Genomic DNA, 144,179 nt, shown 5'->3' with positions numbered 1-144,179 from the left:
TGGATCACCAGTCTTAGGGTACGTCTGTATTATGGGCTAGGCACGTGATTTCCCCTACCTACCTATATTCATGCTCGCTCTCATCACACTAGCATGAGTATGAATAGCAGCATAGCTGGGATAGCATGGCCACTGGCAGCGGAGGGAGGGATGAACTGTGCCGAGTACATACCCTCCAGGGTATGAGTTAGGATGAGTATGTGTACATGAGTAGGGTAATCATACCCCTAGCTCGAAGTGTAGACATAGCTCAAAAGGAAATGGACTGTGACCATGAACGGAACTGATATAGGCCAGTCAAACAGTTGTCATGCTTTGGGTCACACCCACTAGGAACAATGGGTCAACTTCCAGCTGGTAAACTATGAAAACAAAGCAATGTCGTTTGGTAGGGAAAGATGTATGTGTAGAGAGAGAGGGGAAACATTTTTCTTAATTATTCTTATGAGAACAAAATGAACAGTTTCCAAATGATATTTTAAGGGCCTTACTTTCAGCTGCTCTTACTTGGGCCTCCGTTTTTGCAGATATAACTTTATCTCCCGCATTATTTCCATATGGATAAGGAAATTCTTGTGGTTGTAATAAAGTAATTGGGTAAGTAGCTGTAATAAGGTAAATGGCTAAAGGATTTAATGTCCACAAACTGTGGGCACAAAAAGTAAGGCCAAGTTTTGAACATGACCCTATATGTAGATGATTATTATTATTGTGGTAGGAATATGATCACCAAAAACAACTATTTATATAAAGCAATAATTTGCAGTTGGACAGCTTTCATCCAAGAATATCAAAGACCATTATAAATGACATTTAAGCATCCTCTAACAAGCTTATGAAGAAACTACTAGCATACTCCTTTGTCCCTTTGGACTAATCACACATGTAAAGTAAATGTATTTCTCAAGTGGGGCCCGACCTATCTAAACCAGATTCATGAACTAACATTTCACTAAATCACTTCATCATTTAAATCTATTTTAGATTCTGTGCTATCTGTATGACTAAAACCACATTTTTGATCAAAAGATGTAGAAATTAGGTATTTAGCAAGAGATCCTTATGGCCATGGGTAATCTGCACTGCGCTGTTCCAGAAGCCTGTTGGGCCATTTAAGGTTTATGGTGCCATAGCTGTTTAAACAATGACATCAAGTGCCCAGGAGGCTTTAGATTAGCTGTTTAAATAAAAAAATTAATTCAAAAGAAACTGGTCATTCTTGAAGCATGTCAAGTAGAGGAAGAAGTTAGAAGGATTTCCACTTTGCAGACCAATTCCACAAGAAAAGTGGCCAGGCATGATTCAAAGAACACTGCCATATCCCTACCTGGTTGTCACTGCTAGTTTTTAATTCTGTGCCAGTTTAAAACAGGGAATGTAAAATTCCAGGTCAACAGTGTTGCAAACTCTTGGAATTTTATCACCAGTTTCATGCTAGTTGGTGTTTTCTTAAAGCACCAATTTGCTAGAATCAGGTTATTGCCAGAGAATCTCAGATAAGTCAATTTCTAGTTCTCCTGGCTGCAAAACTTCCAAATGCTCTAAACACCAGAAGGAATATAAAAAGATCCCAACATTTATTATATTTGAAATCTCACAATTTTTAAGCCAATCCATGATTTTGGGGGCCTGACTCTTGATTCTTGAGCTCTCAAAGTTGGCGTCATTTGATTCATCACTATCCCATTCCAAGGTTTTACTCAAAAGACAGACAGATGACATCATGGATGCAGTCACAGAAGAGAAGACACTGCATACAGTCACAGCTTGTACTTTGTAAGGGAAATCCCAGACTGCTAACTTTGTTTACAGCACAAGACTAGAATTTTAAAAGGAGGGCATGCCCAAATCTCCTCTGCCTGAATAGCTCAAGGATTATTGGGAAAAGCACTCAGGGTGTTGTGCTGGACTAGGGTAGGACAAGCCTGGAGAAGTCCTTCACCCCACATTGCCTAGAAGAATAGACAAGCGATCCATTGCTTATTTTGGTGTTTGATTTCGGAAAGACTTAGCATCTTCACCCTTTAAAAAAAAAAGTCAGTTCAAAAAATTGAAAAAGTTCATTTTTGGACAACTCAAAAGAAAAATATTTTTCATTGAGCCAACTAGCCAAAAAAATCAGTTATTCACACAGCTCTGCTCAAGAGTGCCTGTATGCACAGTGCTTTGCTAAACCATGTGATCCTCAGGTAAATTTCTCAGTGAAATCCAACTCCATTTTTGGTAGTTAAGGACAGCAGAATTGGGCCCATTATTGTTGAACCAAGTTTAGTCAGATGTGTTGAAGGTACCTATCCCCACTGGGGGGCGGAGGGGGATCTTTTTAAAAAATAAGGAGGTATCTGATCACAAAAATAGCTTTAAGGAATTTCTTAAAAACAAACAAAACAATGTTTGTTTGGAGTTGATTTACTATCAATCCAATGGAAATGAACACCTCTTTCCAAACAAGTTCACCTTTCAGTGGAAAACAAGAATAAGCAATTTAAATCAGAGGGGCAGTTTCCCCCAAAAAAGTAATAAGCACCAGAAGGAAAATTTATTCTTGTCCATAATATCCCAGTAGCAAAATTAGGCTAGTGATTATTATTGGACGACCTTGAAACGAAGATGCATCCAGCCATGCATGTAATTATTGCTGATAGATTGTGTCATAGATTGTGCCATGTCTTGTCTGGAACCTGAGAAACAATTCATATCCCACTATGATTGGGGTGCTATCACTTTTGCAGTCTGATTGCATTTGGATTATTTCCAGCAAGAAGCACATCAATCTTCCCAATGCTGGTAGATCAGATGCTTCACCAGCACTGATTTATTAAGGGCAAACTAGTCAACAAACCTTTTTTTCCTTTCCTGCTGCATGTTGACTGCTGCACAGTGTTTTCTTAAAGTGCTTAATACAGGATCTGATAGGCTTTTCTATTATGTTACACCTGTGTTATGCTAATGTCACTCCAATGAGGTCAATGGAATCGCATCAGGGTAAAACCAGCATAATTCAGAGAGTAGTATCAGGCCCTCTCAAGGTTCCTCCCCCACTCTGAACTCTAGGGTACAGATGTGGGGACCTGCATGAAAAACCTCCTAAGCTTATCTTTACCAGCTTAGGTCAAAACTGCCCCAAGGTACAAAATATTCCACCCGTTGTCCTTGGACTGGCCGCTACCACCACCAAACTAATACTGGTTACTGGGGAAGAGCTGTTTGGACACGTCTTTCCCCCAAAATACTTCCCAAAACCTTGCACCCCACTTCCTGGACAAGGTTTGGTAAAAAGCCTCACCAATTTGCCTAGGTGACTACAGACCCAGACCCTTGGATCTTAAGAACAATGAACAATCCTCCCAACACTTGCACCCCCCCTTTCCTGGGAAATGTTGGATAAAAAGCCTCACCAATTTGCATAGGTGACCACAGACCCAAACCCTTGGATCTGAGAACAATGAAAAAGCATTCAGTTTCTTACAAGAAGACTTTTAATAAAAATAGAAGTAAATAGAAATGAAGAAATCCCCCCTGTAAAATCAGGATGGTAGATATCTTACAGGGTAATTAGATTCAAAAACATAGAGAACCCCTCTAGGCAAAACCTTAAGTTACAAAAAAGATACACAGACAGAAATAGTTATTCTATTCAGCACTATTCTATTCAGCACAATTCTTTTCTCAGCCATTTAAAGAAATCATAATCTAACACATACCTAGCTAGATTACTTACTAAAAGTTCTAAGACTCCATTCCTGGTCTATCCCTGACAAAACAGACTATAGACAGACACACAGACCCTTTGTTTCTCTCCCTCCTCCCAGCTTTTGAAAGTATCTTGTCTCCTCATTGGTCATTTTGGTCAGGTGCCAGTGAGGTTACCTTTAGCTTCTTAGCCCTTTACAAGTGAGAGGAGCTTTCCCCTGGCCAGGAGGGATTTCAAAGGGGTTTACCCTTCCCTTTATATTTATGACAGGCCCTGTACATGTTACAGGTAAGAAAGTAGACAGTTAAAAAGTATGCAGAAGCTCAAATCAAGTACTTAACTATCAAAGTCATAAGATACTCATTATCAATGATGCAAACTGTTCCCAGAAAAAGGGAGGTCAGCTTTTGAAATCTGGTCTCTAATACATCATACTTTTTTCAGTTCTAAAAGCTCACCATTTCTATTGATCAATGTTCATAGCCTTTCAAACCCTCAAGATAATGCTAATTCAGTTCATTTGTGTCTTAAGGAAATATTTATAGTTTAAATTAAAAAGATATCAAAATTTGAAGGACCAAATTCAGAGGAGAGCCTAAAGGAATCCAAATGTGTGAGTTAATTACACTCTCTATCTACACTAACTTACACTTTCTTTGACTCCCATCCACTTATCCCTGTGTATATCACTTCTTCATTTGGTCTTCTGAATACTAAAAGAGGACATTGCTGTATCACAATAGGGCACATGTACTTGATCTTACACCACACTCATAGTGGTTGCTTTTTCTGCTACATAACTCTTACTTCCCCCAATTTACAACAGTGTTAAATTGAGAGGTGATGGGTAATGGGTTTTCATTATTATGTTGGTAAGTGGACAGTGTCCAAGTCTGATACTAATTGGCTTAATTTACATGGTGAGGGAATATGAAGATGTAAATGACACCAACATAGACTCTTCTCCGAATTTGGACCAAAAGGTATGCAATGTATTACTTTATTTTGGAGCTAGTGAAGTCACCTTCACTTCTTACAGAGAAATATGAATGATTTTTAATGAAGGTATGTCTTTTAATTGTTACTGAACTGAATTCCAATCTAAACCCCCCCCCACAATCGGCTAAATTCTGCTCTCAATTACAACAGTTTAAATCCAAAATACTCCAGTGTAAATGTGGAATATCTCCCTAACATCAGCAGTTTAAAGAGAATTGTTTGAGAGTAGAATTTGACCCCATGGACTACACTGTCCTTTCTCTGACACAAAAATACTGTCCTAATACAACAAAGAATAACCACTGAACATCTGAAATATGCCATCCACCCACCTCAGTGGGGAATTTCACCTGGGGAAATTTGAGAGCCAACCCCAAATTACTGGTTATTTGGTAGGAGCCTTAAAACCCCCAAAACTGGAACCAAATCCTAGTAGGGGTGATGAGTGGGTAACTCCCCTCTGATGTTCAAGTTTAATAAAAGTTGCAACCTGATGCTTAAAATCCATCCATATATTTGTTCTCATTTCAACGATATGTCCGCATCAGAGATTAATACCTTAAAAATCCTTATCTCAAGGAATATGGCTGTTGCATTCATGTGAGAAAGGAACCCCTGGCTTTGCCACGGAATGACCTTGGGCAAGTCACTTCATTGTTCTATACCTCTATTTTCCATTCCACATTTTGTCTGTCTTGTAAATACAGATTGTAAGCTCTTCAGGATGTGGATCATCTCTTACTACATATTATATATGTATATATATTTGTATACAAACATACACACACACACACACATTTATATATGGTGCTTAGCCCAGCTGAACCCTGTTTCTAGCTACAAAGGTGAGATTTGAAGAATATAATATATAATAAAGGTAGCAGCTACAGCTAGATTATTAATATTTTGTGTAAGAGAGAAGATGCTAATATTACTGGTGTACATAAGGAACTGATTAGACTGCACTTGAAAAAAAGAATAACCAATAGTGGTCAGCATCCCTAAAAAAATAAAATTACTCTTGAAATGATTTAGTACAAGATATAGGATAATTAGACTGAGGAAAAAGGTCAATCTCACATTGGAACACAGGGACGATTTACAGTAATTAGTTATTTAAAAGTTATGCTGATGCCATTTTTGGTCAAGCATATGATAAAAGATTCTTCTGTGACAAATCTGGAGGTTCAGATTATGAAGGAACAGTGCTCACTGTTTTTTTCTGTTATTTTAAATCAAGTGTGTTGCAGTATCTTGCTGCTATTGCTCTGAAATTTATTCAAATAGTAGCATTTGAACGTTGTCCCACAAGGATACTAATGGAAATGAAACTTGTTTCTCATGATGAGGGTGTCCCAGGGAGCAAAATTAAAATAATAAAATTAAACAATTGATCCAGTAAAGATATCTTTACAATTTCAAAGCAGGACACTAAAGTAATGTTTTCTCTAGATTGGAAATTAAGAATTAAATATAGTGAATACTCAGGCAATGAAGTCAAACTGAGAAGAACAGCTATATAATCTCATAGGGGGTGGTTTCTGGAGCAGAGTGAAACAGCAGCATGGTAAATTGATAAAAATTAGGAAAGAAATATTTATCTGTACTAGAGTAAGATTGGATTTAATAATGGAATTTTCAAAAGAAAGAAATGGTGTGCATAGGAACAATTGTACCACATGGATATGCTATAATGCATAACTTATATTGAAAAATGGCAGTCTCTCAGGAATCCTATGAAGGTCATAATTCATTATCAAAAACTAAAAACAGATGGTAGGGCTCTAACCCAAGTGAGATGGTATCCATGGCTTCACAAATTTTACTGGTGAACTTCCATGAATAGGGTTCGGACATTCAGCAAAATTCAGAAGAAAGCTTTTACTCTAAGTGCACAAAATTGATTAAAAGCAGACATGACTGGTAAGAAGCAAAACATTTTCTTTATCACTGTACAATACTGTAGCAAACAAAATATTAGCCAAGTGAGAAGAAAGCCAGCAAAGCTGTATGCTGCAGCAACATACATATTCTTTCATCATGTTCTACAAGTAATTTCCATTGACTGAACTGATGGGGAGAGGTGGCATGGTATTTTTGGTAGAAAGCACTGAAGGCTCGGAACATCGTTTCCTGTTGCATTCTTGCCCAAGTTTAAGACTGGCAACTTTTAGAATATGATGTTAAACAGTCTGGCTGTGTAGCTAGCAGGGAATTTATTGTCAGTGGACATCAGGTACTAAGTGTGATGGCTTTGGTCACAGAGACCGCCTTGGGACTGTCACCTGATGTGCTGAAACTACCTCTGAGACCATTTTCTTTGTCATCTTGGGACTCCAGAACCCTGTCTTGTTGAGCCAGACATGCTAGCCTGCTGCAAGACAGACCCAGGGTCTGAACCATGCCCCCAAAGCTGCAGACTTAACTGAAAACAGCTCAGCAAGTACTCCTGTCTCCAGCACCCAGACACCCAGCTCCCAATGGGATCCAAACCCCAAATACATCCTTTTTACTCTGTACAAAGCTTATACAGGGTAAACTCATAAATTGTCCACCCTCTCGAACACTGATAGAGAGATATTCACAGCTGTTTACTCCCCCAGGTATTAATCACTTACTCTGGGTTTACTAATAAACAAAAGTGATTTTATTGAGAATAAAAAGTAGGATTTAAGTGGTTTCAAGTAATAACAGACAGAACAAAGTAAGTTACCAAGAAAAATAAAACAAAACACGCAAGTCTAAAGCCTAATATATTTAAGAAACTGAATACAGGTAAATCTCACCCTCAGAGATGTTCCAATAAGCTTCTTTCACAGACTAGACTCCTTCTTAGTCTGGGCCCAATCTTTTCCCCAGTACAGTTCTTGTTATTTCCAGCTCAGATGGTAATGAGGGGATTTCTCATGACTGCAGCCCCGTTTTTCTGTTCCACCCCCTTTTATAGTTTTGGCACAAGGTGGGAACCTTTTGTCTCTCTGGATCCCCACCCCTCCTTCTAAATGAAAAAGCACCAGATTTAAGATGGATTCCAGTTCAGGTGACAAGATCACATATCACTGTAAGCCTTCTTCATTACCTAGTAGCTGGAAGACAGGCTTGCAGGTAAACAAACCCATTCACAGTTCATTGTTTCTGAAGCACCCTTAATGGCTTTCACTTAACGTGTTTACATCAGTAACACAAGTTTATATGACAGGTTTCAGAGTAGCAGCCGTCTTAGTCTGTATCCACAAAAAGAAAAGGAGTATTTGTGGCACCTTAGAGATTAACAAATTTATTTGAGCATAAGCTTTCATGAGCTACAGCTCACTTCATCAGATGCATGCAGTGGAAATACAGTGGGGAGATTTTAATATACATAGAGAACATGAAACAATGGGTGTTACCATACGCATTGTAATGAGAGTGATCAGGTAAGGTGAGCTATTACCAGCAGGAGAGGAAAAAATAACAAAAACACCTTTTGTAGTGATAATCAAGGTGGGCCATTTCCAGCAGTTGACCAGAATGTGTGAGGAACAGTGGGAGGAGGGGCAGGAGAATAAACATGGGGAAATAGTTTTACTTTGTGTAATGACACATCAACTCCCAGTCTTTATTCAAGCCTAATTTAATGGTGTCCAGTTTGCAGATTAATTCCAGTTCTGCTGTTTCTCATTGGAGTCTGTTTTTGAACTTTTTTTTGTTGAATAATTGCAACTTTTAGGGCTGTAATTGAGTGTTCAGGGAGGCTGAAGTGTTCTCCAACTGATTTTTGAATGTTTTAATTCTTGACATCTGATTTATGTCCATTTATTCTTTTGCGTAGAGACTGTCCGGTTTGGCCAATGTACATGGCAGAGGGGCATTGCTGGCACATGATGGCATATATCACATTGGTAGATGTGCAGGTAAACGAGCCTCTGATAGTGTGGCTGATGTGATTAGGCCCTATGATGGTGTCCTCCGAATAGATATGTGGGCAAAGTTGTCAACGGGCAAGCATATTCCAGTTACATCATATTCACACTTATAAACATATTTCCATAAAACATACGGAATGCAATGTCACAGTGAGGATGAAAAAAGGAGAGCAATTTGATGTGGTGACAATATTGTTTGGGCATTGGTTCTATATATTTCTCTTTTTTATATGTGTCCAGATAATATTTATGTGCCCATCATGTACTAAGTACCATATCATTACCACATAAATAGCTACATGATCACAACTTTCCTTGTAAATTATTTGGGCTTGATTCTGTTGTCACTTGCATGGGTGAAAATCAAAACTAACCATTATAGTCACTGGAGTAAAAGAGAGGAGAATTAGAGCACAAGTTCCAGGGTCCTGATTTTCAGAGATACTAAGTACGCACAACTTTAGTTAGAATCAGTGGGAGCTATGGGTTCTTAACATCTCTGAAAATAAAGCCAATAGGGTTTAATTTTGCATGTGAAATTACCCAGCATATGTTTTAAATCAGTTAAGTTCCTAAATAATTAAAGAGCAGTTAGTTTTGGTATTATAGAATATTTTAAACACCATCTTTAATTAAAAATATTTTAGGGAAAAACATTAGCAAGGTAGTCTATGTTTTGGGTTTATTCACACTTACATTTAATCCCTACCTACCCCTGCAACAGAGCCTTCTATCCCATTATTTTATAACCCATAGTAACAAATTAAGAATAATTGACAGCATGAAGTGATCCAACTAAATTATTCTTTCATAAACGTATGGCAAATCTAGAGGTAATAATATATAAGCAAATACTCATTTTTATGATGCTTTTGATATTATTACTCAAGACTTGACATATACCACAACTCAGTCACTCATTACTGTCTAGAAAAGAATGCTAGTATTTTCCATTATGCCAGCTAAATGAATGTGCTGAAGTATATATCTGTAGGCTGCAAAGGGTTAAAGAAACACAAACTTTTTTCTGATGGCAGGTGGTCACGAAGCAGCCCTTTTTCACTACCTACAGGAAAATGTGTCCACAGGTATTATGCTAACCCCACTATGTTTTCCATTGCAACAAAAGCACCTCAGGAGTCTCATATTACATAGAAATGCTGGGAACAAAGGAATGCAGAGAGAGCATTTAATAAAAAAAGTCTTTTCTTTTGGTTCTCATCACCAGATTTACTGTAAAAGTAACCGTGTTTTATGTAAAATTGTCAGGGCTCAGGTAAAAGCACCTGGTGACCAGCATGCTCTCAGTTTTATTAGAAACACTCTACCAATTTTTAATCCAAAAAAATGGTAAAAATTTTTCAGCCTAATTCAGACACTGGAATCCTTCCCCTCAAAAATAAATATATAAAGTGAACTGGTATTACTGTACCAGTTTTGTACTAGATTCATACAAAGTCTTTCAAAAAACAAAATTATGGGATATCCATAAAGACATAGGTATAATACATCAACCACATTATTCTTAGGGATACAAATATCTTAACCTTCCCAGCCTCTAACTAATGTCATGTGTACTGCAATAAAACAAAATAATTCTCCAAGAAATGTTGGATTTTTTTTCCCAAGTGCTCAAGCACCCCTCACTCAAACTACATATGGTTTCTGCAGGAGTCCTCCTTCAGCGATGGCAGTTGAATCAGTGAAACAGAAGCATTCCAAGACTGGAAACAGCATGCTCAGGCGTTAGAAAGGAGTTGGAAAGGCCTCTGCTCCTCACTAGAATACTAGAGATTGAGAAATGAACAAGGTTGGACCTCGCTGGGGTTGTGACAATCCCCCTCACAATGCCAACAACCCACAGGCTCTAGGGTGATAGCAAGTGTGAAAAATCTGGACGGGGGTGGGGGGTAATAGGCACCTATATTAAAAAAAAGCCCCCATTATTTGGATTGTCTCTATAAAATCGGGACATCTGATCACCCTAACAGGCTCCCACTGCCTCCCAACACCCTCACTAGAAGTTTATTTCCACTGAAGAAGCGGGTTGAGTTTAATTGTGGGTGCATTAACTAACCACCTGTGGACGTGTTGCAACATCTTTTATTTTGATTGAGCCAGTCAATGGGAAGCCTTGGGTATGTTAGGAAAAATGTGTGGATAGGTCATGATTAGTTAACACACTGCAACCTAACTTCAACCCATTTTTCCTAGTGTAAGCATGCCCCTAGGATCCCGACCGGCCCACCAGTCTTCTCACAGTGTGCCAGGCTCTTCCACCACCTCAAAAAAATCTCTTTTCTCTCCTCTCAGCAACCCTCTTTCAGAAGCTTCACTGGTTTTAGAATTTGCACGTGGATTTACTTTTAAACAGAGTTGCCCAGGCATAAGTGAAGGCAGAAATTTGTCCTTTAATTGCTCCATCAGCTGAACTTTATTTTAGTTTTTTATAAAGATATATGTTGAAAAAATACTCTATAATAAAAGGCTTGAGACAATGGAGAGTACCCTTTGTTAACTGGTTCCTAGTGAGTCTAGTTTCAGTGCTTTTCTACACTAGTAGAACAGGAGCACACCAGCACTACCTGTTTCATCAGAACACAGTACTTTCTCAGAACTCACTTTGTCATTTTACCCCTGTCCATGTCAACATTCTACCAGGCCTAAAGCCATGTCAGCAATAATCACCCCGGCAACCAAGGAAGGGTTGGAGGGGGCATGAAAACTGAAATAATTAAATTTTATTTCTCAGTGATATCAAATGTTTCCACAGTCCCACAGCTGCATTAGTCATCTATTTCCCTAGGCTACAGGTCTATAAAAGATCAGTCTCAAATCATCTAAGACAAAATGAAACAGGAGAAGTCACAAAAGAGAAATTAAATGGGTACAGCCACTACCTCTAGGCTTGCTTCTGACAGTATATTACCTCCTTTGCTACTGGCGCTCTTGCTAGTGTCTCCAGGGCACTGAGTGACAAACAAATGCCTCCTTGAAGAATAGCCTGCCACCAGGAATATTTTTTTTTTAAACCCTGTTATCATCCAGCAATAGACTTCTGATACAGTACTGTTTCCATTAACAGAGTGTGTTGTGGTAAGCAAGCACTTCTAAAAAAGGTATCCAAAACTTTTGAATAAAATAATGCATTTCAGTTCTCTGCATTTTCCCAAAGTCATTACCATAACCACTAAAATCCTGCCTGCCAGGCAGCTTCATTTGATTTTCTTTTCTTCTGTTGGAAATATATGCAGCTCCACTTCTTCATAAATTCTCCATAAGTAACTCTTGTTATGCCTCAGTACAGTTCATGAGCCCATGTGTTTTATAGCACAGATTTTTGTCAGATGGGTCTACATTAAAACACTCTTAAGGAAATTAGAGTAAAGTTCTTATCATAAATCCAATTTCTGTCAACCTTTATTTAGTACCAACTAAAAAATATTATTGTTTTTCACCAGATTAATTGAGTGACATGATGCAATCTTGCCAAAGACAAAAAACTAATTCTGCATGTCCTAACATAATTAAAATTCAACAGTTTAAACAGGAATTGGATAGACAAGCAAATAATTTGGTGGTGGGCACAGTAAAAACCTCAATAAAATAGGATATCTAATGCTTAATCAAGAGTATCCTAGCTATAAATGGACCATTTCCATATCTTGGAGATCTTGTGAGGAAATCCTGCAGAATATGCTGGTTGATGGGTAAACATTAAAAGGAAAAATTGATTCCTGTTTTTTTTTTTAAGAATTATTTTAATAAGTTACACCCAGAACATGAGTTCTTAGCTCTGTATATTTATAGTGTGCAAGAGACACCATAAAATAAGTACTGACTTTTTAATTGGAATTTTTAAAAATGGGTTACATACATTTTCTGTAGACTTTCACCTCTTTGCACTAGTATATCAAACGTTTATTCTGTTAGTGAGCTTTCAAGCTTACACAGAGCTCTTCTTCCGGTCTGGGAAATGCACTCAGTGTCACAGCTAAATACAAGTGGAACAGGATTGTTTAATATAAGGAGATAATACATATTTCAAGGGACCGTTCAAGGTGAAGTGGCCCATTAACCTTTCTCCACTCACAGGGCGGGGGAAAGGAAAAAAAAACTGGGGGAAGCGTTAAGTGAGTCATAGATTTATTGGACCAACATAAATTGGTCCAATAAGAGAGATTACCTCAACCGCCTAGTCTCCCTAATATCCTAGGTCCAACATGGTTACAACAACACTGCATACAGATATTTATTCTGGAATATTAATTCAGACTTCAGTAGAGAATTGATGTCAGCTTGTTATTATTATCAAATTATTTTCCAGTGGGAATTTAATGGACTATCACAAAAGTTTCCATGACAACAGCATACAACAAGGTGCTCAGTTAATACCAGAGTTGTTGTAATAAGATAAGCTGCTGACATTTACATGAGAGCAATTTAATCAAATTTATTATTTTCTTTACACTTATAAAATGTCTGAAAGGGCTGAGAAATGCTAATAAGCCCATCTGACTGATGTGATTTAAACTCCACAGTTCATAAATCTGAGGGATTCTTTCCTTATGGAATTTCTTGACTGGAAGAAGTAGAGTGATGCCTTTGTGAAGATGTGTTATCCAGCTATATAATTCCGACAGGAAAGCAGGGTAATTCAGCCAGCTCCTCTCAGAAAACATGAGAATTAGCATGCTCTTCATCAGATAGTCAAATCCTGCTGGGTTTGTGACCTCACTGCTATTAACCTGTTAGAAGCTTATTCATCTCACCTTGCTCCTTTGTGCCATGGTTTTCTGATTGCTTTGGCTGAGTGCATCAGAAAGGCTGCTGCTGACATCATCACCAGGCACTCTGGTCTGATCCATACTGAAACCGTCAGATGAAACTGGTACAGAGAAACAGTAGTTGGCTTATAAAATAAGGGTTGAAGCTGGCTGTTTATTTTGCATCTGAAAGCTTTATGAAAAGCTTAGAGAAAACCAGAGATCAAAAGTGGAGTTCTTCAGCAAGGAGGGCGGGGGAAAAGATGGGATACATTTGCTTAAAGTTACTTTTTATTTACTTTGTAGATAGATCAATCTTGTGAACATTGATGCCTTCAGAACCCTGGCAGTTCAAGTCTTCTGTTTACACATAGAAAATATATAGTACAACATGGGGCACACCAATGCAGGTTTCCCAAAACTATCCCACCAATGTGCCTCATCTCTGACTCAGAATGTGAGAGGTACTTTGAAGGTTAAGTCTCAATGTGTATTCAATCCTTGGCCTCTGCTGAGACAGTCAAACAGCGTGCCCATGTTCATTTTAAGTCATTTTGAGATGGGCTGACAAGATAGCTCATGAAACACTGTTTTGAACCCAAACTACCTCCACTCAGCCCCAGCCAACACCTCGTCCTGCAAGGAATTATTTTATTTTTCAGAAAAGATCACCCATATCCAGAATGACTTCAGAAGCCACTAAGAGTGACAAGGGACAGTAGGACCTAAACACTACACTCACCTCCCAAGCCTCAATGCGCAATGTAGAAATCACAGAAACATCAATGCCAATCAAGGCCATCTGACCCCTGCTCCTGCTGTACAGTAGAAAATTAGAGCACAGCTGGGACTCAAAGTAGCAGAAACATTTCAACATCTCTTTTGGTGAGGGGAATTAGGCATCCACCCTAGGTAGTCTGACCAGTACCAAACAGTCCAACAAATTCCAAAGGAATCCATCACTCAACAGGAGAGACCATGCAAACTACTTCCATATGTCTAACTCATCTTTCCTGAGCAAGATGATCGAAAAGCTAGTGCCAAGAAGGGCTAAAGTATCACCAAGTATTAGGGGGTAGCCGTGTTAGTCTGTATCCACAAAAACAACAAGGAGTCTGGTGGCACCTAACAGATTTATTTGGGCATAAGCTTTTGTGGGTAAAACACCACTTCTTCAGATGCATGGAGTGAAAATTACAGATTCAGGCATTATATAATGACACATGAAGGGAAGGGAGTTATCTCACAAGTGGAGAACCAGTGTTGACAGGGCCAATTTGATCAGGGTGGATGTAGTCCACTCTCAATAATGGATGAGGAGATGTCAATTCCAGGAGAGGCAAAGCTGCTTTTGTAACAAGCCAGCCACTCCTAGTCCCTATTCAAGCCCAAATTAATGGTGTCAAATGTGCAAATGAATTTTAGTTCTGCTGTTTCTCTTTGAAGTCTCACCGTCATCTCAGATCCCCGTCAGTCAGGCTTCAAGCTCAGGCAGGGTACAAGAGACAGTATTTGTTACTCTGGTAGACAACATTCGTTTGTCAACCAACAGGGGGAAGTTTGAGTGCAGGAAGTCTGAGTGACAGAACTGGATCTTGAGGATTGAACTTAACCCCTCAAAACAGAAGAATGATCACAGGCCTCAGTAAGTTCTTCACACACACAGAAATGCGAAAACATATAAACGAATAAAGCTACTTCTTCTACAGAAGGAAGGAAGGAGTGAGTATTTCTATTTTAACAGTATTTGAGACACTCAAATATTACGTTGGGGACCAGATACCTCAGATACTAAAGTTATAAGTGTAGTATTAGAATCTATATAGAACAGAATATGAAATTGTTAAATGAAAGAGGAAAAATTTGCTGTTTCAATTTTGACCTTGATTTATTTTAAATTATTAACAACTATAATTTGAATTACATTCTTGCTGGTACAGTATCTTCAGGACTGATATCACAACAGCTAATACTGACTAGGTAAAAATCTATGTTTTCACTCTGGCAAAGTATTTCCAGGCAGAGACTGAGGTTTCATGGGCGACATAAAAGAATTCATTTAATGTACTGTGCATACTGGTAATGAAAGTGATTTATAGATAAAATTTAAAATACTCAAACATGACTAAATGAATCCTGGCCCATCTCTAGAATACATTAGCACAGTAACTTGGTTCTGTATGAATGTTTTCATATGTGAGAAGAGTGAGAAGAAAAGTCAATCATGTTGGTTTTAATTGTTCTATTAATTAAATCATACAGGCTGACATTCACTCCTCTTGCTCAAAGTGTGAATTCAAATCATACACACATTCCAATACACAACACCAGGGTCTCTGAAGTACAACCCTTCTATAACTCCAACTACAGGCCATAGATGGGCATAGCAGTAACTGCTTGTCTGCAACTAAGTATGAAAGCTTTGAATTATTCTGATAACTTGGTCCATCCTCAGTCAGTCTTCAAATCTCTCCTATGCAGCTGCCTTTCTAAGGCCAGCACAGAGGTCCCTATCACAGTATAGGGGCTGGGTGTGCAGAGCCCTCTGCATACAGAGGATCCCACAATACAGTCCCACTGCGGAACTTAAGGGCTTTAGAGGATCTTACATAGGCCATCTACACCTCTGGTGAATTTCTTCCTCAGTTTATTCATCTGGGAGCACAATGAAATTTTTTTGTATATGGAAGAGTGCACCTGATAGAGATATGCCTGGCCAGCTCCCAGTTGAACATTCCCTGGGAGCAAGAACTTTTTGCAGTTTATAGTATAGAAGCAGGCATGTTTTAAAGTAACAGGATTGAATACTTTTATACTCAGAAGCAATGCACATTTTAAAAAAAGAAAAAAAAACCCCAAAGGGTGAGACATTCCAGACTTTCACAACCTCACTTATGATGTATCCACAAGTGCACAGTAGTATTACAATTAAGAATCTGAGCTAAAATAAGCAATAAAATGACTAGCATGTAATTAATAATATATGCAAGTTTTTTTTATTGTCATTCAGTGATGTTTACTTAAAAGTATTCCTATTTAATTGAACTTCCCCATACCCTGACTTTGTTCATTCATGAGCTCTATGTATTTCTTCTTGCTGAAATCACCTCACATCATTATTGTATATTTACTGATAAGAAGGGTCTCATTCCAGCAATAAAGCCATGTGGAATGTATTACCCGAAGGTCTATTAAGCACATAAGCGTCAGCATTTATTTACAGCATTGAAAGAAAGGAATCCTTAAAAGGTTATTTAAGCTATGGCACACAGACTAAAATATATCCAGTGTCCTATTGATCTGACAACCAGCCATAACTGTCTAGAATAGTTCTAAGTAGCACACGGGTACACACTCAAAATATCTCCTGGAAAAATGTTACCAATTAAAAAACCCACAACAAAAATAGTTCTGCTTTTGAAAGCCGTTATGCATATGTTTGTATAATCCTGTTGGATACCTATTGTAACTGAAAGGTATGCGTCTTCCTCACCCTATGAAAGGTAATATTGGCATGAATAAAAAAAATCAGTGTCTAAGCTCCTCCACCCATGTGACACGTTGCCTGCTTTCATTGAACTTTTCATCTTGAAAAGGGGGAAGGGGGGAGTAGCTTGCCATTTCTCATTACCAACACAATGCATACATTTATTCAAGATCAGAAATAGAACTCTGGGGAATGAAGAAATGTTTTCATGCCTTCTGCTCCGCTGAAAATATAATAGCTCCACCTTGAGGCATAAGTAGGTGAACAGCAGTCAAATGGTATAAGCCAGAGTAGAACTGAAGATGTATTTCAAGATGCTGTCAAGCACAGTAGCAACCTCAATTAATAAAAGTGAGCTTCTTCCGCCCTCCCTTTCTGCCTCTTTCCTGAGCACAAAAAAGTGTTGGTGTATTCAGGCAGGATTCACCATGAATCCGTACTGACTGTATAGTGAGAAGAGAAAAACCATCTTAAAGGGATATTGCCAAAGATTTTACAATTCAGATTTGGAATAAGTTGACAACAGTCCTACCTGTGAGATTTTACATTTGAGTCTCTCTTCTGTTATATATTCATGCACTTAAATCAGCTATTCCCATGAGTGTTCCTGCTAAGACACTCTTTCATTGTTTTAGTATTCACTTTCAAAGAATATGGCAATGTCAGCAGAGCTGAAACATCCTTATTTCATTTGACTCAGTATTTACAAAAACATTGAGAGATTTGCTTAACACTAATTTATAAGCCACTAATTTTATCTTTTCATAATGATCCCATATGCAATGTTTAAGTTCAAGTATTTTCTGCATAACAAGATTCTGGGATTGTCACTGTAGGCGTCACTCTGAAGCCTAGAATGTCTGTTGAGTTAGTGTGATGCAACAGAAACTTCTACAAGCATGGCTGATAGCTTTTTTCATTCAAAGTATCACCAGGTGTAATCATCACTGGAATCTGTGGTCTGTTTCCACACATATTGGTAAACAGAGGCACACGATTTTATGAATTTACACCCATCTGACCAAAGAGGTTTCTAGTTAATTTATTATGGGTCAGAACCTCAGTGGTATAAACTGGCTTTGCTCTATTAACCTCCTGTGGCAAAATATTCTGCTGTAATGCCTCAGTGCAGACATTACCTAGGCCAATGGGAGCGGTTCTCCCATCAGAGTAGGTAATCCATCTCCTGAAGAGGCAGTAGGTAGGTCAACAGAAGAATTCTTCCATGGACCTAATACTGGCTATACAGGGGGGTTAGGTTGGCTCAACTACGCTGCTCAAGGGTGTGGATTTTTCACTCCTGAGCAATGAAATTAAGCCTGATTAATTTTCTAGTGTAGACCAGTGTCATTTACTAACTTTTGAATGTCTGACTTTGTAATCTTAACTTTTTTTAACACTGGGTTTTATTGCATGTAAAAAAGTACAGAGGTACAAACTGAACAATTGTAATAGCAAGACTTTTCATAGAAAGAACTTTTTAAACTGACCACTATGGGAAATTTACAGACAGCAAATTTGAAATATGTAAACAAACATTTGCCCTTGAAATCAGTTTTTAAGAAGCATGCTCACATATTAGATAACAGATACATGTGTCCATTCATCATTTACCAGGATTATTATTATTTGTGTACAAAAGCACCAATCAGGACTGTGCTTGGCACTGTACAAATCCATATTAAAATACATTTCATGTCCTGAAGTGATTATAACCTAAAATCTTGATCCTGCAGTGAGCCCCTTGCAGGCAGATGGAATCCTGCATTCAGTTGACTTCACTGGGGTGCTACATAGCTACAGACGTCCACAAGACTGCATGGAAGGGACTCCTGTCTGACAGCATGTGACCAGGGATAGCTGCTTCTGAGCCTCTTGCTTCCCCCGGAGGAGCTGCCTATGCATGCTGCTGCTTTTCACCACGATGGTTCCTGATAGAGCCCTGCAGCTCTGTGGATATTTGCTGTATATCCATGGATATAAATTTTGTATCCATGTAGGGCTCTAGTTGCGAACCTGTCTAGGAAGTTTTGAACGGAGGGGGTGGAGAGATTTTGCCAAGTATTGTTGTCAGGTGGGAGGGGGCAGAGGCAGAACACAAAGGATCAGAGAGAAACACAGACAGTCTGAAGGACCAACTGAAAGCATGACGTCCCACCTTGGGAAGAGGTTTCTGGGCCAGGGTGCAAGCTGAAAAGAGTGTTCTTGGTGCTGTGAGCAGAAGAAGCTGTGTCCTGCTAGTTGATTCCTTCTGCATTCAGACACTGAGAATTTTGTACATTCATTGTAAATAAACAAGACTGCATCACAAATTTCTCTTCCTAACTTGAACCTCCCCGGGGCCCCAAACTTTGACTAGATATTAGGGTTAAAAGGGGCAACAGTAATGATCTCAGTATTCCCTACTGACTACCTGCTTCCTAATGGTCAGTACTGAGTAGTTGCAATGAATTGCTAGTGAATGACAGTGAAAGAATTTTGTATGGAAATTTTTCAGCAAATAGTGAAACCGGGTTTGTTCAATATCTTCATAAATGATCTGGAGGATGGTGTGGATTGCACCCTCAGCAAGTTTGCAGATGACACTAACCTGGGAGGAGAGGTAGATACGCTGGAGGGTAGGGATAGGATACAGAGGGACCTAGACAAATTAGAGGATTGGGCCAAAAGAAATCTGATGAGGTTCAACAAGGACAAGTGAAGAGTCCTGCACTTAGGACAGAAGAATCCCATGCACTGCTACAGACTAGGGACCAAATGGCTCGGCAGCAGTTCTTCAGAAAAGGACCTAGGGGTTACAGTGGATGAGAAGCTGCCATATGAGTCAACAGTGTGCCCTTGTTGCCAAGAAGGCCAATGGCATTTTGGGATGTATAAGTAGGGGCATTGCCAGCAGATTGAGGGACGTGATCGTTCCCCTCTATTCGACATTGGTGAGGCCTCATCTGGAGTACTGTGTCCAGTTTTGGGATCCACACTACAAGAAGGATGTGGAAAAATTGGAAAGCGTCCAGCAGAGGGCAACAAAAATGATTAGGGGACTGGAACACATGACTTATGAGGAGAGGCTGAGGGAACTGGGATTATTTAGTCTGCGGAAGAGAAGAATGAGGGGGTATTTGATAGATGCTTTCAACTACCTGAAAGGGGGTTCCAAAGAGGATGAATCTAGACTGTTCTCAGTGGTAGCTGATGACAGAACAAGGAGTAATGGTCTCAAGTTGTAGTGGGGGAGGTTTAGGTTGGATATTAGGAAAAACTTTTTCACTAGGAGGGTGGTGAAACACTGGAATGCGTTACCTAGGGAGGTGGTGGAATCTCCTTCCTTAGATATTTTTAAGGTCAGGCTTGACAAAGCCCTGGCTGGGATGATTTAGTTGGGGATTGGTCCTGCTTTGAGCAGGGGGTTGGACTAGATGACCTCCTGAGGTCCCTTCCAACCCTGATATTCTATGATTCTATGAAACATTTAAAGAAAATTATAAGTTGCTCATAGACTATTTGCAAGCAGAAAGCAGATTTAATATTTTTTCAGCTTTATTTCAAAATTGTATTTTATAGATGTACCTTGAACACATAGTCTGTCCAAATGATGCCTATTAGATCAATTAGATTGATTAGTTTAGACAGACAAAAGCAACAACATTTTGGCCAGGTTAGAGAGCTGCAAGTTGAGTCAGTACACCACAGAGGATGTGTCTATACAGCCCATGGAAGCAAGCCTCACAGCTTTCAAAATACCTGTGTAGATAGTTCTTTGAAGTTGCAGCTCAGACTGGACCCCACCCCTTTCCCTAGACTTCAGAGAAGATATCTGCAGTTGGCTATGTGGTAGACTACCAAGGAATGGATCAGGGGCTAGGCACTAGGGAAGAAGTGAAAGACAAATGTTTGAGATGTTATATATGAAGAATCAACAGGGTTTAGTATCGGACTAGATACTGGGTACAGGAGGGAGGTGACACTGAGGTATCAGGCCTGAGAAATGAGAAGGTTGATGGAGTTACTAACATGCTGGAAAACTGAGAGAAGAAAAGTATGGAGTTTGTATTGGCAGTGGAACATCCTGGAAGAGAGACTAGAAATACAGTTGCAGTTAGTAGATTAGAGACCAAGACAGCAGGGGAGAAAATCTTGGGTCCATTTAAATCAATGGAATTTTTGCCATGGACTCTAAAGGAGCCCAGATTTCACCCTTGGGGTGTGTCTATATAGATAGAGAGAGAGAGAGGTGTTGTATAGGTATATATGCACACCCTAGTTTCTCCCCCTACTTAGTCTCATATGTGTTACCCTTGCTTTCTATGAACGTTGTATTTGTGGTTTCAGAGTGGTAGCCATGTTAGTCTGTATCAGGAAAAAGAACGAGGAGTCCTTGTGGGACCTTAGAGACTAACCAATTTATTTGAGCATAAGCTTCCATGGGCTAAAACCCACTTCATTGGATGCATGCAGTGGAAAATACAGTAGGAAGATATATACACACACACACAACATGAAAAAATGGTTTTTGCCATACATGCTATAACTCCTTGTTCTTTTTATTCTATTACTGTTAATTTATAGAAAGGAATAATCTAAATCCACTGCTCATTGAAGTCAATGGGGGACTTTCTACTGACTTCAATGGTCATTGGGCAAAGACCCTTGATGCATGGACAGGAGTATAAATAAAACTTCCAAAGATGTGGTATCACACTAGCTTTCATATTTAAATACCAATGGCTCTTAGTGTTTAATGATTTTTCACTACTTATGATTCATACACAAAATGTACTTCTAGTCCCCCAAACTGTGGCTTCTTTCAAAGCTTACAGGCAGGCCTATTAACTTTAACTAAATTTCTAATTTTATTAAAGGAAATGCAGTGTTATGATAGATGTAGAAATGCAGTGCTTCAACTTAAAAAATAAGTATTTAACCTGATTTCAAAACTCAGACAGCATCTATAATTTGCAATGCAATCCCATCCCTTTTATGGTTTATTAAAATAAGCGTTAGTGAAACATTTTAATTCTATACAGCTGAACAGTCATATAAATTTATGAGTGCAACGGATGTTTCTACTGGCTCATTTAGGCTGCTTATCCTTACATTCCCCTCAGCTGATGAGGTGCCCTTCTATATTACAAGGAATTCCTTTTACATCACAATGGTACAGCTGGTTCAAAACACCACCTGCACTCAAATGCCTGGGTTGTATGTAGCTACACTGTACAGAATTTAAAGTTGCTTTCTGAAACCGATGATGGAGTTTCACACTAGAGTGGGTGAAATTTACCATGTGAAAAGGGCTAGTGCAGAAGGCCTGTGTACCACTTACATTCTACTTAAGACCTATTTTGAGGGTGTAAATGGCACTTCAGCTTTGCGATGGCCATTTGTGTTGGGAGAAGTTTTACTCTCAGGTTTTTTCCCCTCCCTTCAGTTAATGTAGTTAGGGCTTTCCCGCCCCATTTTTTTTTTTTTTTTAAAATAGGGGCATATCACTAGAGTACCTACTTATAAGTACAGGGAGGGAGGGAATCACACTCTTGAAATTCAAAATGAATTTCAAAGCAGTGCTAAGACTTCAGTCACTATCTCCTAGCCAGACCTGTTCAATAAAAAGCTTAAAAAGCTTACAAAATATTAAAACATTATTATTAGTAGAATAATAGCACTTACAAACCCTAGTTATGGACAACAACCCCATTGTGCCAGTACATGAGACTCATAATTTACTCTAAAATAGATTTTAAGGGCTAAATTTTAAAACAGCAAAGCTTCATTGATATCAATGACCTGCAACTCACCTGATGATACGAGGTAATGAGTCATCTCTGAACTAGAGCCTGATTAAGCCACATGTGGTGATAAGTCATTTCTTTGCTAGGCTCTAGCCAATCCACAAGCCAGAAGCTGGTCTGGTGACTCTCACAGCAAGCATATAAGCCACACCAGTGAAACAGCAGCTCAGTCTGCCCTGTGTCACTTCATGACTTAGAATTCTCTTGCCTGGTAGTGGTGACAGATTCCACAGGGCTGCTCTTGCTCCAGCCCTGGTCTAATTTCAGCCTTGTTCCCAGTCCTGCTCTAGCAATGCCTTTGCTCCAACCCTACTCTTACTTTGTTCCGAACTTACTCTTGACTCATGATTCCAGCTCCAACCTTGGGCTCCAGTTCCTGTCCTGGCTGCCACTACTCATACCACTAGGCCTGACCCTCCATATCTTGGTTTCTGACAGATATTTCAGTACAACTGCTAATTTTAGGCAAACATATTTCCATATATGAAGTGTTCAAACTACTTGAGCTGTTTTGATTCAACACATAGGTCCAGGTTTCCATTCCCTGACACGATGAGCTTGACATCATCAGCTCAATGTCTGGTTGGCAGCTGGTATCAAGAGGAGTGCCACAGGGGTTGGTCCCAGGCTGGTTTTGTTAAACTTCTTTATTAATGATCTAGATGATGGGATGAATTGCACCCTCAGCAAGTTTGCAGATGACACTAAGATGGGGGAAGAGGTAGATATGCTGGAGGGTAGGGATAGGGTCCAGAGTGACCTAGACAAATTGGAGGATTGGGCCAAAAGAAATCTGATGAGGTTCAACAAGGACAAGTGTGGAGACCTGCACTTAGGAAGGAAGAATCCCATGCACCACTACGGACTGGGGACTGACTGGCTAAGCAGCAGTTCTGCAGAAAAGGACCTGGGGATTACAGTGGACAAGAAGCTGGATATGAGTCAGCAGTGTGTCCTTGTTGCCAAGAAGGCCAACGGCATAGTGGGCTGTATTAGTAGAAGCATTGCCAGCAGATTGAGGGAAGTGATTATTCCCCTCTAATTGGCACTGGTGAGGCCACACCTGGAATAGTGTCCAGTTTTGGTCCCCCCTACTATAGAAGGGATATGGACAAACTGGCGAGAGTCTAGTGGAGGGCAACAAAAATGATTAGGGGGCTGGGGCACATGACTTACATGGAGAGGCTGAGGGAACTGGGGTTATTTAGTCTGCAGAAGAGAAGAGTGAGGGGGGATTTGATAGCAGCATTCAGCTACCTGAAGGGAGGTTCCAAAGAGGATGGAGCTAGGCTGTTCTCAGTAGTGGCAGATGACAGAACAAGAAGCAATGGTCTCAAGTTGCAGTGGGGGAGGTCTAGGTTGGATATTAGCAAACACTATTTCACTAAGAGGGTGGTGAAGCACTGGAATATCTTACCTAGGGAGATGGTGGAATCTCCATCCTTAGAGGTTTTTAAGGCCCGGGTTAACAAAGCCCTGGCTGGGATGATTTAGTTGGGGATTGGTCCTGCTTTGAGCAGGGGATTGGACTAGATGACCTCCTGTGGTCTCTGCCAACCCTAAAATTCTATGATTCTATGACATTGTAAATAAGAATATTCACACAAGAAAATAGGCAAATTTTGAAATTTGCTTTTCAACAAATATTCTCCAATATTTACTTAAAGTGTATTATTCTGGCAATCTTTCCTGCCAGTGAGCTTGTTTTCTGGGACACTCACAAAAAGCAAACAAAAGGCACAAATACAGGTAAAGTGGACACATTTAACGTTGGGAACAAATATTTACAAGTAATTTTTCAGCACCTGTCCCATTCTAGTCTTGAGTGAAGTTTCAAATATGAGAAGTTATGTTGTGGTTTCTAATACACAATAGTCCTAGGATGATCTCATCAAACACTTTGAATTCTGACAGGAGACAGAATTTGAGCACAGATTTACCGAAGTTGACAGCTTGTGCACTAACCGACTGATATGGCAAGTTCTTGGCACTGTTTTACTTACACATTACTATCTTCTATGACTAGATAGTAGCAGTCTCTTCAGAGAAGGAGTTGTGAATGTCTGCAGAAAATTTTCATTTCAAAATACGGAACTCAAATTCTCAAAGATTATGGCACATTCCTGCCATCATCTCTGGACTGTACACTTTAACTTTCAAAATCTAAACAATTATCCCGCTGAGCAAAGTGTGTGAAAATTGGGCCTCCAATCCAGTTTGTAGAGCACTGCCTGAGAGTTCAAGGTGGCTCTTGTTAGTGAGTGACTCATGTCCACTGTGATTTCTTATTAAGACTTTATATTATTCTTTCCTTACTGTTCCCTTTACAGTAAAAATCATCCAGACTGAAAGTCCATTATTGCTCTTTCTCTATGAAAAAAACATAAAATAGTGCACATCTTTTACCAGATGGGAGAATGCAAGAAGAATTAAGCTATCAGAGCTGCAATATAAACAATTACTGCAACTAGGAGATAAGCAGGTTTAACTCTTGAGACATATTTTTCATAACTCTTAAGACTCCAAATTTAAGGCTCAACTGCGAGTTCTTCAGCCCAGTATCTTTTTTTTATAAGCCCACAGGTAAACTGTTAAAGTGGCTAATGGGAGCAGTGAGGAGTTAGCCATGCGACTCCAGTGGAAGTTTTACAGTAAAATCAACAGGAAGGGCTTGGAAAATGTACCCCTAACATTAACCATTTGATTCTCCCTACTCTCTTTTGTTCCTTTTTGGTTCCAGGTACGTAGTTGAATTGCCCACCTCACTCCAAAGAAAACTACATACTCTGGTTCCAGTTCTGCAATGTACTGAATCAGGTGCCTAACTTTGGCCTCCTATGAACAGCCCCATTGAAAAGAAATTCAAGTCAGTGGAGTATCATATTTCAGGAAACATTGGCAGTCAGCTACATCCCATTTTTGTTATTACATCAACACTAAAGAATGTAATCAGATTTGTGGGTCCAATTTGTGCTAGGACTGTACAAACCATGTGAAAATTTCCTGCCCCAAAGAGTTTATGATCAAAGAAGGTCCTGATGTACTTTATGCCACTAATCCTCCTCCTTTCCCCAGAAAAAAACAATTATATTCAGAACATGACCACTGGATCCCTTTCTTGAAAAACATTCAGTTTCCTCATGGCCCGATGCTCCAGTTTTGTGGCCAAATTTTCTAACATAGTACCTGATCTTTATTAATGCAGGTACAGCTGTATTTCCATAATCACTCATGGAGTGCATTTGCTTGGGTGCTCTCACTTGAACACTCAAGTGATGGAATTTATATGCACAAAGTCCATCACTTGGCTCCATCACAATGGAGTTGTACTGGATTTATACTAGCTAAGGATCTGGCCCCATATATTGAAAATTTGGACTTAAATGTATTCCTTGGGTTGATCTTTGTAGCAAAACAGTGCATGAATTCAGGCTTACCATAAAAAAAAAGTGGCTACCATGCAAATACTGTAAATCTAGACGTAGGGAACCCTCTATCAGAACTTTCTTTTGTGGTTATTTAAGTGAAAATTGGATTGAAAGTCCTTATAAAGAGTAATAAATTTTCCTGTCTTTCCCTTCATCCCATACATTTGGGATGAGAATTTTATGACTAGGGCATGGGTACTTTCTTACTGATCTTCTGGCAATAGCTATCAGTTGAAGATTGCTGCTTCTTCACCACCTTTTCACCATAGTGAAATGACGCAGTTTGCCAGATATAATTTCATCCTTATGCTTGCAAACAGACTGTTTAAGTAATTGCCTGCATGAAACATTCAGACCATTATTTTAAAGCTAAAGGCAAAGAAGGTTACAGTCTTTGCCAGTTACTAAAACTGCGGTGGAAGGACTCTGTGTGATAGTATTATCACTTTACACATCAGCCCTAAGAAAACCAGTAGCTAAAGTGAGAATGCTGATTGTTTTTTTCCAGAATTGGCTTTTCCTTGCCAATTTAAAAAAAAAAAAAGATTTTTCATGTCACAAAAATGTGACCATGTTTTAGTAGGGTTAGTGTCAGGTACCTTTTTTCTGAATCCTGCTATCTACCCTGCATCTTTCACAATCAAGAAAAGAAAAACGTGTTTCATTGTAGAAGTATTTAAACTGAAGAATCTGTTCAACTATCATGAAGAGCATCTCTATTTTTCAGTGAGATGAGCTGGGTCAGAAATACAGTTTTCCTGCCTGAGCCCGTTTCCATGTACAGAAATGCTCCATCTGTGGGAGATTAGATACTCTAACACGCTCCCCACAAAGGCTTTCAGGTTACTGTCAGTGCTATTGGATGGCAACCACTACACTTCAGAGTAACAGCCGTGTTAGTCTGTATTCGCAAAAAGAAAAGGAGTAATTGTGGCACCTCAGAGACTAACCCATTTATTTGAGCATAAGCTCTGCATCCGATGAAGTGAGCTGTAGCTCACGAAAGCTTATGCTCAAATAAATGGGTTAGTCTCTAAGGTGCCACAAGTCCTCCTTTTCTTTTAACCACTACACTGAATGCCTTATAAAGCCATATTAATGGTCCCCCACTGAACATTGTATGCTCAAGGACTGAAAAGAATGATTAATTATACACAAAATAATTGACATGGGGGCAGATTTTGATTCCCTTACTCACTCAGGTAGCACCTTACTCTCCAAGTAGCCCACTGTAGCCAAGGGTATCACAAGCTGTCCCTTAAGAAAGAATGTTCAGGTTTCAAGCAGGAAAACGGTAAAATGACTTAGTGCAAACAGCATCTGAATGGTGTATTAGAAACAAGGGCTTGAAAGAGCTGCTGGAACATCTTTCCCATCACTACTACAGACATGTCCTTTATATTAAATCCCTCTGTACCTTTTGTCTAGTCTATTCCTGAATACTTCTAGTCATGGTGCAGCAATGATCACCCTTAGCAATTTATTCCATTATCTAGCCAGCCCAACTCTCAGAACTCTTTTCAAAGTTAATAGAAGTGTGAATTTTTAACTGCACTGAGATGTTCACAGGCGTTTCAAAGAATAAATGAAAAGCCCTCTATAAAGCTCATGAGCCAACTAGACCCAGAGCCACATTGGTGATATCCCCACAGAGTGTTCTTATCTAGACCCACAGGACCAGATTTTCAAAGATATTTAGGTGACTAAAGATGCAGATAGGTACGTAGTGGGATTTTCAAAAGCAACTTCTACATCCATAGGACTCTAAATAACTTTAAAATCTGGCCCATAGATAAAAGGGACAGCTGAGCACAATATAAGCAGTAAATCTGGGAAAAGTACTTGAAGGCATTAAATTTTATATATTTATAAAGTATCTGGTAGGTGGGTAAGCTAATGAATATTGCTCTGATTTAGTGATGCTAGGAGCACCATTAATGCCCAGTTGGATAGCAACAGGGTTGGATGGAAATATGCCATGGAGAATGTCATGGAGAATATGACCCTATTCTAACTTTGACCTGTCTCTAAACACTTTTGGTGAAATCTGTGTCCACTGAAACTCCCATTGACTTCAGTGGAACTAAGATTTCTCCTGCAGACTCTAAACCAGGGGTAGTCAATTATTTTTTGTCAAGGTCCAAATTTCTTGGTCAAGGTATAGTCAAGGTCCAGTCTCCAGAGAAAATAATAATAAAAACAATAATGATAATAAGTACATTCAAAGAGTTTAGGGTCTGTTCAAAAGTGTCTGGTGGTCTGGATTTGGCCTGCGGTCTGGCCCCTTGCTCTTATCCCTTTCAATCACAAGATGAAAAAACATTATTATACTACTAATGCCAGCATATTTCTGATTGCTTAGTTTAGTAGATTGAATTCCATTTAATAGGAATTTATTAACTTGACAGCACTTGGAATGGAAACCCCCAAGAGAGAATAAATATGGATCAGCATTACATTGCCTGTTATTAATCACTTTTGATCAACAGCCAAATGGGGGGTTTTTTGGTTTGTTTTTTTAATCAAACATGACAGATAAGGCTTTATTTGGAAGTGAGCATATTTCATTGTAACTGAGAGTAACTTTTAATTAAGCTCTTGGACTTGTGATCTTTGTTTTTAGGCAAACTTCCAAATCAGTTCTGTTTTACAATCTCTCGCAGCTTTACAGTTCAACATTAGCCTTACCTCAGACAATATTTGTTGTCAATTCTGAGTGGGTGTGCAATTCCACAGAGCATTGTACTGGACTGGTCACCTTCATTCAAGTGTGTCTGTTGTGCAGCTCTGGATGTATGAAGTTGTGGGGGTGGAAGAAAAAGTAATTGTTTTCCTTTTCATGCCAAAGTACCTTTCTGAAGTTTGATACCTCAGCTTAATAAATGTGCCATTCTACAGTGAATTACAATTGGTTCTTTAATGGGTTTGATACACCTAAGTGTGCAGAACCAATGAATAATGGTATTTTGATAGCTTTATCATCCACATGAAACTTCCTTTAATGTCTGTTGTGGGATCGAGTCTCTTACTTATACTGTGGACTTGACTGAAAGATCATTAAGTGTATTTATTTTCTTTTTTTATAGGCAGAATCATCTCTATCTGTGAGCTGAGAACACCATACCCACTATCACAGTGCCATGCATGACCTTGTGCATTGTATTTTATATGGTATTAGTTGAAAGAAAGTACTTTTACTAATAATACAGTTCTGTTCTTGCTCTATTGTCAGCCTTGAGTCATCCCTCAACACAGATCCTCTCTTCAGACACCAGCTATTTGAAAAGCTAACATAAAGAAAGGTCTCCAGCAAAGATTTTAGTGTTACCAGTGTCATTCCATAGCTTGAATGCTACCATTCAAAATCTAAGCCACACAATGGCTCGGGCTTGATCTTCTAGGCCACTCTATTGATCCAGTCTTGCATATATATATATTTTTTGCAATTTGCAGTGTTGTTTGATAAAGAGTTTATGTTGAATAATTTGAGATATTTAACATTACTCACAATAGTTATATTTCATGCACTGAGGAAAAGGCCACCTTTTCTGTATAAAATGCTATTTTTAAGGAGTTCATAGGACTAAGCCAGAATAATTGCATATATAAAAAAAGAACAGATCAAAACAACCAATAATATAAGAAGCTGATCTTGTCCAGTGAAGTCAGTAAGAGTTTTGCCATTGACTTTGATGAGAGCAGGATGAGGCCCTAAAAGAATTAATCTGAATAACTTTTTTTGCAGTTGGACCTAATCCTACTTTCTTTGGAGTCAATAACATTTTTGCAAGTAAATTAAAATGGAAGACTGATCAGGCCTATTTTCAGACATCTTATGGGACCTTATTCAGACAGAATAGTTTCAAGGTAACATAAATAACCTCACAAGGGGAAAAGGCATTTCTATAAAAGCTTCATTTTAAGCTTGAGAATGTGCAAATAATGTGACCTCTTTAAAAATAGTCTCTCACACCTGGTGCATTTCTTCCTTTTCCTTGGCATAGAAAACTGACCCCATTCTGTCTGGTTTCTAAAAATATTTTCAATGAACTGCACCTCTTTGGTTCGGTATCTTGGTGGTGATAAGATGACTGAGCACTCCATAAAAGAAGTTCATAAAAAAAAATGGAGAGAGAGTTTGGATGGGAGAACGGGGCTGCAGAACTATATCCAATCTGTACTGATTTCTACCATTAAGTACTAAAATAAAAGAAAACAATGAAGATGAACTAAAGGCACTCTAAAAGAACTCAGCCTTGATTTTTGTGTGTGTGGAAGAAGAGTAGGTTACCTAGGAAATGTTATATGTATTGCTAACTGAGAAGCAAGTGTTTTTAGGAAGCCTCCCTATCCCCCATTAAAATGATGGCAGTGCATCACCCTTTGCATTCCCATTAGTGCAGGACTCCAAATGTGCTTGACACTTGCATGGCAGGTGAAAAAGATTGTACCCCTGCTCCCCTGAATACAAAGGCCTGACACACATGAACTGAGTGATGCACAGCCCTGGACAGTAAAGCCACTGGAGATAGACCCTCGGTTAGTGTAAATTGTCACATCTCCATTTAAGTCAATAGAGCTGACAATTTATACCAGTTGGGGATCTGCCCCATGGTACTGAGGATATCTTCTATATGATCTTCAAACTTCTACCTAGAAGATCACTAGAAGAAAGGAATGACCAATTCTTGCACTTAGATTCAGTCTGAAAGATACCACCTCTGGCAACACTTTTTATTCATCACCCAAATTGTGCTAGGCATTTTACATGAGAAAACAACAAGGCTCTTCAGTTTAAAGTAGACAATGATCAGTCAAAGGATGGTGTAATAAAAGTACAAGTGACTGAGAAGTTCTGAACAGAGTTTGTCGTCTTAGTTCCAGATTTTTTAGTGCATATCTCAGAGACAGGACCAGGGTTTATGGGAAAAGTGTGTTTTAAGAAGGGACTTAGCAGTGAACTGCATTGCAGGGTCAGGAAATGAAGTCTTAGGAGACCTGACCCAATGTGACCTAAAAGTCACAGAAGAACTACAAGAGGCCTTCCATCTTCCTGATGTTTTCCTTTTAAAATACACGTCTTCAATTATACCCCCTTTACACTGAATATGAGCAGTTTTGTCCCATGTAGAAGCCCTGATGCAAAATTACAAAATAGTTGTTACTAGCTCAGATCTATAAAATGATTTAGATTTAAAGTCTTTGTGGAAAAAATAATCACAAAATAAAATTGCATAGAGCATTACTGATGTTCTGGAGCCCTCAGCAAATTACTGTAAATATCTAGGCAATCATTCGCTCTCAGCTATTAAGCAAAAAAGAGTCATTTCCATAGTAACCACTATACTCATAAATTACACTGTATGCTGATAAAAAGCAACTTCTTCAGTAAATCTACACGGTTATGTGAAGGGAGCTAAGCGGGTTGGGTGGGGTTTAGTTAGTTATTTGAAATGTCTAAGAGCAAATCTTGTAGATTCATATCTCAAAGCTGACTGTCCTAATTAGAGCTATGCAAATAACTGATTCTTTTGGTTCTCTGGAAGTTCCAAGACATCCCCAAAAAATCATTCTGACACAAAATGAAGCATTTTGTTTTGACTGAGCTTTATGTAGCCTCAATAGTCTATCTTGATTACATAATGATGAAATTTTGTGTTGTACCTCATAGATTTCAGGCACAAAGTGCACGCATATATATGGAATCTGAAGCCTCAGCTCAGTTGAAAATATTTAAGTTCACATTTCCTTGATTAGTGTAGAATATTTGCCTAGGGAATTTAATATGGATGAAGTAAATAAGATTCTATAGAAATTTCACTAAAAAAAATCCATAATACTTAGTAAACAAAGGAAAATTCATATATAGATAGATTATATCTATCTCTAGATCTTAGAGAGACAGAGAGAGAGAGTGTGACATTCATAGGAGGTTTTTAAAAGATTCTAGAAAGTATCTTTCTCCCCTTATGGAAAATACCTGCAGAATTTAATAGGGATGTAACCAATAAGATTCAGTAGAAATTCCTCTAAAACCCTAACTAAAAAAAAAAAAATCAGAAATTAATGGAAAATGATTAGAGTATTCATATAAATAGATATTTTTAGAATATAGAGACTTCTATACCATACTATAGAATTATGAAGTTGGTTTTAAAATTCTCTACTATAAACTTTTCTATGGGAAAAAGTAATGTCTTTTTAATTAGACTTTTTTTGGCAAAGCAAAACATCCTCTCTGTAGTACTACATGTCAATATACTATTTTTCATAACCTATTCCAAACCTCAATCTGAAGGCTCCCAATCCTCCACATAAAATTGCTATACCAACAAACTAGTGTGACTTTATCATTAACATAACAAAGATCAAAGTGTAAACAATTTGTTAAGGAACAAGTTTGCAATACTATCTTCACATATGAAGATCTATGAACTTAAATACTGTATCACTATAAACACCAAATTTATTTTCAGTTATGGCTCTATAAGAACAATCCAACTCTAAATTGGGAAAATGAAACAAAACCTGATGGCAGATTTCGCAAATATGAACAAGGATTTTACTTCCTCTGACAGAACTAAAACAAACTTTTTAAAAAATCTTCCTAAAAGTGGTACTGAACTATTCCTGGGTTTAAGTCTCATTGTCCTTTCGCACAAGCATGCTCACTCAGTATTTGTGTTCCAGGACAAAAATAAAGAAAAATTAATTTTAATAGCTTGGCAGGTACATGAACCTGAGGGTAAGGAAAACTTATTAAAGCAGAGGATGTGGTGAATCATCACAACCACTATGGGAAACAGTATCACCTCGTCACAGATTCCTTGGTAATCATTTTTTTCCACTCTATGACTCACCATTCGTCAATGAAGCAGAAAATGTAACTCCTTGTATCTGGACACTTTCAGTGCCAAGTCTTGAAAATTGATCTTCATCTGATGGATGTCATTAGCATTTTGGAACACCTTTTCTGTCTAGGGCTTGTGGCTATACTTAACACAGAAGGGGGTTTTGACCTTTGGAGACAGCATTAGTCAATGTGACAGTGTTATCTGTAACTTTGGCAGAAATACTGGAACAGCCTTTTCTTTATACCAATGGTTAAAATTAAAATACTAACCTGAAAATAGACTATATAAACTTATCTTTTATTAGGGTGGCAAGAAGATGATCTTCAGTAAAGAGTAGTGAAAAGCAAACTGGGATCAATGCCATGCATGCCTGAATGATATTTCTTTTTCCTAGCTAGTCTGATTTTTTCCATATTGTATGTAAAGGGAACCAACTCTTCCTTAGTTCACCTAGGGAACCTACCGCCCTAACTCCCCCTAGTATTGTGATAGAAATATAGTTTACCGCACTATGACCTATAGATGTAATGTGCTGGGCTAGGGCATGGGATCAGATTTTCTCCAGTGGTTGGTTCTAGCACCTATATCTTCTATTACTATCCCTCAACTAAAGTACATATTCTTTAGTTCAAGGGGGAAAATGTATAGAATCATAAAAAAGGAGAGCTGGAAGGGACCTTGACAGGTGTCATCTAGACCAGCTCCATGTGCTGAGGCAGGACTAAGTATAACTAGACCGTCCTTAATCAGTATTTGTCTAACTTGTTCTTAGAAACCTCCAACAACAGGGATTTCACAGCCTCCTTGGTATCCTATTCCAGTACTGAATTATCCTTACAGCTAGAAAGCTTTTCTTAATATTGACCTAAATTAAGCTAATTACTTCCTATTCCACTTGCAGTGGACATGGAAAACAATTCATCCTTGTCCTCTTTATAACCATCCCTAACATATCTGAAGACATGTCCCCCTCCCACCCCACCTCCATTTTCTGTTCTGTCAAGACTAAACATGCCCAGTTTTTTAAAATCTTTCCTCCTAGGTCAGGTTTTCTAAACCTTTTATCATTTTTGTTGCTTTCCTCTGGACTTTCTCCAATTTGTCCATAGGACACAGTACTTCAGTTGAGACCTCAAGAGTGTTGAGTTCAGAAAGACAATGACCTCCTGTTTCTTACATACAACACTCTTGTTAATACACCCCAGAATGATATTAGCCTTTTTCATAACTTCATGACTTTGTTGACTCTTACTCAATTTATGATCCACTATTACCCCCAGATCCTTTTCAGCGGTACTACTACCTAGCCAGTTATTCCCCATTTTGTAATTGTGCATTTGATTTTTCCTTGCTAAGTGTTTTGGTACTTGTCTTCACTGAATTTCATCTTGACAAATTGGAGATTTGGTCTGAATTCAACAAGGTCATTTTGAATTCTAATCCTGTCCTCCAAAGTGCTTGCAACTCCTCACAGTTTTGTGTCTGCAAATTTTATAAGCGCACATTCCACTCTGTTATCCAAGTCATTAATAAAAATCTTGACTAGTACCAGAGTCAGGACATAACCCCTGGGGGATCCCACTCCACAGCAAACCATTGATAACTATTGTTTGAATACAATCTTTCAAATGGTTTTGCACCCACTTTATAGTAATTTAATCTAGACCACATTTCCCTAGTTTGCTTATGAGAATGTCATTTCAGACTGTGTCAAAGCTTTACTAAAAATCAAGATATTTCACATCTGTAGCTGATCCCCAGGCACTAGGCCAGTGACCTTGTTAAAGAAGGAAGTTAGGTAGATTTGGCCTGATTTATAATTTTGGTCCTGAAGTTCCAAATTCATTTCTCACTGATGACCGTGGTTTCTGTATGTATTGGACAGTTGTGGTTACAGAAGCATTAAGTGGAAGCCAGTAGTTGATGTTTTACAAGCCGCAGGTGAAACAGAGCAGCTATAAGAAAGCAGAAAAGTGAGACAGAAGCTAGCCTTCAAGTAGCTTTATCAAACAAGCTGTATGCTGACTGATTGGCTGTAGAAACCTGAAGTAAAGTCGATATACAAGTTTCTTAAGGAGAGCTGAAAAGGTTTCTGGGAGTCTTCAGGTCTATGTGAAACCCAACTGACCACAAACTCAGTACAACTGAGGGAAAACCACATAGCCACTTCCTGTATCAGAACCAAAGCACTGGCAAAGTCCGACAGAGAAAAACATGATGGGAGGAAAAAAAGATCCGAGGACTGAAGGAACACTGAGATGTTGGGTAAAAGCAGAGTCTTTTGGCCTTTGAATAAACAGTGAATATTCTTGTCTGCAATAAAAAGAATTGCTATACAGTTAGCACACTTCAAAATGTTATTACATTTGTTCAGCCACAGAACTGTTCTCACGGAAATCAGTCACAATCTTTCTAAGCTCCCTTCCTTGTCTGATCAACAGAGCCCCCTTTTCACTGTTGTTTCTACTGTGTACATTAGGTAATCATCATCCTGCCTCTACTTGCTACAGGACTCCTGTGAGGGATACAAGCTTTTCTATGCATGTATCATCAGCTAAACCATGCCCTTGGTTAGTAAGGCAATTAGTTGTGTACAGCAGGGGGCAGCGATGTTTGTTCACCTCTTTACACTCATGCGGGTAATGTAGACTTTTAAATGTTTCAAAACAATCTATTTTTATTCATAAAAGAACTATTGAATTCTTATCAGCTATGTTGTTTTGTCCTAAATACATACCTATGGAGCAAGCAACAGTGAAATGGTTGACCTATGCCAGCCTCACTTGGGGAGGGAATTTCCTATCCTGACAAGTGCGGCTGCTATTTCTCTGCTACTGGTTTTTTTATTTCTTACTGTATACTGGCCAGGCTATAGGAACTGTAACAGCATCTCCCTGTATTATGTTACAGATATCCCTAGTGCTGCGCTTGAAGCCCTGAGTCTCTCTCCCCCTCTCCCCACATCCCGCTGATCTCAGACAACAGAACTATGGCTTTTACAGCCAGTGAGTGGAAATTCCCATAAATTTCCTTTATTATACTGTATGTTACCCTACTGCAGTACACCCCGTTCTTGGTGTACAACTGTGCAGAGGTTACTATACTTTTGTAGTGTCCTACCTTTTGAGACCCGGCCTTGACCATGATGGTCTTGCCTGAGCCTTGAGAGAAAACTAAATATATTTCACAATGTGGTTAATGTCAATATTTCTGTAAATGTGATGGAATACCAGGCAGTGTTTTGAGGTGCCAGTTGTCTGTCTTGGCATGATGTCATCTTAATTTCTGTAAGTCCTGTCCATGAGGGTGAGCTAATTCATTAAGCTAGGTGTAAAGCAAGTTTTTATGCTGTTCTTCTGCTTGAAGAAATCATTCCTGTCACTATTTTGAATAAATATTGTTCATGTGATAATTATGATGGGTCAAAGGGTAACTTTGCATTTCCTAGTAATGGCAAGGCTACAGGAGACTAATTCATTTACAGCAGATTAATTCAACATATTGCTGGTAACCAGAAACACATTAAAGCTCATATTAATGCTTTCATTCAGTCCCTTTATAGACAATGAAATGTACAGTAGGACAATTTCATTTGTTATTTGAACTTCTGCCTATCATCCCAACTCTATGATGGCATTCTTAGGGCGCTCCTGGGCGCCCAGAGCAATAGGGTCACCTATGCACAAGATTTCAGGAAAATATGGATATGAATTAATACTTGGATGTTCCACTTCAGCCTCCAACTCCACTGCACATCCTAAATTTAGAATAAGTAAATAAGCATATGAGTTAGGCAGTCCCATTGACTTCAGTAGTACTACTTCCATGTTTTACTGTTTTCCAGAATCTAGGACTTAGAGATTGTTGACCTAAAAAGAGACACTTTTACTTGCACTATCCTGTACTGTTGAAACGGAGTTAGGATTTTACCCCACTATGCTCTTGCTAAAATATCCATTGTATTGTATCATTTTAGGACAGGGAGTGATAAATTACTTCACTTTAGCCACTATCCATGAGTAACTCCAACACACAGTACTAAGTAAGGATTTAGTGTATCCAACTAATCCTTAAATCTGGGTCAACTCATGCCTAAATGGTCAGGATCTCAGTACATGTCATCTACTTCTTGTCCTCTCTACCAGCTTCAGAGCGCATATTGAACCAAACTAGATTTTTTAATAACGGGTAGCTTGAGATCTGCCTTTTTAACTCACCTTGAATGTTTTGATTTACTCAGTAAAGAGGTATTTCTGGAGCTGCTGCTGTCTCCTATAATCATAGAAATGTAGGGCTGGAAGGGACCTAGAGAGGTCACCAAGTCCAACCCTCTGCACTGAGGCAGGACCAAGTAAATCTAGACCATCCCTAACTCATCTGTTCTTAAAAGCCTTCAATGACGGGGATTCCACGACCTCCCTTGGAAGCCTATTTCAGAACTTAATTAGCCTTATAGTTTGAAAGCTTTTCCTAATATCTAACCTAAATCTCCCTTATTGCATATTACACCCATTACTTTTTGCCCTACCTTCAGTGAGCATGGAGAACAAGTTATCACTGTCCTCTGTATAAAAGCTTATCAGGTCCTCCCCATCAGTATTCTTTTCTCAACTCTAAACATACCCAATTTAATTTTTGCACATAGGTCAGGTTTTCTAACCCTTTCATAATTTTTGTTGCTCTCTGGTGGACCCTCTTCAATTTGCCCACATCTTTAGTAAACTGTGGCACTCAGAACTGGACATGGTACTCCAGCTGAGATCTCACCTGTGCCAAGTAGAGCAGGACAATTACCTCCTGTTTCTTACATACAGAACTCCTGTTAATATACCCCAGAATCATACTCTTTCACAACTGCATGACATTGTTGACTCATTCAATTTGTGATTACTATAATCCCCAGATCCTTTTCAGCAGTACTACTGCCTAGCCAGTTATTTCCCATTTTGTAGTTATGCATTGATTTTTCTTCCTAAGTATAGTAGTTAGTACGTCCCTTTATTGAATTTCATCCTGTTGATTGCAGACCAATTCTCTGATTTGTTAATGTCATTTTGAATTCTAATTCCGTCTTACAAAGTGCTTGCAAACCCTGCCCCCCCAACTTGCTGTCATCCACAAATTTTTAAGCACTCTCTCCACTCTATTAACCAAGTCATTAATGAAAATATTGACTAGTACAAAACCCTGTTGGACCCCACTAGATATGCCCTTCCAGTTTCAAAGCAAATCCTTGGTAACTACGCTGAGTATGGTCTTTGAACCTCTTTTGAACTTGCCATATAAAAATTTCATCTAGACCTCATTTCCCTATTTTGCTCATGAGAATGTCATGTAGGATTGTGTCAAAAGCTTTACAAAATCAAGAGCATGATCCTAATTACTCATTACTGATCAAATCTGACAGGTTTCACAAGTTATTTAGTTCTAGTATTAAATACTTTTTTAGCATATGAGTCAGAGTGATCAAGGGGCTTATAATGGAATGCAGCTTTTCACTTTTAAGTCACTACCTTGATTTAAGTACAAATGGATGTTGCCAAGAGATGGGTGAACCAAAAAGGATTTTGGTTTGTATATGCATACAGAATTTCAGAAGCAGTGCTGAGCTTATGAATCATAGAAGTTAGACATGAAAAACAAATGGAAAAGTGATGAACATCCTAGAAGTTAAAGATGGAAATGATATTTTTCATCTCTACCCAGACCTGCCAATGCAGGACATTAGTCATAGAAATAAGTCCAAAAATAATTTTGAATAATGAATAAAATTCAAGGAAGTCACAGTTCACTCAAGGACAGTTAGGTTAAGATTTTCAAAGGACTCAGCTTTTGCCTGACTTCACTACCAGTAAAGTCAGTGGGAATTTTATCACAGACTTTAAATGGGAACAGAGTTCGGTCAACACTGAGCATCTTTAAAAATTACACTCAGTTATTTGTGCCAACACTAGTCTGTACCATTTGGGGTGGGTTGGAATAACTGACAGAGGCTGTCAGATGAACCTAAAATTGTTTATGCTATTCTAATATGTTTAGTGCAATATAACCTTAGAATCATAGAAGATTAGAGTTGGAAGAGACCCCAGGAGGTCATCTAGTCCAACCCCAACTAAATCATCCCAGCCAGGGCTTTGCCAAGCTGGGCCTTGAAAACCTCTAAGGATGGAGATTCCACTACCTCCATAGATAACCTTGTTGAAGTTCATTAACACTGCATGTTCTAAATTATATTGTTTCTGATCTTGGAGACTATTTGTTTCGGGTAAAATTTAAAATATATTATCTATTTGCTAAGCACGTGTATAGAAATAATCCAAGTTATTGAAGCTGTAATAGTAAGAACCAGCAAGAACCACTATTAAAAATAGACTTGGCTGTATTTCTTAAGCATTAAGTGTTAAGCACTTAGCCACTAAACTGCTAGTCTGTTGATCCTTCAACCAGTCAGGAAGCCTACTACAAGCCAGCTATACTCATTAGGTTAACTAGAGACTGAGTCTGCTGCAGGCCCTGATTCCTGTCACCCAGAGAGAATAATCTTCCTTCAGGCTTCTGCAAGAATCTGTTTATAATTACTAGTGCCTCTTACAAAAGATACTCAGGAATTAAAAGCATATATTTTGTAGTGTTCTGTCCAGTATGGCACGGAGTATTTGTTTTAAGTGATGTAGGTAGAACCCATCTGCTCTCTTAGCATTTAACTCTAGGTAAATAGTACATTTTTACTGACATTTATAGTGCCTTACAAGATAACATTGCCTTTGGAAATTCTGTTTTAAATTGAGTTAATTGAACCTGTAGAAAGTGTGGTAAGTATGCTATGAATCAGCAGCACTGGCTATGACTTTCAAAGGGCAACACAACATAGAAATTGATTTTTTCAGGCTCCCTGAAAAGGAATCCACTTGTATTAAAAAAAAGTAATCACTGATAGTAAAAAATTAAAGAATGAATAAGCTTGTAGCTACACTAAACCCAGCATGTGGCTTTAACTCAATATTTCAGGCTAGCAATAAGTATTTGTTCTAGTTTTTCCAATGTACCTTGAGAATATGTAATATAGTGAATTCAAAGACAGACATGTCTCACATGTGGGAGACTAAAGCTTTGTGAGTTTAAAATGGAAGGAATTATAGAAACAAAAGTTATTACTAGTTATTAGAAGAGAATACAGAGCCTTTTACTTAGAAGTCACTGGTCTGAATCCAGCCCAGACAAGTAGTGAACAAATGGTAATGTCATTTTGTGCTTGAGATGAATGGATGGTCTCAGTTGAGTGATCATTGGGCAGGGCCCACTAATAAAAGACACCACCACACTTGGCACTAATTAGCAGTCTCACTGAAGTGGCCAAGGATCCAAAATAACTCTTGCTATAGAAGGACTGTTTATGTAAAGTTAGAAAACAAAATATTACAGCAGAGCAATAGCTCTGCTATAGTTAAGATTCAGATCAGCTTTCTGTTTAAAGCTAGACTATGTGCTCTAAAATCTACATGGTTACCTGCATTGAAATTTGGTATGCCTCATGGTGCTGCAGGGTTCTTTAGTTATCTAACTTTGGAGCCAAAGGGTTCCTGAGGTAAAGCACCCCTCCAAAAGCAGCTTTTCTTGAAGTTGAGAGATTCTGGCAACAGTCTTTTGTTCACAGATGGAGATCAGCGTAGGCCTCAGATCATTGCACAGGATCTCCAGTACTTGAAGGTAGCAAACAGAGTGCATGGCACCAACCAACCCTTTCTGAAAAATCAAATATTTGAAGAATATTTTTGCTTCTATTAGGTTCACTGAAAGACGCATGTGCTTCTTACTCCTAATAGATTACACTGAGCATGCGCAGATAGAGGAATTAACAGAATTAATTGTTAGCATGAAAATTAGGAGGCGAACTGGATAGCTCAAGTGGATAAAGAGTAGTCTTTCTGAACCTGACCCACCTAGAGAATATCAGCTTAAATTTCACCTTAGGCAGAAATCTGGAAAAGATTGTGAGGCATATTGCTAAAAATCTGTCTATCCTTATTTGTTTGGGGTTTTTTGTTGGGAAGGGGTACTTATCACAAGGAATGGTGGAATGAGGTGGAGAAGGAGTGACATACACACGACTTCTCACATGCTTAAAAAGTTACTTTAACTACCAGGTAATAAAAAGTAAATAAAAAAAGAGGGCTAATGTTTTGAGACATAGATCATGGATGAGGTTTCTCTCATTGACTCTGTTAGCAACTATACATTGCAAACATTTCACTATAACAATATGTACAAGAGGTGGGAGGAGCACGTAGCCATATGGCCTAGTGGAAACACCAGTGGACTGGGACTAATCCTAGCTCTGCTATTGGCCTGCTGGGTGACGTTGGGAAAGTCACTTCACCTCTGTGCCTCAGTTTCTCATCTGTAAAAAGGGGGATAATGATGTAACTTTGAAATATACCAATGAAAAGCACTATATAAAAGCTTGATCTTTGATCATTGCCTAGCAACAGTAGCATATCAACTGCAAACCTAGTTAAGAACTGCAACAAGCTCCTATCAACATTTCCTTTCAGCTTAAAGAACTAGGAAATTGAATAGCAAAAAACTTCATTAACACAGAGCTAAGATTGCCCTGTGATAGCTTCCAGATTGTTGAGTTCAGCAAAACTCAAACTTCCGAAAGCCAGGAGACAGAGTTAAGGTAAATGTCCACGCAACATTAACTTTGCCCTCTTTGAACGGTGCCCCACAACTCCCATAACACACACTCACATTGTAGTGGACAGGTGCTACCTGTCAGGAATCAGGGCCTGCAGCACTGGCAGGCTCAAGGCAACCAAATGTGTATAGCTGGCCTACTTAGTTGGAAGAGGCAGCAGACTGGCTTTCAAGCCAGCAGCTTACCATCTACACAAAGTATTTGCCCATAGCTACGATAGCACTTCTGCCTTTCTCAGGCCTGGTCTGGCCCCTGCTCCTGTCTTGACTCATTTCAAGTAAACTGGTTTTGACCCTTGGCTCTGGCACCAGGCTACTGACTGATCATGAGGCATGACTACCCACGTCCTAGTCACATAATATCATCTGCGCTTGCCCTACACTCAAACACAGAGCCTACTCCTCTGAAAGAATACCACACTTATCAATTTTAACAACCCCTTCACACTTACACAAAGCATACTTTTATTTCCTGGTTTTTGAAAGTTGAGTTTCACGGAACTTGACATTCTGGAAGGGCACAAGCTATCACCAGGCAACCTCAGCCATTCATTAATGATGGTTTTTTGACATTTAACATACAAAATCTTCCCAAAACAAAAGTTAACCTGGAGTAAGCTGTTAAATATTATTCACCCTAAGTACTTAACAGATATTGAGAATGTACAGAGGATCAAAATGTCAAGTGCTGGAGGGTAACACAAAGATTAACTAAAACAAGTATGCTTGGGCTTTTCCACTATCCTACTCTGTATGGAGGTCAATTAAACCCCCGTACAGAGAGAGTGTAAAATGCTATCTGATAAGAATCTGTTATACCCACTTTGCACAGATGTAAGTGACTACACAAGGCACAGGACAACAAAATCAGGCCCACTGTGTGTTTCGGTAGGTGCTCCTCCCACCCTTTTTTTTTGGACAAAAGTCAACATTTTCTGCTGAAGGAAACATTTTCTGATTAGCTCTAGTTAAGTCTACTTAAGGGAGTTTTAATTGAGCAAATGAAGAGTTGTAAAGAGATAGTGGCAGGAGGCTTAGCCAATCCAAACAAAATGACAGAACACCAAATCTGAAGATGAGAACTCTGAAGCAAAACAAAACAAACAATAGATCAAACTGAAAAACCACAGGCCAAGTTTGTGACAAAGGATCTATCAGATCTTCTCCCCAGATTATTTCATTCTGCACCTTTACATTTCATTGTTTCTCTTAATGGACCTTTATAATCACAATCAGAGCCTACCAAATCCCCTGTCTGTATAACCCGTTTACATGCTTGAATTGAAGAGATTGTTGGGTTATTTTCCTTTGTGGAAGTATAACATTGTATAAGTATAACGTTGTATAAGGGGACATGCTGGATACATTGTATATGAGAGGGCATGCCAAAACATGTTACAAAGTATCTGAGGGAGCACACGTAGGGACAGTTAGCTTTTGAATGGAGAAGCAATTAAGATAGAGCCAGCACGTCTAAGAAGCAGGCATCAGAATGGAAGGTGTGAAGGGCAATTAGTTAAGTTAACTGGAAGCTGTTAAAGGAGATTGTTAAGGGTGGCAGGTAATTGAAGATACGTGACTGGTCTCAGGGATCTCGAAGGGTGGTGACTAAAATCTTTTTCTTCTTTTGTCTGTAACTTCTCTGTAACTTGTTCTCCAAAAAACTGTATAAATTAAGAGACACAAGCCCCACTCGGGGGGCTCACTTCTAAATGTATTAGCAGAGCAGCTTTGCTAATAAAACAGAGTGGTCTGATAAATTGTGAGTCTGAGTCAAACTTTGACACCTTCCTATTACATTAATTAGCAAATCTTTGTGAATGCAAACAATGCTAAGGAAGAGCTTCATTTTGGTTCCGCAGTATTTACTGTTCTCATTTTCTACTGCTCTTCCCAGACATGGGTATTAGACAAAATAGAATGACTAAGTAAAGAAAAAAGGAAAACCTCTCTTACCGACTCTATGAAACTGCTTCCTGAAGCATACACCTCACAAGAATGAACTCCAAATGCAAAAAAGCTTGTTTCTATTTGTCCATTTAGTGAAATCAAAAGATGTTTTGTAAGAAAACAGAATACTTTATTAAAGGAACAGTTAGAAACAGTATAAGCCTTACACAAAAGTCAACACAATCAAGGATCATCAATTTCATCACATGCCTCCAGTTGACATCAGCCTTTGATTTTGGTTTTTGCTCACTGACTATTTATAATGGTGCCCTTACTTCATGAAGCAGAAAAACTAGTCCTGTTCTACAGCACATGGGAAGAGTTTGATTTGAAGGGACAGCAAACGGGATGCACACTCTTGCATGGCATGCTGCACAGCTCAAGGCAGAGTCACAAGGTGTCAGCACACAGGTGTTGGGTGGAAGTAAGGGAAGAGCAGTATCAAAGGGACAGTGAGAAAGCAAAGTATCCTTGTTTTTTCCTCCCTCATACAGTTCAGCCTTGTTAGGAGATACAAAGAGCTCATCTTCTGCCTCTGTGGAGCAGCTCCACAGCCTTGGGTAGAGGAAGCTTTCTTCCATTCCTCCCACAACTTCCCAGCATCCAATCAACCTTCTGTCTGGGCTTACATCAGGGCTGAATTTGTCCCATTAGTAGAGCTGGCTAAAACTTTTCCATCAGAAAATTGGGCTTTGGAGCTAAATGAAGGTTTCAGTGAAACCTGTGCGCTTTCCACTGAAAATGTGTGTTTTTTTGGTAAAATGTTAGTTAGGCTAAGCCACTGTGGTGCCTCATGGGAGTTGTAGTTTAGTTGCCTCATGTCCTCGTTCTCCTCTGTGGGCTAGGCTCCCCAGCAGGACTTCATTTCATGAAGAACCATGGCTTTGGGACTCCCACAATGCACCAAGAGGTGAGATCATGGTGCATAGCAGGCGATTAGTCAAACTAGGGATCTTGGCCTCTAGAGAAAAATGGGAGCATGAGCTACACCTTACTGATATTTCCAAACTGAACTATTTTTAAGATTTACATCAACAACAAAAAAACCCCAACATTTTCCATGGAAAATTCATGAAAGTTAATTTTATTTTTCCTTGAAGTTTTCTGTGGAAACAAAACATTTTTCCAACCAGCTGAGCCCCTTAGCTAGATTCCCTACAGTTTGATCAGAAACCAGAGCACAGCTTCCATTGACTCGAATAAGAAATTTGTGTATATAGTATTCTCAAAGAAGACGCTTTGCTGCATCAGACAAAAATAAGCTATTTGAACTACTGTACACTGTCTCAATACTAACGTAACACTTATTACATTTGCTGAGAGGTGGAACAGACTGACATTTTGCTATATACATAAGAATTGGAGCTGCTACATTTTATTCAGCAGAATTTTGACATTAACTTCAGAAGATTCTCAGTGACATTAATCCATGGTCTTAGTTGCAGCATCTTTACTTTGGTAGATCTTTGATAATAGAGGAATAATGGGAGGAAGATGGTGCTTCAGTGAAATCACTGGACTGGGACTCCAGCGTAGCTACAGACTTCCTGTGTGACCTTCAGTAAATCACTTAATCTGTATGTCAATTCTCCATCTGTAAAATGTGGATAATGCTACATCACACGCGTGTTAGGATAAATCTCTCTTTTGTGAAGTGCTCAGATGCTATAATAAGCACCAGAGAAAATCCCCTAAATAAACCATTAGACTAATAGCAATGTATAACATCTAGCACATTTTCTGGTACAAAGTGTGATGGATTTATTGCATGTTTACTGTTGATTGGACAGAATGTCATACACGTAGGCTTGGTTACATGAATGGCTGTATCTTTGCCACTTCGTTAGGCACCATTGCTGTAAATAAAAACCATACATGACTTAAAAATATTCTCTGCTATTTCTGCAGGAAATTTGTTGCATTTGCATGATAACTGCATTTCAGTTCCTATGTACAAGCCATGGTAATAATGATTAAGGAAGACACCTGTAAATTTTATATTAAGCTGACACAGTTTTCCTGTTAGATTTTTCACCAGTTCTCCTGTTGTGCAGCTGTCTTCTTAGATCTGCCCTTCTCACTTGTATGATTTGTTCAATGACTCCTTCGAGATTGTTTTGTTCACCCCAGCAGTCCTACTAAAGGCTGCCAAAGAAAGCATGCCACACGCAATTTTGTAGTTAGAATCATAGAATATCAGGGTTGGATGGGACCTCAGGAGGTCATCTAGTCCAACATCCTGTTCAAAGCAGGAACAATCCCCAACTAAATCATCCCAGCCAGGGCTTTGTCAAGCCGGACCTTAAAAACTTCTAAGGAAGGAGATTCCACCACCTCCCTAGGTAACGCATTCCAGTGTTTCACCACTCTCCTAGTGAAAAAGTTTTTCCTAATATCCAACCTAAACCTCCCCCACTGCAACTTGAGACCATTACTCCTTGTTCTGTCATTTGCTACCACTGAGAACAGTCTAGAGCCATCCTCTTTGGAATTCCCTTTCAGGTAGTTGAAAGCAGCTATCAAATCCCCCCTCATTCTTCTCTTCCACAGACTAAACAGTTCCCTCAGCCTCTCCTCATAAGTCATGTGTTCCAGTCCCCTAATCATTTTTGTTGCCTTCCGCTGGACTCTCTCCAATTTATGCACATCCTTCTTGTAGTGTGGGGACCAAAACTGGACACAGGACTCCAGATGAGGCCTCACCAATGTCAAATAGAGGGGAACGATCACGTCCCTCGATCTGCTGGCAATGCCCCTACTTATATATCCCAAAAGGCCATTGGCCTTCTTGGCAACAACGGCACACTGTTGACTCATATCCAGCTTCTCGTCCACTGTAACCCCTAGGTCCTTTTTTGCAGAACTGCTGCCGAGCCATTCGGTCCCTTGTCTGTAGCGGTGCATGGGATTCTTCCGTTCTAAGTGCAGGACTCTGCACTTGTCCTTGTTGAACCTCATCAGATTTCTTTTGGCCCAATCCTCTAATTTGTCTAGGGCCCTCTGTATCCTATCTACCTCTTCTCCCAGTTTAGTGTCATCTGCAAACTTGCTGAGGGTGCAATCCACACCATCCTCCAGATTATTAATGAAGATTTTGAACAAAACCGGCCCGAGGACCGACCCTTGGGGCACTACACTTGATACCGGCTGCCAACTAGACATGGAGCCATTGATCACTACCCGTTGAGCCCGACAATCTAGCCAACTTTCTACCCACCTTATAGTGCATTCATCCAGCCCATACTTCTTTAACTTGCTGACAAGAATACTGTGGGAGACCGTGTCAAAAACCTTGCTAAAGTCAAGGAACAACATGTCTACTGCTTTCCCCTCATCCACAGAGCCAGTTATCTCATCATAGAAGGCAATTAGATTAGTCAGGCATGACTTGCCCTTGGTGAATCCGTGCTGATTGTTCCTGATCACTTTCCTCTCCTCTAAGTGCTTCAGAATTGATTCCTTGAGGACCTGCTCCATGATTTTTCCAGGGACTGAGGTGAGGCCGACTGGCCTGTAGTTCCCAGGATCCTCCTTCTCCCCCTCTTTCCCCGCCTTTTTTTTTTGCTCCCCACTTCTTAACCAAGAGATTTTTTTCCTCCCTATGAAGAAACAAATCTATTTGCTTTTGTAAGATGATTCACTTAAATTGTAATGGTTTACTTGTTAGCGTTTCATCTCTAAGCCGAAGCTGTCGTCAAACTTATTTTGGTTACATTCAAGCCACTTCAATATTCAGATAAATTCACTCATGGTTTAGTTCCACTTGAACTAACACTGGAAGCTCTGCATCCTTTATACTTTGTAATAATTTTATAAGCATAATGGAAGCACATGGCATCTGCAAAATGAAGTATTTTAATTGCCTTTGTGAAGTCTCAAGGAGTTAGAGAGTATAGGACTGTCCTCTGTGGCACTATACTGACTCTTTTAGAAACAGCTTTTGTTCATTTGAGTCTATGACTTCAAGTACCACATATTCTTTTAAATGTTTTGTAACAAATAATAAAGTCTCATTGCATAAAATTGATTTTAAAACCTTCAGAATTGAAAGTGACCAGTTTCTCAGTATGCAATTTAGTATGAACTCAAAAGTCTTCAAGGGTAGTTTAGATTATAGAATAGATTATATTCAGTCATGCTTGTATTCAGCCAACCTGTTCTTCTCAGATTAAAGACATAAGCAATTACAGTGCAGTCAGGAAAACAAGGACAAGAAGGTTCACATAATATCCTGAAAACTGAAGAGATACCAGATATTCTGTAGTTCTCATTGTCTTTGAGGAAAATGGCCTTCTTTTCACAGGTAAACCAAATGGCTAATCATGAAAAACTGGCATTGATCTCTTTTACATTTAAGCATCTGGGGCAATGTGCTGTCCCTCTCTTCTCATACAGATTGCTAACAAAAGTAAAGGCTACAAACAATAAGTGAGGTTTTGTTGCTTGATCTCACAATAACTTTAGATGTTTAATCACCACACAGAGGAGTCTTTACTTCCTCTGGTCTGCCAGCCTTCTGGATTTGAAGCCCAGTATACTAAACATCCTTCTCCCTTTACATCCATGCACACTTTTAAAAACTGAAATAAAAAAGTTTTAAATAGCTGTTTTGTTCAAATATTTTATACTAATAAAGAGAACAATGGAGAGACATACCTACATGCCAGATTTAAACAGGTGCATTTTTATTGGTTTAAGTGGAATTGCACCTGCTTTGATTAAATTATGTTACACCACTACCATTTTACTAGCCTAACGCATGATTAGCAAGTCTGCCATTAGATTTTGTGTCTTGGACACTGCTGTCTGTGTTGCAGTAACCTTATTGTTTACAGGGAAGACTCTTGTCATAACGTCGTTCTTCCATCTGGGCAATACTGAACTAATCTAGATTATGTTGGACCATGAAGATTGTTTTGGTGACTCACCTTGATACTTATATTTCAGTAGTTGCTATCCACTTCATGCGCAACTACATATGGTTTGTGCACAGAAAGCTCTGTAATAGGAGGCACCCCACATGTCTATATTCGTCCTGGGGCCTGAAGTTTTAGCAGCTTTTTCTTTTGTGCTTGGGCATTATATCCTTACTGAGCCTCAGTCTTGCTGTTGCATGACTTAAGAATCAGACTCAGAAACCGGTGATTGGTCCAGTTCAAGACTGTTGAAGCCCTGCAGCACCTTTTCATAGACCAGGGGTCGGCAACCTTTCAGAAGTGGTGTGCTGAGTCTTCATTTATTCACTCTAATTTAAAGTTTCGCGTGCCAGTAATACATTAACATTTTTAGAAGTTCTCTTTCTATAAGGCTATAATATATAAACTAAACTATTGCTGTATGTAAAGTAAATAAGGGTTTTAAAATGTTTAAGAAGCTTCGTTTAACATTAAATTAAAATGCAGAGCCCCGCCCCTCGCCGGATCAGTGGCTAGGACCTGGGCAGTGTGAGTGCCACTGAAAATCAGCTCACGTGCCATACGTTGCCTACCCCTGTCACAGACCATCATCATTTAAATCAAAACCTAAACTATTTTTGATGTAAACTACCCTAAGAACCGTTATAATCTTTAGCCCAACGATTAGGGAATTCAATCAGGATGTTGGAGACCCTGATTCAATTCCCTTCTCCTGCCATGCCTGATGTGGGGGGGAAGGGATTTGTGATGCTTCCCAGGATCATGAGGCACCTCTCCACCATCTGCCCTTAGCATGGAGGAAGTCTTGTCTGCCTGCTGTGAATCAGCTCCCTGAAGCCACCACCTCTGGCAATACAAGCACTATTTTCCAGGCCTTGCTCTCTGTGCGCAGGCTAACAATAGGCACATAACCACTGTGTCCTCCAAGCATCCCCCTGGAGCATCCAGCCCCTGTTCTGTGCTACACACTCATAACTGCTATTCCCAAAGAAATATTACATGTCACCTTGTAGGATTCAACTCAGGATCACCTCTTCATGTAACACACAGCACTTTATATAAAGAGATATACAGATTACATTATGTAGATATATTGACAATAAGTTTATCAAAGACCAGAGACAAGTGATAGTGAGAATATTGGAAACAAATGGTTACATAAGACAATCATAACATGCTTTCCAGACTCTGACAAGATAACTTACCATAAGTCCTTCCCCTGCATTTTCAACCACATTGGTTAAGATTCCTTCTCATAAGATCAAGCCCACTGGCAACTTGTCCTTCCATATTGAAAGAAGGAGGGTCTATCTCCATACCCCTAGTTACACCACTAAAAATTCCATTCTCCTTTACATGTAAGCAGAGCTTTCCCCTGCTGGTTCCCTTCTTCCTGTAAATTTTCTCTTTAATGATTTCAGTCTTTCATTAGCACTTGGCCCAGACTGTAAAGGGATGCCCATTGTGAACTATACAATACTTAATTTCAGTGTAAACAGAAACGTTTCTTTCCTGAAAGAAAGCCTGTGTTTTTCACCTTTCTGGTGACCAGTCCCTAGTCACAGAACTTACCATCATTTTTAATCTCTCTCTGTCTCTCTCACACACACACACACACACACACACACACACACACACACACAATCTTTTGCAATGATCATAATTACCATTGTGACACAGGCTCACACATTCATTTCATTACACATGACATTCTTTTGGTGAAACCAGAGGATCCCTCTGCCAGCTGGTATCTGGAGGTTCCTGGGTCATATGATTTAAACTGGGGTTTCCCCACCTTAGTGGGGAACCACTGGACTACAGGGAGATTCTGACGTGTGTCTCCAGTTGAAGTTGTTTCACTTTCCTTAAATAAATATGCATTAGGTCTGAGAGAATGACTCTTTAGAGCCCAGATCCACAAAGGGACTTAGGTACCTAGAGTCCAATTTGAGTTTCATTTACACCATTGGTAACTCCATTGTGGATGAGATCTGAATCATTTATTTTCTAGTCTATGATATGCATAGCAAGGTTAAACCATAAAGAAGAACGGAGATAGGAAAACAGACATCAAGCCAGCTGACATTTTATTTAACTTGTACAAGGAGAGCAGCAACCTCCTGTTCATTCATTCTTTCACAATTTTTACAAGCAATTAGATTTAAAAACAAAACCCCCTCAAATAGGTTTCAAGTCAATATAAATTTCATTTGAGTGAATTCTGATAGATTGTATCAGGTCTATGAAGACAGTGAAGTCTCTTCCCCTCTCCCCCCCTCCCTCCATATCTGTACCTTCAACACTTAAAGTACTTAGGAAAATGAGAAATGCAAACTTCCTAACAGGCCTCTTGTTAATCATTAAGATAGCTATAACATCTTTAAACACTTAGCAAAATGGTTTCTAGTGGTACAGAACAGTTTCCCAGCATTTGACATTATAACAAAAGAGGTTTGGGGAGAGTAACAAAAGCTTATTTGTTTTATGGACTTAGAAACTTAACTGTAATCACTTCTTATGAGATGTCTGAAATATTTCATGTATTTGCATGGTCCAAATTCTATTTTCTTAATGAATGTAGATCCATTGTATTGTAAAAAATATACACTGATATGCAAGCATCCTGGGCAAGCATGCAAGATTCCAGTGAATGACCCAGCAATAATTTTTCACTTGCTGTACTGCTATATAGGAAACATCTTTACAGAATACAGAAGTTTGGACACTGAAGTCATCACAGAATAGCAAGAGTGAAAGAGACATTCTGGAAGAACAAACCATCAGCTGAGAAAGGACATATGTCTGAAGCCTAAATTCCAACTCTTAAAAATGGAAATTTGCTGTGTTAAATCATAGAACTGGAAGGGACCTTGAGAGGTCATCTAGTCCAGTACCCTGCACTCGTGGCAGGACTAATTATCTTGACCATTCCTGACGGGTGTTTGTCTAACCTGCTCTTAAAAATCTCCAATGATGGAGATTCCACAACCTCCCTAGGCAATTTATTCCTGTGCTCAACCACTCTGACAGGAAGTTTTTCCTAATGTTCAACCTAAACCTCCCTTGCTGCAATTTAAACCCATTGCTTCTTGTCCTATTCTCAGAGGTTAAGAAGAACAATTTTTCTTCCTTCTCCTTGTAACAACTTTTACATACTTGAAAAGGTATGTCCCTTTTCAGTCTTCTCTTTTCAAGACTAAACACACAATTTTTTTTCAATCTTCCCTCAGAGGTCATGTTTTCTAGACCTTTAATCATTTTTGTTGCTCTTCTCTGCACGCTCTCCAATTTGTCCATATCCTTCCTGAAATGTGGAGCCCAGAACTGGACACAATACTCCACTTGAGGCCTACCTAATCAGAGTAGAGCAGAGTGGAAAAATTACTTCTCATGTCTTGCTTACAACACTCCTGCTAATACATCCCAGAATGTTCACTTACTTTGCAACAGCGTTACACTGTTGACTCATTTTACTTGTGGTCTACTCTGACCCCAGATCCCTTTTCACAGTCGTCCTCCCTAGGCAGTTAGTTCCCATTTTGTTTGTGTGCAACTGATTTTCTTTCCTAAGTGGAGTAGTTTGCATTTGTCCTTATTGAATTTCATCCTATTTACTTCGGACCATTTCTCCAGTTTGTCCAGATCATTTTGAATTTTAATCCTATCCTCCAAAGCACATGCAACTCCTCCCAGCTTGGTATCATCTTCAAACTTTATAAATGTACTCTGTATGCCATTATCAAAATCATCGATGAAGCTATTGAACAGAACCGGACCTGATCCCTGCGGTCCCCACTCGTTATGCCCTCCATCATGACTGTGAACCACTGATAACTACTCTCTGGGAACAGTTTTCCAACCAGTTTTGCACCTATCTTATAGTAGCTCCATCTAGGCTGGATTTCCCTAGTTTATTTGTGAGACAGTCATGTGGGACAGTATCAAAAGCCTTACTAAAATCAAGATATAGCAATTGCTTCCCCCCATCCACAAGGCTTGTTACCCTGTCAAAGAAAGTTATTTGTTTTTCACAAATCCGTGGTGACTGTTATTTATCATCTTATTATGTTCTAGATATTTGCAAATTGATTGCTTAATTATTTGCTCCATTATCTTATCAGAAGTTAAGCTGACTGGTCTGTAATTCTCTGGGTTGTGCTTATTTCCCTTTTATAGATGGGCACTATATTTTGTCTTTTCCAGTCTTCTGGAAACTTTCCAGTCTTCCATGACTTCTCAAAGATAATCACTAATGGCTCAGATATCTCCTTAGTCAGCTCCTTGAGTATTCTAGGATGCATTTCATCATGCCCTGGTGACTTGAAGACATCTAATTTGTCCAAGTAATTTTTACTTGTTCTTTCCCTATTTTAGCCTCTTCTGATCCTACCTCATTTTCACTGGCATTCACTACATTAGAAGTCTGGTCACCACCACCCTTCTTGGTGAAAACATAAACAAAGATGTCATTATGCACCTCTCTGCCATTTCCACATTTTCTGTTAGTCTCCCCCGCCGCCCCACATAGAGTAATGGGCCTTCCCTGTCCTTGGTCTTCCTCTTGCTTCTAATATATTTGTAGAAGGTTTTCTTGTTACCCTTTATGTCTCTAACTAGTTTGATCTCATTTTGTGCCTTGGCCTTTCTGATTTTGTCCCTACATACTTGTGTGTGGGTTTTTTTTTTTAATATATTCATCCTTTGTAATTTGACCTAGTTTCCACTTTTTGTAGGATTCTTTTTTGATTTTTAGATCATTGAAGATCGCCTGGTTAAGGGTGGTCTCTTGCCATACTTCCTATCTTTCCTTACAGCTCCAAATACTCAATGTATAGTTCAAGGATTATTAGGAAATTGATCACAATTTCATGAAACCATCTGACTTTTTTCCTTTGTGTTTCAGATTATTTATTGTGACTAATGTGTTTCAGGAACTCCAGTTTGATCAGATATTTTGAATAAATGTCATAATTAGACACACACTCTATTTTTCTCTTGAAGAGGAGATCACAGTTCCCTCATAGGAGCTCCTTCATTACATTAAAAAGGCAAGATTCATAGCTTCAGAGGTTGTTGAATGTCAGGAGGTCTGTGTGTCAAAAAGCAGAGGCCATTGTAGAAAATGTACAACCAACACTCTGCAAGGAAAAGTCCTTGCAGTAACATAGTTCATACTGTTTAATCTGTGCTAAAGTTTCCTTTAAGACAATAAATTGACTGCAGAACTGGCCTAAGGTCACATTTTCATGACATATCAAAATATTGTCAAACCCAACAGCAAAGAATTAATTGGTATTTCCCAAAAATGGCACAAGACTTTTGGGGCTCAAGGAAAGCCATTCACAAAAACCAACAACAACTACTATCCTTATGTTTAAGCAATAACCAGATACAAAGGACACAGGAAATAAAAAGAAAATTATCCTTCAAAATGAACAGGTTCAACTGGCTATAGATCTAATTGCCATAAGCAAACTTCTCTGAACTCTTGTTCTGGTGGAACATTGTTATTAGTATGAATAAATTTTTGGTTATAGTGGCACCTGCTAGCATTTCTGTAGTTGATGGTCTGTCAGTTTCCATTATAAACCCATATTCTCAGGAGTTTAGCTCTGCTATAAAATATTGCTCTGAGCTGTAACTTTAGAATAAAAGGCTCAGATGTGGATCTCTTATATCCTATTTCATTTAAATCACTTTAGCGTAAAGTATGTAAGCACACAATAAGGGTCTCCTATAAATTCAAAATCATTCATTTTTTAAAAATAGTAAGAGTGACTGGGCTCGTTTCATTCTTCCTCATGCTCCTTGACACTTTCTACTCTCCTTCCTATTCCATCCACTTCTCTGTCATCACTCTTCCCTCTCAAATCACTATACAAACTTGTCACTTTCTACAGAGCCATGTCTGCCTGTGAGAAAGCCTTGCTGTGGGTTGTCTACCCTGTGGGGTTTTGCACTGGGGTAGCTATATTAACAGAACAGCGCTGTACTGATGGTGGGGGGGGGGGGAGAACATGCCCGTGCAGTTTGCCCCTGTAGCATGACAGCTACCCTAAGGATCTGGATGGATTCAGCACCTGAACAACTACACAAATGCAAAACACCCTTATATCAACAAGCCCATGTGTAATTCTGCTCCTCCTCAGCTCTCCCTCTTTTCAAATACGATCTAAAAAATAGAGCTTTATTTCCCTGCCCCACCTCAGTTCCTTTTCCATTGTTATTTATTTATATGTAGAAAAAAATATGTTTTTAATAAGAAGAGTGAAAGTGCCACATAGATTGAGGGTGGCTGTACATCAGAGGGAAAAGATCTAAGGAAGTTATGCCATTATTAATTCATTTTTTCAAAGACATTTAAGATTTAGTTTATCAAAAAGTGTCTGGTTTTTGTTTTTTTACTCTTCAGGATTGACTGTAGGTGCAATCCTGCTATAAATACTCCCTTCCCCCAATCTAACTTGCATTTATGACATTGTGTTTGCCACCAAACACATTTTTCGAAGTTGATTGGTGTGACAAGTTGTCATATTATTTATTTCTGATGTTGAAACAGCTCTGTATTTTGTAAATGGGTCACAAGTTAATTAAAAGCTGAATGCTAAAATAAATGAAGGGCCAGGATATGAATTTCAATGAACTAGAACACTTCTAACTAAGAAGAGAAGATTCTTGAATAGCACATTTCTTTTTGTCTCATTGTCCATTACCAATGAAATGGACATAAGGCTGAGGTGACCTCTGTAGTACTTTATTTACATGTTAGGAATGAAAGTGCTGTATTTTGTTCAAGTCCAATTTTACATAAACCTACAGTGTATATATATATATATATATATATATATATATATATATATATATATATATATATATATATATATATATTGCTGTAGATCAGTTTAACAGGGAAATAACTTCTCTATTTTAGAGTACTAATTGCTAACGATGGGAGGTTTGGACCTGATCCTGCAACGTTCTTGGTGTCTCCTGAAAGATAAGAGCCTTAAATACAACTTAAGGAAAGTCGGGGAGCACCTTGTATGGTTATACACTTTGTTTGGATAAGCATCCAAAACATTTATTCAAATCTCTTTAGCTATATGGCTAAAATTTCACATGACCCAGGTCTTGCTAAGATTTCTAGTATTTCCATATTCCATCTCACTGCTACTTTGGTTATTTGTTTTTGTCAATGCTTTGTATGAGAAAGCTATAGTCAAGTTTTAGTCCTATAGTATCTTGCAGCCTCTTTCTGGGAGTGGTATAAAACCCACGATTAGTCTTTATTTTAAGTAGGACTTGCAAAAATAGAGCAGGTTGGAAAATTATGAGAACACTAATGTCAAAACAAATTTGCAAATATGTGGCACAAGCCAAACGTAAAGACCCCCATGTAAATATTTAAAATTAGAGGGAAACAAGACGACAAAACACTTTTTAGTTTAGGTGCTTCTCACTCTGTAGAGGGGAATGTCCTACTCCCTTTCTACCCCCGAAAGACCGAAGGAACATTAACCAGTGGACCAGCCCCTGGCAGTTGCCAAGGGACCAGGGAAGGCTGGAGGGTTCATAAGGAAGACTAGAGCATAGAGCCTTCACATGGATAGCTGTTTTCCTAAGCTGATTTCCAGAAACTGTGAGGAGGGCTGGGGAGGAGAGATAGAAAAATCTAGTCAACAACAACAACAACAAAAAAGGAGTTTCTTATATGGGTCTCTCATGAAGGTGCAATCTGACCCCCATCATTTCTGAACATGGAAACACTTAAGGGGGCTGATCCCCGTTTTAAACCAGTGAAGGAGGAGCAAATCGTGTCAGGTTAACATTAGCAGAGTTTAAGATTAAAGATTGAGTGATCATCTGATTAAGTCATAAATCTGGGTTTGGATGTAAATGCACTTGGAGTAAACAAGTACATTGGTGAAATCATTATGACTTCCCTGCATTGCTCACAGAGAGCAGCTTCCAACTGAGACAAGCTTACCACAGCTGCTACTGCCTCAGGGAAAGATCTAGGTTCACTTCCTAGCTCTGCTTCAGAGTTCCAACAACACCTGAATAAATCACTTACAGATGGGAACTGAGGCACAGAGAGTAAAAGGGAGATGGCACAAGGAAGGGTTACTATCTGGCTTGCCTATTTAGACAGAAAACACGTTGAAGTGACATTTGATTATATAGGTAGTAATTGACAAATCAGAGGAACTGTCCCAGATTGAGGTGTCAATAGAGGAGATTTTGGAACAAAAGTTGATAAGTTAAACAGTATTAAGTCACCAGGACCAGAAGGTATTCACCCAAGAGTTCTGCAATTTCATATCTGAGTTCCTTCAGAACAACTAAGTATGGTATGTAATTTATCACTTAAAATCACCCTCCAGTCCTCTGATACAGAGGCTATCTAATGAAATGCCTATTTTAGAAATGCTCCAGAGATGATCCTGGTAATTACAGGATAATAACCTTAACTTCGGTACCAGACAAATTGGTTGAAAACTACAGTGAAGGACATAGGTGCTAGAACTAGGGGTGTGGGGCGTGCTGCCACATCCCCTGGCTTGAAGAGGTTGTGATGGTTTGGACCCCCTGTACTGGGATTTCATGAGCCTCTCTTGCTCAACCAGCCTGTGTTCCCTTTCCCTGCTTTGCTGAATTAGGCTCTTCAGCCTCTTGAATCACGCGTGCGCGCGCACACACACACGTAGGGCCACACCCCACTGGAGTCATCGAATATCAGGGTTGGAAGGGACCTCAGGAGGTCATCTAGTCCAACCCCCTGCTCAAAGCAGGACCAATCCCCAACTAAATCATCCCAGCCAGGACTTTGTCAAGCCTGACCTTAAAAACCTCAAAGGAAGGAGATTCCACCACCTCCCTAGGTAACGCATTCCAGTGTTTCACCACCCTCCTAGTGAAAACATTTTTCCTAATACCCAACCTAAACCTCCCCCACTGCAACTTGAGACCATTACTCCTTGTTCTGTCATCAGCTACCACTGAGAACAGTCTAGATCCATCCACTTTGGAACTCCCTTTCAGGTAGTTGAAAGCAGCTATCAAATACCCCCTCATTCTTCTCTTCCACAGACTAAACATCCCTAGTTCCCTCAGCCTCTCCTCATAAGTCATGTGTTCCAGTCCCCTAATAATTTTTATTGCCCTCCGCTGGACTCTTTCCAATTTTTCCACATCCTTCTTATAGTGTGGGGCCCAAAACTGGACACAGTACTCCAGATGAGGCCTCACCAATGTCAAATAGAGGGGAACGATCACGTCCCTCGATCTGCTGGCAACGCCCCTACTTATACATCCCAAAAGGCCATTGGCCTTCTTGGCAACACAGCACACTGTTGACTCATATCCAGCTTCTCGTCCACTGTAACCCCTAGGTCCTTTTTTGCAGAACTGCTGCCGAGCCATTCGGTCCCTTGTCTGTAGCGGTTCATGGGATTCTTCCGTTCTAAGTGCAGGACTCTGCACTTGTCCTTGTTGAACCCCATCAGATTTCTTTTGGCCCAATCCTCTAATTTGTCTAGGGCCCTCTGTATCCTATCTACCTCTCCTTCTAGTTTAGTGTCATCTGCAAACTTGCTGAGGGTACAATCCACACCATCCTCCAGATCATTTATGAAGATATTGAACAAAACAGTCCCGAGGACCGACCCTTGGGGCACTCCACTTGATACCGGCTGCCAACTAGACATGGAGCCATTGATCACTACCCGTTGAGCCCAACAATCTAGCCAACTTTCTATCCACCTTATAGTCCATTCATCCAGCCCATACTACTTTAACTTGCTGACAAGAATACTTTGGGAGACTGTGTCAAAAGCTTTGCTAAAGTCAAGGAACATCATCAGTCACAGACTGAAGTCAGGTCTGTGTGAGAGGACTCTCCCAGCACTCACATGCACGCTCATTTTGGGAGATAAACCCAAAATAATACTGTCTTGCGCTGTATGGAAAAATCTACCCTCTTCCTTAATGCGAAGAGAGATGTGCATGACTTCCCCCCCCCCCCCGCCACCCTGTTAGAAATTACATGAAGTGGGTATCATCAACTACAAAAAGGTGAATTTTAAATGGTTAAGGGGATAGCAAACAGAACAAAGCAAATTACATTAGTAAATACACAAGAACTGAAGAGTGAGCTTAACACACTAGATAGGCAGGATACAAATTAACAAATTCTCACCCTGAGTGATAAACAAGCTGGCAGATTCTTAAGGCACAAGTTGCCTTGGCTTTCCCAGGTTTTCTTACATAGGCTAAAGATATTAGCCGTGGACCATCACTTCTCACAGTTCAGTCTTTGTTCCTCAGGTGTTCTATAGGGAGAGTGAGGACCCCTCATGTTGTCATTGTACATCTTTTATATCTTCCCCGCATTTGTAGAAAAGCTTTTTTGCTGTGACCTGGGTCAAACAGTTCCCATTGTATAGAGCTATCTCAGAGGTTTCTCTTCCACACAGTTCCTGGGGTAATGTTTGTGTGCATTTCTTCAATGAGCCACTAACATTGTTTGGCTTCATCCAACATTGCATGTCTGAAATACAGAGACATGGTCAATATTCCCAGCTTCAGATATAAAAAATGATACATGCATACAAATTGGATAAACACATTCAGTAAATCATAACCTTTCCAGTGATGCACTTTACGCAAGATGGCTAATGTAAGGTATCTCAGTTATGGGATATTCATATCATAAGCATATTTCCATAAAAAATATGGAGTGAAACATCCGTGGTTTCCACCATATACAGGGTTTATAGTGTGGTTCAATGACTCAGTGCCCCCACTATACAAATTGTTCCAGCACCCCAGTAAAGAAAAGAATTCTCAGACACATAGATTAACAATTTGTTGGGGGAAAAGTCAACACAGCTTTTGTAAATGTAATTCATGCCTCACTGATTAGAATTCTCTGAGGTGGTCTGAGGCGAAGCAATGACACACCAGCATGGCTCCTCCTGCTGGTTGTCCTGGGAATTAGCTCTTCCAGCCCAGAGCGCCCTCTGCAGGCCAGTGTCTCGCCTGCCGCTGGCCCCCTGTGTCCCTCCCAGACCCTGGTGCCCTTTATCTCAGGGTTCTGCCCTCTGCAGTACCCCTGCCGTCTTTGGGTCTCCCCTTCCCAGGGAACCCCCAACCCTCTATCCCCACCTTGCCTCAGTAGCTACTGCCAATCATCATCTAGTCCCCCCCCTCACTGCGGCAGACTGCAGCCTAATCCACTCATCACTGACAAGGGGGGTTTGGACCTGCTTTGGCCTTTCTATCAGGCCACTGCCTAGGAAGTCGCCAGGCCTGTGCTCCCCAGCACTGCTCCATTCTTTGTACCCAACATGACATGTTGGCAAAGAAGCCAAACAGGAATTATATTAAGCCATTCTACTCTTTTCCCCCAGAGAGGCCTTATTGAGCCATATGCTGAACTGAGATATACTCCACAGAGACTCTAAACATAGATAGATGTTAAAGAGGAAAGACCACAAATCCCAGTCCAGTGTTTTTCCATACAGGCAGACATCAAGTTCTGGTAGTAATCTGAGTAAATGAAAAAATTCTCTAGAGAATTATTCCATTTTAATTATCCCTAGGTTGTTTACTTGAGTTAGTTTGCTACTTCTAGATGTGCTCAGGTGATAATTCATATCACCAGTAGTTTTGCTTGGAATCAGATATACCAGAGTGCCAAATGAACCTTAAGTACTGGTATGCATAATGCAGCTAAAATAAAATTGAAATAATGCACAATTGATAGCTGACATGAGCTGATTTTAGATCATGATAGACCACATAAAACCACATAGTTGTTGGTAATCAGTACATTTATGTTAGAGGAAAAAAGTAAAGAACTTTTGAAGTTAAAACAGGATATAGCTTTTTATAGACAAGTCATTCTTGCTCATTAAAAAAACCTCATTCTTGTTAAATAGGGTTCTTGGACTAGATCAACAAAGGCACTCAGGCATTGCAATGGTCACTGTTGGAATACTTAATTTTAGATACCTTCGCACCCAATAGAATCCACATCCCCAAGTTAGGGACCCAGGCTCCCCTATACAAGGCATGGAGAGAGTTTAGGCCTCTAAGAATAGGATCTACAAAAACCAGCATGGTCAGCAGGGAGCCATCTAAGCTAGCCAACAGTGGTTGAGCCAGGATTTGCAACCATGGGGGACAATGGGTAATTGGTGGTGAGGGCTGGAGACTGAGTCCACCCCACACTCACCTGGGTGTGGCAGCTCCCATCCTGCAGGCTGGGTCTAGCTCCCTACTCTGGATGTTGCAACACTCTATCCCAGTTCCACTGAGATTTGGCCCACCTGTCCCTCCATTGTGTGCCATGTCACAACACCAGGAGCTGGGCCCAGACCCGTGGAACAGGAGCCACTACTGCCAAGTGAGTGCAGGGCATGCTCACTGTTCTCCAGCCCCATGTGAAATGGATCCACATCTATACCTAAGAGATGCTGGAAGGGGGTGCGGGAGGGGTCACCCCCATGTCCCCATTAGCTCTGTTACTGCTAGCCAATAAGAAATGTCAAGGAGAGGGGTTTGGCCTTAGTCCTGTCTCTCTCAGGGAGTTAGGCACCTGAGCCTGGGCCAGAGGGAGCTTCCTATCTCAGCTCAGATTATTCAGCCATGAACCCACAGCCACGGGCAGCTGTGGGGCGGCCATGCCTGCGGACGGTGGTGTAAACAAACAGTCTCGCAGCCTGCCAGCAGATTACCCCGACGGGCCACACGGGCTGCAGGTTGCCCACCACTGGTTTATAGCTATTAGAAAACAATCCCCTCCAAAACCTGGAATTGAACCTAGGAGTCTTAAGTCAACATTCCTCTGCTCTCAAACATCTGTTAACTGCACATGCCTCAGCCTCCTTGCATGCCTGATCCACAGATGAGGATGGCCTCACACTGCCACCAGCTATTCTGCTAACTCAAGTGGCAGTAGTTGGTGCTATGGACTTTAAAGTGCCAATCCTGCTGATGACCCATGTGAGAGGGTCAATTTGGTCCACAAGACTGGTGTGGGTTTTTTTTTTTTAAACCTTTTAAAAAACTAGAAAATTTTACACAAAAATCTACATTAAAGAACATTAAGGTCACAAAGTCAAATACTCAAAAGTTAAGAAATGAAATAATTAAGTTTATGTAACCTTAATGTGGCTTTCTTATGTGTATACATTTCAATACATTGTTTCATTACATGAGCACATACATATATTCCACAGGATTCCTGCCTCATTCAGGGCACAGGATGAAAAGTGCTGACTCAGAATTTTGTAGTGAATGAGTCTGTTGCCTGTAGGAACCCTTCCTGGTTTACGGGAGAAGATGGAAAGTGTGTAGTGAATAAGTAAAGAGACTGAATGTAGAGAAGGATGATTTTGTGGTTAAGGCTGTTGAGTGCCACCCAGGAAAACTGGATTCTATCACTGCCTCTGCTACAGAAGTCCTATGCGATGCTAGGCAACTTAGGCAAGTCATTTGAACCAAACTTTCACCTGTTTAATTGCATTCCTGACTTCAGGTGTCTCAAGTTCAGCAAATTTTGGCTTCTAGTTGCCTAAGGACTGAGCTGTTATAGCTATAAACTGAAGTCAATTGGGACCCAGTTTTGAACATAGGAAGTGCTATAAAAATGCTAAGCACTCTGAAAAAGTTAGATAAAATTGTCAGTGTCCACTAATTTTGTGTGCTCAACTTGAGACACCTAGGGCCTATCTCTGTCTGTACAAAAGGGATAATACTGCCTCACCTTACAGAGGTATTAAGATAAATTCATACATTAAGTGAAATATTCATACTGTGATGAAAGCACCATGAAGAAATTGATAGTTCTATATTTAGAGCAGGTTTTGAATAGGGTTCTGTAATTAAAGAGAGGGGCCAGAGATGGAATGAGTATAAAGAGAAATATTGAATAACTACTTATTCTGTGAGCAGCATCCATCCTGTGTGCTGAATGATGAAGGGGAAAAATAATGTGATCGTGTAATTGAAGACTATCATAATGCATACTCACAAGGGAAGCCAAGTTTAGGTTGTCCAGGCAACATTAATTCTAGCATTTCCTAACTTCTGAGCGCTAGACTTTTGCGACCTTAACATTAACAGGGTTTTTTTTGTATTTAATTTCATAAGTAGGCTGAGATGTCAAAGTTGCCATATGCTATTTGGATGCTTAATTGCCATTAACATTGACGGGGGAGGAGGGGAAAAAAACAACAGTGGAAGCCTTTCCAATTACTTTAGAGGTCTTAACTTTATATTCCACCTGTTTTCTCATTAGGATAGTGCTCACTCATATGAACTTAAGCAAAATAAGCTATTGCATACTTAGAATATTCTATATACCTATTAATGTATGTGTTTTCTTATTCAGACCTCCCTTCAAGTTTGGATGACAGTATGTAAAAGGATCCCAGCATGGGATTTTTTTGTCAAGTTGCTTTATCAAAGTCTTTGAGGTGTTCATGCCTTTTTTAAAAAAAATAAAAAACCCTTAATAAGTAGAAATTGCTTTAACAACAGGTGAAAGTATTTTGCTAAAGTTTGCCATGGATGAAAGTAAACACCAGCCCAGAATGGATGCCAACAAGGAGGCAGAATCAGGTCAGTGATATTGCTGCTACAGTTATTGCAAGTACAATAAAATGAGAAACAATGCTGACAATTTAAAAGTGAACACTTTTGTACTTGTGACACCATGTGAAAAATGCATGTGTCCTAAAAAAACCCCTCTTTTTAATTTAAACAGATTACCATACACATTATTCATAAATGGTTATTGCGTGGCATCACTAGAGGTCTGAGTTAAGGTTGGGAGGGTATTTAATTATACATCTCTACACTAGCATCTTTGGACATTTTAATCTTACCTCAATTCTTAATTTCCTGGGTTTATTATGCTTATTTTAGGGATATTTACAACATCCCTGTAATTCCCCCCATCCCCAGAGAAATACTCTACTGTAGCTCTATTTTAGTGTAGTGTTTCTCTGAAAACTAAACAAAATAAACATTTTCAGTTTCCTTATCATGCATCCTGAGGGAATAATAGAATTCAGTTAGAAACCCTAATATAGATAAGACTAAAATCTTGGCTCTATTTCACTTTGGAATGGTAAAATGCATCTATTCCATGATAAATAAACCTTGAATGTTCAGGCTGGCACAGAGCCATAGCAAAAAGAATTCTGGATAAACCACTTGGAGTTTGTTAATAATCAAATGTAGGAAAATTAGAATGTTTGGTGTGAAATGTATATGATTTATATCAAGATCTCAGCATCATTAATGCAAAGCCTTATTTTTATTGACAGTACGGTGCCTTTATGTTACTCAGCACGTGGTACATGAAACATGAAAGGACTCCATGCTTGTAAAACTAAACTGATTCTTTATTAAGAGAACCATTTATAAAGGTGCTGCAACTGCAGTTAGCATTCAATCCATGTGCATGTACAAATTGAGTTCTTGGTGCCTCATCCAAATTCTCCCCTTGTGTAACCTGCTGTGCTCCTCCCTCCAACTTCAAAGGGACCGGTCTTTCTCCTTATACAAGTAATGAAGTACAAGTGACAAGTAATAGCAGTGGTACGGCTGGAAACTGAACAACAAAATCACTGGGAATTTGAGATACAAAAGATGCAATCAAAATGAAACAAAATTCAAGATCCATGAGTGCAATTCGTATATTGGTGAACTCTTACTCAAACAAGTAGCCTTATTATAATCATTTTGAATGCAAGTGAAGCCCTGCTTTCCACATCACTAATATTGTCAGTGGGACTACTCAGGAGTGTTCACAGTGTGAGTAAAGGTTACACACTTTGGCTCTTAATGTTGCTATCATCAAGCGATAATTATACAGAATCCATTCTATATACAAATTCCTAAAAATAGGACAATGTCTATGAATTCCCTAATAAAATGTAAAATAAACTGTGTGGGTGGACACTCATTCTTTCCTCGTGAATTATAGAACCCAAAGCTGTAACTATTAAAAAGGTTTCCCCAAAAACAGAGCTTCATTAGAAGCGATACTACAGTTGAGTGCTATTTAAATTTCAACAGCTGTTAATTACTGGTGGATTGGGAATAGTGCTCTTTAAAAAAGGCACTTTAATTCAAACACTGTATTCAAGGTGATTCAACAGGAACTCATGATCAAGAATGTTAAAATCCACCAGACTTATAAAAAGAATCAAGGTAGATATTCAGCAGAATACAAATGGGTGAGGAACATTTCTGAATATAAAATTTACTGAAGTGGTACCAAAGGGTTAAGAAATGAAACTTTATTGCTCCAAATGTAGTGTTTTCCAGTATTGTTTTTAGTTGCTTAGTTTGATTTTAAATTAGGACTGAAAATGGATCTTTCCCTCTTGTAAATGGGCTCATGGGATATTTTGCTGACATTCTGTATGTTAAGTAGTTAACCTTGCAAGGTACATTGCTTATGGTGTTACTGCTGCAGCATTTTGTTTTAATAAAAGGCTCTTGTTACTGAAAGTAAATGCATATGTTCTCACTTTATGTCTGCTGGAAATATCAGTCCATTACCATTCACTACCCCTTTAACTCATTCCCTTAGGTCTAGAAGCAGACCTGTTTCCATTCAAAATTACAAGTAACGTAAAGAAATGTTAAAAAAAACAAAAACAAACCTAGGAAGAAAAAAATCTTTGCCTTTAATCTACACTAAAATTACAGCAAGGAGTGTGAATATGGACTATGGAACAATTTGAAGGAATGCTTTTTTTAGCTTTAATTACTGCCGCCGGGCCCCCCCGCCCCCGGTAGCCAATAAAACCCTTAAAAACCTCATACTCCTTTGTTACAACATAAAGAATATAATAGTTTCCCTTCCTATCATACAAGTAAATTGCACTCTAGTTACAAATGTCTGTATATACAAAAAAGAGAGGACTTTATGCTAGTAACTGAATGTGTCACAAGCATATTCCGCCTTAATACACATCTCCCATGAAGCCTACCATTGCCAATATGCCAAGCAATGAAGTACTGTCACCCTTGTTTACAGAGAGTAAAATACATTCTGCATTGCTTTGTGATAAATCCTTTGTCTGATTTCTAGATACTGTATATCATGTGTCAGAATGATGCCTGCTCATTTAGGCCCAAAATTAGGTATGCACTTAGGTACTTTCCTAACTTTAAGCATGTGCTTAAAGCCCTATGGAAATGGATGGGACTACTCAGATGCTTGAAGTACAGTACATGCTTGAGTAATTCAGTCAGTCAATGAGACCTTAGGCACCTCTTCAGAAAAAATAAGCAAAAGCAGAAAGCATACGGGGAGTGAAAAATGGGAGGGATTAGCAAGGAAAGCTACCTTCCTGAGGTCAGAACATGTAGGGATAAAGTGAGAAGGGCCAAAAGCCATGTAGAGTTGGACCTTGCAAAGGGAATTAAAAGTAATAATAAAAGGTTCTATAGCCATATAAATAAGAAGAAAACAAAGAAAGAAGAAGTGGGACCGCTTAACACTGAAGATGGAGTGGAGGTTAAGGATAATCTAGGCATGGCCCAATATCTAAACAAATACTTTGCCTCAGTCTTTAATGCGGAGCTCAGGGATAATTGTAGGACGACAAATGGGAATGAGGATATGGAGGTAGATATTACCACATCTGACGTGGAAGCCAAACTCGAACAGCTTAATCGGACTAAACTGGGGGGCCCGGATAATCTTCATCCAAGAATATTAAAGGAACTGGCACATGAAATTGCAAGCCCATTAGCAAGATTTTTTAATGAATCTGTAAACTCCAGGGTTGTACCGTATGACTGGAGAATTGCTAACATAGTTCCTATTTTTAAGAAAGGTAAAAAAAAGTGATCCGGGTAACTACAGCCCTGTTAGTTTGCCATCTGTAGTATGCAAGGTCTTGGAAAAATTTTTGAAGGAGAAAGTAGTTAAGGACATTGAGGTCAATGGTAATTGGGACAAAATACAACATGGCTTTACAAAAGGTAGATCGTGTCAAACCAACCTGATCTCCTTCTTTAAAAAGGTAACAGATTTTATAAACAAAGGGAATGCAGTGGATCTAATTTACCTCGATTTCAGTAAGGCATTTGATACAGTTCCACATGGAGAATTAGTTAAATTGGAAAAGATGAGGATCAATATGAAAATTGAAAGGTAGATAAGAAACTGGTTAAAGGGGAGACTACAGCGGGTCACACTGAAAGGTGAACTGTCAGGCTGGAAGGAGGTTACTAGAGCAATTCCTCAAGGATAGGTTTTGAGACCAATCTTATTTAACCTTTTTATTACTGACCTTGGCACAAAAAGCGGGAATGTGCTAATAAAGTTCGCGGATGACACAAATCTGGGAGGTATTGTCAATACAGAGAAGGACAGGAATATCATACAGGAAGATCTGGATGACCTTGTAAACTGGAGTAATAGTAATAGGATAAAATTTAATAGTGAAAAGTGCAAGGTCATGCATTTAGGGATTAATAACAAACATTTCTGTTATAAGCTGGGGACGCATCAGTTGGAAGTAACAGAGGAGGTGAAGGACCTCGGAGTTTTGGTTGATCACAGGATGACTATGAGCCGCCAATGTGATATGGCTGTGAAAAAACTAATGCGGTCTTGGGATGCATCAGACAAGGTATTTCCAGTAGAGATAAGGAGGTGTTAGTACCGTTATACAAGGCACTGGTGAGACCTCATCTGGAATATTGTGTACTGTTCTGGTCTCCCATGTTTAAGAAAGATAAATTCAAACTGGAACAGGTACAGAGAAGGGCTAGTAGGATGATCCGAGGAATGGAAAACCTGTCTTATGAAAGGAGACTCAAAGAGCTTGGCTTGTTTAGCCTAACCAAAAGAAGGATGAGAGGAGATATGATTGCTATCTATAAATGTATCAGGGGGATAAATACCATGGAGGGAGAAGAATTATTTAAACTCGGTACCAATGTGGACCCAAGAACAAATGGATATAAACTGGCCATCAGGAAGTTTAGACTTGAAATTAAACAAAGGTTTCTAACCATCAAAGGAGTGAAGTTCTGAAACAACCTTCCAAGGGAAACAGTGGGGGCAAAAGACATATCTGGCTTCAAGACTAAGCTTGATAAGTTTATGGAGGAGATGATATGATGGGATAGCCTAATTTTGGCAATTAATTGATCTTCGACTAATAGCGGTAGATATGCTCAATGGCCTGCAATGGGATGTTAGATGGGGTGGGATCTGAGTTACTATAGAGAATTGTTTCCTGGGTGTGTGGCTGGTGAGTCTTGCCCACATGCTCAGGGTTTAGATAATGGCCATATTTGGGGTCAGGAAGGAATTTTCCTCCAGGGCAGATTGGCAGAGGCCCTGGAGGTTTTTTGCCTTCCTCTGCAGCGTGGGGCACGGGTCTCTTGCTGGAGGATTCTCTGCACCCTGAAGTCTTTGAACCAAAATTTGAGGACTTCAATAACTCAGACATAAGTTAGGGGTTTGTTACAGGAGTTGGTGGGTGAGATTCTATGGCCTGCGCTGTGCAGGAGGTCAGACAAGATGATCATAATGGTCCCTTCTGACCTTAAAATCTATGATTCTATGATTTCTCACATTCTGAAAGTTAAAGTATGTGCATTAGTACTTTGCTGAATTGGAGCCTTGGATAGTTACCTGTCCCATGGGTTATCATCTTTCTTCTGCAAGTTTTGAAGAACACTGAGTATACCATTCAGAGTAACAGCCGTGTTAGTCTGTATTCGCAAAAAGAAAAGGAGTACTTGTGGCACCTTAGAGACTAACCAATTTATTTGAGCATGAGCTTTCGTGAGGTAGCTCACGAAAGCTCATGCTCAAATAAATTGGTTAGTCTCTAAGGTGCCACAAGTACTCCTTTTCTTTTTGAGTATACCATTGTCACTCAGCTATAACAATCATGCTACATAGCAGCATTATTAAACAAATCAAATCAAGATTGCACATATACAGACCACAAGTCACCCTTAAATACATAGGCTCCTTCATTATTGTCATGTTCTGTTCACTTAGTACCTTAGGAATGCAGTAAATACTGAGCTAACATTATTTAGTTATCTTAGGAAACTGACAAACATTTGTAGGGTGACCAATGCGCACTGGTATGTGAGAGAGAGCCATACATGAGACGTGTAAGTAACCCTACAACCAAACTAGTTTTGCCAAAGCAGTTTGTTTGAAGGAATTATTAGTGCACATGGTTTATGACAACATATTTTAAATTTAAAAGGTGGTATTTTACAATGGCTTTTTACTGCCTTGATGGCTCATATGTTCTCTCTTTGCATTTGGATAGAGGCATAGGTACTCTGCCAGATTTTCTTTCAATGCATAAGATGAATGGGTAAATAAGAACACATACTGTAGAAGGGCATTAGGTCAGTATTCATTCTGCAACCTATTTTATAGTTAGAGATTGTGCATATATATGTATATATATTTGCATCTTACCTTCAAAGTGAAAATAGAGGTTACACAATGTAAACAAGTCTTTATTCTGATCCATCTTAATACTTGCCAGATGTAAGGGGAACAAGAGAACACTTTCTCAGGCTACTGTTATGGCCAAGTCTAACCTCCCAAGAGAGACTTCTTCAGAGATCAGTTCCTTATGCTCATAAAACAAATGAGCTTGTGTGAACCTGTTCTTAGTAGTTGCAGAGTTAAACTATGCATGACTCTTGACTGCTCATAGCATGAGCAAATTGCAGCGTTCCATGAGTAATTTTTACCTTTGTGCTAATATTTAGGTTTTCTTGTGGCTATTTAACTTTGTAGTAATACAATCAGGCATATTTATAGTGCATAATTACATCTAACTAGCCATTCATTCTTCTGGGCTAGAGTAAAGAACCAGCGCTGTTATAAAGCTCGCTTCACCCAGTTTTAGAAGCAACAGGGTTTTCTTTGTAGTTTTTCATAATTTTCACCCCCTTATTGTTTCATATCAAGGCTTATAAGCCAGTATTAGTTCATAAGCATAGCAAGATTTTTAAAAATATAGAGAAATATATCCCCCTACAATTTAAATTACACCTCTCCTTATATAGGACTTTTCACACAGATCTCAAAGCACTTCCTATCATTATCCCCATTTTACACACCCAGATACAGGGAAAGCAACTTGGCCAGGGTCACCCAGCAAACCTGTGGCAGAACCAGGACTTGACCCTTATTCTCCCAAGTCCCACTCCAGGTCCCTATCCAAAGTTTCAAGCTTCAGAGGGGTAGCCATGTTAGTCTGGATCTGTAAAAGCAGCAAAGAGTCCTGTGGCACCTTATAGACATATTGGAGCATGAGCTTTTGTGGGTGAATACCCACTTCGTCAAGCATCCGACGAAGTGGGTATTCACCCATGGAAGCTCATGCTCCAATACGTCTGTTAGTCTATAAGGTGCCACAGGACTCTTTGCCGTTTATCCACAGTTTAATCTTTTGGCTCTACTGCCTGCTGCAGTTCTGCTTAAGCACAATTATGCTACACGGAAGCAGCTCAGCACAGTACAACACATCAATAAGGAGAAGCAACAGTATTCCTAGCTTGAAATATTCAGTATTTTCTCCTTCTACGCAATCTGCAATGTATCCAGGTAAAAGTCTATAACAATGCTAAAGCCCAAACATCAGCTGCCAGAAAAATTGGAGATCATGGCTAGGAGAGAGGCAAAAGGTGGCAGTCTGTGATTATGCCAAGAGAAGAAAGTTGTAAGAAACAAGACAGCTAATTCTCTAGTAAAGGTTATGGACTCTTCTGGACCTGATCTAGATTAGCTGTTGCTAGGCTGTACGTCGGGAGATGAAGCCATCAGATGTTTGAGACTGTACCTTGCTAACATACAAACAAACAAAACCAAACAGCAATACTACTTCATAATCTTAACACAGTGTACGAAGTACTTTGATTATTTAGTGTCATTTTGGTCAGAAGATTGCATTACGATACATTGAATTTTACTTTATTGTGCACTCCAGAGCAGACTGATGTTCCTCATACCAATGGACTCTTTGAAATACATTGATACTGTCTTAGTCTGCTATTTTAGAATCCCATAAACTATCAGTTCAGTGGGAATTACATGTTAATCAAAGACTGAAATTAACAGGCTAAATTCCGGCCTCCTTCGATCTTGAGTTTCAGGGAACAATCCTCTATAAGATTATATGAAGTGGTGTGGGGCAACTGTGTCTCACACACCACAGAATAACATGATGGAAACTGGGCAGAAATTTATTGAGCTCCCCTCCTCCCACACGCCCCATTTGTGAGTAAGAGACTGTGCCTCATATAAGGATTACAGGATTTGATTGTCTAGCATCAGATCATACTTCCATTCTACCCCCTCTTCGTTAGCAATGAACCAACACTAAAACTTTCTCAGCATCCAGCTTCTTGTTAAAGAATGATTAAGATGAAGCATGTGGTGAACTGGCATTTGCCTGAGTACATAAGTATTTGTTTAAAAAAAGAAAAAAAAGAAAAACAATTTGAAAAATACTGTCCAGCTCAGCAGTCTTCAGATACAAGGAACAGCCACTACATAGCAATTAAAAACCACCACCACTCCTCAGGACATTTGCAGATAAAACTAGCCACCATTTTCATGTTGTCAATGAATGGGAAACAAAACAATATCTCATTATATTCTTCTAGTAAGAGCTTATCTAAATGGAGGTCACTATCTGCTAAATGGTTTTAAATCAGCTTTTACTCCTAATGTTTATTTTACATAGGCAGAAGTTATGCCAATTTCTTACCTGGAAGTTAGCATCTTCAAGTCCTGAACTTGTTTCACCAAAAAGAACTATAAGGTATTTCATACATAATTTTCCAAAAATGTTATCTGAAAATATTTTCACTTTCAATTATGGCAGCTTCCTAACTTATAATACAGCTCTCAGACGGGAACATACATTTTTCCTTTTTTAACAGTTTGCACATTAAATAAAATGAGTTATATTTATCTTGACTCACTCTCAGGCCTTTCACAGCTTTGGTTCATTGCATTCAGAATAACCTGTTCAGCCACACAGATTTCTGTTATTAGGAAATATAATTTTCTGTAGTTATGCAAAATTGTATTTCAAATTAGACAGTGCTGCACATCACATATTAACCAAATGTATTTTGAACTAAAAAAAAAAAAAAATCTCTTTCTTAAGCACAGTAAGCTTCTATTTAGAATCTATGGGCCCCATCCTGCAAGCACATATGCATGTGAGTAACTTTAGTCACATGAGGAGCTCATTGTCCCCAGGTAATTGTTTGCTGGTATCTGTAAATATTTAATATATGGTAAGGATTCCCTTACTGTATCACTATTTATGGGATTGAAAGCTAAACAAGTGTTGCCTATCTATTTGATATTATTTTACACAGGGATTTATGAAAGACAAGGTGGGCAAGGTACTATCTTTTATTGGACCAACTTCTGTCAGTGAGAGAAGCTTTTGAGCTTACACAGAGCTCTTCTTCGGGTCTGGAAAATATAATCAATGTCACAGCTAAATATAAAGGTCAAAGTTTAGCATAAGTAGTTAGCACAAATTCTAAAAAGACAGTTCAAGGTGAAGTGGCCCATTAACACCCTTGTTAGGACGGAGGGAGTTACTTGGTTACAGTTTGTTGTGATAAGCCGTAAATCCAGTGCCTTTATTAAGACCATGATTTTTAGTATCTAGCAAAACTTATGAATTTAATTTCCCAGTCTCATCTCTTGATGAAAGGGTTGAGCTGGTTTCCTTGGAGGATGAGAACGGTGTGTGTGCGGGGAGGGGAGAGCGCGGGTGTCAGATATAGACTTAACTTTGTGAAAAGTGTTCATCCACAGGTGGTTGTGTTTTGGTCTTATTTTTATCATTGTTTTGTGGGTTCATTTGAGAGCATAGTGATTGTCTGGTTTTACCCACAGTTGTTACTAGAGCATTTAGTGCACTGAATGAGGTACACCGCATGTTGATAGGAACCATGAATCTTGACAAGTGTGTTGATCATTGTAGCAATGGAGATATCATAGAATCATAGAATATCAGGGTTGGAAGGGACCTCAGGAGGTCATCTAGTCCAACCCCCTGCTCAAAGCAGGACCAATCCCCAATTAAACCATCCCAGCCAGGGCTTTGTCAAGCCTGACCTTAAAAACTTCTAAGGAAGGAGATTCTACCACCTCCCTAGGTAACGCATTCCAGTGTTTCACCACCCTCCTAGTGAAAAAGTTTTTCCTAATATCCAACTTAAACCTCCCCCACTGCAACTTGAGACCACAACTCCTTGTCCTGTCATCTTCTACCACTGAGAATAGTCTAGAACCATCCTCTCTGGAACCACCTCTCAGGTAGTTGAAAGCAGCTATCAAATCCCCCCTCATTCTTCTCTTCTGCAGACTAAACAATCCCAGTTCCCTCAGTCTCTCCTCATAAGTCATGTGTTCCAGACCCCTAATCATTTTTGTTGCCCATCGCTGGACTCTCTCCAATTTTTCCACATCCGTCTTGTAGCGTGGGGCCCAAAACTGGACACAGTACTCCAGATGAGGCCTCACCAATGTCGAATAGAGGGGGACGATCATGTCCCTCGATCTGCTCGCTATGCCCCTACTTATACATCCCAAAATGCCATTGGCCTTCTTGGCAACAAGGGCACACTGCTGACTCATATCCAGCTTCTCATCCTCTGTAACCCCTAGGTCCTTTTCCGCAGAACTGCTGCCTAGCCATTCGGTCCCTAGTCTGTAGCGGTGCATTGGGTTCTTCCGTTCTAAGTGCAGGACCCTGCACTTATCCTTATTGAACCTCATCAGATTTCTTTTGGCCCAATCCTCCAATTTGTCTAGGTCCCTCTGTATCCTATCCCTGCCCTCCAGCGTATCTACCACTCCTCCTAGTTTAGTATCATCCGCAAATTTGCTGAGAGTGCAATCCACACCATCCTCCAGATCATTTATGAAGATATTGAACAAAACCGGCCCCAGAAATGTCTGCATATTTGCATCTGTTGTTCTGGCAGGGTTTGGTGCTGCTTTGAATTGGTGTGTCCTGGTCTGTGGGGAGCTTGCTTCTGATGAGCTTGTAGAGATTGTGAGTTGTCTGACAGCCAGAAGAAGGGAGTTCAAGAAAGATTTCTTTCAGATTGGGATACCCATCGAGTATGTGTTATAGTTGGATGATCCCCTGTATGGGTTTCAGTGTGGGGTGGTACGTGACAACTAGGGGTGTGTAGTCAGAGGAGGTACTATTTTTGTATTGAAGCAGGTTCTCTCAGGCTATTTGGGTGGCCCATTTCATGATGTGATCTGCTTCTCTGGTGGAGTGTCCTTATTTTGGGAAAGTAATTTTGAGTGTGTTAAGATGTATATCCTGGACTTTTTCCTCAGAGCACATTCTATGCTATCTGAGTGCCTGGCAGTCAATAACAGATTTCTTGGTGTGTTTTGGATGGTTACTGATCAATGAACTTAGGAGTGGTGATCTGGGGATTTATTGTATATAGTTGTCCATTGTAGAAGCTGATTGTGCTGTCCAGGAAGTCGATGCTGGTGTGGGAGGGTTCCAGAGAGCTTTATGGGAGGGTGATGTTGGTTATAGTCATGGTGAAAATCTGAAAGAGTTTAGGTCATCTGCCCAGAGGATGTGTCTTGGGTAGATCACTGGTTTTGTGGTACATTTGTCCAGAAATTTCTCAAGCTGGCTCATGAAGAGGTTGGCATATTGGGGAGCCACAGAATTATAGACTTTAAGGTCAGAAGGGACCATTATGATCATCTAGTCTGACCTCCTGCACAATGAAGGCCACAGAACCTCACCCACCCTCTCCTGTAACAAACCCCTGACCTATGTCTGAGCTATTGAAGTCCTCAAATCACGGTTTAAAAACTTCAAGGCACAGAGAATCCTCCAGCAAGTGACCCATGCCCCACACTGAAGAGGAAAGGAAAAAAAAAACAACAAAAACAAAAACACAACCCATGGCCTCTGCCAATCTGCCCTGGAGGAAAATTCCTTCCCGACCCCAAATATGGCAATCAGCTAAACTCTGAGAATGTGGGCAAGACTCGCCAGCCAGACACCCAGTTACAGATCTGTAGTAACTCAGATCCCACCCTATCTAGTATCTCATCACAGGCCATTTGGCATATCTACCGCTAATAGTCAAAGATCAATTAATTGCCAAAATTAGGCTATCCCATCATACCATCCCCTCCATAAACTTATAAAGCTTAACCTTGAAGCCAGATAGGTCTTTTGCCTCCACTGCTCTCTTTGGAAGGCTATTCCAGAACTTCACTCCTCTGATAGTTAGAAACCCTCGTCTAATTTCAAGTCTAAAGTTCCTGATGGCCAGTTTATACCCATTTGTTCTTGTGTCCACATTGGTACTGAGCTTAAATAATTCCTCTCCCTCCCTGGTGTTTATCCCTCTGATGTATTTATAGAGAGCAATCATATCTCCCCCTCAGCCTTCTTTTAGTTAGGCTAAACAAGCCAAGCTCCTTGAGTCTACCTTCATAAGACAGGCTTTCCATTCCTCGGATCATCCTAGTAGCCCTTCTCTGTACCTGTTCCACTTTGAATTCATCCTTCTTAAACATGGGAGACCAGAACAGTACACAATATTCCAGATGAGGTCTCACCAGTGCCTTGTGTAACAGTACTAACACCTCCTTGTCTCTACTGGAAATACCTCGCCTGATGCATCCCAAGTCTGCATTAGCTTTTTCACAGCCATATCACATTGGCGGCTCATAGTCATCCTGTGGTCCACCAATACTCCGAGGTCCTTCTCCTCCTCTGTTACTTCCAAGTGATGTGTCCCCAGTTTATAACAAAAATTCTTGTTATTAATCCCTAAATGCATGACTTTGCACTTTTCATTATTAAATTTCATCCTATTACTATTACTCCAGAAGGTCATCCAGATCTTCCTGTATGATACCCTGATCCCTCTCTGTATTGGCAATACCTCCCAGCTTCATGTCATCCGCAAACTTTATTAGCACATTCCCACTTTTTGTTCCAAGGTCAGTAATAAAAAGATTAAATAAGATTGGTCCCAAAACCGATCCTTGAGGAACTCCACTAGTAACCTCCTTCCAGTTAACCTTTCAGTATGACCCATTGTAGTCTCCCCTTTAACCAGTTCCTTATCCACCTTTCAATTTTCATATTGATCCCTATCTTTTCCAACTTAGCTAATAATTCCCCATGTGGAACCGTATCAAATGCCTTACTGAAATCAAGGTAAATTAGATCCACTGCATTTCCTTTGTCTAAAAAAATCTGTTACCTTTTCAAAGAAGGAGATCAGGTTGGTTTGGAACGATCTACCTTTTGTAAAACCATGTTGCATTTTGTCCCAATTACCATGACCTCAATGTCCTTAACTACTTTCTCCTTCAAAAATTTTTCCAAGACCTTGCATACTACAGATGTCAAACTAACAGCTTTTAGTTACCCGAATCATGTTTTTTTCCCCCTTTCTTAAAAATAGGAACTATGTTAGCAATTCTCCAGTCATATGGTACAACCCCTGAGTTTACAGATTCATTAAAAATTCTTGCTAATGGGCTTGCAATTTCATGTGCCAGTTCCTTTAATATTCTTGGATGAAGGTTATCTGGGCCCCCTGATTTAGTCCCATTAAGCCGTTCGAGTTTGGCTTCTACTTCGGATGTGGCAATATCTACCTCCATATCCTCATTCCCATTTGTCATTCTACCATTATCCTTAAGCTCCTCATTAAAGACTGAGGGCAAGTATTTGTTTAGATATTGGGTCATGCCTAGATTATCCTTAACCTCCATCCTCAGTGTTTAGCGGTCCCACTTCTTCTTTCTTTGTTTTCTTCTTATTTATCTGGATATAGAACCTTTTACTATTGGTTATAATTCCCTTTGCAAGGTCCAACTCTACATGGCTTTTGGCCTTTCTCACTTTATCCCTACATGTTCTGAACTCAATAAGGTAGCTTTCCTGGCTGATCCCTCCCATCTTCCACTCCTTGTAGGCTTTCTGCTTTTTCTTAATCTCCTCTCTGAGATACTTGCTCATCCAGCTTGGTCTACAACTCCTGCCTACGAGATTTTCCCCCTTTCTTGGGATGCAGGCTTCTGATAGTTTCTGTAACCTAGACTTGAAGTAATTCCAGGCCTCCTCCGCCTTTAGATCCACAAGTTCTTCAGTCCAATCCACTTCCCTAATTTCCTTAATTTTTTAAAGTTTAGGGTTTTTGATTTAAAAAACCCTAGTCACAGATCTATTTTTGTTTATCCTTCCATTTATTTTGAACTGAATTAGCATCATGGTTGCTTGAACCAAGGTTGTGCCCTACAACCATTTCTTTTATGAGGTCCTCACTACTCACCAAAACCAAATCTAAAATGGCTTCCCCTCTTGTTGGTTCAGCAACTACTTGGTGAAGGAATCCATCAGTTATCACATCGAGAAAAATCTGAGCCCTGATATTATTAATAGGACTTGTCCTCCAGTCTATATCTGGAAAGTTAAAGTCTCCCATGATCATACAATTCCCACTAGTATTTACTTAATTAAAAACATTAAAGAGGACTCTATCCATATCCAAATCGGATCCCGGCAGTCTATAGCACACCCCAAGCACTATCCCATGGGGACTCCAGTAGCTTTCTTCCCCCATGTGATTTTTGCCCAGACAGACTGTCTTATCCATTCCATCACTTCTTATTTCTTTACAGTCCACCTCATCATTGATATACAATGCTATGCCACCACCTTTGCCTTTATTTCTGTCTTTCCTAAACAGCATATACCCTTCAATACCTGTAGTCCAGTCATGACTACTATTCCACCATGTTTCTGTTATCCCTACAATATCTGGTTTCACTTCCTGCACCAGTAGCTCTAGTTCCTCCATTTTGTTACCTAGGCTCCTTGCATTAGCGTACAAACATCTTAATTTTTGCTGTTTGGCTTCTCTCCCATTCTTTACCCGAGTACGCACAGACATTCTACCACCAGTATCACCTATTAGACTGGTATATACACTACCCTTCCTCCTTATGTCCATTTTCCTACCGGGCTGTATCCTTTCTTACTTCGTTTTCTTCCCTCTCAATGTTAAAATCCAGCGTGGAGATTACCTGGACATCTTCCAACCATCTCCCCCAAATTCCTAGTTTAAAGCTCTCTTAATCAGCTGTGCCCGCCTCCATCCTAGAAGTCTATTTCCCTCCCTACTCAGGTGAAGTCCATCCCGAGAGAACAGTCCTCTGTCCATGAATGCTTCCCAGTGGCCATACATCCCAAAGCCCTTCTTATAGCACCACTGCCAGAGCCATCTGTTGATCATAATCTTGTCACATCTTTGTTGCCTTTCTCTAGGAACAGGCAGAATCCTACTGAAGATCACCTGAGCCTCGATTTCCTTAAGCATCTTCCCCAGCCTGGCATAGTCTCCACTGATAGGTTCCAGCGAGAATCTAGCCATATCATTTGTTCCCACATGAAGGACAATCAGTGGATTCTTTCCCGCTCCCATTAGGATCCTCTTCAGCCTCAGGTTCACATCCTGAGTTTAGGTCACCTGCCCAGAGGATGTGTCTTGGGTAGATCACTGGTTTTGTGGTGCATTTGTCCAGAAATTTCTCAAGGTGTCTCATGAAGAGGTTGGCATATTGGGGAGCCATCTTAGTACCCACGGCTGTTCCCATGGTTTAGGCAAACTGTTGAATACAAAATTATTATGGGTAAGGATGAAATGGATACATTTGGCAATGTGTTTGAGCTAGATATTGAAGGTTGTCCATCATCCTGTAAATACTTGAATCAGGCAGCTATGCCTCCATTGTGAGGGATGTTGGTGTATAGGGAAATGACATCCATGATGACAATGATGTGTTCTGAGGAAGGATGTTAATGTTGCAGAGTTTGTGGAGGACGTAGGTTATGTCAGGGAGGAATCTGGCCCTTTGTGTGATGAGTGGTTTGAAGATACTCAAGGAATATTGGGACTCATAGAAACTAAGAATGTCATGTCCAGATATGATGGGTCTGCCTGGGTTCCCTTGTTTGCGTGTCTTAGGAAGCATGTGGAAGATCTCTGTGGTGGATGTGTGGATGAGTTTGTAGGAGCTTCTTTGGGGAAGACTTTGATGATATGCTTAAATTCCTGAGCAAATCGTGATGTGGGGGTCTTCTTTGATTTCTTTATAGTAGGTGGTGTCAGAGTTGTCAGTTGGCCTCATTCACGTAGTAATCATGGTTGAGAACCACAATGACACCCACTTTGTCAGCTGGTTTGATTTCAGGGACTGTATAGCCAGTAAACTCTGTTTGACATTGAGCATCATAGTTAATCAATGCCTTTCCCAGACCTAAGGAAGAGCTCTGTGCAGCTCGAAAGTTGGTCTCTCTCACCAACAGAAATTGGCCCAATAAAAATATATTACCTCACACACCCTGTCTTTCTAATATCCTGGAACTAACAGCTACAAGACTGCATACAGGGATTTATGAAAAAGTTATTTGGTATTATCAAAGAAATTTCACTCTAGTAGACACAATATAATTGTCACTGGCTTATAAAATATTAGCAACTCTCTGGTCCACGAGCAATAATGATTTTTCTGGAAGTCTACCTTTCAGGTAACAGCCATCCTAAGACTGTTAAAGACCTTAGGAAAATCGGAGTATTCTTAAATCACTATAACAGTTTAATCTGTAGTTTATACCGGTCAACTACCCACCGCCCCGCCAAAAAAGAAGACTTACCCCATAATATATAGACATCTCTTTCCCAGCTGGATCCCAAAGTACTTCATTAAATAATGGGACAAATTTCAGCCCATCATGGAACTTGCTCCTAGAATCATGGAACTTACTCCTACATTAATGGAGTATTATGAGTCTATATTCTGACCATCACTTCCAGCCATTTGGACTGTGGAAGATTACCCTATTAGGAGCATGATTAACATATTGGTAATAGTGACTGATCTCAATTGATACAGGGTGCGGGGCGGGGGTGGAGGGGTGTTCTTGCACCAATGTGAGGTTCATGCTAGCTGACTCCTAGGCCTTGTCCTGGAATGACCGTCCACGACTCCCATTACAAAAGGCTTCCAGGGTCACATGTCTATACATTTATTAGAGACCCAGAATCATCATCTTTCATATTGCAACTTGAAAAGCAACACTGAAGGTCAACATCCAAGTTTTTCCATCAACTGTGTGGCTTCTGGTGATGTGGAATGAATCAAGACTGCCACTCTGGAGAAAAGGCATAGGAAGCAGCAGCAGTTCATTATATGTTCCATGGTTTAGATGTTTTCTCTACATTTACATATTGGACTGTCCATCATTTTTCCATTTGTATAGTAGATAATTGCAGTACCTGTGAGGTTCCGATATAGTTTTCTGTGATCCATATGTAGCATGGTGAAGCCATGTGGTTTGTCTTTAGGATCTGTAATCATGTCTTAATTCTTGACCCCTCTATTTTCACACAGCCCCTGTGGACAGTCCCAAGATTAAGGCTGCTAACCAGAAGGGGTTCCTGGATTCAAAAGTGGCATCTTGGGGGTGGAGAAATGAGGGAGGAAGCAAGACAGATGTGTATATCCTACCACCATCCCGCTGAAGAGAAGCAGCAATAATACAAGAACACATCTTCATGATAATGAACCTAGACTTCCCAAGGACAGGAAGCCAGACTATAGGCATTGACTTCTGAACTCCTGTGACAATTCTCATGGCAGTTTTCAACTGGACATTGACAAGTTTTCTAACTAAGCTACCTCCCCATACTCGCACACAATATTCAGCTGCTGAGAAGACAAGGGCCAAGGTAGCTGACGTTAAGGTCTGAGCCTGTCCTCTCCAACTAGTCCCAGCTAGTTTGTGGATTATATTGTTCCAAGACTTAATCTTGGCAGTGGTCTTCAGGTGTTGGCCATATGCAGCATTCTGATTTGCAATCCAGAACCACTCCAAGATATTTCAGGAAATCCTCATATCTAAGTTTGATATTGCAGAAGGTGAAATTCAGGGACTTGTGTGTTGGGTGGTTGCTCAGGTGGAATTTGGAGACCATTGGGTTTATGAGGTTTCTGTCAGTCACCATAATCATTTTTTCAGATCTTCTGTGAGGGTGCATTCCCAGAATAAAGATATAAAAATTTCCACTCTCCACTCCCCAAGTTGGTTTTTTGGTATGCTTGTAAAGTACAACCATTAGTCAAAAAGTTTGTCTTATCTGGTATGTGTGTACTGTTTAGGAAGGGACTTTTGTGCCAGCATATAAAATGTTACTGGGTCTAGTACCAGTACAAAGAATTAACTGAGTTCACTTTACATAGTAAATACAGCTCAATTGTAGCCAATTCTGGGGTTGGAGATTGGCAATTAAATAGACAGCTGATACACACCACCAGAAAGAGAGAAAGGATTGGCCACTGGTGAAAATCCCTGTTCTTTCAAAAAGCAGACAGAACTGTACTGTTGTGCTCAGGAAGGGAAACACACCCGTGGATAATATTATTCTTGGATATCGTTATTTCCCTAACTTGCACACAATTTATACTGGCTAAATATTTTATCTGAGAAAAGGAAATTTTCACTTGAAGGAGGGAGTGAAGATAAAACTGAAGTATTAGCATTCAAACCAATTTTTTCATCCTCTGAATATATATTTCTCCTCCTGTTGGAGCCTTAAAAAAGCCATATCACCACCTTCAAGTTGGAGGCAGAGGGATGAAAACCTGCCAGATCCCCAGACTGCACATGTGGAATAGGGTAATGTCATCCCTCTGAATCACTCCCCTTTCCACAACCTCACAGAAGCCCTTGAGAGCTTGGGCTCTACAATACAAGAGAAGGTGAATCAGATAAAACCACTGGCTCTGAAAAACCACACACAATTCTAAATGTATAGGAAGTCTAGGACAGCAGGGTAAGGCAGCTCTGAATGTACTTCTGTATAGATACCCTAAATAGGTCCTTTTATTCCTCAACTTGGCAAGGAAATTTGGAAGGGTAATAGATGCAGAAATCTGTTGCTTAAATGACTTCTTAAACCTATCCAATTTACAAACCTACCGTTACAAATAAAATTACACACCCACACACCACATTCACTTTCAAGCATACTGAAGGAGCTCAAACACCACACATGCTTTTTGCAATAATAATCAGTCTGGTAACATTTTTGTGGAAGACACCATCCAGCATCTCAATGTAACACCAAGCAAAGAAACATTTTTCTTGTGCAACATTCATTCCACAGAGGGACACCATGAGATTTCTCATGCCTATAGCATTTTAATAAGATGGCAGCAGGTGCAGCCTACTGCCCTGCGTGCCTCCTTCCTCTAAGAAACAATGATATAGTTCAGTCCTGTGTAGTGTTCTTTAAAGGAGTCTCTTCTATTGATTCAAAGGGTACCACAGGGAAGGAAGTCACCAAAGTTGCAAAGTCTCATCAAGTCCAGTAAGATCTCCCAGTATTATTTCACAGGAAGTATTCTCTTAGAGTGCTCCCTCAGAAGGAGGCGCCCTCCTGTTGAGGTAGCTGTGAACTAGTGAGCTGAGTCAAGAGACCTGGGTTCTTTACCTGAGTGCCACAAACTTCCTATACCTCATTTAGGAGCTGGGGATAAGTGCTTTGAGATCTATCAAAGAAAGGCATGACTTAAGTGTATTATACATAAATAATACCATTTCTGCTGTGACACTGAACATTCTCTGAAAAGATCCTGCCTTTGTTACTAATGTGACAGCTCAGGGGCTCCTTGGTGTGGAGGAAAGTTCTGAAGTATGACCCAATTCCATGGTAACAGTTAATATGAGAAATGTATAATTGCTTCAGTAATAAAAAGGGGAAACAGAAGTATTGCTAGTTCCTCTTACTAGCTGGAAAGGCAACAAGAGGAAGCCAGGTGCAAAATGGCCACTTGTCTCTGCTAAATTTAAAGGGCCAGTCCTCAAAAGGGGTGCTGGGAAAGAGTTTGTATTAGGTCATAATATTACATGGGGATTGCTTAGCAGAAACCAGACACGTACAAAGAAAGGCACTTTCATGGAAGGGATCATTTCTCTATCATACCACTATATCAGAGCTGGCTATTTTATAAACACAGATATTTCCAGAGAGGGGAGTGGAAGGGCCTTGACAAATGACCCGAGGCAGTGGAACACAGCAAATAATGCCAAACAGGGACTTGTATTTCCGTTGAGGGTTTTATTTTTTGGGGGGGAGGGAGGAAGGAGGGTGCAATATTTACTATTAAACTACAGAACCTAAGACTTCATTTTAAGTGATTTTAGATTTCTGGATATTTTACTAACAGGTGTAGCCATTCAAGTGAGCTAACACCTGTAAATCCAATCTTGCAAAAAGACATGCAGTGAGATTCTGTGCGGTACCTCCAAGAAGCTCAGCATAGAACTTGTACCTACATGGAGAGGATGGAGGCTAAAGTGGCTATAAATTCAGAGGGGTAGGAATAGCTCTTGGTGTAATTTAGCAAGCTCTTCACATTGCCAAGGGACAGCAGCAGTGCTCAAGAGCTCTGTGGTCCATGGCCTTGCCCAGGCATGCCACGATGCCCCAAGCATGTGGCCAAGCCCCATATGCCAAGGCTTGAAAGGGGGTCCTTGGGGTGGAGGGAAGAGGAACAGCTTTATGGCTTCTCAGTTCTTGCCTCTGATGAATTCTCCTCTGGCCATATCTGGGGCTTTTAGAACCTCTTTATAACACTGACCTTTTTACCTGGCATAAAAAGGATCCAAAGCAAGGGTGAGGAGCTCATCTATTGGCTTAAGTGATATCAGAGTTAGGGCAAGACTGAGCACTTTTGAAAATCCAATCCCAGTAGTAAAAGAGTAAGGCTAGTCCTAAATATAGGTCTCTTACTTTTCTAGCTGATAGGAGGTTCTCTGTAGCCCTAGCTGCTGAATGCTTGAGCATAATTACTTATACCATTTTGAAAAGGCAGTAATACCTGACTTGATCTAGGTAAATAATTATGAACAACATGTGAATGACCACCTCAATTTGTTGCAAGAGTAGAGCAAAAATTCTTGCCAAAAAAAAAAAATAAATTAAAAAAATCCTGCATTTTCTTTTTGGCCCTTCCAATTAAGGGAGATAATGCTGCTACCAACTTTTCAAATGCAGCCTTCATCTAAAATGTTCGGGTTAAAAATGAATATGAAAACCAGCTATCCTTCCAAGGTAAGGTTAAAGTGTGAAAAGCATGTACTGATTGTTTGACTCAAACAACACTTTTACTGCTGTCTGAATCTCAGCTTGACAAAATAGAATTCAGACTACGGCCCCTGGAATGCTAATGTAGCCAGGTGAGTCATATATGTCAGTGTCAGATCTAACACGTAATAGTATTTTTAAAAAATCCCAAGGATATGGAAGGAATTAAAAACAACCCACAACTCCAAAATCCTTCCTAGGATATCTGCATTCACTGTTAATTAGTCTCTGTTTCATATAGAAAAGAGTCACTACAGAATGGAGCATTAACACCTGCAACCTCTTGACTGATACTGTATCAGTATATACTATGCATATAGTTTTGCACTGAAGTCTGTTTTCCTCTTTCAACACGTTTTTTATTTCCTATCCTCCCTTGGGTTCCTGTAGCCCGAAGTGTTAGCAATGGCATATTCTGTTTATTGGGAGCTCTTAGAAAGTGATATTAGCAACCTTGTCAATAAACTGAAAGCATTTAATTGAGTCAGGGCTAGGTTTTAAATTTATGCTGATTAACTGAGACTCCTTACTGCTATTCATGTGCTGTACTTTTCTAACCTGACCTTGAGGTAACCTTTCAAAGAGGTGCATGGAGGAAAGTAACAAAAGGACCCTTTCACAATTTACTACCCATGAAGTGTTAGTTTACATTTAAATTTTAATGTGGGGTTTGGACTTCTGCACAACAGTCCCATTAGAGTTCAAATTTATTTTTTTTAAAAATGCAGAAAAGTTACTCCTTAAAACAGGATATTTTTTCTTCCCAACAGATTAAGAGATAAAATGAGTATTTAATACCATCAGCACAGCTGTGGAAGTTTAAGCCGTAGTCTACTTTACAGTTGTAAAATCCAAATATCCAAATATATGGCATGATGTCATTGAGTTCTCACTGGAATGGTTGTGTGCTTCTGAGCCCCTTGAGCGTCAAGAAAAATGTCAGTTTCATTAGAACTTACAAAAGCAGAACCTGGCTCCCAAATGGGGATGGAAGGTGAGAGCGGGAGTAGAGATGAAGTTGACCAGGATCACGATTTTTTTGTTTACATCTAGAATGGTAAACAGGAGAGCGGCCATCTTAACCATTTTAATTTTGTAGATCCAGACAGGAAGGGAGGGGGAAGAATTTTTTTTAAAAAATGGTGAGTGTGTTATATATCCATACATTGATGGATATGCACAAGTCATGACCCTGAAAATCTCTCAAACAGTACAATGTTGTTTTAATCCAGCATCAGTAAAATAAGGCTGAGAGTAGGCACAAGTAAAGTCTGTCCCCAGACATAACTCTTTGCACTGAATGATGATTAAGTCAAACACTTGTGCACCGAGAGCGAGATTCTGAGTGGCATAAAAGGAGTCTAAAAATACCACCACAGATGCATGGTAACACTTTTCTCCCATCCTTCTTTTATAATTCCACAGTATTTTGTGAATCATGTTTTATTTCCCTCATCCCAATCACCATTAGAGAGTAAAGAAAAAGCTTACTGCTCTGAGTCAGTCCATTCTTCCAAGAAGAAGAACCACCTAAGAAGTAAAATGAATTTGACTACCTGCCGCAAAGCAGCATGAAGCTGAAGCTTTTTTGGGTAACTGCATGCTAAAATTTGAAAGGTGGTTTCTCTGGTAGGTGACATATACCACCAAAATTGGATGGCAAAAGATGTTAATTTCTTGGTAATAAACAGCCACAAACCTTTGATCAGATCCTGTCACCCCCACTACAGTCTGGTATTTAATGTATTTAAGCAAAATGAGGCAAATCAAAGAAAAAAGTTTTTAATTGGTGGTTTAACTATATGATTAATGATGTCTCTTTAAAACAAATGGCTCTCCAGCTTCAAACCCCTGTTTTTGAAAAAGTCAGCTTCTTCTCCTTAATGACTCCATTTAATCGATAGGCAAGCTGAACAACATATTGTATGAAACCCATTAGGTTTAGCATTTTCACAGGAGCGGAAAAGTCCCCTGAATGATGTGTTACTAGTTGTTGATAACCAGTCTGGAAGTGATGAATCACCACCACACAAGCTGTAATTCAAAATGAACAGTAGCTTGCTTTGAAACATACAGCATAACAAAAATAGTTTCCATATTAAAGTAACCTACGACATTTATGATGAAAAGTGAAATTTAAAGTGCAAAGAATGTAAACCTCAGACTTCTCTTTTATTCAGAAAGATAGGAAATTGTGGGCAGTCCTGCCAATTTGGAAGCATGCATATGCGCCACCCCTCAGGATTTCAAAATTAGGCCTAGTCTACACATGAAAGATTTGTTAACGGCAAACTATTCGTGTAGACAGTTTCTATTGTCAAAAGTGTCCTTTTGCCATTGTAGCTTATACCAGTTCCTGTAGCAAAATAAGCCATTCCTGGCAAGATATATACTACTTTTTGCTGGTGTAACTGTATTTATACTAGGGCATTTCCCAGCATAGTAAATATGGGGAGGGGGAAATCACACCCTTAAACATAGCTATTCCAGCAAAAAAATTTTAATGTAGACCACGCCTTAGAGCCAGTAGATTGATCTGACCCCCTTGAAAGTCTCCCGAAGGGACTATAGAATCTTACTCTACTATTTTTAGGGATAATTCAGCTGATAGGTCCATGGAGGGATTTTCAAAGGATAAATGCCCATGAAAAGTAACGACTCACCAAGGGAGGAGGTGGCTGAGGGTAACTGAACAGGTAGGTAGAAGAATGACATCTCAGAAGTAAAGGCATAATGTTAGGCTCACCATGTAGAAAATAAAAGGTATTAGTGACATGGCTAATAAATAAATTGCAAAATACACTATATCCAGCATTTAAAGCTCTTTTGAATATTATACTTGTAATATCAAACTATGGAATGTATAAAGATGTTGGGAGGGGGTACCATCAGCATGAATACATTAGTAATATGAGCAATCACCTCCATTTTAGTGCTGAGTTATTAGCGCTCAGACTCTACTGAATGAGAGTTCAGTGTTGGGATTTGAATAGTTGTGGATCCATTGGCCTCCACCTTCTCCTTATACAAGCCACTTGTGTGGGCTGTCCCTAGCCTAACTGCCTAAGGTGTTTCTAAGATGCCTATCACCTTGGTACCCAAGTACCAAGACCTACAGTGAAAATAGTACTAATTCTCTCTGTCCCCATCCCACAAACAGGGGTGTGTGACCTGTACTCATTCTGTTGCATTCAGGGCCCACCACGCCTGCAAGGAGAAGCAGGCCAGGATTTGTTCTTAAACATCACTGGGGTCTTAATCCTAGAAAATGCTGAGCACAAGAGCTGCTCAGGAGCTTTTCAACAAACTATTTTTTCCATTACCAAATGATGATTCATCAAGAAGGTTTCTCACATCCAACCTATGAGAAAGTCAGGCCACCCTCTTCAATAGCCCACTGATTCAGACCACCACCAAATTATACTGTCAGTCTCTCTCCTCTTGGAGCTGTTCCACTTTGTATAAATAATTAAATATTCACTGGGGTAGAGGGAAACACAACACACACGCTACATTGCCCTAACGTCTAGATTATGGAATCCCTCTCTACCCCGGTGAGCATTTAATTCTTTATACAAAGTGGAAAAGCTCCAAGAGGAGAGAGACTGACAGTATAATTTGGTGGTGGTCTGAATCAGACAGGACTTGCTGGGTCTGCCACATTCCAGGTACATACCCTAAAAAAAAACAAAAAAAAACCCTGACTAAAAATTTCAAAAGGTCTCTCACTAGGCAGGACTTCCCCTCAGCTTCTCAAGGACTCACTACCATGCCCACAGTCTCTTCCAGATAGTTTTATTATCTAAACTTAGACAAACAAGCAGCTCCACAACTCAACTTTCACATCTCAGGATCTTGCTACCTCCCAGGGGCCTCTAGAAGTCTTGCTTCTATATGCATACAACTAGTTCTGATATAGTGGCTGCCTCTCTGATCCTTTACAGCCTCAGGTGAAGACCCACCCAATTAACTGATCCAACTGGGAGCACCTGTTCTGGCATAGGGTGCTGGACATACCTCAGTTATAAGAGCCAGCTACCCACCTTCTCATTTGCACTCTACATAGGGATAAAAACAAATACCAAAACCTCAAAAAAATTAACAAAATGGAATACTTGGCTTTTGTCTACTGAGCACCGTTGCCATAGTCCAGTAAAGCACATATATAGTCCCATTGAAATCATTTGCTGAAAGTTCAGCACATACTTAAATATTTCGCTGAATAAGGACAAGAGCATTTAGCACCTTCCAGGATCAAATCTGAAGTTAGTCAGAAGGGCGGGTTCCAAATATTTGAAGTTTCAACAATTTTGGGGGAAAAAAAATGCAATTTATGTTGCTTTTCCAACCACCTTTTAGAGTGACTGAAATGTTTTCAATTTTTTCTGTTAGCCAGCACTAAGAAGCCATGTACAATTTTACAATGAGAGATTGTTTTTGTCATATTTGTAATTAATTTGAAAGATGAACAGGGTAATTCCATTGTCCAGCCATTTCACAATTTGGAACATTTCAGCCTGTAGGCCATAGTAGAAATGTTACTGGCATGAAAGCAAAAGGAGCTTTATCAAAGCTTATGAGTCTGTAACAAAGTACTCTTGGACAGAAAAGTGATTTTGGAAATAAAAACTATATAAAGTTTATAAAATGTTTATTTTGTTGTTCAGTGCAAACCTTTACATTAATTTAAATCTTTTCATGTAATGTAAAATCAAAGATAAGTTGTTTCCTCATTTCTACTTAGGATATTTTTGTGAGAGGCAGTAGGGCTTTTTGCTATAATGAAATAAAAGCTTGAAGAATTCTTCATACTGCTCTATACGTAGTTCCTAAGATGGTTTTATAATGAATGTTTATAGATTTTCAGCATTATGTCTTCAGAGTTTCCCCTACATTATCTCCAAAAAGTGACTCGAGAACCTGAATTCATAAGAAATTTGTTTAAAACAATTTAAGTATAATGGGTTAGATCTTCAGCCTATGTAAATTGGTGTAGCAATTTAGAAGTCAGTGGAGCTTTTCCCATTTACAGGATCTGGCTCTATATTTGTTAGGGATATGGACTTTGTAAAGCCTGGATACTTTAGACCATACCATTACCTTTTTACGTGCTCAAATGCAAAACTATGAATAGATCTCAGATTATTCATGCAATGACTTTAAAGGGTCAAATATACTTAAATATGTAATATAAACTCAGAACTCCTGAAAAAATTAAATGTTGTGCAGTTATGATTTACCAATTTTTTTTACATACAGACTAAAATGGAAGTTCTTCCTCACGCAAAAGTACTGAAACCAGTCGGTGTTTTGCCGGAATAAGGAGTTTAAGACTAGGACCACAAGGATTTTATTGTGATTAATAAAATGCAGTTGTATGCACATAGTGGAGACGCAGTGCAGGTAAAAAAAAAAGTGTTACAGTAGAGGGGAATGTAGCCTCAATATAGAGGGCTGGGCTGTCACCTCCATTTACACTCTGGGGGGACCCTATGCATGGTAGGAAAGTGAAGAAGGAGATGCACTCTGTCTAATACCATGCTTGCTCTCTTGTTCCATCAACTTGTGCCTGCCCTTGTTCCATGAGGAAGGAACTTCTCATATTTCAGGAAGTGGGGTAGGCAAAATAGCATGAAGACCTTAATATTCTCTGTCAAGTTTTCTTCCCCACTCTGAACTCTAGCGTACAGATTTGGGGACCTGCATGAAAACCCGCTAAGCTTATTTTTACCAGCTTAGGTTAAAACTTCCCCAAGGTACAAACTATTTTACCCTTTTCCCCTTGGCCTTTATTACTGTCACCACCAAGCGTCTAACAGATATATAACCGGGAAAGAGCCCACTTGGAAACGTCTTTCCCCCCAAAATCCTCCCCAAACCCTACACCCCCTTTCCTGGGGAAGGCTTGAGAAAAATCCTCACCAATTTTCATAGGTGAACACAGACCCAAACCCTTGGATCTTAAGAACGATGAAAAAGCAATCAGGTTCTTAAAAGAAGAATTTTAATTGAAGAAAAAAAGTAAAAGAACCACCTCTGTAAAATCAGGATGGTAAATACCTTACAGGGTAATCAGATTCAAAACACAGAGAATCCCTCTAGGCAAAACATTAAGTTACAAAAAGACACAAAAACAGGAATATACATTCCATTCTGCACAGCTTATTTTATTAGCCATTTACACAAAACAGAATCTAAGGCATATCTAGCTAGATTACTTACTAAGTTCTAAGACTCTATTCCTTTTCTGTTCCTGGCAAAAACAACACACAGATAGAGAACCTTTGTTTCTCCCCCCACTCCAGCTTTGAAAGTATCTTGTCTCCTCATTGGTCATTTTGGTCAGGTGCCAGCGAGGTTATCCTAGCTTCTTAACCCTTTACAGGTGAAAGAGTTTTTCCTCTGGCCAGGAGGGATTTTAAAGGTGTTTACCCTTCCCTTTATATTTATGACATTCTCTATGGGTGAAAATTGGGTTGGGCTATAGAAAAATGTCAAATGAACATCTTCATTGCCTGATCTCCACAACAAAACTGTTTGTTGTCTGGGTATACTGCAAAAAGGACAGGAGACTTGTTATGGGTTTTAATCATGCCGCACCTTTATTATATAGATGTCTGGGACTACCCTGCAGAAAAAGCGTAGAGTGCAGGAAAATCCATGCTTATTCAAATAAATTCTCTGGGGCTTTCACCAGTCCCCCTTTGTTTAATCCATGCTTATTCAAATCAGTTCTCTGGGGCTTCCACCAGCCCCCATTTGTTTCCATCCAGGTCCGCCAGCCGACCCATGGCTTGGATCTTACTGTCCTCCAGCCTCGTCAGTGGGTTAAGGAGGGCTCTGAGAACGGGGAGCGTGTTGGCTCCCTGCCATACCAATTATAGGAGTCCCCGAACCCCCTCTCCTGTTCTGTTCCTTTATCCAGTACCTCCTTTTAAGTCCTTTACCAGGCCATTTATCTGGTCACTGGCTGCCCTCCCGATGGAGTACCTGCACTGAACATCCGCCCAATATTACAAAATAAGTTGCGACATATGGCCTACCACCTTTTCTATTCACCAGAAAAGGTCCATCTTCACACCCACTGTGAGGAAGGCAAAAAAACCCACTCCACTGAAGCCAATTCCGGTGGTGCGGGAAAAATTCCTTCCCAGCCCCCCTTTAAAAGGGACGACTAGTGTAGTACCCAAAGCAGGTCCAGAACCCAGCCTGCCATTTGCCTCCACTATGGGAGGGAGGGTGGGCGCTGGCTTCCTCGCTGCTTGGACATAGAGACTTGCTCCACCCAGGTTTTGTACCTTTATGCACATTCCTGGTGTTGAGGGGGGTGAGTCATTTCTGCAAAGCTGACCACCGAGCACCTTTTACAGCACTTTCTGACCTTCTTCCTCTGCCCCCCACCCAACCACAAAGCAGAGCTGCCCTTCTTTGTGTAAGCCCAGACAAATTCTGCCCCCCTTTAATTGTGGTGCAGTCAACTTCAGCAAGACCCCTCTCAACTAAACTAAGAGTCTCTGCAAAGTGTCAGAATTCCTCCGTTTTTCTATCACATGGACTGTGACCCAACGGGGGAAAAAAAATCAAATCACCAGCAGTACTCGCCACCCACCCACTATTTTTCTTACCTGTAATTAAAGAATCGTTTAACTTCTCAATTAGGATTTGCCAACACCTTATCAATTTAGAGATACTGTTAGAAGGAGAAGCAGTCACTTTTAGCTGCATTGTTAATAGGCTTCCTAAACTGCAACTTCTTGCCCCTTGTTTACATTTACAAGCTGCTATTTTGTGCATTCAAATCAGGTATCTGCCAGCTGTACTTACAGTTGCCTGTTTCAATTCAAAAATATGGGGCTTGCAAACAGACACATTATCAAATATTGCAGCCCCACTTAAGAATGGCCATTGGAAATTTGTTGTTCTTTTGTTATACAGTAAGCAGCAATGGAAAGCATACTATATGTGATTTTCACAACACATAATTGTGTTAACCTTAAAAGGAAAATCTCCATGATGTATTTTAGGTTAACAGTGAATTATTTTGTTAAAAATGAAAGGAAAATGTGATTTGAAATGTCCTGCTTTGTGTGCAATTTGATAATGAGTTGTATAAAATACGAAATAAAATAATCAGTTGTCTAGCTTAATATGTTTACCTACATAAATATAGATGCAGCTATGTATGTACGGAATTACTCATGGAGTAAAATACAACTCCACTGAGTAAAACTGGGAGATCTAAGCCCATAATCTCTTATTTGAAGATTTTTGTGACAAGTTTAAAGGATATATTTAAAGCATGTTAAATATTCTTAGTATATCTCCTAATCTTAATTTGTTTATGAATAAAGTAAGAGGTTAAACACAGTACCATCCTTATCTTCAACTTCTTTCCTTTTGACAGTTCTTACCTAATACTAAGAGTGGAATAAGTTTACTTTATAGCCTGTGAATAGGTTTCTTTCTTCAAATGATGTCCTTTTTTTTCTTTAAATTTGTTTTGGTTGAATATATTTACCTGGTCTCTGAATGTTTATTATTAGGCTAAACATGAATAAAGAAGCTTGGTGTTTTATGTCATCCACTTGCTTTTTCAGAAGTCGTGGCATTTTGTTGGTGACAATAATTACATAGTTTAATATTCATATAATCAAGAAGCCTCTACCTATCTATATATAACAATCCTGAAACCATAAAAGGTTTTGAAGCAAACAGCTCTGCAAAGTTACCCAACATACCAGAAAGAGCCATTTCTAATATCATTCAGGTTTTTTCCATCAAAGCAATGATTATTTTAATGGTTGCTGGGAGGGATTGCTGTTTCAAAACACTTTCCATTAGAACTCCCTTTTTTAATATACCTTGCTAACTTTCCAAAACTTGCATCTTTTTAGGCTGAAGTTTTCTGTATATGCTCTCTGAAAAAGAAGGTGATATTTGTGTTCATGAACATATGTATATACAATTTGAGCAATAGCTATTAAGTCAGAGTCATTTTTTAGTTTTGAATATTAATATACATTAGTGAATATTCAAATATATTTCTCTCCTTGTGGAACAAAGTTTCAACAGCAATTTTCTGAACAGAGCTATAGCAAAATTGATTGGAATTTCAAACTTGGCATGGATGTAAGGCAGAATCCTCCACCCTCTGAAGGAAATATAAGTTTGTATTTTACTTCTGTGAGTGCAGGATCAGGGCTTAGGTCCTTTTAAGGAACATATACATGCTTAGCTTTGGCTTGGGGGGAAAATAAAAGTAAAATAGTTAAACTATTGAAACCACTTCTGAGCATGCTTCCTGACCCCTTGCTAAAATTTCTGTACAAATTCTATTCAATTTCTTATACCACCTTCATCAGTAGAGTACTGGAACACCTCCTAGTAATCCATTTAGTGACACAACTAACATCTGTCAGGTGTGGTTTAATCTCTCTCTAATCCTCTACCAAGGGAGAAAAAAAAACCTTCAACAGAGCTTAATGAAACCTCTTCTCTTTGTGATGTTATTGCACAGTCTGCCTGCCTGGCCTAGTGGTCAGAGCAGGTCAGAACCAAAGTCAGAGTCCAAATTCCAAAGCCAAGGGTCAAAAACAGAGTCAGAGCCAGAAATCAGAGCTGAGAGTCAAAACTGAATTACCTGGAATCAGGGAAGGTAGAAGCAGGACTGGGAAAGGACTGGAACAAGGGAGGGTCTAGGCTGGAGCAAAGCTGGGTGCAGGGCTTGAAGTGAGGCAAGCACAGGGAGGCAGAGAATCCACAGACGTGCATTTGGCAGCTGCTGATCTTTTGTCGTTGTTGGTTTTGGTGCAGCAGTCCCATCGTACGAGGCTACGACCGCCACTTCTTCATTCCTTGTTAGCGTGGAGTTTTTTAAAGATATACATCCTCTTTGTTTAGTATCTTTAAAGAAATGCAACAAGGCTTTTTTTTGCACTAGTCCATTTTCCTGACATTCTCACTAGTCCCTCCAGGGAAAAATCTTTGATTCCAAGTTTACTCAATTTTTCATGAAGAAACATTCTTTCCATAGAATATTGCCCACAATGCCATAGAATATGATCAACAGTTTCTTTGGTTTGATACATATTAAACAGCCCACCTGTGTGTCTTTTTAATGAGTTTAACATATCATTTAATGCACAATGTCCTGCTAGCACTCTAAAAATGACTACTTCACTTTTTCTATTATGCCTGGATTGTAGTACTCTCTTTGATTTTTGAGCATGCATCATAAACCTTTCATAGAATCATAGAATATCAGGGTTGAAAGGGACCTCAGGAGGTCATCTAGTCCAACCCCTTGCTCAAAGCAAGACTAATCCCCAACTAAATCATCCCAGCCAGGGCTTTGTCAAGCCTGACCTTAAAAACTTCTAAGGAAGGAGATTCCACCACCTCCCTAGGTAACGCATTCCAGTGTTTTACCACCCTCCTAGTGAAAACGTTTTTCCTAATATCCAACCTAAACCTCCCCCACTGCAACTTGAGACCATTACTCCTTGTTCTGTCATCTGCTACCACTGAGAACAGTCTAGATCCATCCTCTTTGGAACCCCCTTTCAGGTAGTTGAAAGCAGCTATCAAATAACCCCTCATTCTTCTCTTCCGCAGACTAAACAATCCCACTTCCCTCAGCCTCTCCTCATAAGTCATGTGTTCCAGACCCCTAATAATTTTTGTTGCCCTCCGCTGGACTCTTTCCAATTTTTCTACATCCTTCTTGTAGTGTGGGGCCCAAAACTGGACACAGTACTCCAGATGAGGCCTCACCAATGTCAAATAGAGGGGAACGATCACATCCCTCGATCTGCTGGCAACGCCCCTACTTATACATCCCAAAAGGACATTGGCCTTCTTGGCAACAACGGCACACTGTTGACTCATATCCAGCTTCTCGTCCACTGTCACCCCTAGGTCCTTTTTTGCAGAACTGCTGCCGAGCCATTCGGTCCCTTGTCTGTAGCGGTGCATGGGATTCTTCCGTTCTAAGTGCAGGACTCTGCACTTGTCCTTGTTGAACCCCATCAGATTTCTTTTGGCCCAATCCTCTAATTTGTCTAGGGCCCTCTGTATCCTATCCCTACCCTCCAGCGTATCTACCTCTCCTCCCAGTTTAGTGTCATCTGCAAACTTGCTGAGGGTGCAATCCACACCATCCTCCAGATCATTTATGAAGATATTGAACAAAACCGGCCCCAGGAGCAACCCCTGGGGCACTCCACTTGATACCGGCTGCCAACTAGACATGGAGCCATTGATCACTACCCGTTGAGCCCGACAATCTAGCCAGCTTTCTATCCACCTTATTGTCCATTTATCCAGCCCATACTTCTTTAACTTACTGGCAAGAATACTGTAGGAGACCGTGTCAAAAGTTTTGCTAAAGTCCACTGCTTTCCCTTCATCCACAGAGCCAGTTATCTCATCATAGAAGGCAATTAGATTAGTCAGGCATGACTTGCCCTTGGTGAATCCATGTTGACTGTTCCTGATCACTTTCCTCTCCTCTAAGTGCTTCAGAATTGATTCCTTGAGGACCTGCTCCATGATTTTTCCGGGGACTGAGGTGAGGCTGACTGGCCTGTAGTTCCCAGGATCCTCCTCCTTCCCTTTTTTAAAGTTAGGCACTACATTAGTCTTTTTCCAGTCATCCGGGACCTCCCGCGATGGCCATGAGTTTTCAAAGATAATGGCCAATGGCTCTGCAATCACATTCGCCAACTCCTTTAGCACTCTCGGATGCAGCACATCTGGCCCAATGAACTTGTGCTCGTCCAGCTTTTGTAAATAGTCCCAAACCACTTCTTTCTCCACAGAGGGCTGGTCGCCTCCTCCCCATGCTGTGCTGCCCAGTGCAGCAGAATGGGAGCTGACCTTGTTCGTGAAGACAGAAGCAAAAAAAGCACTGAGTACATTAGCTTTTACCACATCCTCTGTCACTAGGTTGCCTCCCTCATTCAATAAGGGGCCCACACTTTCCCTGACTTTCTTCTTGTTGCTAACATACCTGAAGAAACCCTTCTTGTTACTCTTAACATCTCTTGCTACCTGCAACTCCAGGTGTGATTTGGCCTTCCTTATTTCACTCCTGCGTGCCCGAGCAATATTTTTATACTCTTCCCTGGTCATTTGTCCAATCTTCCACTTATTGTAAGCTTCTTTTTTTGTGTTTTAAGATCAGCAAGGATTTCACTGTTAAGCCAAGCTGGTCGCCTGCCATATTTACTATTCTTTCTACACATTGGGATGGTTTGTCCCTGTAACCTCAATAAGGATTCTTTAAAATACAGCCAGCTCTCCTGGTCTCCTTTCCCCTTCATGTTATTCTCCCAGGGGATCCTGCCCATCAGTTCCCTGAGGTTGTCAAAGTCTGCTTTTCTGAAGTCCAGGATCCGTATTCTGCTGGTTTCCTTTCTTCCCTGTGTCAGGATCCTGAACTCGACTATCTCATAGTCACTGCCTCCCAGGTTCCCATCCACTTTTGCTTCCCCTACTAATTCTTCCCGGTTTGTGAGCAGCAGGTCAAGAAGAGCTCTCCCCCTAGTTGGTTCCTCCAGCACTTGCACCAGGCAATTGTCCCCTACACTTTCCAAAAACTTCCTGGATTGTCTGTGCACCGCTGTATTGCTCTCCCAGCAGATATCAGGGTGATTGAAGTCTCCCATAAGAACCAGGGCCAGCGATCTAGTAACTTCTGTTAGTTGCCGGAAGAAAGTCTCATCCACCTCATCCCCCTGATCCGGTGGTCTATAGCAGACTCCTACCACGACATCATCCTTGTTGCTCACGCTTCTAAACTTAATCCAGAGACTCACAGGTTTTTCTGCAGTTTCATTCCAGAGCACTGAGCAGTCATTCTGCTCTCTTACATACAATGCAACTCCCCCGCCTTTTCTGCCCTGCCTGTCCTTCCTGAACAGTTTATATCCATCCATGACAGTACTCCAGTCATGTGAGTTATCCCACCAAGTCTCTGTTATTCCAATCACATTATAATTCCTTGACTGTGCCAGAACTTCCAGTTCTCCCTGCTTGTTTCCCAGGCTTCTTGCATTTGTGTATAGGCACTTGAGATAACTTGCTGTTTGTCCTGCTTTCTTAGTATGAGGCAGGAGCCCTCCCCTTTCGCGTTCTCCTGCTCGTGCTTCCTCCCGGTATCCCACATCCTCACTTACCTCAGGGCTTTGGTCTCCTTCCCCGGTGAACCTAGTTTAAAGCCCTCCTCACTAGGTTAGCCAGCCTGCTTCTGAAGATGCTTTTCCCTCTCTTTGTTAGGTGGAGCCCGTCTCTGCCTAGCACTCCTCCTTCTTGGAACACCATCTCATGGTCAAAGAATCCAAAGCCTTCTCTCTGACACCACCTGTGTAGCCATTCGTTGACTTCCACAATTCGACGGTCTCTACCCAGGCCTTTTCCTTCTACGGGGAGGATGCACAAAAACACCACTTGCACTTCAAACTCCTTTATCCTTCTTCCCAGAGACACGTAGTCTGCAGTCATCCACTCAAGGTCATTCTTGGCAGTATCATTGGTGCCAACGTGGAGAAGCAGGAAGGGGTAGTGATCCAAGGGCTTGATGAGTCTCAGCAAGCTCTCCGTCACATCGTGAATCCTAGCTCCTGGCAAGCAGCAGACTTCTCGGTTTTCCCGGTCGGGGCGGCAGATAGATGACTCAGTCCCCCTGAGGAGAGAGTCCCCGACCACCACCACCCGCCGCCTCCTCTTTGGAGCAGTGGTCATGGAACTCCCATCCCTAGGACAGTGCATCTCATGCCTTCCAATCAGCGGAGTCTCTTTCTGTTCCCTTCTTTCAGATGTATCATCTAGTCCACTCTCTGCATTAGTACCTGTGGAGAGAACATGAAAACGGTTGCTTACCTTTATCTGCACTGCTGGTACATGGACGCTCTCCTTTCTTCTTTTGGAGGTCACATGCTGCCAAATTTCTTCACCATCCTCCTGTCACCGCTGCACAGCCTGCTCTGAATCTTCAGAACATTGTGCCCGTAGAAGCATATCCTGAAGTCTGTCCAGGAAATCTTCAGTTTCTCTTATGCAACTTTGTGCTTTTGTTTCCTTAGTTCATAGTTCTTGCCACTCCTTTGAAAACTCCTATGTGACTACACTTTTAAATTCTTATCTACTCAAAGGTATCTTAATATTCACCTCTTCATCTTTTTAGAGCTTGTTTTGCTGCTTTGTCAGCCATTTCATTTCCAGATAGTCCGATATGCTATTGTTACAGACACTTGCATGTGCTATTTCTGTTGTTAGGGACATTATTTCACTTATGTCATTTCTGATTTTCAGAGTCCTTGTTCTGATTGTCATAATGCCGGACAAGAAAATCAGATAAATTACAGCTGCAGCCAGTCGTACATCCCTTACCCAGGTTAGTGCCAATGTTATCCCCATTAGTTCAGCCATCAAAACAGTCACATAATTTGATACCCTTTCAGATTTCTGTATTCCAGGATTAGGAACACAAAAGGCTGTTCCCACTCTACCGGAACTGTCTTCTTTTGATCCATCTGAATAAACGTGGCAAAGTTAGATCTAGCAGTTTCATCCTCAGATTTATAGGTGCTTCTCCAGTGGCTGTTTGCAGCACATACCCCGGTGTTATCATTGCACCACATGCCAGTCATAGAGCTTGGGCCTGGAGCAGTTCCAATTTTCTAAAGAACTGTTTGATGCTAAACCAAAAGCTTGGCATCTGTAGTCTAAAACTGATCTTATTAATGTTCTATACATCATCATCAATACCTTATTGGCACCCCCATTTGTTTCCAGCTACACTTTTAAATAAGTTCATCCTACTTTTATACTTTTGTCTGATATTATCTACGTGACCTTTCCAAGTTAATTTATTATCAAACATGACTCCTAGGAACTTAAACTTTTGAACTGTCTGAATATTTTCACCATAAAGAAATAAGTCCCAGTCTTCCCTAATTTTCTTCATGGTTAAAAGCATCCCCATAGTTTTTGTAAGTGAGAATTTAAATCCCCAATCATTTCCCCACTTGGAAATTCTCTGGAGTGACTCATTTGTCTTTTCCACGGCTACTTTAAGTCTTTTATGCTTTGTCCATACAGCACAGTCGCCTATGAAAAAGGAAATATCTATTCCTGTCTACACACTTTCCAGGAGGTCATTTATCATAATGGAAAACAAAGTAGGGCTAATAATATTCCCTTGTGGCGTTCCATTTGTAAGCTTGTTGGGTTTTGATAATGCTGTTCCCACTTTGACTTGTAGAGTTCTATCACTTTAAAAGTCCCATATCCACTAAAACATTCTTCCTTTCATTCCAACTTTGGCTAGTTTATACAGGAGGCCTCCCTTCATAGCATGTCAGATGCTATTTCAATGTCCAGGAAGACTTATAAAGTTCTTAGTCCTTATGCTTTTTTGTTGTGCCATTTCTAATCTCCCTATATGGTCAACTGTGCATCTTCCTTTTCTGAAAACACTTTATAGCCCAGTTATAATATTTTTTCTCCAGGGATTCCATTTGACTTACATTTATCATTTTTCCATGATTTTCCCCACACATGGTGTGAGGTCTATAGGCATCAGGTTTTGTACGTACCTTGCCTGGTTTCCTAATTGGTATCACCAATTCTTATTTCCATTCTATCAACAGCAGTCCTTCCCCTCACCCCCCGCCCCAATATATCATTATATAACTACAATAGGATCTTAAGACTCCCTTCTGACAAGAGTTGAAGCATTTTGTTATTTGTATTATCTTTATCTGGGGCTGTATTTTTCCTTTTTGTAATGCCTGCAATAAACTCCTGCATACTAAAATTTTTGTTTAACACATCAGTATATTCTCTGAAGTCATTTATCAATTTAAAGTTTTATTCAGTAAATCACCTTTTTTTTTTCATGAAACTCATTGCTTTAATTTAAATCACTATTGACCTTTTGGAATTCTTTTGCTGAAATGCCTGTCTTTGCTAAGTTTACAATAAGATCAGGTTTACATTGATTTTTACTTAAAATTCCATTCATTCTTTGAATTTGCTTCTATCTTTTTGAAAGCTTTGAATCCTTGTTCAATACCCCACAGAAATTTCTCCAATTTTTTTTGGCTTTTTGATAATCCTTGCATCACCACTTTACATATTTTAGAATTCATTAAGACTTTACTATTCAATGTGTGTTTGGCATGCTTATATGCCTTATTTATTTGCTTGATTGCTAATTTGCAATCTTCATTCCATCAGGGAAACAAATTTCTAAGTCTGGGGGAAATATGATGATTTGTAGCTGGCCAGATCAGCTGCTGCTATCATTCCTTTTATTGTGCTGTTATAGAATTCTGTTAGGTTGTCACTTGTACAATCACTACATAAATATTTAACACATTTAATCTTGGAAAGGCCACAATCAGCTTTTTGAAAATTCCAGCTAGGAATCTTTACATTTTCTACTTTTCCTTGGCCTTGATGCTCAATAAGAGTGATCACTTTGCCATTCCATCTTCTTTAGGAATTTCTCAGCTGCATTTACTAGTTATATTATTTGTTGCAGTTCCCAAATCCAAACCAGAAAATGATTCATCCACTATTTTAAATCTTGTAGATGCTCCTGTATTCAATATTACCAAGTAATGCCTATCAATAAATTGCACTGGGTATTTACCATTTAGGTCAGTTTTCTTAATTGCCCTTAACTCATTATGACTATTAAAATCTCCACAAATTATTAATGGGTTTTGGAGTTATTAGTTAGTTTTTCTAATTCTGGAATAACTAATGTTTACATGTATTTTAAACATTATAAATCTGTACATAAGTGTTTTTGTTCTGCATGAATCTCAATAGAATTATATTCAAAACCTAGTTTTTGCACATCTATTTCAATCTAACTAAGTGCCTCTTCTAAAAATATACAGACTCCCCCACCCCCACCCTTCTCTTCTGGTACCTGCTCAACCCCTTCAGACTATACTGTATTTTGGTAGATTGAACACATGTTTACTCATTAGCTACATTTTTTGCATACATATGACATCAGGCTTTTTTCCCCCATTTCAAAGATGGCTTTCTAAAATTCCTGTCCATGCATTATTAAACTTCATGCATTCCAACTAAGGGTTGTTAAGAACATGTTATACAAGCTGCATTTTGCCTTATTTAAAATAACATGATGCTATCTATTGAGAGGTTGTCTATCTTTAGATTTTTTCTGCTGGTTTTGTTATGATTTTAATCCTTTCATTTTTCCCCTCATCTGCAAGGTTCACTTAATTACTTCAATTTTGAATTGTCTTATAGACCTGGATTTTGGTGTCCTGCCATAGGTCACAGTCCATGAAAACATGTCGGAGCAATTTCCCAAAGGAAGCACTTGCGCACTGGATCCTGTGCTGGATCTCACTGTTGATTTTTGCATTTTAATAAAGTTGGCTACCAAGGTAGCAAAAGTGCTCAGCTGTCTCCAAAGTCTGACCTTTGATGGTGATTTGTGGTGGGTCATGTGCAAGGCCTGAAGCAGGTTGATAGAGCACTTTAGTCTTCCCAATATTTAGTGAGAGTCCTAGGCTTCGGTAAGCTTGTGCAAGAAAATCCAGTATGGACTGAAGGTCATTCTCAGTGTGCGTGAGGATCTACACAGGGTCAGAGGTACACAGGATGTAGCAGGGTCAGATGGCACACCAGCTGAAGTTGACAAGATTGACAATTATAGCACCTCACAGGAATGTGGGGAGAAATATATGGTGTAAACCAGAAAGACTGATACTCCATTTGGATCCTATCCAGAAGTGTCCCACCTTGAAGCATTATGTGTACAGGCATAGATGTCCAGTTTTCTCCCTCTCTCCTACTAAGCAGCCATTTAAAAAACAATACTTCACCTAAACTAAATCTTCACCTATACTCTTTTTTGATATCATCCTCAGATAATCCTAGTGACACTCCTTATATAACCCCTCTTGCTCCCATCAGGAATTTAGGCAGTTGACAAGTAACTTCCATTTTCCCTCAGGTTTCAGTTTTAAGACATTTTTCAGCTTGCTCCTTGTGTGTACATTCTATCAATAGATCTCCACGCTGCATTCTTTTAGCTCTTTCTATGGCACAAACACTTCTTATCCATTCTGCCGTTTTTCAGGGGGTTAACATCACCTATTTTCACATCACTGTCACTGAGTTGACATTTTTGTTTTTAATTTCTATGCATTCATTCTTGTTCAAATCTTGATACAGCTAGCTTTCCCCCTCCCCCCGCCACCTTTCCTGCTCTGAGACCATTCCTTATTCCCTGTGGCTTCTCCTATAGTCCAAGGAAATTTTCTCTCCCTGGCTAGCATTGTCAATTTCAGTGATCAACCTTGTTTCAGCTGGGGGCCAAGGCAAGCCACAGCCCTCCACTCAGCTTGCACCTGCAGCACATCATCCTCACTCATACATTAGCAACTGATCCTCTGCAGCAGCTGGGCTTCAGATCAAGCCACCTGGCTGCCGTAGCCAATCAGGTGGTTCTGCTGAGGCCCAGCAGTGCTCATTGGCTGTCTGACAATTGGGCAGGCACAGCTGTGGCCCTTATTCCTGAGGGACAGAGCCAGGGTCTATGGCTCTCATGCTGATGTGGAGACAATAAGCATGAGGGAGCACTGTTTAATTTAAAAGCATATCAACATCCTTCAAGAAGTGCCTTAATAGCAGCAACAGAAGAAAATGTGTGAAAAATATACCATGGATGATCAATAGCGTAGCTGGGGGGGAGCAGGGCAGCAACCGCTCTCCCTCCGAGCGGAAGTGGCGCCTTTCTAATTTTTACTTACCCGGCGCTGCTCTGGGTCTTCGGGGGAGGGACAGGCGGCGCTCCGGGTCTTCAATGGCACTTCGGGTGAGTACAAGCGGGTGGTGCCTTTTTTTATCTCCGCTCCCCCTGTTTTTTTCACCTGGCTATGCCACTGTGGATAATGTGCTTTTATGATTGCTCCTCAGTTTCGTGTATATTATACTGTTATTCAAATTAAGCCTTCATTTTAAAAAATTAATAAAATCAGATCTTTTTCCACTGTGAAAAAAGCTACAGCCATCACAAAGAGCACCAATGTGCTGCTGTCCTAGCAACCCAGCCTTCCAGAATGCTCTCTTCACCCACAGATCCATTCTTAGGCCTGTCCTTAAGTGTGTGCATGAATAAGTCCTATTCACTTTACAGGGATTCAAGCATCTGCTTAAATGCTGGTGTGAATAGGGATGGACTTAGGCATAGTCATAAGTGATTGCTGAATTGGGACCTAAGACAACAAGTGTGGGGACTCACTACATAAAATAACGTAACATTTTCCTACATCCTGTTAAATAATATCAGATTGTGCTCTGCTTCACTCTCTTATTCTGATATAACTACTTTTATTTACAATTAAGACAATGTAATTGCTTTATATTAATTTGCCTACTCTGGTGCACTGTAGTGTTAGATATAAAATAGCACCACAGTAAAAAATATATATTTTTGCATTGCAGTCATTATTTGAATGGCTGTGTCACTAATCTTCACCATCTCTGGAAAACTTCCTTTATTATTTGGAAGTTTATATGACAAGATCACTTTGGAAAATGTTGCACTACTTCTGATTGTAACAAATTAGGGCCTTTTCAAAATAATGAGACATTTTAGTTGAGTTTAGACTTTTTATATTTGCTGGTTTATAGATAATAATTTGTGCAGGGACAGTATGAATTAATCTTAAACTGCTGTTCGTGGAAGCAGAAAACTGGAGCAGAAAGAAATTCAGCAATTATTAAATTATGCCAAGCAAGAAATCTAGAAGGCCAACATGCACTTAAGTCAAGAATTTTGGGCTACATGTTCGGTTCACCAAGTGCTGAAGAGCAGAGCAAAATCAAACTGATGGAGGAGAGCAATTGATTCACTGCAGATTAACACACACCCATATGCAATGGAAGACCCTGCACTCCAGGTGCCCACAACACAGGGTCAATGGTTTGGGGGAAGGAGTTTTTGGAGGTGGGAAGGGACCAAGAGCGGGGTAAACTGCCCTCATGCCCTTTTGGAATTGGCAGAAATCCACTTAAGTGTTTATAGAACCCTCTGATTTCTACTCCTGGGGAAGGGATTACCAGGCAGGCATGAAGTGACTGTTAAAGGCTACATGGATCTCACAGGGCTATGTGCTGCCAGGACTGAAGAACAACTGAATGGTGCTTGTCAGATATGGTCCAGGATTGGCAGGATTGTGAGTTCAGCAAAATCTGGGGGATCAGCTTAGATTCACTCCACTGCCAGGTCACACTTCTTCCATGCAAGGCAAAACTTAACCTCCCCACTGAAAGGGAGAGGTCACTTAAATGTCAGGAGTGCTACCCCATGGAGTGTTGGGTGCATATTTTATCCTCCTGTGGGTTTATCCACAGAAGTGTAGCATGTGGTCCATTATTTTCTCACCTTTATTCCTTTCCTGCCTGTGGAAAAGTTAGAACCAACATGCAAGATGACATTCTTCACTGGGTTAGGTGTTTTTTTTAAAACACATTTCAACTAGAAAATGTTTACTGGCACACCATTTCATTTTAATCCTCTAACTGTGCTCCGATGCCACAGTATCTCTTGCACTAAGCTGTGCTATGCAAAGCAATATGATGTTATGAGATAATCCTCACTGGAAGTTGACAAGATGTAAAATATATGCTAAAAGGTAACCTACATAAACATTAATAACAAATTCATGAAATGAAAAATAAATAAAAGTATGGACATAAATCTGGTCTAACTTCCTAAGAGCCTTCTGCTGCTGAGCACAGGGAGCCATTCACCAGCCCTTGTTTGTGCATTCTTTTTTGTACTTGACTCTCAGTTCCTTCCCTCTTCGTTCAGAAGTGTATTTAGCAGGGAAGATGAAATGGAGAAGTAGAGATTTAAACCAGATGTTGGGGTGAACTACCTGCAACATAGCCAGATTCCTTACGTTTGTTACCAAATTTATTTTGGAAGTAGGCACACCATGTTCTGTTTTCAATTGAATTAAGTGTCTTTGGAACTATTTAAATATATTGCTTCCACAAATTCACAGTTAAGCTTCCTAGGTTCCTTCTAACATTTGGGGCAAGAGGATGGGATCTGTAGTTCCTCTTCATTGCACTCTACAGGGCATGCAACTCCAAGGAGTTCTGGAGGTATGCACTGTTTTGAAGTTTTGGAATAGCCTTCCAAGGGAAGCAGTGGGGGCAAAAGATCTATCTGGCTTTAAGATTAAACTCGATAAGTTTATGGAAGAGATGGTATGATGGGATAACAACATGATTTTGGTAATTAACTGATTTTTAAATATTCATGGTAAATAGGCCTAATGGCCTGTGATGGGATGTTAGATGAGGTGGTTCTGAATTACCCAGGAAAGAATTTTCTGTAGTGTCTGGCTGGTGAATCTTGCCCATGTACTCAGGGTTTAGCTGATCGCCATATTTGGAGTCAGGAAGGAATTTTCCTCCAGGGCAGATTGGAAGAGACCCTGGAGGTTTTTCGCCTTCCTTTGTAGCATGGGGCACGGGTCACTTGCTGGAGGATCCTCTGTTACTTGAAGTCTTTAAACCACAATTTGAGGACTTCAATAGCTCAGACATAGGTAAGAGGTTTTTCGCAGGAGTGGGTGGGTGAAATTCTGTGGCCTGCGTTGTGCAGGAGGTCAGACTAGATGATCATAATGGTCCCTTCTGACCTTAGTATCTATGAATCTTGCTTATAAATCACTGTGGAAAGTAAAAAAACGGTTACTCACCTTCTCGTAACAGTTGTTCTTCAAGATGTGTTGCTCATATCCATTCCAATTAGGTGTGTGCGTGACACATGCACAGTCATCTGAAAGTTTTCCCCCTAGCAGCACCTGTCAGATTGGCTGTGGAGCCCCCTGGAGTGGCACTTTCATGGCGCTCAATGTATGACCCTGCTGACCCAACGCCTCCTCAATTCCTTTTTGTCAGTTACTCCGACAGGGGAAGGCATGTGGGTTTGGAATGGACATGAGCAACACATCTCAGAGAACAACAGTTACAAGAAGGTGAGTAACCATTTTTTCTTCTTTGAGTGATTGCTCATATCAATTCCAATTAGGTGACTCCCAAGCCTTACCTAGACGGTGGGGTCAGAGTTATGGAATTGCTGAGTGGAGCACCGCTCTACTGAATGCTGCTTCACCTTTGGCATGCTTGATGATGGTGTAATGGGAGGTGAACATATTCACCAAGGATCAAGTTGCTGCCCTGCAGATTTCTTGTATCAGGATCTGGGCCAGATGAGGCCTGTGCCCTTGTGGAGTGTGCCATAAGTGTCGGGGCTGGTATCTTGACCAGCTCATAGCACATGCGGATGCAGGATGTGATTCAGGAAGATATTCTTTGAGATGAGATGCAGAGTCCTTTCATCTGGGCTGTCACCGCTACAAACAACTGGTTCGACTTCCTGAACGGCTTAATGCACTCGATGTAGAAGGCTAGCACCCGCCGAACATCCAGAGAGTGCAGCCTCTGCTCACAGCTACTGGCATGAGACTTCGGATGAAAACCAGGCAGGAATAAGTCTTGGCTAGTATGGAAATGTGACACAATCTTAGCAAGAAAGGCCGGGTGAGGCCTGATTTGCACCTTTACCTTGTGGAAAACCATTTAAGGTGGGTCAGAGGTAAGGGCCTTTAACACAGACACCCTCCTTGCTGATATAATGGTGACCAGGAAGGCTACCTTCCAAGACAGGTAGAGAAGGGAGCAAGTTGCCAGCAGTTCAAATGGAGCCCCATTAGTCTGGAGAGGATAAAATTAAGGTCCCACACAGGAACAGGCTGTCTAATCTGAGGATGTAGCCATTCCAGACCCTTGAGGAACCAACTAACCACGGGGTTGGTGAAGACGGAGCGTCCAGATACTCCCGGGTGGAAAGCCGAGATAGCAGCGAGGTGTACTTTTATGGATGATGATGCCAGGCCTTGCTGTTTCCAGGTGCAGAAGGTACTCTAGGATGAGGGGTATAGGTGCCGTAAGTGGGGGTGTATGATGCTGGTCACACCAGCAAGTAAACCTTTTCCACTTTGCCAGATATGTGGCCCTAGTGGAGGGTTTCCTGCTGCCGAGTAAGACCTCCCTTACCTGTTCTGAACACAGAAGCTCCATGGGGTTCAGCCATGAAGCTTCCAGGCTGTGAGGTGGAGGTACTGGACGTTGGGGTGACAAAGATAACCATGGTCCTGAGTGATCAGGTCGGGGAGGAGCGGCAACATGATCAGGGCATCCACCGACAGCTCCAGGAGCATGGTGTACCAGTGTTGTCAAGGCCACGCTGGTGCCACCACAGTTATCTCCGCCCCATCCCTGCAGATCTTGAGTAGGACCTTGTTTATGAGAGGGATCAGGGGAAAGGCGTAGAACAGGAGGCCTCCCCAAAGTAGCAGGAATGCATCCATGATTGAGCCTGGGCTGTGGTTCTGGAAGGAGCAGAACATTGGGCACTTTCTGTTGCTCTGGATGGCAAACAGATCGGGAAATGGGGAAATGCCCATCTTTGGAAGATGGAGTGTACGACATCCAGTTGAATGGACTACTCGTGATTGCGGAAGGATCTGCTGAGGTGGACCGCCAGTGCATTCTGAACTTCTGGTAGTTAGGATGCTTCCAAATGAATGGAGAGGGTTATGCAGAACTCCCAGAGCCAGAGAGGGCTTCCCAGCATAGGAGAGATGAATGGGCCCTATCCGGCTTGTTGATGTAAAACTTGGCGGTGGAGTTGTCCGTCATAACTGCCATACACTGGCCTTGTAGCTGGACCTGAAAGGTTTGGCATGATAGTTGCACTGCCCTCAGCTCCTTGATATTGATATGTAGGGAGAGCTCGTCCTGTGACAAGGCCCTGCGTTTGGAGGTCTCCCAAATGCATGCCCCATCCTACAGCTGATGCGTCTGTTACCAGAGACAAGAAGGGCTGGGAGCTATTGAAAGGGACTCCTTTGCACACCGACTGACGGTCGAGCCACCACTGGAGGGACTCGAGTACTTACTCTGGCACTGTGACCACTGAGTCCAGGCTGTCAAGCCTGGATAGGCTTGGGCGATAGGCTGAAGCGAGCCACACCTGGAGCGGCCTAAGCCTCAGTCTGACATGCCAGATCACATAAGTGCAGGCTGTCATCTGGCAAAGGAGACTCAGGCAGCTCCTTGCTCGGGTACCACCTGAGGCCTTGAATAATGTCTGTCATGGCTTGGAATTGGGTCTCCAGCAAAAACGCTCTTCCCTGTACTGAGTCCAACACCGCCCAAATAAACTATATTCTTTGGGTCAGTGACAAGGTTGACTTGTTCATGTTGAGGAGGAGACTCAGTCTCTCAAAAGTGCATCTGACTAATCGCACTTGAGACTCAACCTGCTCCCTTGTGTGCCCTCTGAGCAGCCAGTCATCGAGGTAGGGGTATACCTGCACCTGCCTCCTTCGGAGGAAGGCTGCTACGACCGACATGCACTTGGTGAATACTTGGGGGGACAGCTGACAGTCCAAAGGGGAGGACCATGAACTAATAATGTTTGTGGTTGACCACATACTGTAGGAATCATCTGTGTGCAGGCTGAATAGTTATGTGAAAGTACGCGTCTTTCATGTCGACGGCGGCGTACCAGTCTCCCAGATCTAGAGAAGGGATAATCGTACTGATGGAGACCATTCAGAACTTCAACTTTAACATGAATTTGTTGAGTCCTCGCAGGTCTAGAATGGGTCTGAGACCCCCCTTGGCTTTGGGTATTACGAAGTATCGGGAATAGAATCCCTTGCCCTATAGCTCCCAGGGAACCTCCTCCACCACTTCGATAATGAGGAGTGCCTGCAGCTCCTGGATAAGGAGTTGCTCCTGAGAAGGGTCTTTGAAGAGGGACGGGGAAGGGAGTGGGCGGTAGGGAGTAGAGGAGCAGAACTGGAGAGAATATCCCACTTCTACTGTGCAAAGAACCCAGCAGGCTGATGTTATTTGGGACTAAGCACAGTAGAAGTGGGACAGACGATTCAAGAAAGAAGGGGAAGGATCTGGAATAGTGGCTGGTGTGCCATCCTCAGGCACACCTTCAAAAGGCCTGCTTTGAGCCGGACTACGGTTTGGTCGGGGCTTGGTCCTGCCCGGACAGGGGGTGGGAAGGCTTACGCCTGCTGTTCCTGCCCCTTCTCCTAAAGGGCTCCTGCCTCGGCCGAGGAGGATAGGAGTATTGCTGCTGTTGCTGTGGCTTAAAATGTTTACATTAGTTTGCAGGGGTGTGCATACCCAACAATTTCACTGTAGCCTGCGAGTCTTTTTGGCTATACAGCGAAGTCCGTCTGCTCCATAAACAGGCCTGCCGCACCAAAAGGCAGGTCATGCATGGTCTGTTGGACCTCAGGTGGAAGCCCCGAGGCCTGCAGTCATGAGCTACGCCTCATGGCGATTCCAGAGGACAAGGATGTGCCACCGAGTCTGCAGCGTCCAGTGAGGTCTGTAAAGAGGTCCATGCCACTGCCTTGCCCTCCTCCATGATAGCTCCAATCTCCTCCCTGGACTCTGATGGCACCAGCTCCTTAAATTTCAGCATCAAGTTCCAGGAGTTGAAGCTGTATCTACTCAGGATTCCCCGCTGGTTGGCAATCCTGAGTTGTAAATCCACAGTGGAGTACACTTTGCACCTGAACAAATCCAGGCACTTGGTGTCCTTTGACTTAGGTACTGGGGCTTGCTGTCCCTGCCTCACCCTCTCTTTTACTGCAGCCACCACCAATGAGCAGGGTTGCAGGCGTGTGAAGAGGTATTTGTACCCCTTAGAGGGGATGAAATACTTTCTCTCCACACCCTTCGCGGTGGGAAGGATTAAGGCCAGAGTCTGCCAAATGGTCTTTGAGTTGGCCTGGATAGTTTTGATAAGGGGCAGAGCCATACTCGATGGGCCTTCTGGAGCCAAGACCATTGGGTCCTCTGACTATACCACCTCACCCATATTCCATGCTACCCTCTGTAGGAGGTCCTGGTAGGCATGGCTGTCTATGGGGGGTGGTCCCGAGGTGGAGGTGCCCACAACCACCTCATCCAGGGAGGATGAGGAGGCAGCTAAAGGGGGAATGAGGTCCTCCTGACCTTCTTGGTCCCCAGGAGCCTCCTGCCCTGCCTCTATTTCAGGGCCAACCACCCCAGGATATGGCTTGGGGATGGGGGTCTGTTTCACGGGACGTAGTGTGGCCAGTACCCCCTCAGCACCCCTAGGGGTGGGGCGAATGGCAGATGCCTCCAGCACCCTTGGTTTGGAGACTGCCGAATGGGTACCCTTGGATTGGGTGCCCAGGGCCTGGTGGTATGCTCCTGGGGTCCAAAATGGCCACTGCACTGGTGCCTGCCACTGTGCAGGCCATGGCCCTGCACGTACATCAGGCCTTCCCCGGGCCGACCGGTGCCGCCCAAGTCCAAGTATCTAGACCCTACCTCCGAGTCTGAAGACAGTGCCGAGTGGAGCTGGGCTGGGGAGCGGTGCCGCGGGGCTAGGGAGTGGTGCCATGAGCGAGGTCTGTGCGGAGACATGGACTGGTGCCGAGAAGACCATTGCTGTGAGTGGGACCTGCTGCGCAGTGGGGATCAGCATGAGGATCAGCATCGTGACTGGGAGCACTGGCACGACCTGGAGTGATGCCGCAAGTCTGACCAGTGCTGCGAGTCCGACTGGTGCCGCAACTGTGAGGGCTGCCAAGACTCTGAGTGACACCAGGACATTGAGCAGTGCCGGGACTCAGAGTGGTATCTTACCTCTGCTGGCAGTGCTGAAGGACAAAGCATCACTGGTTTGCCTCGAGACAATATCGCACAGTGTGGCACCAGAGGCAATTCCACCACTTCACATGATCCAGCTGGATCGGGTTTGACGGTCCCCCTTGCAGGGCCAAAATTGACGGTGCCAGCTCCAAAATTCTCGGCACTGGGTGTTCCTCCCTGGAACGCGGCCCATTGGTTGGCTCCGAAGGGGTGGGTTCCAGAGTCAGAGATCCACTCCTCGCTTTTGCGCTGGGGAATGGGACCGGTGCTGGGCTGTTCCCACTGGTTTCGGTGCCGGGCAGTGGTGGTGCCATGGATCTCTTGCAGAGTCCTTCCATGGTGCTGCTTATGCCACTGCTGTGGGGCACTGAGCACCGATGAGCTTGGTTCCAGGTCTTGCTGCGCCGATGCGGGTTGCGGTATAAGTGCTGCCTCCATAAGGAGCTGCTCTGGGAAGAAGTCCCAATCCTTTTTTGTTTTGGGGAACAACCCTTTACAAATCCTGCACTCGTCTGCTTGGTGTGCTTCCCCCAGGCACTTTACACAAGCTTTGTGGGAGGTCGCACATTGGCATGGGCTTCTTGCAAGACTTGCAGGATTTGAACCCCTGGTACTTAGGCATACCCTGAGTCCCCAAAGGGAGAACGCGGTCGGGGTGGTGGGAAACCCCCACTCCCAACACCTATCTGTTGCCTACCGGAAACTAATTAACTAAACTGAACTGGGCTAGAGAAAACTGTATTACTACACTAAACTGAAAGACAGGGAAAATGAGGAGAGCTTGCTAAGCAAGTCACCACAGTTCCAACGACCTTCACTGGCGATAAGAAGGAACGGAGGCGGCGCCAGGTCAGCAGGGTCATATATTGAGTGGCATGGAGGTGCCACTCCAGCAGGCTCCACAGCCGACCTGATGAGTTCTGCTAGGGGAAAAACTTCCCGATGACTGTACACGAGGCACACACACGCCTAACTGGAATTAATACGAGCAATCACTTGAAGAAGAACAAATAAAATGTCAAATTAATCCCTAGTGTGCCTATATTAATGTCAATGGAGTTACACCAGTATGAATTTGGGTCATCTTGTTTATAACATTAGCAAGTAAACACAGGCATGTTTCAGATATTGGTCATATGATTTTAAATTTCAAAATAAAACCAATACATTGGATGATGAGTCAAATGATGTGATCTTTCCCAACCAATTTTCTTTAATTAAAAAAAATTGTAAGAATAAAGCAGACTGAAATCCCGTGAAAGGAACTACCTTAATGAACTACCCAGAGAACAGTTACATGAGTGAGCAAGATATGTGTTTGTTAGGGACTTTCAGTAATTTAGGAGCAGGGGGGCTGAGGACTTGATCCAGAGCCCACTGAAGCACCACCTTCCAGACATAATGTGATACTGTGATACAAACACAGTATAAACTGTTAAAACAATTTCTCTGAATAGTTCAAAAGTAGAAGTCAAAGATTTTAAAAATGGTCCTGTGATGAGGTTCACTCACTAGAGCAGCACCTCCTACTGGCTGTCATGGGGATTAGTTCTTCCAGCTTGTGCACCCTCTCCAGGTGGTGCCTCTCCTATCTCTTCTCCACCTGCAGACCCACCTCAGTCTATGCACCACAGCATCCTGTTCATGACTCGGCCCTCCAGCCATGTCACCATCTTTGTTTCTCCTCTTCTAGGGGTAGGTATCTCAGTCCAATCCTGCCACATCCCCAGGCCCACCCACTACTCCGAATCCCAGCACAGGGAACCTGTGGATAGCAACCTCCTGCTGCACCTCTTTAACTTCTGTCTCTGTTGCTTCATTTATCTGGGCCACTTGCCTGAGGTCCCAGCACCTTCTTTTCACTCTCCTCAAGGCCTTGAGTCAGCTAGTCCCTGCAGCCAGTCAGGAGCTCCCTCTTGCTCCCCCCGTCCCTGCTAGCAGCTGCTCTATCCAAAATACTATCCTATTCTCTCAGGGACACAATCCTCACTCCCCGAGCACCCAGCAGCCACTGACCTGCTCTACCCTGCAACTCCCTATTATGCGAGCCCACTGGGCTCTGATTGGCTGCTCCATGCAGCCTCCCTCCAATTGGCTGCTTCCCATGCAGCCTTACTAGGCTGTTTTGGAGGACTCACTGCTCCTCTCTGAGACAGGGTGTGGCAAGCCCATGACGCCTCCATTAACCTGTTGCTCTTTGGTGTGGGTGAACACCCTATCACAGGTCTCTATTCAAACTGACCAGAATAACAGTGTTCAATCCATGTTTTCAGGAACCATTTTAAACCCCATTTTTAAGTTTCTTACAGAAGAAAATGTCAGTCCTAGATATATAGAGAAACATGGTGCTCAGGTTCTCTGAATAGAACAGAATGCTCCAAAGTTAGAATACTTTTCAGAAAGAGGTAAAGCCTTAAATAGGGAAAGTCATTTGAGATTCTGCCACACGGTCTGTTGAGATAAAAACCATCACAAAGAGGAAGGTGGAGAGTTAAAAGATAGAGAGTTGAAAGATGGAAAGTTTCAATAAACTATTCCGAGACTTAAATGTGAACAAGGTGAAATGTTCCCTTATTAATACATTAGAAAGGGAGGCTGAATAAAATAATGATCCTAACCAGGGCAAGTGGGAAGAGGAACATTAGAGAGGTAGGTTTTAGCTTACAGACAACTTGTGGATGGAGAAAGGACAGACTTATTTTAGGAGGGTTTTTCTCCTCCACGCCCACAAAGCAGAATTCTGCTAGCTGTGATAGTGGTTTTGTCCATGTAAAACATTGACACCACTCACACAGAAAAATAAGTATATATGTACATTCTGTCAGACATTCAGACACCTATATAATGCTTTTAGCATTCATCTCCCCCCTTGAAAGAGACCAATGTCACAAATACACAATAGGACAGCAAAAAATCTAATTAACCCACAAGCAAACTTTTCATATGAAACTAACCAGATAGTGTTCAAATTGTTAAAGTTGAAAGATCCCTTTACAGTTACAGTAGATTCTCTTATCTTTCTCTGTCTATGTGTACATGCTGACGGGAACTTACTATTAGTATCCATCTCTGTTACAAGATAGATTCTCCATTACATCAATTGACAGTGTGATGACCTGTTTGCTAGTAGCAGAGCAATCAAGCCTGCTATGATAAATGGGTGAATATTGTCTTTTTATTCATTCACTTTTCTTCATCTTTATCATATATCCCACCACAAGTACAAATGACATTGATAACCTCTTTTCCCCCATTAATCACAAGCAGTCTGTTCTTTCATTTGCCCCAGGAAATCATGTAATCTAATAACTGGAAAAATGTAAACAAATGTCATCTTTCCTTTTCTTTTAGCGACCCTGTGTCTCTCTCTTTAAACTGGTGAAAAAATACATTAAAAGACATCCAAGATGTCTTGTGACCAAGAAATTTAATAACTTAACCTTTATAACCTGCATTTGCGAACAATTTTTTAAATGACTATTTATTATAATCAAATTCAAAGTGTACTGTTATCTTTCGGAAGATCAGCATTCTAAACCAGCAAACAGATTTTGTGTGTGGGAAGCTCATTGCTTCATGAAGTGGGAGCATATACATTTTTTAACTCCGTTTTGAGGAACTTAAAGATTGTCTATGTCAAGGAACCAACAGCTGAAAATGACAGTTACCCTTCCTGTGAAGGGAAAGGAAAAAAAAACAGAGTGGGGGAGGGTTTGGGATGAGTTGAAAGATGGTGACCAGTTGCACAGTACTTGCTTTTCGTTTGGCCATTATATGATAGAGCCCAAACATATCTGTAAAATTAATATTATTTTGTCATTTATCTCCCACTGTATTAGATAACTGAACTGACTTACAGGAAAATATAACTGTGCTTGCTATCCTCTTCAATTCTGAACAAAACAAACAGTTCATATATTAAAATGCAAACTCAAATTCTAATCCAAAAAAGGATCACTTTTCATAAGATTCGTATAAAAAGTCATTGCAACCTCATTATCAAAAAGAGAGGAAATACAGAGAAGAGCAACAAAAAATATTATTTGGCTGGAGAAGTTATGATCCTCACACCCAACTCCAATCATAGAAAGGACTTCAAGGGGCCCATGGACCTACCAGAAAGATGTGAGCTGGAAAACAGCTCTGCTCCTCTTGCCAATCACTGAGCGTTTGACCAGCCAGTTGTCAGAACAGTGGGTGTAGGGAGTTCCATAACAGCCAGAAGCTAGAGGTTAAGGGCTTCCACTGCCAGTGTGAAAAACTATTCTATCTGACTCAGTTAATTATGCAGGGATTGCCCACAAAGCCAGACCTGATTTTCCGTTGCCCTGCTCAAGGGCAAGGCCACTCCAAAAAACCCTTACTATGCAAAGGTCATGTGTTTCATGGGAGTTATAGCATGTCACATTTTAATATGTTAAAGGACTGCAACATTCACAACAGTTAATATGAGTCACATAAGTCCAATGGAGTAGCCAAGACACACTGGAGGTACTCAGACACTATGCAGATAGGCACCAAAGAAATGCCGGCATATGCTAATTTTATAGTATTTACCTATCTGTTTACATATTTACTCTCATGGTAGGACTGGGAGGAGAATTCAGCCTTGCTTGGTGACCTTCTGAAAATCTGCAAAAGAGTGGGTTGGTACTCCACAGTATGATGAAGATCCATAGAAAAGCCTCTTAGTCCTTCTGAATGTATTTAATGTTTATAAGGAAACCCTGGGGCTGGGAGAGGTAGGAGTGAACCTGAGAAGAAAGGGGACAGGTAGGGTGGGAGAATGTTGTTCAAATTTCATCAGTCCAGGTTTCCAGAATTTGGGGTGATCAAGTTCTGAAGAGGAACACAGACCAAACTTAATTTGGGGTGAGCCTGGGGTTCTGTGTGAGCATGTCAGAGAGCTCCCGGATTCCTCTTTGATGGTAACCTCTGGTTAGCATCCATGAGTAAAGTTTCTACCACCTCTGGCTGACTAGGATACTGTTTATTCTTGCAGATAATTACTTGGTCTTAGTTTTACATGCCTTTGTCACTTCCAGTGTGGACTACATCAGTGCAATATACCTGGGAATGATGCCATTAGCTTTTAGGAAACTCCAACTAGTACAAAACCCTGCAGCTAGTCTCTTCAGCAATGCACACTATTGTGAGCACCTCACATCTGTCCTCCATTCTCTACACTGGCTTCCCATAAAACATTGAGTCAAATTCAAGGTCTTGGTTTTTATCTTCAAGGAACTCAGTGGTTAGGGCCAGGCATATCTAAAGGATCACCTTAAAGAACCAGGATGAAGACCCTGACTGTCAACTCTGCTCCTCAGATAGGGGAACTTTCTACCATCAGGTTACAGCTCCTATGTACAGGAGACAGAGCTTTCTCAGGGGCCAGTCTGAGACTGTGGAGCAAGCTCCTAGAGGAACTAAGTACCACTGTCTACTACTCCCAGTGCAAGACATATTTCTTTGACTTCCCTTCTGTAAAGCAAACATATAACATCATGTATATATCATTCAGCTATCATGAGTTTAAATAGCTATGTAGCCACAGTAGCATAGACAGTGGTAGCAAAGGCATGACTGAGCCACGTTGAGTACAAACCCGCCTGAAACTGGTACGTATGTTCTCATCCCAGCTTAGCGGTATCTCCACTACCACTACACATGCTACCACAGCAGCACTGCTATTTATACTCACGCCAGATTGATGAGAACTGAGTATGTGTATGCAATATGGGTAACCCCTAGCTCATAGTTTAGGCATAACCTTCGGTAACCAAGCAGGTGTCTAAGTTACACTGCTCCCGATAGCAGCCCAGCATAAGAAACTAACATTTTCTTACGCTCTCCTGTTATTTACTTTTCTTCCTCCCTCCACTATTCTGGTCCCTTGACATGTGATTTACAGAAACCTAGATTCCCTTACACTTGTTAGGCTCAGGGAGCCACATTCAGAGATGTAATGGAAGAGGGATATTTAATTACATGCTGGTAAGTGGGAGAAAATCACAGTAAGTCAGACATGGGGAATCAAGATAAGTCTAAGGAGGTGTAGAGGGAATCAAAGCTCTGGTAACATACTCATTTAAAGGGGTTTGTAAAAGATGCAAGTTACAGCAGTATAGACTCATGTAAACACCTAAGAATTTGTCCCATTCTCTCACTTCAATACAAATATTTCTATGCTTGTATAAAATAGTATTAATAATGCACAAAGGTATAAATCACTATACAAAGTGCAAATCAGAGGAGCATCTGAGTCTGGGGTTCCATCCATTAAATGAATGCTTTCCAGCAGTTAATCTTGACTGCAGTTTTCTGATGCTAAAATATGACTTGCTGTGTATAGCTACTGGAGACTGGAACCATCTAGTATGAAGAGCTACTATACTGTCCTATTAGGGCAGGGGTTATCAAACTGTGATCTGTGGATCATGAGTGGTCCACAGAGAGTTGGCAAATCATGACTCCTCCTTATTATTTCCTCTTGCTATATTGCATTTTAAAAAGCTGAAAAATAGATTAAAGTTGTTGTACCAATAAAATAAAAACCAGCAGGATCTTATTAAAGGGAAAAAGGCAAAACACCACATTTATTGTGAATACAGAAAGAATCATAGTAAGCAGTTAGTTATAGCTATAACATTCCATTCAATCTCATATTTATTCACACATGCAGTCATACAAACACACACACACAGGTTCTGCAAGGTTGTTATCATAGTTACCAGCCTTAGAGTTGCTCATGCCAAGCCACTGGCCAGGTGGCCTGGACATGAGGAGGGAGCAGGGCCTTGTCAGATGCTCATCTGATGCTCCTGGAAGTTGGTTTGCAGAATCAGACCCCAAAGTTCTCACTTTTTAGAGTCTATTTTTATAGGAATTTCTTCCTATGCCAGTCTATGGGAATTGCTTCATCATGCTGTTGCTGAATCAATCAGCAGATAGCACATTCCTGATGGCTCCAAGATGTTATCTTGTTCTTTGGTTCTCCCATCCTTGAGGCTGTTGGGTGGATTCCAGTCTGCCCTCCGGGGGGGGGGGGGGGGGGGGTCGTCTGGTTATTTCCACTTGACGCCTTCTTCAGCCGATGGACACTGGATTCTTAGGCTGGCACCTCCCTGATCATTCAGTTATTATCCACACCAAGCATCCATCCACATACATCCTCTATCTCTATTTTAATCACAATTGTTAATATAACAAAAGGGTGGGGAGTCTCTGGGTGCTGTTTCTGTTGTTAGAGTTTTGCTTTGAGTCTCTCTCTCTGTGAATTGCTTTGAGAACAGACTCTGTCTTAGAATGTACTAACACAATTAGCAGCTTGCAAGTTTCACACATAGAGGGAGAGAAACAATACCAAAAACCAAGAGACCTCTTAATTAGTAATACCCTGGAATTTAAACTCTGGGGAATCAAACTCATTTGTGATTTTAATACAGAACTTCTTTAATATGATCCAACATAATCCCCCTTTTGACACTAAGATTTATAATCGTCAGTGTCACTTTCTATGTAGCCTATTCAAGAGAAAGTACTGTGAGGCAATTTGAGTTTGTGATTCCAATTCATGCCACATACATGATCCTAGTGATGTATCTTTACTACAAGGTTCTGGGGCAACAGGCAAGGTGAGGCACACCCACTTTTGAGGAGTCCATTCGGTACAACCTCTAGTGTCCAATAGCTTCCTTCCCTCCCCAGCCCACTGGCTCAAGGTCCAGGGTAGCCAGAAGGATCCCATGTGTAATATGGGGAGTGGGTTAACCTTCAATACCTTTGCCTCCAGGAACTGTTAGTGTGCAATTTTGACAACAGTTTCTCCCATTAACAAGTCTGGTTTACAATACTGGAAACATATTGCATCCATTCATATTGATAAGTGTCAAACAATGATCTCTTTCTTTGTTTTAACAAATGCACCAAACCCTTAATATTTCCCAATATGACCCAGAACATTTTGTGTTCCAAAGTAGCTAGTGCAAGTATCTGCATTTCAGTGCATCCCATAGCTATGGCTGTGTAGTTTCCTATTTCTAATATATTTTTTTTCTTATGGATAAGCCATGTGGTAGTATTAAGCCATTACTAAAGATTCCATTGGCCTTTTAGGTTACCCAGACCAATTTGGACCAAGTCTACATTGGCATGTACTTGTTTTTGTATCAGGCTGTCCTGTAGCTGGGACAGAAAGCTTAATTTATTTTTAAGTTCCTGCAGGTCTTCAGTATTTTTTTTTTAAACACACAACAGTGCTAGCAACAACACAAAACACAAGACAAAACATAGAACACAGAACACAATTTCTATTGTGACAGTAGATTCATGGTATTGGGTTGCTTTTCAGCTGGCAGCTTTTCCTGATTTTCTGAAAGACAAAAAGAACATGTTTCTACCCCTTTTGGGGTGGCAGATTATTGCTTAAAATATTTCTTTTACAAATACCCTTGCTGATTGCAGGCAAAACAGAGAAATTGCCCCCATATTTTCCTGTTTTTGTTCTATAGGCAGGCCAGGTTTCAAAGGCTTTTATCTTTTAAGGGTTATGGGGAAATTATCCCACTGTTTAGTCATTAAATCCCTGAGTTTTCCTTCTTATACAGCAGACCAAGTTTATAATGTTTTTCCTGCTGTGTTAAGCTTTAAGTTTTATTTACAGGTAATAACTGAGAAGCATCATTACCATACGACCTTAAAGGATTTTTCCAAAAATCATACACACTATATGTTGTTACAGGGATACTTATTATCATTAAATTTATTAAAATTATCTTGTTATCCCATGCCTTTTATTTAGACAATTTGTTTGCTGACTAGGTATGTCCTTTATCTGCAGCTCCTTTGTGCTGCTAGTTCTTTCCTTCCTTTATCATTTAGGTAATTTGCATTTTCACAGAAACTTCCTGCTTTTGGATTTAAAGCCATCAGCAGCTCAGAGACTCTATCTTAAAAGGGACACAATCAACTTTCACCAGAGTTTTGATTACTTTTAACTTCTGCTTCCAAAACACACAGCAATCTGAAAAAGAAAACCCAACCTATTGTGGCTCCCTTTGGAGCCCTAATAGCATTTTAATTATGTAGCATGGTATGTTTGCATTTCTTTTGCCCCTTCTACAATATACCCTGCACATGTTCTGGGGCAAATGCACATTCCTTCCATAGTTTAACTTCTATAACATTATCCAGATCCATTTTTACATAAGGTGTCACTATTTCTTTTTTTGCTTACAGAGTTTTCATGTACCTTTATCAAAGTGACAGTCTGATTACTCAGAGCCATTTTAAGACTCAGTGTTTCTAACATTGCTTCTTTTTGTTTTGTGCACCTCACCCCTGCTGTTGCTTCAGAGAGGCACTGTCTTTTTTTAATTTTTTTTTTTTACTACAACTCTCATCTGCTGTTTTGTTACAAAAACAAACAAACAAAAACCAAACAAACAAAAAGAATCCCAAATTTTTTTTTTTTATATTCTCCTGATTTTGACTGCCCTGCTGCAGCCACAACTTAAAAACATTTTAAATTTTGTAAAGCATTGAGTTACCTTTTAAGGGTTAAATGCCAAATCCCAAAGCCAAACAACACTAATTACCTGTGTCTAGCAAAAAGGTCTGTCAGTTTTGCAACTTTGAATTAAAGAGTCAAATGGATTTTTAGTGGCATTATTTAAAACAAAAACAAAACTAACTGGTCCTTAGAACTTTACATATTTACACACACACAGACAGATACATACACATTTTCTTTTCCTTAACATCCCTTCCACACTGCTCTGTTTTTTTACATCTTACATTCCCTTTATACATTTGAGGCAGTTAAGTTCCAATAGAACCCTCTTATGTTCTTTTAGCAAATTTGACTAAATTGTCCAGTCAAATGATTTTAATCAGATAGTTTATTTTTGCCTGGCTAATTTACAGACATTCCTTTGGAAAAGGGCCCATTTTTCTTTCAGAATGGCTGCAAAGAAACCAAGAATGCTCTAACACTTTTCCTTTTTAACATTTTCGGTTAAAAGTTGTTTGGGTGAAATACAAAGTTTAACTGCTTAATTCCCTCCAGCCTCTGCAGAGTTAACTTTTTTTTTTTTTTTTTTACTCTCTTTTCTCTTTGTAATTATGCCTGGGGGTGCCGTACATAGGACCTTCTCCCCCTTTACCTGCCTCCCTCCAGCCTCTGCAGAGTTAACTTTTTCACTCTTTTTGTATTCCTGGAGTGCCTCTTTCACTATTTTCAGCTGGCTTTGGATATTTGTAGCCAGCACCTTCCAATTGTCTGCTCCCTTTTCCATTTGTGCCTTTTCCACTTTACATGAAGACAAGCGGAGGGAAGAATCCTTACATGCCTCCCACAACAACCAAATTGCTGCTGCATCTCTTTTGGCAGCACTAGAAGGTTTGTATATGAGGATATACTGAGCCAATCTATCCTCTACGTCCGAAATAGTGCAGACATCAGCTAGGGCTTGTTTAGTCCAAGGACTGTGCCCAAATTTTTGAAGGATTTGTTTAAAAGGTGTAATTTCTTTAACAAAAGGTGAGGTTGGAGTTCCTTCTGACTCCATTCCTCCCTCTGGTACTCGCTTACCCTGTTTTCTTTTAAACATCTTAACATGGATATTTCAATCTCTTTGTCACTGCTGGTATTACTTAGCAAGTGACACAGCCTAGATTCTGAAATCATAGCTTAATCTATGCGTTTTTCCCCTGCTACCTTCTCGGAGGCCAGCAGGTCCGGTTAACCTGTTTCTCCCTGCTACCTTCTCGGAGGCCAGCAGGTCCGGTTAACCTGTTCTTCCCTGCTACCTTCTCGGAGGCCAGCAGGTCTGGTTTAATCTGTTTTCCCTACTACCTTCTCGGAGGCCAGCAGGTCCCCTGCTACCTTCTCGGAGGCCAGCAGGTCTGGTTTAATCTGTTTTTCCTGCTACCTTCTCGGAGGCCAGCAGGTCTGGTTTAATCTGTTTTCCCTACTACCTTCTCGGAGGCCAGCAGGTCTGGTTTAGCCTGTTTTTCCTGCTACCTTCTCGGAGGCCAGCAGGTCCCCTGCTACCTTCTCGGAGGCCAGCAGGTCTGGTTTAATTTGTTTTCCCTACTACCTTCTCGGAGGCCAGCAGGTCTCCTGCTACCTTCTCGGAGGCCAGCAGGTCTGGTTTAATCTGTTTTCCCTACTACCTTCTCGGAGGCCAGCAGGTCCCCTGCTACCTTCTCGGAGGCCAGCAGGTCTGGTTTAATCTGTTTTTCCTGCTACCTTCTCGGAGGCCAGCAGGTCCCCTGCTACCTTCTCGGAGGCCAGCAGGTCTGGTTAAGCTAATAGAAATGCCTAGCTCACTAGAGCTGGTGGTGTGCACACCAATATTTACAATAACTGAGGTTTTTTACCAATATTCCCCCTTTCGCAATTCTCCACCAAAATGTTGTACCAATAAAATAAAAACCAGCAGGATCTTATTAAAGGGAAAAAGGCAAAACACCACATTTATTGTGAATACAGAAAGAATCATAGTAAGCAGTTAGTTATAGCTATAACATTCCATTCAATCTCATATTTATTCACACATGCAGTCATACAAACACACACACACAGGTTCTGCAAGGTTGTTATCATAGTTACCAGCCTTAGAGTTGCTCATGCCAAGCCACTGGCCAGGTGGCCTGGACATGAGGAGGGAGCAGGGCCTTGTCAGATGCTCATCTGATGCTCCTGGAAGTTGGTTTGCAGAATCAGACCCCAAAGTTCTCACTTTTTAGAGTCTATTTTTATAGGAATTTCTTCCTATGCCAGTCTATGGGAATTGCTTCATCATGCTGTTGCTGAATCAATCAGCAGATAACACATTCCTGATGGCTCCAAGATGTTATCTTGTTCTTTGGTTCTCCCATCCTTGAGGCTGTTGGGTGGATTCCAGTCTGCCCTCCGGGGGGGGGGGTCGTCTGGTTATTTCCACTTGACGCCTTCTTCAGCCGATGGACACTGGATTCTTAGGCTGGCACCTCCCTGATCATTCAGTTATTATCCACACCAAGCATCCATCCACATACATCCTCTATCTCTATTTTAATCACAATTGTTAATATAACAAAAGGGTGGGGAGTCTCTGGGTGCTGTTTCTGTTGTTAGAGTATTGCTTTGAGTCTCTCTCTCTTGTGAATTGCTTTGAGAACAGACTCTGTCTTAGAATGTACTAACACAGTTAGCAGCTTGCAAGTTTCACACATAGAGGGAGAGAAACAATACCAAAAACCAAGAGACCTCTTAATTAGTAATACCCTGGAATTTAAACTCTGGGGAATCAAACTCATTTGTGATTTTAATACAGAACTTCTTTAATATGATCCAACAAAGTTTCCTAATGTTATTTTTCCAGGGAAGCAATTGCTGTAGTAGCCATAGACTGCCATGGAATCACAAGCAGGAAGGCAGGCCGTCTATAAGACCATCTCTGCATCAAATGTTTCCAGTGTCTATGGGGATCTATGATATACACCCAGGCCGGAGAGGAGAGGAGACTCCAGGGAGAAAATTCACGAGTATGTTCAAACTGGCATGTCGATGGTATGAACAGAGAAATTGTCTTCTTCTCACGAATTATCAATTTATTAATGTCAGCTGTGGTGTATAATCTACTATCTGAAATTCAGTCATCCTTCATAAAGAACATAGAACACTCCTTACTTTCACTATGTGCCTTCGCTAATGTATTCCCCAAGGGATAACAACTCTTAAAGGAAATTAAAGCATCACATCCTCTATGACTGTCTCAATTGCTTTAATCTTTTATGCACTTGTTTATACATCTCAGAATAGTCTGTACATTTCTAGTTCACCAGGAGAGATTTGATGAGATTATGGCAGTATTTAAAACACTGTCATTTTCATATGTTGACTTAATAAAATGAATTCATGTTAAGATTAAAAAGAGGCCCAAGAAAATGTAATAAATGCATCTGTGCAGGTATTTCAGTGCTGCCAGCATTGCTCTTATGGTGGCACAAAATCATGGCCTTATTCTTCTCACCAGTATTAGGAGAGAAGGGGAACTAGATCAGGTAGATGAAGTGGAACAGGTGTTGGAAGCAGGTTGAGCATAAGACTCTGCAGTGTGATCCCCTTACTTGCTGCGTACACAGAAGCCCCTTCATTCTAATTGTGTAAAATCAAGGTTCTGAGAGTCAGAAAGGAACATGACCAGGATAGAATGAGGGGGAACTGGAGAGAAGCCACACTGCATTGTGCCTTGGGGGCACAGCACCTGATGAAGCCCTGTTGCTCAAATAAATTTGTTAGTCTCTAAGGTGCCACAAGTACTCTTTTTTCTTTTTGTGGATACAGACTAACATGGCTGCTACTCTGAAACCAGAGGATATGATGTGATTGACAAAGCATCTAAGAGAATCAGTTCTCACCTGCAGAGGCTCAGAGACCCACTGGGTTGGAAGCAGTGATCCTTTTGGGTTCTTGGGCTCTGCAGATATGCCCCTCCGCTGAGGTTAGGAGGAAACCTCTACTCCTTGCTGAATTTCCTGTTCCCTCTATCCCTCTTTCATGAATTTTCCCTCAGGAGGGTATAATATAGACCTCAGAAAAGAACAAACAAGTCAATTTTATTTATGTCTGCAATTCATATAAGATATTAAGCCTGGTATGTACTAGAAACATTTTTAGAAAGCTCAGTTCTGATCACACAGACCAAACAGAGAGGCATATATTGTAAAATCAGCTACTGTAATGCTCAGCAGCACATCTGAGATCAGAATTTAAATCAAAACCTACAGGTTGTTTGTGCTGGTTGATCAAGCAAGATCTTTAAAATAAAGAACTCATTTAAAAGCAAGTGTTTTGTCCATGGAGGCAGAGTATTGAAAGACAAAAAGTCAAACCCAGTGAGTCATGGATTCTAAGGCCAGAATAGACCATTGTGATCATCTAGTCTGATTTCCTGTATAGCATAGGCCATAGAACTGCCCCAAAATCATCCCTCAAGCATATCTTTTAGAAAACCATCCAATCTTGATTTTAAAATGGTCAGTGATGGAGAATCCACCCCAACCCTGGATAAATTGTTCCAATGTTTAATTAATCTCACCATTAAAAATGTTCACCTTAGTGCCACTCTGAATTTGTCTAGCTTTAACTTCGAGACATTGGATCATGTTATTCCTTTCTCTCCTAATTGGAAAGCCCATTATTAAATATTTATTCCCCATGTAGGGACTTATAGTCTGTAATCAAGTCACCCTTTAGCCTTCTTGTTACACTAAACCGATTGAGCTCCTGGAGTCTATCACCATAAGGAATGTTTTCTCATCATTTAATCAACTTGTGGGTCTTTTTCTGACCCGTTTCCAATTTATCAACATCCTTCTTGAATTGTGGGCACCACAACAGGATACAGTAGTCCAGCAGCAGTCACATCAGTGCCAAATTCAGAGGTAAAATAATCTCTCTGCTCCTATTCAAGATTCCCGTCTGATTATCTACTATAGCCCCAAAATTTTTTCAGAGACACTGCTTCCCAGGATAGAGTCCCCAATCCTGCAAGTATGGCCTACTTTTTTGTTCCTAGATGTGTACCTTCAGAATTGTCAATTTTTAACGTTCTCTCTAAAAAGCTCATGACCTTAATACTAACCATTTCAGCTGCAAAGGGTTAACAGTTTGTTTTCCAGCCCTGTTTAAAAATCCACAACATAGACTTCTTCATTATTTAACTATTATTGATCTTAAAATGTATTCTAGTTTGAACGTGGATAGAGTTAAATGTGAAAAGACTTATATAACACTCAAATGTTCTGGCTGTTTTAAAACTCCAGTTATGTAACAGTTTTCAGAAAAACTAACACAGAATGGTATAAGAATAGCGTAACCTTTTCTCAGGAGTTTCCATAGCAACCCGCTTGAACATCATTTTAAACAGAACTTCGGTATTCCTTTTTATTACTTTGAAGTTTATCTTACTGCTTTGGTTTATAATGCAAGACAAAATGTTGCAAAATATGAGTTAGAAAACCCTGCTACTAAATTTTATTTGCATATAAACAATAATTCACTGATGTTTATATTGATATAGTAGATACACAGATATTTGTGCATGTAAGAAGCTATGCTGTATATATGCATGTATATATAGTAGGTGAAAGCAGTATGGCATTTTGACCCCCACTGTTTCCTGAGTGGAGCATCCAGCATAATAAAGCTTAAAGAAAATGTACTGAATACTAGTCATTAAGCTCACATATAAAACACTAAGGATAAAAATTTCCCACTGCCATACGTGATTTTGATCATTTATCCTGCTAAATTCTTCTATGTTTTTGTTGTCATTATTTCCAACTGTACACAGAGCTGTATACGGAGGACCTGACTGTGCTCTTGCTCATGTTGTGAGACACACTGCAAGATGACCTCCGACCTGAGCAGCTCCTGACAGCTCATACCAGTTGACTTCAGTGAAATTATTCCTGATTTTACAGTCAGGCTCCAAAATTTTAAACATTTTACTCATTTCATGTTTAGTAAATCACTGGGTGGGTACAGGAAAAACACTTCCTTATAAATAAGTTAACTTGACAAACTGTGATGGCACAGTACTGGCTTAGATTGTACTTACCTAAAAGTAAAACATCCAATTAAAGCTGGTAATGCATTTTCAGACAGCCCTTCAATAAATGATGGAGTCTCGCTGGGACTGGATTTAGGAACACTGTTGCTGATTTGTAAATGATTTATCTTCAGCTTCTTTTGAACAAGAATTTATGAGAGAGCAGAAGACAAAAATATGCCCAGTACTATTTCAGGAAACAGGAACTGAATAGTTATTGTATTTCAGTGAGTGATATATGGGCAAAGATTTTAGCAGTATGCAGGACACATTCAGCAGATATAAGTTTACACTACTACTATGCTGAGACTCATGGTGATGCTGCTGCATCATCAGACTCTAGAATACATGCAAAGACTCAGCTGCACTGGAAAGGGATATCAAAAACATGTAATCTCCCTAAGAAAAAATCACTTGCAACTAATCAGTTTTCGGGGCTAAACTTGCATTTGAATCACTCTATTTTCTTCCTTACAATTACTGAAGACCATTTCACAGCCTGAGGCCTAACACTTCAATGAATTGTTGACACATTCATAAAAGATGCTTGATGTATCAAGCAGTGTGCGCATATTAGATTTATTAGATTATGGTCTCATCAGATTCCCCTTTCTAGTGCACAAAGGTGGTGTTTTAATAACAAAAGGGCCATTCCCACACAGAATGATTATAGGCCAAAACCCACTGAAGACATTCTTAATGTACTTTAGAAAAGCTAAACAGGCAAAGTTGAGATATATGTAACTTACCAATGATTTACAGACCAGTGTATGTTTAAAGCTTGTCTTTTCAGTTAAACACTGAGATTACAAATAGATTAGTCCTTCAAAAAATGTTAATCTATTTCATATTTTGACCTGCATTAGAGATTGAAGAATTATCTCCTCATCTCATCTATTTGAGGTCGGGAAGGAATTTTCCTCCAGAGCAGATTGGAAGAGGCCCTGGAGGTTTTTCACCTTCCTCTGTAGCAAGGAGCAGGGGTCACTTGCTGGAGGATTCTCTGCTCCTTGAAGTCTTTAAACCACGATTTGAGGACTTCAATAGCTCAGACATAGGTGAGAGATTTTTCGCAGGAGCGGTGGGTGAAATTCTGTGGTCTGCGTTGTGCAGGAGGTCAGACTAGATGATCATAATGGTCCCTTCTGACCTAAATATCTATGAATCTAAGACAACCAGAAAAATTAATCCATCAAAAATAGTATTAGTGATGATAGATCCTTTTAATTAGTGCTGTAGAAAGTCCTATTGCACTACATGCAGATTTTGCAGTTAGCTTGCAACAAAGATTAGTTTCAAAAGTAAAAAGAAAAGGAGTACTTGTGGCACCTTAGAGACTAAGCAATTTATTTGAGCATAAGCTTTCGTGAGCTACAGCTCACTTCATCGGATGCATACAGTGGAAAATACAGAAGATGTTTTTATACACACAAACCATGAAAAAATGGGTGTTTATCACTACAAAAGGTTTTCTCTCCCCCCTCCCCACTCTTCAAGCTATTACCAGCAGGAGAGTGGGTTGGGGGGGTGGGGAGAGAAAACCTTTTGTAGTGATAAACACCCATTTTTTCATGGTTTGTGTGTATAAAAACATCTTCTGTATTTTCCACAGTATGCATCCAATGAAGTGAGCTGTAGCTCACGAAAGCTTATGCTCAAATAAATTGCTTAGTCTCTAAGGTGCCACAAGTACATCTTTTCTTTTTGCGAATATAGACTAACACGGCTGTTACTCTGAAACCTTTCAAAAGTAAAGGATTGCATTAAGCATAATTAGAAAAATCATACTCCTAAAACACATAACAAAACAAACCAACCCTTTTGAAAGAGTGAAAATTATTAGGAAAATCTGAACATATCAGTGGTCTGAAATGGTAGTGATTTTTAAAACTCTGGCTGAAATGAAGTTAAAGTACAGTTTGAGACAAATACATTAGTTTTATGTATATTTGAACAAATATTGAAAAATGTTTCCCACAAATATTTGTTCAAATCTTCTAAAGAGATTTTGTTTTTACTTTGGACATGTTGGTGCCCTATTTGTGATTGTTTTTCATAAACATTTGTGCAAATGACTTTGGCTACCACAGATGAACATGGAAAACAAATTTTAAGCTTACATGCTCAAATGTTCAGATCAAGTGAATTTAAAAGTTGGTTTCTGCTGGAATTTGTGCTAGTAACTGCTCATATGGAGTTACAGAGGGCAGTGTTGTGATCTGGGAGTCTTAAGTGGAAGAAGAAAAGGAGGACTTGTGGCACCTTAGAGACTAACCAATTTATTTGAGCATAAGCTTCCGTGAGCTACAGCTTACTTCACTGGATGCATACTGTGGAAACTGCAGAAGACATTATATACACAGAGACCATGAAACAATACCTCCTCCCACCCCACTCTCCTGCTGGTAATAGCCCATCCAAAGTGACCACTCTCTTTACAATGTGTATGATAATCAAGGTGGGCCATTTCCAGCACAAATCCAGGTTTTCTCACCCCCCCCCCCAAAAAAACACACACACACACACACACACACACACACACACACACACACACACACAAACTCACTCTCCTGCTGGTAATAGCTTATCCAAAGTGACCACTCTCCCTACAATGTGCATGATAATCAAGGTGGGCCATTTCCAGCACAAATCCAGGTTTTCTCACCCCCTTCCCCCCTCCCCCCGACACAAACTCACTCTCCTGCTGGTAATAGCTCATCCAAACTGACCACTCTCCTTACAATGTGTATGATAATCAAGGTGAGCCATTTCCAGCATAAATCCAAGTTTAACCAGAACGTCGGGGGGGGGGGGGGGGTAGGAAAAAACAAGGGGAAATAGGCTACCTTGCATAATGACTTAGCCACTCCCAGTCTCTATTTAAGCCTAAATTAATAGTATCCAATTTGCAAATGGATTCCAATTCAGCAGTTTCTCGCTGGAGTCTGGATTTGAAGTTTTTTTGTTGTAAGATAGCGACCTTCATGTCTGTGATTGCGTGACCAGAGAGATTGAAGTGTTCTCCGACTGGTTTATGAATGTTATAATTCTTGACATCTGATTTGTGTCCATTTATTCTTTTACGTAGAGACTGTCCAGTTTGACCAATGTACATGGCAGAGGGACATTGCTGGAAGAAAAAAAATCTTACGGCAACCTTAATCAGATCTGCTTATAACGCACCTTAAAAATATTCTCTATTCTCAGAGTTGGGATTAATTAAGTATCTCTTACTAGAGCAGTTATTTTTCTTCTGGACTGACCCCAACAGTCTTTCGCTCCACATGCATCAGGATAGAATCAGCTCCAAATTCCACTGCACTGTTAAGGCTAAGAACATCTCAATTATTTAACTGTTGGGGCCAGTCAGTCTGAGCTTTTAACGCTGAAAAGAATGTATTCTGTATTTTAGGAATTATCCTGCAAACAGAAAAATGGGGATAGTTAATTACATCAACATTTGCTGATTCATGTTGACATTATTCCTTTGACATAATGGTAATAAATTACTCAAAGTACATTTAAATTGTACTCAAATAAATTCCACTGCCTAGCATCTAGTGTAGTCCCTTAAATCTATATGAGGTGGGTGTAAAAAATCTGATTTGGAAGCATTTTACACCCACTTTGCATTCACTTTACATGGGGTAAATTATGACACAAAGTACCTGGTCGTAGAAAATCAGCCTCTTAATATTTAATCAAATATTGAAGGTATAGCAAAATAATGGTATAGCATCAAACTTAAATACTACTACTACACTAAGACATTTATTAGATCAAGTCATATCAGACATAGCTGCAGAGGGTTGAACAATAAGGTGGCCCCGCTCCTCAGTTCTTAGAGGCTTTGAACTGGTGACTTCTGAGCAATCCCAGAGCTGATGCATTATTTCAGGGATAGGAAGTATCAAAATTGTTGTTGCACCTCCTGCTGTCACCGGAGCTAAGGAGGGGTGTCAGAGTAGCAGCCGTGTTAGTCCGTATCCTCAAAAGGAACAGGAGGACTTGTGGCACCTTAGAGACTAACCAATTTATCTGAGCATTTTAAGCTTTCGTGGGCTACAGCTCTCTTCATTGGATGCATAGAATGGAACATATCGTAAGAAGATAGATAGATACACAGATAAGCTGGAAGTTGCCATACAAACTGAGAGAGGTTAATTAGGTAAGATGAGCTATTGTCAGCAGGAGAAAAAAACTGTTGTAGTGATAATCAAGATGGCCCATTTAGACAGTTGACAAGAAGGTGTGAGGATACTTAAGGAAATAGATTCAATATGTGTAATGAACCAGCCACTCCCAGTCTCTATTCAACCCCAAGTTAATGGTATCTAGTTTGCATATTAATTCAAGCTCAGCAGTTTCTCATTAGAGTCTGTTTTTGAAGCTTTTCTTTTGCAAAATTGCCACCCTTAAATCTTCTACCCAGTGGCCAGAGAGGCTGAAGTGTTCTACATTGTTTCAGGCCAGGGGGTTAGGATGTGTATACAACACTCTCCTCTTCAACCATAACTAAGAGAAATTCAGGTTACATTAAATTATACAATAGGAAATCTAACACCAGAAATGAAAAAGAAACTGTATCTCTAAATGGTAACCTGTCAACAAGCAGAGCAGTGGCTGAGTCCAGACCAGATGGCCACATGCCATGAAAAATAAACAGAATGTTTTATCTTAAATAGACAAGCAGGAATGTATTCTGATCATAATTACACATTAACACCTGTCTGTGAATTTCATTTCTGTAGCCCCATAGATTACTGTGCAAAGGCAAATATCATAATTAACACAACAGGACATTGTCACCAGCATTATTACAAACTAGTGCCACATCAACAGCTTACAGGACTATTGTCAAGGTGGATAGCCCCAACAACTTAAAGACTGACTTTTATATTAGCTTACGCTTGACAAACAAAGAACACTCAATACAAACGTATTTCCAAAAACATTATACTCCTTCAGGTATACCTGTATTAACTAGAGCTGTCTGGAAAACAGAAAACATGTATTGACAAAAAGGATTTCTTATTTTTAATTGAAATTTCAAACATTTCTGACCATCTCTAATATTAAGGATTTTTTCCCTCAAAACCTACCATCAGCGATGGTGTGGAAACAAATGTGATGTTTCAAATGCCAAATTATTTTATTACTGCCCTGAAGCATCCAATAAGATAAGATGGACTGAATAAACTCTTGTTTTATACTTTGTTTGGTAATTAAAACATGCAAAAAAAATTGAGACAAAACACGAAAATATCAAATTATTTCTCTATTAAGCTGGATATATTTCTTGAAAGCCTTTTTTTATGAATGACCTTTTTAATGTTCTTCTAAGTCTCCCTCAAGACAGAAGGTTGCAACTTTAATAAACTCCCAGCCACTCAGCTAGAGGACCCAATTACAACAAACCTGAAGTAATAGGTTTCTTCTCGATCATGAGAGGCATGTGCAGAGACAGTTGTTCTTCCAATTTGCCATCTGTTCAGTTACACATCAAAACAGCAAATAACATGAGCTGATTGATGCTGAGATCTTTTGAAAATCTGGCTACATCACTTAAGAATCTAAATGGTAACAGAGCTCTTTTGAAAGTGTGATTTTCAGAGCCCCTACTCTACGGGCAAAGCCAAAGGGCAGTGTGATATATTCAGGAACCAGAACAATGCTGATGGATCTAAGTTGAAGCTTGATAGATTTGACAGTATTCCTTTAAAATTGGGATTTTAAGACCCAGTAACACAGGAAGGGTGGAATAAATTCTTAAAATGTTTAAAATAATCCCAAATAGAGTAAATATTCCTGAGTAATTAATGGAACTTTGTTTCTTTGTGGAATGGTTTCTGACATCATCTAATTTTTTCAAAACAATGTAATTTAATCTTCTGGGAAACTTCACTTGCACTACCATTTAGGGAATTCTGCTGAAAGCTGAAATTATTGTTTTGTAAGAGAAAGACTAGAGGCTGTAAAAAGATTTTATCCTTCCCCCAACAACTGAAGCTGCAAGCCAAGGTCCATAACTGAATAAATACATAAGACCTGATTCTACTCTCTAGGTCGGACACTGATTTTACATCAGGGAAATTTCATTGACATCAATGGAGTTATTTTTGTTTTACATCCATGTAAATTCAGAATGAGGCCCACAAAATAATTGTGAGAACACATATTTGTTTACAGTGCTGGAAAATGCATCAATTTTACAACACAGTCAATGTTTCATTTGAAATAATTTTGAATATTGCTTAAATCCAAACATATGCAACGAATAAATAACCCCACAATTGTTTTGGCTGAGTGATTTTCATGCTGCTAAAATTTATATGAACTTAGTTCATTTTTGGTACTTCCTTCTGAGTTTCAAATATGCTCAAATTCTTATTCATAAAATGATAGGTTTTCCTTCACTGAAATGAGTGCAATCTCAGCCCCTGGGCATTCTGCCTTTCAGAATAGTAAACAAATATTTGCCTTTAATTTTGGCTCCCAATTTTTAATCTGTGTAATAACTCTGAGCTCTTTGTATGAGGTGCATTTTTATTACTTGTTTTTTCCAAATAGCAACATTTAAGTCACAAATAGCCCAAAATAAAGACGGTATTCAACAGAAAGCACAATCATTGAATAACAGAAGGGACCTCTCTAAATGTATTTCCTCACCTCTCAGCAGGGTACTATAGCTGGAAATGAATTGTTGGGGAAAGTACAGTATTCAATAAGCAATTTTCAATAGTTTTTTTTAATAGTTGCTGTGGCTGTAGTGCCATAATGTAGATGCTTCCTACAGCAATGAGAGGGGTTTTTCTGTTGTTGTAGGTAATCCACCTATCCAAGTGGCAATAGCTAGGCTAACAGAATAATTCTTCTTTTGTTCTAAGTGTGTATACACCAGGGTGAGGTTGGCATAGCTGTGGCTCTCAGGGGTGTGAATCTATAGCAAGAGCTAAACATTACTAGATCCACAGAGGTCACCCTAACATTCTTTCAGTTACAGCTTTAATTTTATCCCAAATCCATTTACTCTGGCTAACCCTGAAAGATATTAACACACACAAAACAAACAAAAAATCCACCCTACGTTAAAATACAATACAGTATTAGTGCATGGATGGCATGTTTGTTCTCAACTTATTCTCAAAGCACAGTGCTTCCCAAGCACAATGATATGGGTTAAGTTTGTAATAAGAAGCCTTAACTAAGAATTTCCTACATTTAAGTCAGATGTCTAGTGTTCGTTTTTTATAACTGTGTTTAATTAGACACACTACAAGAAACGCTCACTGAAACCAGTAATTTCTTGCTCAAGAGCAGTTAGAAGAAACATGTCTAATATAGTTGTTCAACTGCAATTACCATACACAATGTAGAAATTAAGTACAGCAAAAAAAAACCCCAACAACCTTGCAGCAGCAAGTCGGAGTCCAGGTCAACAGACTCAGTCTCTCAAGTCTTGAGCTGTGGGGCTAAAAATAGCATAATAGACATTCAGGCTTAGGCTGGAGCCCGGAGTTGAGGTGCTTCCCCCCCCCACCCCCCAAGCCAGGTTTCAGAACCCGGAATTAGGTTTGCCAACTTTCTAATCTCACAAAACCAAACAGCCTAGCCCCACCCCTTCCCTGAGGCCATGCCCCACCCCACCCCTTCCCCGAGGACCTTCTCCACGTTCACTACATTCCCCCTCCCTCGGTGGCTCACTCTCCCCCACTCTCATTCACTTTCACTGGGCTGGGGTAGGGGTTTGGGGGGCAGGAGAGCGGACTCTGAGATGGGGCTTTGGGCTTCGGGCTGGGGAGGGGTGGGGGGGCTGAGGGATCTGTCTGGAGGTTCAGGCTCTGGGGTGGGGTCAAGGATGAGAGGTTTGGGGTGCAGGAGGGAGCTCCAGGCTGAGGGGTGGGGCAGGGGAGTCCAGGGTATGGGACGGGGCTCTAGGGTGGGGCAGGGGGTTGGGGTGCGGGAGGGGGTGAGGGCTCCATCTGGGGGTGCAGGCTCTGGGGTGGGTCCGGGGATGAAGGGTTTGGGATGCAGGAAGGGGCTCCAGGCTGGGGGGTGGAACAGAGCAGTTTAGGGTGTGGGAGGGAGTTTAGGGCTGGGACTTGAGGTTGGGGCTCGGTTGTGGGCTTAGAATCATAGAATATCAGGGTTGGAAGGGACCTCAGGAGGTCATCTAGTCCAACCCCCTGCTCAAAAGCAGGACCCATCCCCAATTAAATCATCCCAGCCAGGGCTTTGTCAAGCCTGACCTTAAAAACTTCTAAGGAAGGAGATTCCACCACCTCCCTAGGCAATGCATTCCACTGTTTCACCACCCTCCTAGTGAAAAAGTTTTTCCTAATATTCAACCTAAACCTCCCCCACTGCAACTTGAGACCATTACTCCTTGTCCTGTCCTCTTCCACCACTGAGAATAGTCTAGAACCATCCTCTCTGGAACAACCTCTCAGGAAGTTGAAAGCAGCTATCAAATCCCCCCTCATTCTTCTCTTCCGCAGACTAAATAATCCCAGTTCCCTCAGCCTCTCCTCATAAGTCATGTGTTCCAAACCCCTAATCATTTTTGTTGCCCTTCGCTGGACTCTCTCCAATTTTTCCACATCTGTCTTGTAGCGTGGGGCCCAAAACTGGACACAGTACTCCAGATGAGGCCTCACCAATGTTGAATAGAGGGGGATGATCACGTCCCTCGATCTGCTCGCTATGCCCTTACTTATACATCCCAAAATGCCATTGGCCTTCTTGGCAACAAGGGCACACTGCTGACTCATATCCAGCTTGTCGTCCACTGTCACACCTAGGTCCTTTTCCACAGAACTGCTGCCTAACCATTCGGTCCCTAGTCTGTAGCTGTGCATTGGGTTCTTCCGTCCTAAGTGCAGGACCTTGCACTTATCCTTATTGAACCTCATCAGATTTCTTTTGGCCCAATCCTCCAATTTGTCTAGGTCCCTCTGTATCCTATCCCTGCCCTCCAGCGTATCTACCACTCCTCCCAGTTTAGTATCATCCGCAAATTTGCTGAGAGTGCAATCCACACCATCCTCCAGATCATTTATGAAGATATTGAACAAAACCGGCCCCAGGACCGACCCCTGGGGCACTCCACTTGACACTGGCTGCCAACTAGACATGGAGCCATTGATCACTACCCGTTGAGCCCGACAATCTAGCCAACTTTCTACCCACCTTATAGTGCATTCATCCAACCCATACTTCTTTAACTTACTGACAAGAATACTGTGGGAGACCGTGTCAAAAGCTTTGCTAAAGTCAAGCTTACCTCCACGTCCCCCAGTCAGCAGCATAGCGGGGGGCTAAGGCAGGCTTCTTAGCCTGGCTCCCAGGCGGAGGCATGGCAGGCAGCTCTGCGCGCTACTCTCACCCTCAGAGACTGCCCCCGCAGATCCCATTGGCCGTGGTTCCTGGCCAATGGGAGTGCAGAGCTGGTGTTCGGGGCAGGGGTAGCACATGGAGCTCTGGGCCCACCCCCAACCCCGCCTAGGAGCTGCTGCTGGCCACTTTCAGGGCCCGGACAGGACAGAGCCAGGACAGGTAGGGACTAGCCTGCCTTAGCTCCAAAGCACCGCCAACCAGACTTTTAATGGCCTGGTCAGCGGTGCTGACCAGAGCCGCCAGGGTCTGTTTTCGACCAGGTGTTCTGGTTTAAAACTGGACACCTAGTCACCCTACCCAGGATCCAGCCCGAGCAAGGACTTCTACACTATTATTTTTAGCCCTGCAATGTGTGTGCCCCTACCCCGAATCAGCTGACTTGAAACTCTGAGACTCGCTGCCCCAGCTCTTTTTTTGCTGTGTAGACATACCTATTAGTCTTGTCTACACTGAGAAGAAGTCCCAATCTCAGCCTTCAAACATGATTCACATCATGGAGCTTGATATTGGGTAAGTGTCCTGGATCAAATTCTGACCACGTCTAAGTCAATGGCAAAACTCCCATTGACTTCAGTAAGCCCAGGATTTAACCCCAGGAGTGCAAATGTGGTTTACCTTGTCTACACTCAGGATTTATATCAGTGCAACTACATTGGTAACTGGCATAGGGCATATTCTCAAAACATGCAAGGCATTAGGCGTGGTTTACATTACAAAGTTAGGTAAATGTAAGACAACTTATGTCGACCTGTAAATGTCTACATTACAATGGTACTCCTGCCAAAGTAAGTTGCTCACTACGTCGACTTTATAACTCCACCTCCGCAAGAGGCGGTAGTACTTAGGTCGATGTATTTAGGGCAACGCAGTGTCTGTGTAGACACTGCATTATGTACATTGCCAGTTGGCTGTCAGCTCCGCACGGGGTTCACAGCTGCTCCCATCCCGCCCTGGTGCTGACAGCCCAACTTGAGGCGGGGAGGGGGCAGCTGTGAGCCCTGGACCCAGCTGACAGCTTGGGCTGTCAGCACAGGGGTGCGGGGTGGGGGTCCCAGCTGAAAATAGAGCTGACAGCTGAGGCTGTCAGTCTCAGGGCTGCCAGGCTCCAGCTGCCAATGTCCCACAATGCCTCACCTAACGTGGTGGAAGCGCTTTTGGTGAGGATGTGCACCACCCACAGAAGGAGCATAGTGTGGATGTGAATCGCCACTTTAATTACTGCGGTGGCTATATGTCGACCTAACTTAGGTCGACTTAATTTTGTAGTGTAGACAAGCCCTTACACTTACTAACTCATTACGACAAATCTTCTTAGGACAAATTGCTCAGGGCTTGCCTACCCTTAGACAGCTGCAACAATGCAGCTGCGCCACTGTAGCAGTTAGTGAAGATGTTAGCACCTATGCTGACGGGAGAGCTTCTCCCATCAGCATAGGTTCTACACCTCCCCAACCAGCAGTAGCTATGCTGAAGGGAGAACCCCTCCTGTCAACATAGCACTGTCTACACTGGGGATTAAGTCTTTATAACTGTCCATACCCCTGAGCGACACAGTCATACTGACATAAGTTTCTAGTGTAGACCAAGCCACAGTTTGCCTCCAGGTATGTCATTTGAGAGTTCGCAGGTGGACATAAAATGTCTCTTTCTGAAAGGTTACCAACAGTACAGTATAAAAAGAAGCTATCTGGCAAATTTTGCGCATTATTTTAACATCTTATTTCCATGGGAATGCTGTTCATAAAAGTTAATAGACCTGGTTACTGCTGCTTAACTCCCTATCAGAATTGAATTATCTCACCAAGTGCCTTAACCAGTTGCTATTTAACACAGCTCATTATTGCCTATGGGTTTAACACCTTCTAACAACATATCTCGTCATCTCAGACATAACTTACTGAATTAAATTTGTAAATCTACCTTTCTCTGTCATTTGCTACGATAAAGTAAAAACTGTATATAATTCTTTTCTTTGACCTCCTCACACTCGGGCCATTAACAAATCTTAGCTGAAAAGATTTAAAACTCTGGGCATCTTCTAAACAGCAGCATTTTAAAAGACAATAGGCTACAAAATATTTATTTTTTGCCCTCTGGTCTTGTGGAATTGCTCCTCTTCCCCCTTCTCCCCCCACCCACAATAACATTGTTCTGAGGTTCATGACAAGACAGAAGTGGGTACTTTATATCATCAAGAAGTTGGGCGTTTCCCTTTGTAATCAGACACAGTGCTTCGCTCATAGCAAGGTATTAGCCTTAAAAATAATAATAATAACAATAAAAATAATAATCAGCTTTACATGTTCCTAAAATGTAATATGAAGCTGGACCCCTGAAGTGAAAAGGACATGGCTTTCCAGGAAGGTATAAGGATATGGAAAAACACCAATAAGATCAATTAAATGCTGAAACCAACCAAATATAATTTTACATATTTCTTAAACTAGTTTTTCTGTAAAATATTGTCACATAAAATACACAATAGATGGTACAGTAAAAAGGTTTTAATGGTGCTTGTTTGGGATTATCTGTGTAATTAATTCATGGCTTTCCTATGTAATACAGTCTATACAAACTCAAGTAAAGAAGACCATTATGTATCCCTCTTTATGGGTTTGATTCTGATCTTACTTATACTAGTGAAATTCTTTTAATTTCAGTGGAGTAAATCCAGATTTACACTGGAGTAACTCAGTACACAATTAGGTGTTATATCTGTATCCATCTATATCTATAAGGAAAACAGACTGGAAAAAGATAGCCTTGTGAAACAGAACAAACCAGTACTTTGCTTTGTCAGTCAGTCCCCTACTGTTATTTGCTGTTCTTCCATTCTCCCAGATAATACTGAGAGTCATCAGAGAAGGGCACAAGCATTATTATTAACACTGTCTCTCTGTCCCCATGAGCAAGATAAACTGACACACCTGTTTAGCACACACAGAGGGCAAACCCAGCAGAAACACAGTTTCCTCCTGATCTGCCACACAGAATTTTTATTGTAAATTAGCCTGGGATACATGTACTTTTTCAATAAAGGCGAGTTTTATAACAGCGCCTTCTACAAATGTTTTCAAAAGTCCTTTGCTGCCCTCAAGCGTTTAGTAAAATATTTCCTTCATACTGAACCTTGAGATTGGCTATGCATGAGTTAGTAAAATATCTTTCCTCAGCAGGACAACTGAGGCATATATTAAGAACAATTGTGTGTAGTCATCAGGTAGAGCCAAATTGCCTATTTTAGGGTGCAAAAATTATATATTAAAATTAAGCAAATACAGTTAAATTTGTAAGCATCATTTGCAAACAATAGATTCCCAGTTATACTGGTATAACGCCAAATGCTCTGCTGGCAAAACTTCATTGAAGTCAATAGTGTTAAGCTGGAAGAGAATTTGGCCCACAGTATTCAAGACATATTGGAACAACTATAAAAGTTTCCATTAGAATTAATTTCAATGTTATATTTAAATGTGTACATCTTTGTGCTGTTTCTGAAGTGACTGGCAAAATGAACTGTCATGTGCAATTATATTCTTCAGTGCAAAAATGATGTGAATGCTATTTTAAATCTGAGATTTTAAACCCACTAGTCAGGAAATTCAAAAATCAAGATTCTCACAGAAGTCTCATCTCCGACCGTTATAATTACACTACCAAGTAACGTTGGGTCATGTGACATAATAGTCAGGAAAGGCTGACTTTATAAATATTGATTAACTCTGTGGAGATAGTTTAACCAGACATATGTGGGGTAATGCTGAAGATATGCATTGCTTGTTATATTTTGATGCTGAATAATGCAAAATGTTAACCCACAGTTTTCTTGCAAAAATTTCACGATAATTATAAACCGTACAATACTCTTATTGAAATGAAATGACATGACATGAAAATTTTCAAATGAATATTTTGTATATATATTTGTATGGATTGTAAATCATGTATCAGATTCCATGGCTAAAATATGAATTGCAATTAAATATATCCAGTGGGCGTTTTTAATGATAAAACCAAACTTGGACTTTTTAAAAGTACTCATTTCTATATAGTCTTAAATACTGAAAATGACTTATCAGAAAGACAAAGGAAGAAGAAAATAACTTTTCTGAAGATTCATTTGGACATATGCAGCAGTGCTCCTATCTACTCTTCAGTTATTTTAAGAATACTATGATCTGCTTGAGCAAATATAGCATTATGTCCTCTATTTTTAAAATACTTAGACTTGATAAATGCAAGTGATTTTATATTTTTAAATAAAATTGCATTGCACTTAAACCAAACGTTCCAAATGGCTTCTGCATTGTGAGCTTGAATTCAATTCATTCTACCGCGGAACTGTAGAGGGGAAAATATACAGAGAGCCAGGTTCTCTCCTATGTTGGGAAGAAACCCTCAAAGGAGGCAGGAAACTCCTTGAGTTTTATGTGCACAGTTTCTTCATGGTTATTTCATTAGAGAGGCAGGGCTGCCCTAAACTCCCACAGAGAGGACAAAATGATTGGTAAGTCCCCTAACGCAGAGGATCCTGTCTGATTAAAATCATGGTTATAGACTTTGGTTATTAAGGTTCAATATCTCCACTCTCTACATTCAGGGTGAGGGCCATTCCAGCTCCAGCTCCTTCTCCCTGACTATGGACATTCCTTTCTTGTCACTTCTACTAATGTGTCCCGTCAAATGGACTAAAAAATATTGTAATTTATGCAACCTGTGGGGCAGCAACAATGAATGCACAAATTGGAACTTGATGGTATCGGGCTACCCAGATCATTACACCCTAGGAACCAAAGATGAAGAAGAAAAAAAACTTGTATGTATCTACTTGCTTACTAGCTAGATACAACCAATTGCTCAGGGAACTGCAATAAGTTGAATGTGCTAAAGATGCATCTTTTCAGTCCAACTGCCTTGTAATCATTTGATTAATAATTTCATTGATCTTGTATGTGGTGATCACATTCAGTCTGCTCTTTGGGCCAAGATCAAGAATCACATTATGCTGAATTATTTCTGATCTGGAAAAATATTGATTCTCTTCAAGCATTTTTTTTTGTGTGTGTTCCTGACCAGAAAGTAGACAACTAGCTTATGAGCCAGGACACCTTCCATCATAAAATCTTGTACAATTGTCTACATTCAAATCCAGCTATCTACTAGGACATATGAATCAGGCATTTTTTCTGCCCAGTGCAAAACATCTACTGGTTGAATTAGAAAAATATCACTACACTTATACACCTGGAATATCAGACAGGCTCAATGGCAGATCAGAACATATCAAGTTGTCTAAATGATGTCAGAGGAACAACCATTGAGCTCTTGGAACATCTTCCAATAGTATTTCTAAAAGCAGAGACTGTGGCGTGCAATAATTGACTGTTCATCTGTTTAACCTTTGCATCTGTACATTTGCTATCACTGATATTACTCCTGATATCCGGTTCCCATTCTAATCCTCTATTATGTGTACGTCCACATTCTGGTCTCCATTTCCCCACTGTAAGTCAGTGGTAACTTCACTTAAATCAATTCTGGATTTACATCAGGGAAACAACTATCAGAATCTAAATGGCTCAAACTCTCCAAGCTCTTGCATGTGCCTCAAGATATTCTAGCCAAAGAGAATTACACTCCCAAAAACAGCACTGCTCTAACTTAAGCAGCTGGAATGGTCCCCTGACAAGTGTTCCGCTGGGCCAGAATCACCTGAGTTTGGTGAACTCTAGTCTTACACTTTCCTACCCATGGTCACAACCCTGGCCCACTCCTGAACACTACTTATGTGGGGGGTTAGGAAAGGGGCCATAAAGCCAGATATGATCGCTTTACAGTGCTGGGAGACTTATCTATGACAAAAACTTCTGTGGCTTCTATTGTGATTACTGGTTTATTCTGAGGTATATACATGTAACTCTGCATTCCAGGTCTAATATTAGGGTTCTTTTCAACTGTCTCAGCCTTACTTTTCAATTGCAAATAGTACGTTAATCTTCTTCTCTATTGGCCCAAGTACGTAGAAAAAATTGCGAACTACAAAACCAACTTTGTTTCTCAACTTTCTTCTGAGATGGCGGAATATTACTCATTTTACAACCAAAATGTGCTCAACTTAGTTAGAAAGTTGGTTTTGTCAGGTAAGTTTCTTTAACCAAACACAAACAAACACAGAGATCAGAAAAAGAGGAGAAAAGGAAAGGAAAAAAAGAACAGATGCTTCTTTGGCAGTCTGGTAGGAGTTAGCTGGCAACCCTTGTCAGCTGCAGGTGAAGGAGCAGGATCTTATAATTTTACTATAAGAATAGAGGTACAAGTGTATGTCTTGATTTCATTTTACCAGCCACCCTTTTTGAATAGCAGAAAGGAATGACCCTCTGGGACATTGGTAGGAATGCATCTGACAGACTGCCAGTGTCTGTACTGATGTTACAGCAAGGACAGACCAGAACAATCCTTATGACTGATTATGGTCACCCTTTTGTTTTAGGATAAGTTATAATGTCTACTATATGTACTACAAATTAGACACTCTAGTTAAATATAGATTTCTTTGTTTTAAGGTTTAGTAAGTAAAAAGACAGGATCTTGTACTATGTCTATGTTAAGGAGATCCAAAATAAACTGATACTGTTTGTATTCTCAAAGGTCTCTGTAAAAAGACTGTTTGTGCGAATGAGGAATGTATACATCAGGAAAAGATAAGGTGTGAAGGCCATTGTTATAGCCAGATGGTCAAGGAAAAAGGAGTAAAGAGACTTAAAGACACCAGAAAATCATCAATGCACATCCATAAAGAAGGAAGGGCAAATTGATGACCCTGAGCTGAAGGCTGGCACAGCCAAAGACAGGACAATCGATTAAATCAGAACCAGGACAGGATAACCCTCTCGGAGGTGAATTGGAATGTTTACATCAGAAGATGACACCAATTAAGTAGTAACCTGTCACAGACTGACACAGCAAAATCCATAGACTTCAACAGAGAAAAGGAACTATAAGAATAGGGTGCTTTGCCATGGGATTTTAGGTTCGTCTTGCCACTACTCCAGGAGCATCGGATCACAACCAACAAAGCCCAGCTCCCCTCTGCGACCATTCTGGCTGGCCACTAGATTGATCCAGACTGGTAACTATAAAAAACATCAACTGGCAGGACTGTGTGCATGATGTGTATGTGTGTGTAGCTGAAAAGCATAGGCTAACTGTTGAATTTTCAATAAATATGGTGTTTTTGCCTTCTCTCTTATAAAAGATCCCGTGTGCTTTGTATAGCACAACACAGGCTGGAGTGGTGGCTTTTTCCCCGCAAGTAGCCAGGATCTCTAAACCAACTAATATCAGATTGGAAAGGCTGATTCAGAGGTGTAGTCACACTGCTAGATAAAATTTCTCTCTCTCACTCTCTCTCAATGGTAGGAACTCACAGAGACAGTGTCTGAGAAACAGACAAAACCAAATCTTGGACTGTACATTGATAAAACCCAAAAAACATGCTGGCTTGACATTGAATAGGTTTGATATTTATAATATGGATCAGAAAATAAAGACAAGCAAAAAAGGACAGACACAAAACACAACCCAACAAAAGTAAAAACATAGATGAAATAAGCCCTTGCCCACTTTTGGGTTGTTCTGGGTTTTATGCTACACATTCCATGGAAAGCATCAAAATTATTTACAGCAGCTTGACTAGCATTTCCAATAATCCTTGTAGTCCAAACAATCTTAAATCAGATTAAGAAAACCTTGAACAAACTCAAAATATGTGTGCCTTAGCAGCCCTTCAACATAACAACAAATGTCCATTTCTTGAAGCAAAGTTCAAACAATGTTCCAGCATGAACTGGGGTCTTCACAGCATGATTGGGTAAATGATTTTTAAGCTTTTCCTCAAAGTTTAGGAGAATAATGCATAGTTCATCGGTCTTAAATCTGTTACAGTAGCTCTATGGGAGGTAGGCTAATTTGGTTGATCCCGTTGTAATGATGACACTTATCAGATTAATAATGGGAACTGGCAAGCCAAAGGACATGCACTAGCTAAAGATAGACCAGCTGGTAGCTGAACTCCCCAAAGAGTTGCAGCTACCAGGCTCCCCATCTGCCTATCCCTACAAAACAGATACCTGCACTTCAGTGAGCAGTACAATTACAATACCAACTCCCTCTACAGTTCCACAGTCAGCAAATCATCAACCATTAGCTGGCAAATGGAAGTCAGATCAGAGTAAGCACTGAGGAGAGTAAGAATGTGGCCGTTGAAAGGAAGGACATAAATGAGCATACTCGCCACTGTTTTCCACACAGACACATAGCTTACCATTACCGGTGTACACCACAGTCCACTAACCACAACCCTAACTCTGCCCCCACAGGGATAACATCCCTTTCCAGTACCTCTTACTCCATCCAATACACCAAAGTATTCCCCAACCCTTCCTTCTAATCAGTGGTAATAGAACTATGCCCTGTATCATTGACTGACCCTTTTCATTATTTTTTTTCTGGCAGTTTTCTCAGTTACCCTAATTCTCCTTTGTTTGGGGGCAAAAAGGAGAGGGAAAGGCAGCTATTTTTGCTACTATGACAAGTAACTTCTTTTGATGCCTGAACAAATGCT

General features: G+C 40.5%; 1 long non-coding RNA gene across 1 annotated transcript; it reads right to left on the bottom strand.

The window, feature by feature from the left end:
• Positions 1-58,967: 58,967 nt before the first annotated feature.
• LOC140910478 (uncharacterized) lies at positions 58,968-127,255 on the bottom strand. Its single transcript, XR_012158603.1, has 3 exons — positions 126,170-127,255; positions 123,966-124,137; positions 58,968-59,034 (listed from the first exon to the last, which is right to left on the bottom strand). It is a non-coding gene; the product is annotated as an uncharacterized lncRNA (long non-coding RNA).
• Between the last annotated feature and the right edge of the window lie 16,924 nt (positions 127,256-144,179).

This window comes from Lepidochelys kempii, chromosome 4 (assembly GCF_965140265.1).
Source record: "Lepidochelys kempii isolate rLepKem1 chromosome 4, rLepKem1.hap2, whole genome shotgun sequence".
NCBI lineage: Eukaryota > Metazoa > Chordata > Testudines > Cheloniidae > Lepidochelys > Lepidochelys kempii.
Note: the sequence above shows the minus strand (reverse complement) of the source record. Positions and strands in the feature narration are given on the sequence as shown.